Source organism: Dermacentor variabilis, chromosome 11, assembly GCF_050947875.1.
Source record: "Dermacentor variabilis isolate Ectoservices chromosome 11, ASM5094787v1, whole genome shotgun sequence".
NCBI classification, from domain to species: Eukaryota; Metazoa; Arthropoda; class Arachnida; order Ixodida; family Ixodidae; genus Dermacentor; species Dermacentor variabilis.
Genome location: NC_134578.1, coordinates 47828620 through 47972798, shown reverse-complemented (window position 1 = coordinate 47972798; position 144179 = coordinate 47828620). Strand labels below are relative to the sequence as shown.

The 144179-nt window shown below is 45.4% G+C and overlaps 4 protein-coding genes across 4 annotated transcripts; 2 read left to right on the top strand and 2 right to left on the bottom strand.

The window, feature by feature from the left end:
* Window positions 1–6236: 6236 nt before the first annotated feature.
* Window positions 6237–31543, bottom strand: LOC142564645 (uncharacterized). The gene is made up of 5 exons (XM_075675720.1): window positions 31281–31543; window positions 29004–29158; window positions 28854–28936; window positions 7504–7593; window positions 6237–6537 (listed from the first exon to the last, which is right to left on the bottom strand). Exons 1-5 carry the CDS (start codon window positions 31389–31391, stop codon window positions 6377–6379), a joined length of 600 nt encoding a protein of 199 aa, XP_075531835.1. The 5' UTR covers window positions 31392–31543; the 3' UTR covers window positions 6237–6376.
* A 25865-nt stretch (window positions 31544–57408) lies between these two features.
* Window positions 57409–69510, top strand: LOC142563241 (endothelin-converting enzyme homolog). The gene is made up of 3 exons (XM_075673793.1): window positions 57409–57846; window positions 64071–64778; window positions 68175–69510. Exons 1-3 carry the CDS (start codon window positions 57448–57450, stop codon window positions 69138–69140), a joined length of 2073 nt encoding a protein of 690 aa, XP_075529908.1. The 5' UTR covers window positions 57409–57447; the 3' UTR covers window positions 69141–69510.
* Window positions 69511–75634: 6124 nt separating this feature from the next.
* Window positions 75635–91199, top strand: LOC142564981 (endothelin-converting enzyme homolog). Its single transcript, XM_075676215.1, has 3 exons — window positions 75635–76128; window positions 85910–86599; window positions 90077–91199. The coding sequence occupies exons 1-3, from the start codon at window positions 75730–75732 to the stop codon at window positions 91094–91096; spliced, it is 2109 nt and encodes a 702-aa protein (XP_075532330.1). The 5' UTR covers window positions 75635–75729; the 3' UTR covers window positions 91097–91199.
* A 4795-nt stretch (window positions 91200–95994) lies between these two features.
* On the bottom strand, window positions 95995–103532 carry LOC142563992 (uncharacterized). Its single transcript, XM_075674777.1, has 3 exons — window positions 102941–103532; window positions 102347–102383; window positions 95995–98577 (listed from the first exon to the last, which is right to left on the bottom strand). The coding sequence occupies exons 1-3, from the start codon at window positions 103166–103168 to the stop codon at window positions 98261–98263; spliced, it is 582 nt and encodes a 193-aa protein (XP_075530892.1). The 5' UTR covers window positions 103169–103532; the 3' UTR covers window positions 95995–98260.
* Between the last annotated feature and the right edge of the window lie 40647 nt (window positions 103533–144179).

Here is a 144179-nt window from a genome sequence, read left to right as displayed (position 1 = left end):
TGGAAGAACAACTACGTTTGTGTGCGTCTACCTTCCGACATTCGACACGAAACCATCCGTCTCGCTTCAGGTTGCGCACCTCAGCAAGGAAGCGTAATCTGTGCATAAAGCTTTTGGCACACTGTAACGGCCCTTTAGTGATGCTCGACCACCTCAGCAAGGTGAACTATACCTTGGCGCGCGTCACCGTCAACGGCCGACGTTCCACCCGGACTCGAGTGATGCATTTCGCTAGTCTCAAGCCATGCAAAGAGCGCGAGGCCACCTGACTCGCCCAGCGGGCTTCGTATTTGACAGGAGCAATGTCAAGGCGCGTTCGTATATGCAAAGGCTAAAGGCCAAGCTACAAATAAGCCTGCCGGCGCATGATAGCTTGTGCCCGCGTGCCTTACGTTGGCAGCGCCTCGCGAGTAATGCCTGTTTGAACCTACAAGACGCTCGCCAGTGTGCGGCCACTTGGCTCACATTTTCGCCCTGCTAGACATCGTTTCGTATTCTTTTGAGGCAGCCAGACCACCGATATGTGTCTGGAGAAGATGGGCAGTTTTAGAATAGCGTTCGTTCCCCTACGTACATTAAACGCAAGAACTTGTGCGGAATGCTTTTGTGTGCGTTCTTTCAGGACTTTAGTTTAACGTAAGGCAACGCAAGGGCAAGGCAGCTTAACTGAGAGTGATGTCGTAATCTAATTTTGTTCACAGAGAAAATGGGGCAACCGTGGAATCTTCTACTTCCAGATCTAATGACTGACCTTGATGCAACACGCAGGCGGTGAGAAGCTCCCCTTATGAAAATGGACCATGAGTTTCTGTAGACTACGTTTTGTGTTCCTAATGTGACATCAGACATTCATAAGAAATGCATCGTCTAATGTTTTTTGGCATCACGAGTACATCAGAGACTCAAATGACAATGCACCTTATGATTTCTGATGAGAAGAGTATACAGCTTTTTTATGCTATTTGTAATGTCAAAGCACATCATATATGGATGTGTACGATGCCAAGTCGTGAAAAATTCTTTGTAATGCGATAGCAATAAATGGCTCATGTGGCCGAAAATCCCGCATTGTCGGTTTGAGCACACGATGTACAAAGAGGTTACAAACTCTCAACCTTTAATGGGAGTCGAACCCACTACTTATTGTGGCAATTAAAGCTACAAACACACGACCTTTGGTGTTGATTAAGGCGCAGTTAAGACAGTTATTTAGGATATAGCTAATAATGCACTCGAGCCCACGACCCTTAGTGGAAGTCGAACCCTTGACCTTTGGTGGTAATGAAGGCGATGTTAATTTAAGGAGCAGTTAATTATTATATAGTTAATTAAGGCACTCGAACCCACGCCCTTTGCTGTTAATGAAGGCACAGTTAGAATAGTTACTTAAGGCACCTGAACCCACGAACTTTGTAAATGAAGCTGATGCTAATTAAGACACAGTTAATTAAGGTATAGTAATTAAGTCACTCGAACCCACCACCTTGGGTTGCAACGGAACTCACTACCTTTGTTGTTAATGAAGGTGATGTTATTTAAGGTACTGTTAATTAACATATAATCAATTAAGACACTCGCACCCACGACCTTTGTTGTTAAATGTAATGTAATTAAGGCACATTTAATTAATATATTGTTAAAGCACGTGAACCCATGCTCTTGTGTGGGAGTCGTGCCCACGAACTTTGGTGTTAATGAAGGCGGTAATAATTAATGCACAATTAATTAAGATATACTTGAAACACTCGGACCCATGACTATAGGTGGGAGTCGTACATATGACCACTGGTGTTAATGAAGACGATGTTAATTAAGGTACCGTTAATTAGTATATGGTTAATTAAGGCACTCGGAACCTTGGCCTTTTGTGGGAGTGGTTCAGATGCATCGTTAAGGGCAGTCTAAGAGAGAAAAACGAAGAAAATGATATTACACAGCGGGAGCGCCGAGTACTCTGGAAACGATTCCGATTTATCAGGGCTAGGCACAAAAGAGAGACGTCATTTTTTTCTTTTTAAAGGGCACTGTGAGTTTGTGTTACCCCCTTATCACATTTGGTAAACAGTGCAAATATATAGCGTATGCCTTGTTTTCCGTAGTTTGATTTCTCGGCTGTGTTACTTGTCTTTAAGTGGCAACCGACAATTGTGCAGATTGACATCATCATGACAAGGACAACTGCGCGTAAGCGGCAGGGTCTCTTTGCTGGAACGCAGTATAGTACTTGGTTGCAAGCACATCGCACGCCAGCGCACATTCCTGGCACATACCACATAGGACAAATGCACGCTGCCGAGACATGTGGGTTTTTCGAGGAATTTTCGTGGCTCGCACGATCAACACAGAAGGCACGGACGACAGGAGTGCAACCCGCGCACATTAAACACACTAACACGAAAGCAAGATACGGAGGACAGAGGTATAAGCTGCGCCACATAAGCAGATTTGATGCTGTCTGTCTCACGCTGTTACAACGGGTACTGAAAAATCGCACACTGCATGTGTCCCTCGGAGATCGCGTCAACGATGTCTGAGGCTATACAGTTGATGTTAACGACAGCAGGAAGTTATTTAAAATGAGCAAGGGCAGGAACGAAATACGTAATTCACGGGCTTTAAGAGGGGTAACCGAAGTGCAAATCGTTCGAATAGCGCCACAGCGACGGTTTCTATAGGGATAACATTTTCTGATCTCGAAGGCCATGCTTTTGCTGGCTGCAGATAGCATAAGCGACTCAAAGTTGAAAATGCGCCATAGAATTTCTTTCTATGCTAGGCCATAGCTTTCAATATGGACTTCTTTGTGGTTCTGTTTGTCTTGCAACAGCTATGCGCAATTAGGCAGCCGCACAAGTCCTCAGATGACGCTGGCCGAGGCATTGGCTGGCCCCGTGCGACCTGTTGGTGGCGCCACCCACCGCCCCGTTTTAAAAGGGACGCTCATAGCATCCATCCAATTAGCCTGCCGTTCCGCTTACGGCTCGGTCGGGTGTGCGAGCTGCAAGGAGGCGCTTGTTTGATCGTGTGTTTTGTGTTTGCTGTAATGACATGTGACTTATTTCGCGTGCGCATATGTGCCACAGACAGCTTGTGTCTCGCTGCAAACACGCCGTATGAGTGGCGCGCCAGCCAAATGTGGACCAACGATGTTCGTGCCGCGGCGTGCGTTCCCTTTGTCTCTGGTTGTCGTGCAAAGTTGGGTGGACGTCGCAAAGAAATAATGCGTATTGTTAGCGTGCCACTGCTCGTCCACTATGCACCGGCATGTATGCTTTTCGGCCGTGTCGCACCATTGAAAGGGGCAGTAACCATGCTTGCTAACTACACACGTGTTGTGCATGCTTCTCGTGTGGGCATAGAGTGCCTTGCGAACGTAGGAAAGAAAGCTCTCACGACAGCAGTGAAACCTATGCCGATACTTGCTGAGTGTCAGAGTTTAGTTGTGCAAATTTATTGCCATAATTCGGAATTGAAAATCTTGATAAGATGAGAAAGATTACGTTCAGAAATAATCGCGTTGATTGGGCGCGCTTGTGCGTCAGCTCCTGCTTTTCTGTTGAAGTCGCATAATAACAGCTGATCTGCCTCTTCACAGATTCTTACTGCAATGACGGTTCCTCGCTTATAAATGATCCGACGTTGTAAATAACCTCTGCTTACAAGGTTTTCGGTTTACGAGTAGTATTAGGGATAAAAATCTAAGCAATCACAGCGTGCTGCTGGTACAGGTTTGTTTTCAAGAGATGGTGCCATAACTTTGACGTAACTAAACGTTGCAGGGGAAAGTTGCTTAAAGTCATGATAGAAAATCTAGAATGGTTATGTAAAGAAACATTCATGTGATGTGCTGCTGCTGCTGCGTGCGTGTACGAAAGTTTGCTTTGTTGAAGGGGTCCCTGTTGTCGTGACATTCACCTGTGGCTTCGACTTTGTGCTCTGTTGCTACCCTGCACCAGTGCAGGCATTGTTTTCGTGACTGTTTTACATGCTCCTTGCATGTGTTCACGATGTGACAGTCCTATTGTGCCACAGATATAAGTTAACGCATAATTCTCTTTTTAGTGGTGAAGCCGTGACCCCCTACAGTGTCCACATAACCCGTGGCCATGGCTGCAGCAGCACGGCGTGTAATCTGGATGGACATGTCCAGTATGCATTGAGTGTACGTGTTCACAAAAGTACGATCTCGCTATTATTAGTGGATAAGCTTATCGACATATTACTTAACGCAGCTTGCTAAATAGGCTAAATATTTACACAACTTTATTCCACTTGCTGCTTATTTATGTTTGTGGACATTAGGCACACATTATCCTGTTCAGTAAATACTGCAAACGATACGTCCTGACGTTTAGTATTTTTCTCGCATCAATCGCTTGGCTACAAGTTCAATTTTATTTTCGCTTATTACACAGTATATATTATTTTTATTTTTGTTTTATTTGTATGGAACTGTTTCCTATGTTGTAGTATATATTTCCATATTTTCCGTTCTGCTTTTGCTACACATATGCACTTTTTGTCCATGTAAAAATTTTAAGTGTAGTGTGCCATGTCACCGGTTTAAGCACGCAGTGTGCATACCATTGCTTAAAATTGATATTTACAATTATTTCTGTCTTGTTCTCAGAATAACTGCCACTGGCAAATACACATTTGATGAGCTCGAATTTCTTGAAATGAAATAGGAAGGCCAGTATTCATTATACTGCAGTTACTTATATAGTGGTGTGTTTTCTGGCAAGCTTGCTGTATTTTCTCTCACTTCATATTCTTTGCAAGCTGCCCCCCTTCATGCTAGTAGGTATTGTAGCAGTTATGAGTGTGTCTACTGCAGCAATGTCGTAGCTAGTTTGCACACACTACAGGGTGCCAACAGATACCCGTGACTGTTCTTGTGCCTTTCTGACAGTAGGCATGACAGTAGGCTTGAAATGTACGAGAACTATTCCTGTAGCTGATGCAAATATTATATAACAACTGGCACTAGGATGTCTCAAGGATACATTAGATTACCCGTACACGAGCACTCCTATGCTAATTTCCATCCCAAGTAATCAGACAGTAAGAAGATTTTCCAATTCACGCTAGCAGTCCACAGACTGGTTCACATGTAGTTCACAACATGTACACACGCCACAGCTCATCGACGTTGCACGTCGGTACAGCCAAGAGCGATTTCTGCTTACTGTAGTTTCTTCCGCACCCATAGGCCACACATTGGTTCCTCAGCAACTTTGTGTGAACCGACATGATATAAATTTTTCGCGGAACTAGCTATAACATCTCCAGATCGTTCTGCAGCAAGTGATACAGCGTGTATTTCTGTGGTTGATTGCCAAGTTCTGTTAATTTTCTGACCTTTCTACCATGCAGAGTGCGAGTGCACTTCCTTTAATAACGACCATCCTCCACCTCAAGAACAGCCTCTCCTCAATGATAAGTAGCGAGATTAAATGAAAGGAAATTATCACTTCCGTAACCCGACTGATACTGTGTTTTCCTTTCATTTAACCTCCTTCTGCACTAAGGAAGCATTGATATGCCCAATAAATGTTTTTAGTAAATTTCTTTCCTTGAGTAATGTCAAACATGCAGCACATGTACGCGCCCACGTACATGTTGTCAAAAGTGCTACACCTTCGCGGGACATACAAACATGCATACAGGCTGCATGTATCAAGCACCAAAGACAGTCACGCACAGGTAACATGTTTAAATAAGGTCTGACTGTCATTGGGACACATAAGAAAATGTTACCACACGTGGTGGCCAATTTCGTTATAGCAGTGCTATGAGCACCAGTAGTCTAATGTTTAAGCTCATTAGAGATTCATTAGGAAGACATGAGAAAGTCACCAGAAAACTGTTTTGAAGCGCACATTAGGAAGACATTTCATGCTCACAAGAAAAAACACTCATCAAGAATTCAACAGAAAGACGGTGGCCAATATGTTTTAGAATGACATTAGGAATACATCAGGATATTCCAAAGAAACTCATCAGAAAGTTTAATGGCTGTGATATCAAAACTCATAAAACCTTAATTTGAAACTCATCTCATATTTTCTTAAGGGAAACAACCACACTGGATTCGCACAGTTTTTCGACTCTCTCCATATTGATGCGAAATTTTTATCGCCAGTCTAATCCAAGCTTAAAGCGAATGATAGAGCACAGCTACAAATGCACAGAGCGCACGACTACATAATCAATTAGCTGGGTGTTATGCGCCTCAGTATCGCCCACTAATGAAACTATTCATAAGTTCCCAAAGGCTCAAGAAACTAACGAATGAGGAAATTAGTGTATCTAGAGATGAAATATTAGCTCCGTAATTTACTCCATTAGTACGTGAAACACCTTTATTGGAACATCAAATGCTCCGCGGAATCACACTATCAGTGTAGTCCTTACATCGGCGCTGGTAAATACCATTCGCGAAAAGATTTGTGCCGCAATTTTTTTTGTATATTCTTCGACAATCTTTAGGTATTGCTGAGTCCACGACGCTCGATTTCCGCAGCAGCTGGCAACCTGTTTACGAAAATAAAAAGTGCGCCAATTTAATACAGAACTGTATTTAATGCGCAAGCAGAATTTTGTACAAATGACTGTTGTTTGCCAGTTCCTTCAATCACACGGCTATTTATTGTTCAACATATCGTCAATCAATCAGACCCGAAGTGGCTGAAAAAATAATCAGGTAGCTTCCTTCAGAGCGGGGCGCTCGCTAGAGGGTTTCGTCATGAAAATGACTGCTTAGTCATCTGCAGTTCGTTCAAAAACATTGTTTAAGGAACAACACAAAAATATGAACCTAACCTTGGTATATCTCTCGTTCAGATTGGTGTGGCCATTCTTAGTGGATCATTTTGCATACGTGTTAGACAACATTTGCAAGAACACTATATCCGCAAAACAATTATTCAAAGAACAGAAAATCCTTCCTTGTTGTCGTTATTCTGCGCATGCAGCTGTTCTTATATGCGGCTGCTTTCCGAAAAGTGTTTTATTGCTAACGTGGTGGCATATACCTGACTACAAATTTAGTTGGCCTATGTTTTACTACAACTATGCTAAAAGCAACGTGGACACTTTCGTGTAATTAGCTTCTGGAGCTGCGTTCATAACAGCTCTACTTTTCTTGTGCTTTAATGCAATTTTATGCGTATTGCATTGGGCTTTCTCATAAAGCAGTTTCAAGGTTTCTAAAATAATGTTTCCCTGTGCCCTTGACAATATGTGAGATGATGCCGAATAAAATCGACCTAAATGAATCATCCACCAAAAATAGCAGAAAGCTTGCCTTTGTAGTAAATAGTTTCTACCGCTTCGTTCGTGTGACACAGCTTATTTCCAGGTACCCATTAGCCACCGAGATGTACCGCCAATCTTCAATAGCTGATAAATGTTTGATCTGATGGAGACTAGGAGTTTTAATGCAAAAATAACAAACATGCTTGCGCAGGCCCTGTCATAGCAATTTAATATGCAACTTGCCAGTTGTATTGTCGTCTAAGCTTCTGACTAGGATAATGCAGTCTTCGTCAGCACTGATGTGCATCAACCTTCGTAGTCCATACGTGCATTCTGAAAGCCCAAGACATATTAGACAATTAAATCATATTGGGCATACAAAGTCCATTTGTTTATTTACTGGTGCAGCACTGTAAATATATCCTTGCTGATCATATCACGTTGCTTACTTGCCAAATGTTAGAAATTAAATTTTGTGTTAAAGGGACAATGCCTAAATGTGGTACGTAAAATACCTTTGTGGGTAAGCTATCGGGCGACAGAGGACCGAATGTGGGCCTTCTGTCTTGGACATTAACAGCACCAGACATAGACGCTGTCGGTGAGATAATCGGAACAGCCTGAAATTCTCTATGACACTATGAAGTTTACAAATACGTTTGTTAAACCAGATTTAAATTGTTTTAAAACATCTCTTTATCTATTAAAAACTCTGGTGGTGGCCTAATGTGCTCGACGAGGAGGTTGAGCTAAATGCTCTTACAAATGTGCAACAACTTCTTATCAGCTTCTGGTGCACTTAGGCCACGAAGAATGTTTGTTCTACATATGAAACCCGCTCTGATGTTCTAAAATATATTATTGCTGAGGCCATCTGTTTGGAAACATATAGACATTTGGAAATTGACAGTCGATGGCAGTACCAGAGTAAAGATGAGACGTACCGCGATGGCAGCGCGTCCTGCTAAATGAGCAGAAAGCATTGCGCATTGTTCTTTGCTTTTGATGTGCCAAACATGTTCAGGGGTCATCTAAAAATAGTAGATGCGCGCCTTGAGTTCTTATTTTTTTAATTGATTTTGGACATTCTCGCTAATATCGGTCGAATCTGACAGATGCGGATCCTATAAAATAGACGTTCTAGTGCAGACACTCATGCCTTCCACTCTTTGAGTACACCTGCGTGGTCTGGGGCGGCACTTGTAGATCAAATTGTTAACTTTTCGAAAATGTGCAGGAAAAATACGAAAAATGATTAAAGTGGAAAGTAGGGCGGCTTGGTATACATTCATAACGGGAACAGCCCAAAAAAGACGACGATGGAGTGAAAGAACACACGACAACGCTCATCCTGTGTCCTTTTACTCCGTCATCTTTTTCGCGCTGTTCCCATTATGAAATTATATTTGAACATCGATTGCGTCAAAAGCCTTGCATCTCCTTAGACCTAACACAGACACTCACGTTACCTACTTTCACTTGTAGACTCAACAAATTGGATGTTCTCTTTCTTTACCGAATAATGCAAGGGAAAATCTGCCGCTCACACTTGTTTCTAATGTCCGCTTTTACATTCCGCAGAAAGGCACAAGGAAACAGCGCGCTTTGCAAACCAGATTTTTGTCACCCTATACTTAGAGTGCAGGCGAGATATAACGCCCATTCAGAGTGCCAGGATGCATAATTTTATTATTTTCCTGAAAGGAGTTGCTGAGGTATTTCAATTGCTGAACAAAAACCTTCATATCTGTTTTGTATTCAGTTCTTCTGTAGCCCTTTTTTCTGTTTCTCCACTATTGCTTTGTATTCTCTTTGTGTACACATGCTATGCTCTGTTAAAATCTGTATTCGGGAAATTATTATTCTTTTATATGTGTGTGTGTTTTGCCGAGCGCGCCAGCACCAATACCCTCGAGGTTGTTCCTGGGCACTTTAATACACACATTTGATTGATTGATTGATTGATTGATTGATTGATTGATTGATTGATTGATTGATTACAGTCCCACAGCGTAGCGCACAGTACAGACGCATGCATATTCTGCTCGTGCCCTTTTTCTGGAAAAATTAGTTATATCGCCATGAAAAGTGTGAAAACCTGCGCATGCGAAGTGCGTGACCTGCCCAGACGATGAACTGCAACTTTTGAACTCCAAATGATGTTCGCTTTGCTGCAAGTTATATGACTTCACACAGCAGGGTGTTAAGTTTAGCGACAATGACCCGATGGCGTGCTCCCAGCAGGTTTCCCTTTCCCAAACCGTATCCCCTTCTTGTGCCCGAGTGGGGGACCTTGACGGCGGCATGGCCGGTCTTTGTCGCATCCTTCTCGATGCAGTAGAGGGAATCTCGTTCCTGAGCGACGAAGTTTCCCAACTGGGAGAGAAGAATGCCCGCCTTCGCAGGGACCACTCGCGTGGCGTGGAGCAACGGAACCAAGTCGTCACCTTCCTTTGAGCGGATGTTTCGTGCCCGTGCGACGAGCTGTTGCGTCGTGCAATTGCCACGCCGGAGAAGCCGCTAGTCGACTCCGGAAGGTCTACTTCTTCTGCTCCTGCTTCAAGGCGACATGACGTACCTGTCTTTCTACGTGCTACAGATGGACAAGGCGCCGATTCCCTATAATAATTCGCTTCTTCCACTGAAAATGCACCCGAGACTAAACAAAACAAACACAAGTCTTGTCTCAGTTGGCACACTAAAGAGTTCGACATTCTTTGTAGATCAATAGCCACAACAACCTAAGGCTTTTTTTCTTTCCGAGTTGAGCACTGAAACAACCACTTCTGACCTGACCAAGCATTTCAATGTCTTCAATATTTCTACACTCTCCTGCCGGCGCCTTCAAACGAAATACCAGTAGTATTATTCTATCCATGTAGCCGTCGAAGATGAAGCCCTTAAGTACCTCAACGGCCTGTCAATGTGGCCAACGGGATGCCTGTTCAAGCCGTTCCACGGGCTGCTACACGACGACCAGCTTCATGCTTCCGAGATAACCCCCAAGGATTAAAGTGGCATCCAGTTTGGGCATCTTTTACCACAACGCTCGTGGACTTAGCACCGAAGCAAGTGAAATTTTCTGCAATGTCATTTCGTCCTCAATTCCTGTTTTTTGTTAGTACTGAAACTTGGCTCCGCCGTGCAATGTTTTTTTTTTTCAGACTTCTTTGCACCACACTACAAGGTCTTCCGCAGTGACCGGGACGTTAGTAGACCTGAACAAAGAGATGGTGGCGTACTGGTTGCTGTTGACAACTCACTGAGATTTGTTCGACGCAACGACATTAAAGTGTGCAGGAGTCGATTTAGCTAGGAGTCAGCCTAGCACACTATGAAAAATTGTTGATTGCATCTTTCTACGTACAGCAGAATATTTCCGCTGATTTGTTTGATATGGTCATCTCTTGTATGGAAAGTTCTATGGGTCTTCCCATAGCAAGCATCCGAATAATCCTTCTTGGTGATTTTAATACTTGCAACACGCTTAGATTTTCTAATTACAATCAATTAATATAGAAGAAATGCAGCCTGTTGGAATTTCTGTCCTTGTCTTTCCTTCAGCAGCATAACTTGATCGCCAAATATGTGTGCCAATGTTTCGGACCTTCGCATCTCGAATGTTACAGTTTTAAATGTCTCTCGTTCTCACGTGTCCCTTTTGTATCCCGATAAGTTTCATCCGTTCGTTCAAATAACTGCCTCGATGTCGGCCCTGAGGAAGAGCTCCTCCAGTGGCATAAATGAATTCTCGCTTTGCTTTCAAGCGTGGTAATTATCTTGGTTTACATGATGTTTTGTCCACCACAGATTGGTCACTGTTTAAAGACAAAACCAATGTATGTGACAAAGATGATCACTTTACTCAGCTTGTTTAGGGGAGCATGCGCAAATATCTTCTCCAGCAGAGACCCAAACGCTCTAAATATCCCCAGTGGTTCTCGTCTGAACTCATCTCCTAAAACGCAAAGATCGCGCGCAATGAAAATGTAGAATTCCTCTGTGTAATGAGTAGTTACAAGAATTCCACCTTTTCCGGGCTCTGTAAACGCCTCTACATGCGGCATCAAGACTCATATATTGCATTCTGGAAAGGCGCACCTTCAACAGGCCGGTGGAGTTTTGGAAGCACATCCGTAAGCGCTCTGGTATAAGTGGAGACTGCTTTCGCCTGCTTAGTTCTATAAGAGTAGAAGTTCAAGCAGTCGCACAGTCTTTTCCTCCCCATTTCTGCAAGTCTGAACGCTGGTGTCCGCCAGCAGCACACGACGGTTCCGGGATGTAGTGCTGTGTTGTTTGATGAAAAAATAATCCACGAATGCTTTAATCACTTCAACCCTTCCCTCCTATGGCGCCGATGGCATCTCCACCGCAATTCTAAATAGCTTACGGCAGCATATTTGCTCCAGTGTTATCCTCTATATTTAACCACTCTGACTACTTCTACTTTCCTTCACATGTGGAAAACTGCTCGCGTTTTTCCTGCATTTACCCCTGGCGGCAAAAACCGATGTCTGCAATCATCGCCCAGTTTCTCTTCTCTGTACCTCGTCTAAGATTTTGGAGCTCGCTCTTCACAACATATTGTCTACTACTGTAATAAGCTCACTGATTGCGAATCATGATGGATTCCATGCAACATCACGAGAGAACATAGACCTTTCTGCGTCCTTGCCTTTCATCAACATCACGCAACTGTCCACAGCATACGGTATTATTATAACGCTTATTTCCTAGGTCTTGATATTTTCAATAACTCGCTGTCATCGTTCCTTTTCGAGCTTTGCCTTGTTACTTCATAGTTCCGTACATTCTTAAGCTGCCCTTCTCCACCTTTTCTTTTTGTATTTACATTGCACTTTGTTGCATGTACTCTCTTCTTTCCACAATTCCTCTTTCTAGTCATTGCTTTCTTTATATTGTGTTATTCTTCAATGTTTTGGGGAATTTAAATGTATGCGTGCGCAAGCACACAGACCTTAGGGTTGTTCCTAGGCAGAGTTAACAACTAATTGATTGATTTATTGATTTATTGATTGATTGATCGACTGATTGATTGATTGATTGATTGATTGATTGATTGATTGATTGATTGATTGATTGATTGATTGATTGATTGATTGATTAACATATATTAGGAATATTTTACCAAAATGATCGTGGATTTCGTGCCAAATTGCGTGAACGTTTTTTCTGCGATGTCATTCCTTATTTTTTCTCGATTGTTGCTTTGCAAAACTTGGCTTTGCAGCGATATTTCCTTTTCACTTTTTTCCCACCACACTACAGCGTCTTCCGCAGTGACCACGATTTCAGTGGGTCGAAACAAAAAGGGAGGCGGGGGTAGTAATTGCTGTTGGTAATTTAGAGATGCGATCACCACAAATAAATACAGTGTATGCAAGTGTCAATTTAGCTGGAACTCATTTAGGGCGGGAGTGGGAAACCGTTAATTGGATCGTTATATATACAGTAGAATATTTCATGTCTTGTATGATGAGGTCATCTCCTTCGTTGAAAGTGCAATATATTCCGAGAGAAAGCACAGAGCAAGCATTTTTGATTATTTTGGTATACCATGAATTGATTTGAATACGCTTCACTTACCATATCAAGAATAAGTGCAGCATCCTCTTTGACTCTGTGCTCTTTTGTTTCCTGCGTCAGCATAACTTCATCGCCAACTGCTGTGGTAGAGTTACGTTTGCCTGTCGAATGCTCAATATTCACATATCTCTCGTTCTAACATTGCGCTTGTACATCTTGATAATGCTCTTCCGTCACTAAAAATAACTCCTTCTATGTGACGCTTAGGCAGAGCTCTTTAATTGACATAAAAGAATAATCTTGCTTAGCTTTCAATCCTGATGATTATGATGATTTATATTATTTACACTCCGCCACCAATTGATAACTTATTATTGACAAAAGCAATGTTCTTATTCAAAAAGCTCAGTTTGCGGAGCATGTTTGGAGCAGTATGCGGTAAACTTTCGGAGTACCAAGGTCTAAGATCTCCTAGATCTAAGCGTTCTAAATATTCGGTTCTCATCAGAGCGTATTACTGCATTAAAGCACAAAGATCACGATTTAATTATCTAGAAGTATTGTGCCTAATGATAAAAGATCAGAATTCAGCTTTCACTCGCTTACTTCCAACCCTTCTATAAATCACGATTTATACGTTCTTCTTGGAAAAGAGCGCATCTAAACAGCCGGCATGAATTTCGGAACTATATCCGCAGGCGCTCTAATAATTGTGCAGAGAAGAGCGTTTCCGCCTGCTCTGCTCTAAGAGGATAGAGGTAGTAACAGAGCACTCATGGACTGTTCTGCTGCATATTTCTCATCCCTGCTTGAAGGTTCATGTTTAAACAATGGCGTCGGTAAGTAGTACACAACTGTTTAAATACATCAAGTGCTGTGTTTTTTTACGAAAAGCTCAACAGCGAATGCAATTGCCGCACGAAGCATTAACTATCCTGCGGCTCTGGTGGTGTCCCTTCCATAGTACTAAATGCTTACGGCAGTTTATCTGCACCTGCATTGGCATCTTTACTTACTAACTCTTGGAATGACACCGCTTTACCTCACATTGGGACCCTCAGGAAAACATGTTAGTATTAAAGACCACCATCATTAGAACGACACAAAGCTGGGCTAGTTGGTAAGGATTCATTATGCAAAAAAGAAGTGAGGCGTAGAAAGAAGACACAAAACTCATCTGCGCAAGCTCAGGAATGGTAACCCCACGTGTTATTCGGGTACACGTGCCGGTCTACGTGGGAGATAACTGTTAAGGCACTTAATCTCTTCCTTATGTAATGTAATCGAAGGCTGACTCACGCACGTACTTCCACCATTTTAGATATGCCATGCCTCTACCATAAGACGCGTATCTTCAGTCTTATATCTGTACAAGATCGCGCATTCATCTAACTCTGGCGTGCAGTTACAATCTTGGTAATGTAAGGAAAGATTAGCAGGCGATCCGCCGGTTAACGACCTTTTATGTTCCATTAGCCTCTGATTGATACACCGTCCCGTTTGCCCTGCGTAGAACTGGCCACAGGTAAGGGGAATTTTCTAAACCACACCCATAAGACAGTCAGTAAAACTGTTGTTCGTATTGTGCTTCACTGGACAAATATCTGTTAGTTTCTTGCCTTTTACCTGCTCGTTTTTTCTCTGTACGGCAGCGCATATCTTACCTAGCTTATTGGGAGCAGTGAAAGCAACATTAACATCATATCTACTAGCAACTTTTTTAAGCCTGTGCGACACTAAATGAATATACGGAATAGCCACTATTCTTTCTTTGCTATTACTGTTTTCTGTATTCAGGTCCGTCCCTCACGAAACCAACTTCTTTAGGCGCTCAGCCACAGTGGCCTCTGCTACACTAGGATAACCTGCTTATAATAGGCGCCCGAACTGCGCATTGAGTGGAGAGATGGCGTTTTTCTGCAGAAATAAGGCATTTGCATTGGCTCAAAGGTTGCCCCTATTCATAGCAATATTCACCTGAGTAAGGTTGACAATTGCTTAGAGAAAGCCTTAGGTGATAGCGTTATCATGATATATTTCGTTACGTTGATGATTACCTGATTTTCTGCGATAGGGAAGAATTCGATTCCTGTGCTACCTCAGTAAGCGAGCAATTTAAATTTATGGAGGAGGATTAAAGTTTACCAAGGAATATCCTCAGCGACGTGTAATTCAGTTTCTTGGCATTTCCTTGGTCTTCGAACAAAATCGTGTTTGTTGGCAGTACTCCCCAAGATCTTCGAAGCCGTTACTAAACTTTCAATCCGAGCATTCCAAAGTAGTAAAAAAGGGAATTGCCATGTCGTGCCTTAAGTCTTCTCTCACCGGATCCAGCATGCACAAAATGAGCGCTAGTTTTAATGCGCAGGTCCGGCGCCTATTAGAAGCAGGTTATCCTAGTGTAGCAGTGGCCACTGTGGCTGAGCGCCTAAAGAAGTCGGTGTCGAGAGGGACGGACATGGACGAGAGGACGGACATGGACCAGAAAAGAAACATGTTCCCGAAGCCCGTAAGCTGCAAATATTGGTGAGTACGCCCTATTAAAATATAGATAAAACTGGCATGCGACATTGCTCCACAGAGCTACTAACGCGCGGTAAAACAGGAAAGCGCATATTTTGACGGCGCTTTGTTTCGTCACACATTGCCCCTCTCACATCGCGCCGATTCCTTCGACTCGGCGATCGCGCGACCAACTTGTTGGAAACCAGTCGCGGAGACTCCACGACGTCGCGGAGGTCGCTGAACGACGGAATTCGCTGCGTCGCTGACTAGAAATCGCGCCGCGTGAAACAGCCATAACTCTTCATGCCGTCAGAATTCTTAAAGTGGGCGTTCGCGGTCGACGAGGGAGATGTGTTCATTTTTCCCTGTGCATGCGTGACACTGTAATTTTAGTCATTAAGTGAATGTTTGCAGCACTATAAGAGATTGTATATCTACTAAGGCTGCATCCGTTTACTGTCTAATATATTCTATCGCCATCAATTGTTGGCCTTTCAGGCTAAACTGCGACATTTTTTCACAAACACCGTAGAGGGATAGCACGAAATATTTTTCAGATTTATTGCTCAAGATTTTCCTATCTCATACAGTTTGACAGTGACAAGAACTCTATTAGTGTGTTTTGAGCAACTTCATTGGGGGGGGGGGGGGGGGGAGGTGGAACGAAGGTTCCACAATCAAGTTGGTGGCTCAGCCCATGACGGGACAGGGAGGTAGTGACTCTCCGCGACGTCGCGGACCCTCTGGACGGCCTGTAGTTGGTTCGTGAAATCCGAGCTCTTCAGCAAGGCGTCCCTCTTGGACATATATTGGTGGTCGGAGCCCGCGTTGTACGGGCACAGCCAGAGCATGTGGTCGAAGGAGCAGCATGCGGGACTGCATTTGGAGCACGACTGCGGGAAGTTGGGGTCTATCCAACTAAGCGCTTTGCGGGCGAGGAAGGATCTGGTCTGTAAAAGCCTGAAAGTAACGGCCTGAGCCCTGTTCACTTCCGGGCTTGGGGGAAGGAATTTCCTCCTGCTGTGTCAGTAATGCGACGTAATTCGCTGTGCTTCAATTAATTCGTCTGTGGTATTGTGAATTCCAAGTTCAAGTAGTTGTACCGTGCTAGCGGACTGTGGAATACCGGGTATTCTTTTGACACCGGACCTGATGAGCGTGTCGAGTTTGTTCTTTTCGATTTTGCTTCATTTGACGTACGGTACCGTGTAAGTTATATGAGTGATGAACAGAGCTAGGAAAACTTTGAGTAGGTTGTCGTCTTTGAATACCTCTATTTTGCTTGTGATTCTAGTGATGAGTCTTAGTATATTTTTCGCCTGCGCGCCTAGCTTGTTTAGAGCTTCGGCATTACAGCCTTTGGCGTTGATTAAAGTCCCAAAATTTTGATGGAGCTCACCCTCGGAATGGGGCGCTCTACTCGTGTCGTAATTTCGACAGGCAGCGTTTTCAGAGGCTCGAGGTTCCTAACGCCCTGCCTCGACTGTCTGTAGAGGAGGAGTTCAGATTTGGTCGTTGACAGCTTGACACTCATGAATGCAAAAACAATCTGTCGTTACACCTATGGCTGCCTGGAGAGATTGCTCTATATCGGCCACAGATTCCCCGGGGACCAGATTCTGATGTCGTCTGCACAGATTGCGTGGCCTACTTTTGGGAGTTCGGCCAGCGTTTCGGAGAGTTTAAGCATGCCGATATTAAATAGTAGCGGAGATACGACTGAGCCCTGAGGGTCTCCGCATTTTCCCCAGTTCGTAAGAACTGCCCGAGATCGTTCCCAGTCGAAGGAACGCTTTCCTTCCCGATAAGAATGAGATAGTGAAATTAAAGAATTTCCGCCCTAGATGGAGACAGAAAATTTCATTCAAGACGCGTTCGTGAGCCACCTTATCAAAGGCTTTAGCGAGGTCGAGTGCAATGACACTTCGTACTTCCGGCGTCTCGTTGTCGAATATGGATTTTTTTCAGGAGGAGCACTGCGTCCTGTGTGGAGAGTCCCTTTTTAAAACATCTTAGATTATGCCTAATTAGGTCGTGGTTTTCTACGTGTTCGACGATTCGATGGTGTACTGCATGTTCGGCCACTTTGCAAATGCATAACGTTACAGAGATGGGAGAGAGGTTATTTATGTGCGGAGGTTTCCCCGGTTCGGGGATGAGCACTACCTTGGCGGTGCGCCATTCCGACGGGACCTGCCCCGAGCTCCAAAGCTCGTTTATCTCTGCCGTTAGGATTTCGATGGCTCTGTCGTCCAAGTGCCGAAGAGCTTGTTGGTGACCCCGTCTAACTACGGTGCCGATCTTGCATTTAGGTTGAAGGGTACGTGTCTGATTTCCGAAATTGTAGAAGGTTCGTCTAATTCTGGCCTGTTTGGCCCCATGTAACCCGCTCTCGCGTTTATTCCCTGCGAATCTCCTTCCTTGACGGGTACGTAAGTTCGCGCCAGGTCATTGACAAAACTTCGTTTGTGAGGCCAGAGGTGACCTGCTTGCTTATGGATGAGCCTATCGACGGCGCGGTTTAACGCATTCCTGGACTATTTGTCGTTGAGCAGGCTTTTAAGCAGATTCCACTTACTACCTCTTCTCATGCGACCGTCCCTTTCGTATCATGCCTCGTCCCACTGTTGCAGGGCCAGTTGCCAGGAATACCCCTCTATTTCCTTGTTTAATGACGTTAGTTTTGCTCGTAGTTGGCGATTTATTATCTGCATTGTCCACCTCTCCCCAAGAGCGTGTTTACCCTCCAGGAGATGCACTAACCGCGAGTCCGTTTTGTTGACAGCAAGCTGTGTGCTGATTTATTTGGTCGCGTTTTTGACGGCCTGTTTAAGATTGGCAATTAGATCTTTGAAGGATTCGCTTGAGGGGGCTGTTTCGGCTCGAATTTTCCGGAAAAGATCCCAATCGACGTATTCGTACTTGACCAGAGGTTTGGGTTTGACCTGCACCGCGATTTAGAGAACATAGTGGTCACTACCCATGTCCTCCTGGAGATTATCCCACCTGCCCTCAATATTTCGGAAGAATGCGAGGTCTGGCGTTGTGTCTCGACTGACCGAATTACCCCTTCTAGTGGGAAACCTAGGATTCGTAACAAGCGTGAGGTTAAAATCGGCTGCACATCCGGCTAGGTTTCTGTCCTTCTTGCTGTTAAAGCTATCCCCATTACGTGTTCGGAGTGTTAAGTCCCCGCAGTTAAGAGGGCCGCGTTCCTGGCAGCCCTGATTGTGGAATGGAATAGTTCATTAAAGTCTCTGTTCCTATCTGCAGGTGAACTGTAGACGTTAAGAACAAAGAAATTCGCGTCGCTCGATCTACTGGGCACGAACTCGATCAGTTGTGCGTCTGGGCCGCTCTGACATTTTGAAACGGTGTGCTCCACAAAGGAGACGCTCTCTTTAACTAACGCGGCGATGCCTCTCCCCGTTTCAATTTTGTATGCTACTGCGCGATACCCCAACAGAGTTATCTTCTCCGCGAGAGTCTCCTGCAGTAAGATGACTTGTGGCTCGTCTGTCACCGGTCTGACGAGTTGACGTAGCAGAGCGTTGCGCCTCCGGGACCTAGCGCTGTTCTACTGCCCAGTTTTAACGGTATTGTTATTTGTGATCGCCATTCGCTTACTGTGAAAATTTTCGAAACCTTTGGTGCCCCAATCGGGGTTCGATCCGGTTTGGAGCGGTTAAGTATGTGTTGTTCGTCTACTTTTGGGCTGAGCCCTAGGTCTTTCTAGTAGCGTTACTCTCAACTCTATGGCGGAGAGCATTCCCATAATCCTACTCAGGGTCTTTTCCAATTTACTGTCGTTTTTGACGAGGGAAGCCGAAGCTGTGGACGAGGTCTCGTTGACCTCGGTTATGTCGCTGTCTTCCTCCTCCGTGTCGCTTAAAATTTCCGGGTCGAGCGCCTTGTGTTTCGACTGTGCGGCTGATGGACCTGGGTTACTGTTGGTAACCTCGTGCCGGTTTATGAGTTTTCCTTTTATGCTGTTAAAGGATTCATTTATCTCGGCGAGCTCGCGTCTAACTTGCCTATTTTCCGCTTCGAGCGCTTCAATGCGGGGATCGATCCTATGCTCTGACTGTGCCTCACCTTCCGCTTTTTTGCTTGATGCGTTCTTCTTCCAAGACGACTGCGTCGCTCCCTTGGCCTTGTCGGCCCACGTGGCCCACTTGATGGACTGGGAGCGAGACCGGGATCTTGATCTGGAGGAGCGTTCTCCTTGCCTAGTTTTGAATTCTCTCCTTCTCGAGCGTGAGCACCTTCGGCATTGAGATCAGGTACTGAGGATGGCGACGCTCCGCACAGCTGGCGTAGCCGACGAGCTGTTGCCACTTGCGTCGGTGACACCAGACTCTCCGTTCAGTTGTGCCTTCCTTGGTCTTTGTGAGCGCCTTCGGCGTCGGCGTCGTACGATGTATGGGACTTGATAGCGCTTTTTGACGTTCGGTCCCCGTTGACGTGGGGCCCACCGCACGCCTCGCGCTTGGAGGTGTCTTATGTTCTTTTGCACACAGCGGCGCATACCCACTATGGGGGATTGGTTAAGAAGCAGGCGGCTTTTCGTATGCTTAGAAGTAAAGCCAAACTCGATTTAAATATTGGAACGTGAGACTATAGAACTCTAATTTAGACGTGTAATGAAAATATTGTTAAGAATTTTGATAAAATAAGTTAACGTAGATGAGTTAATGATTTTATTGATAATTTTAGAAATTCAGCAAAGTACTCGTTTTAACTCTCTAATAAAATTGTAAACTGCAACAGAATCATTCCTGCGGCTGGATCCCAGTCAAGTCGCCCCAAAAGAAAGAATGGTTGGCGAGGTTAGCGATAGCCCAACTTTAGTAACTGAGCATTGTAATAGTTTGTCCTCGAAAGCGGCGGCAAGAGAGAAAATAATGTTTGACAGTTTCAAGTGCACTTCAAAAAGAACATAGATTGGACATGAGACCAGACCTGTGTAAGTAAAAATTTAGAGGAGGTATACGACATCTCAATTTTGTCAGAGAAACATCCAATTGTCTTGAAGGACACCAATTATTATTCCATGGGAAGCCAAGATGATGGAATTTAGAAGACTATCTTAGCATGCGTGTTGCAGAGTTTTGAGATATTGCGAAATTTCTGTACATAGCCACGGTGCCATAAGCTGATGTCGGCAAAGCAGATATGATAGGGCCGTTGAGGGATGCTCGTTCGAGTGAATCAGCCATTTTATTTAAGTGCAACTCATGATGTCCCGGTACCCAAAGCAAACATACTTTCTGTAAGTACGGAGGCACCATCGAATGAAATGTTGTTTGAATGCTTGTATTTGAAGATGCAGTTAGTGCTGTACATACAGATAGCGAGTCGGTCACAATAACAGCTAATGGCTCGTTTTGGGGGAGTTTTCTTAACGCTAATATAATCGCTAATAATTCTGCCTGAAATATAGGTGTGCAGTCGGGAAGGCTAAGGGAGTAAGACCATTGTAGAGATTCAGAGAAGATCCCCACTCCTGCCTTCTCATTGCGCACAGAAGCGTCAGTAGCTATTACATTGTCAGTAGTTGTTAGCTGGTGTAGGTGGCCGTGTCAGACAATAATTAAATATTGCCTTGGTAATTGTTTAGCATGATTTGGAAACATGTTCTCGAACACAATTTTGAGGTCTGTTAAGGCATCATATGAATGGCAAACTTGGCGTATGGGCACATCCAATTTTTGTAACGGTGCTTGCACAAATAATATCTGAGGACTGCGGAATATCAACCACGCTACTTGAAAAGAAAAAACTCAGATGATTCAGTGATAAATGCATAATTTTTTTTTTATTTCTGAACCATAAGCATGTGGAATCTGCAATCTTCGGTGCGCATATGAGTTTCCTGGTATAAAACGGCGTTGGCTACAAATCTAGGTAGCCCTAGGCATGACCGTAGAGCTTGCCTTTCTAAAACAATGAGAGGTTTAATTTTGTAGGCGGGGCCACCGGAAAATAATACGCAAATAATGGGCCCAAAATACATATTATACATCATCAGTAAGGCATCTCTGCGTAGTCCATAGCGACGGTGGCTGAGCCGACGGAGCACAACTACGACACGTTCTGCCTTTGTTTTAATATTTTCAATATGACTGCGCCAGGTGAGCTTGCCATCGTAAATGAAACCAAGGTACTTGACTTCGTCAACTTGAGGAATGATTTCCTGCCGGTATTGTAAAGATATATGCACCTGTGTAGTTAGATATATATGCACTAATACCGCACTTTTGCTAATATTTAACGACATACATAACCACTCTATTCATATCTCCAGCATTCCTAAGTAATTCTGCAATGACTGTTGTAGTGAAACTATATTATTTGCGGATGTAAAAATGCGATATCGTCCGCATAAACATAAACATGTACTTCTGGTGCGAAAGGAATTGTGCTTAGAAAAATGTTAAATAATACAGGGGAAAGAACGGAACCCTGTGGTACACCTCCTCTCTGCTTGTGTTTAGACGTCGAAATATCGTGTCAGTAATAACAAAACTTTCTATCCCTTATAAATTAATAGATCCAAGCAGTTATATATTTTGCTAAATTCGTAGACTGCAGCTTATCTAATAGAAGGCAAAGTTCTACAGCATTGTATGTTTTGATATATCTAGCATCACCGAAGCTGCGTACTCTCGTTTGCGGCGAGCAAGTTTAATGCGGCTCTCTAAATCTACAAGGGCGCACCATGTATGGTGTGCCCATGTAGACGTATGGAGTGGCTGGGACGAAATACAATCTAACAAAGACAGAGAAGGCTATCATCCAGCATAAAATTTGTTACACGGCTGTGAAGAACCTTTTCTATTATTTTGATGACATAGGAAGTAAGAGAAATTGGTACTATGTTGTATAAGTCAAGTCCAGATGAGTTTTTCTTTAATAGTGGGGTAATTTTAGCTACTGTCCACTGTCTTTGCACCCATGAATTCATGAGAGAGAAATTTATTATGTTTCGCAGGTCCTGAGGCACATAAGCAAATAAAACTTTAAGCATTGCTGTTGTAATTTCGTCTGGACAAGGGGCTGACGCCGGTAACGAACTAATAATGCATTCAAGCTCTGTCACTTTTACTGTTACAAAGTCGTCTCCCAAGAGAGGTTTCTTTCGTCCTATCGGCAATTTATATTTGAAACGTCGCGCAAGTCCTTGAGCAAAGTTCTAAAGTGATTCTGATAGTTCTTTTTTTTTGATAGAACGACCGATTCGTCATTCACGGGTGCCGGTATAACTTTACGGGATCGAAGAAATTTAAACAGGGCTTTTTTATTGCTAGACTTCGAAAGATATGTGTAGTGCTTGGAATCATAATCCTACTTAGTTTTTGAGACTGTTCGTTTAAACGTAGTACCTATATATGTACAATCAGCCCATTTAACAAGAGATTGGTTGTATAAAAGGTTTTTCCAGGCAGCTTTTCTACGTCTGAAATCTCGCTCGCAGTCAGAATTCCACCAGGGACAATACGATTCACCCTTAGTTGATCTCGCAACAAATTAAGCTTTTCTATAGCTGTTTTAGAATGGAACATAGGCTCATTGCTTTAATATCCCTCTCCATGCCCTCCTGAACGTGTAAAGCTGAGTGTAACGCATTTTAACATTTTGCATAATGAACAAAAGCGCTCGCATTACTATCTAAATTAGTTAACGGGGTGAGCAGTTCAAAAATTATAGGGAGGTGATCACTGTTAGTTCTGGAATCTACAGCCTTTCAGGAGGTGACAGACGTGCTCAAGTTAGCAAACGTACGATCCAGGGCAGATCGCGACTGACCCCGAACGAAAGAGGTGCTGTCGAATTTAAGCAAGAGACATGATTCGTTAAGACCCAATCTAACAAGCGTTTGCCACAAGTGTTCGTTCAGACACCTCACGATACATGATGAGAATTAAAATTTGCCACTAGTATGATCTTATTCTGACTGCGAGCAATATAGCTATCTAGATAGCGTGTGTCTTGCACTCCAACGGTGAAGTACGTGTTAATTATATAAAAAGGTGTGCAACCAGGTAGTATAATATCAAGTGCTAAGATTTCACAGTCTGGGGACATTATCTGGTATGCTATAGTAGCTCTATGGGAGAGTTTTGATGAGACGAACAAAACGAAACCACTGCCTCGGCATAAGCTATACCATCGAAAACATCGGCAATTTTTGAAATGAAAAGTCTGACCTGTAGCAAGTCAAGTTTCCTGTAAAATAATAATATCTGGAGTATATTTAGGAATAAGATATAATAAATCTGTTGCAGTGGAAAGTATAGAAAGAGAGTTCCACTGAATTACTGTTAAAGTTCCTATGGTGACTAAATCCGAGCAGCAGAGACTGCTTGGTCTAAAACGCTCTCTTTTAAGAAGTCCTTCTTAGGCGGAATCTCTCTAACGTATTTTTTTGCCTTGGACTTGGTGGGAGAGCTAGATTTTTTCTCTGTCAATGACCTTGTTCGTCTAAGAGACCGGGGGTCCGTATCTATATCTTGATTGTCCGTCCCATCTGTGTCGGAGAGACAGATTTGGTCAACTTTATGAGAAGTTGATGGTTTAGATGAATCGTTATTTGTGAATGGTTGTGCCGTCGATAATTTAATAGCTGGACTCCGAGGTAGACCCGACACTGGATCCTCAATATTTGCTTTATTAGTTAGTTGAAGCCATGGAGCTAGTTGTGAGGACAGCACATGAACTAGGGAGTCGGTAAGATTTGTCATAATGAGCTCCACTGCTTCCTCCAACGCCTTTTCTACGGAAGCTGCCACAGCCTCAGCGATTGAGCTTTCCATACACAGTGTTTGACTGCCCATTCTACCAGCCTACCCTTGAATCCGGCTCTGAATTTCTCCAATAGCCTCATGATGAGAGCATCTACGTCTATCAATTATTTCAAGGGTTTGCACTTTTTTTTTGACCTGGCAGGGCAAATAGGCTCAACTGAAGGTTGGGGACCACTTCAAAGGCAGCATGACACATTTCGGGAAGAACAGTCATTCGAATTATGGCCTTCTCCACAAATTCGACATCGTGTGTTGGACCTGCAGCCTTTTATGGAGTGGGCAAACCGCCAGCACTTTAAACACTGAAGGACACCAGGTGATAGAGGCTCAAATCGGTATATAAGTGCCCATGCCTTGATATCCGACGTGCGGTTCATTCCAGCAAAAGTAGCAATGACTGTTTTTGTGGGCATACGCTTATTACCAACGACACGGCTGCAATGACACATAGAAGTCACGCCTGCCGCTAAAAACATTTCCAAAATTTCTGCCAGACGTAGACTTACGTCAACACAGCGGACTAGGTCTTTGGTACATCCAAGGTGACGAGGGGCCTTATAACGTAAAGCTATTGTGATATGTTTTTATTCCAATCTCCTGACGTCAAATTTGCGTAACTGCTGACGCACGCATCGGTTGTTCAGACAACCCTGCGGGTTGTCTGAACAAAGCAATCAAATGCTCCATTCGTTTCTAGGAGGTAACTTTTGTTTGTTAAAAAACGAATAACATTGCCTGCACTGAGCGGCTTCTCTTATCTAATTGGCTCACAAGAGGCGAGAAGCATATTCAAGTGGAGAGGGATTCGAAGGGGCCGAGCCACTGGACGGAATGTCGATAACCGGATGATAACGGTGATGCCGGCGTCTGCGATTGGTCCGCTTTCTCTTACTTAGCTTGAAGTGGCCCGTCGACAACCACGGCGGCATTCAACGGAAGCTTAAGAATGACGTTAGAACGTATCCTGAGCTAAGAATTATTGACAGAACGAGGTCGTAAACGTGCCGAAAGTTGTCGAAAAGCTTTATTACACGCAAATAAATCCATGCTCACCGTCAGGGGAGACTAGCCATTGCCAGAGCGATCGGCGGCAGCCATCTTTTTATCCTTTCTGAACGGGGCAGCCTGCGGCTATTCAGAAGAAAATTCAGTTTTGTTCGGCATAATAATGCATTTTTAGCGCGTATGCATCACTTTGATGCGGTATATTTTTATGGTTTTGTGACGTCGACTGAGAGGCAGATGAAGTGGGTGCAGGGCGGAAACTTTTGATTAATAGCCGAGGGCTAATGGCAGAAAGGCGTCGAATCAGAAATAACTATTCTTGTTTTGTTCGGTCAAATTATGCTTAATCAGTGTGTACACGTCATACCAAATGAGGAGCTATCGCGGTTTTCGTGACGTCGCGTGACCGGCAGGCGAAGTGGGGGTGGTCCAAAAAAGTTTTTGACCAGTCGCGGTGGGTTGATTGCAGCATTGGAATAGGAAAGTTTGGAATAGTTCTGCGTTATAGCGCCCGAGGAAATAAACTGCTAACCGGATGTGTCGCAAAAACATCGCACAATAGTAAATATTGAACACAGGTCTGGTCTGACCAGCAGCAATGAATGCCCCCTCGGCCAAACTGTCGAACCTCGGTGATTTGTTGATAATTGGCCGAGGCCATCCGGAGTTTGGTTTGAATTGCCTTGGGATTCTTCATGCGAATCACTCCGCCATCACTGAGAACCAAAACCACAGGTACGCTCCTCGTCCCACTGCGTCAGAAAAGCTTCACCGGCAAATCAAAGTTAGTAGCAGAAGCGGACCAGTTGGAAGCCTCCTGGCCTGGTGATGAGAGTGACAATGTAAAGAAATAGGGAATTACTCTGGCAGGTTAACAGACATTAAAACAAACGGTCAAATACAATTACGCAAAAGATACAGGTTAAAAGAAAACCACCAGCTACTTGACCAGAATCAGTGTTCGGGAGCTCAGGCACCAGGCCACGTCAGCGCCGCGTTCTACCTGTCTCGAAGGTGTTCTTCCTCGTCGTCCGCTTTTGCTTTTCCGCAAGCGCCGCATTTACTTCTCTGTTCCTCGCTGCCGTTGGAAACGTCGGCACAGTGGCCTACGTGGCCGCAAGCATGTCAAACGTCGACTTGGTGTCGGTATAGAGAGCATGGCAGCAAGTCCGGTGCACAGATTACGTGGTTGGGTATGCCTCTGAGTACGCATGGTACGTGGTACGCATGCCTCTGAGTAAAATCACGACTACGTGCGAGTTCTTAGATTTGTCTGGCTTCTAGTGCTGTGGGATTGTTTTCGTTCACAATCATGTTTCCAAGCGTGCCTTCGTAGTGAGAGCGGTCGATGTGCCTTATTACGCCTTTGCACGTATCTTCGGGGGCGGCGATGTGCGCCGAGACTTCGATTTCATTTAGTTTCGCATAGGGCCTCGCATTAGAGGCGTCCGGGGTGGAGATGATTAGAATATTCTGTACCTTGATTGAGCCCACGGTGTCTTCCTTCGCTTGCTGCTCAGGCAGGGCCGTCGCCATGGTCAGGGGTTGAGCCCGCAATACGACGTCGGCTTTTGATACGTCGAGGTCCCACCATTATCTTAATCTGTTTCTTGGGCAGCTTCAGAAGTCGCGAAGCTGCCGTTACTTGGGACAACAGACATTTTAGCCGGTCCCTTGGCAGAGCGGTAGCCAGCCGGCTTGTTCACGGTGCCACGTTGGCCAGCTCGTAATAGCGGCCTCTTCGTCTCCTGCCTTTTACGGTTGCTTAGGGCGGTAACCCACCCAGCATTGTTGAGATCTTCCTGGTTAACGTTCATGCCTTCCACAGTTACGACTTCGGGCATGGCTTCGCTTTCGATGAACGCACGCGTCGTCACTACAGTCACGGCTGCCTGTACAGGCAGGCCTGCCTGTACCGTCGCGCCGAGAGCAGGCTGTGTCCGTTAGGGCTAGCTCCCTCGTCGGCGTGATCGTAGAGCAAAAGCTTCAGAATAGGACGAAAAGTCCACCCACCTATAAAAATCTGGTATCGGCGGATTTATTGAAGCTCGGTGGTTCTGATAAGGTATATCTATCGAAGGTTTTTCTTGGAAAAACGCCAAAAAACATTTAAGAACGCGGAAGCCGACATGGATACGTCCGCACTTCTTGGCACCTCTTCTTCACACATTTTGGGGACCGAATAAATTTATTTTTATTGCAATAAGAATCATATGGACACTCGAGGCGCATTTCTGCCATCGGCGATATAAAGCCCAATGGTGATGAAATCGTCGACGCACGCCGTATGCTGTATGTGCGAGTGAAAGCAAGTAAAAGGGTGAGCAGGGGAAAGCAGGTCAGCCTCGCGTATGCGATCGAGGAAGGCTGGAGGAAGCGCGCCCTGCCCTGTCGCGTGCTCGGCACGGATGGGTGGCGGGCGAGGGAAAGGGAGGGGGGCGTTCTTCGCCGGCGGTTGCTGCTTACGGCGTGGCCACGCGGTCGCCCTATCTTGAAAGTAATCTGCGACGTGGCAAAAGTGCCCGCCCATGCAGGCTTGATCTTCAAAGCGATCTGTGATGTTTGCAGAGTGCGCGCAGTGCCCGTAGCTTCGCATCAGCTGCGCGTACGAAGTTTCGTTCGCGTTTAAGCGAGCCCAATTCGCTCACTGCTCCTGCTGCCGCGATTCCTCACTCCAGCCTTATGAAAGCGTGTTTGAGCGGTCATCGAGCGAGATGTGTTCATATTTACCTTTGTGCGCATGACACCGTGCTTGTTAATTTAGTCAGTAAGTGAATGCTTATATGTTTACACCTCGGATAAAGTACTTTCCTTACCCCGCAAATCTATATGCTAACTTGTCGCAATGGATGTTTCGCCTTTCTGGCGAAACTGCGACATTTCCTGTCTTGCTCCGCTATATTAACGATATCGGGTGAATATTGTGATCGGCTAGAAAGAGCCAAATCTGTAACAAGGACGTGTTAAAAAAGGAGAATTTGCCGTCTACTCATAAGTATAAATTAGGAGAGGATCTTTCGAGGTCCTATTTAAACAAAGCCTGCTCATTTTCAATTAGGTAAACACTGAGGCAGTTTGCATGTTATCATACTATTGTATTTGTTCTAAGCCTATTATTCTCCACCTACCATTTATGAGACGAGGTACAAACTACCCGCATGGTAAAAATATTTACACACTTAAGGGTGTTTTCGTGTAACGCGGGTAACACCCCTTACCATTGAGGCCTTGCAAAAATTTGTACAGTACGACAATGGATTTCTAACTAGACGTGAGATTACAAAAGTCTTAGGTGAAAATTATGTAATCTTTCGGACATCCTCAGGCGCACAGAAATATCCGACAGGAGAGTTTCATATCTATCTCTGTGCGCCCAAGGCTGCCAGCTTCTTCAGTTTTCAAGTACACCTTTGCTATCCCGCGTCTGGTTACGGCTACGTTGTCACCCCTCTGAATTTTTTAGCATCAAAATGGTTGCAGTGTTACTCGTGTGACGAAAACACCTTTGAGGTTGTACTTATTTTTACAGTGTAGCAACTATTCGGTTTGGTATTTTGGAATACTACAAAGAGGAATGGCCAATTTTAGCCATATTTAATGCACCTGAGCGTTCCAATTTTCGTGCGATCTACGCTTATTTTCGTGCGAGCTAGGCTTATGCTCTAATGTTAAGCAATTAGATGGTTGGGTTCTCTTTTAAGAGAGTACCACTTGATACGAGAAGCTTACCATTGCAGAAACTGTAATTTGCGGCATACTTCATGTTGCTCTCAGCGGCCGTTAGTAGAGACAGCTCCGCGTCAAGCACAACGCTATTCAAAAATGAAAAAGAAATCTTTTTAGTTGATTTTTCAATAACACACAAAAAGAGATACTCACAGCTGTTGACTGGAACCGCCGGTGTAGTGACGAAATTTGTACTTGAAGGAGTCTGTGCCATACTTTTCAGTTTTTTGCATCGAGAGACATCCGACACCTACCTCCAGCTGGTAGTTTTGTCTGACAACGTAAAGTCTTTCCGCTATGCTTGTAACCTGAATAAGACAAAAAAAAAACTTTATTGCAATCTTGCCTTTGACGGGTCAAGCGACAACGAGCAGGAAACTGCAGCCATTCCTCATTTACTAAAGCAATTTTATAATATCATCGTTCTACGGTCGACCACGCGTCATGTGAACAGCCTATCGCGGTAAGCAGCGTCACGGTGACACACAATTTGCGCAAGCGCGCAATGCACTTTCCGACACGAACACAGTCTCATAGTCTGCATGCCACTGGAAGACAGACGCGTTCTCAGTGTGAGCCGCACTCTAACGTTGGCAAAAGATCGGTTTGAGCATAAGATGCTATAATTGCGATTATCTTTCCATTTCTTTCTTTTATCGTTACTGCAACCTGCGCATATGCAGAGAATAAAAATTTAAAACACGATAAGAAATTTGTGCGCAGGTGTGATTCATTTTCCTTAAAAAGAAACAGAACCGAAGGCTACAAACACCGATAGTTGGGCAGCCTCGGTACTTATGGGAATGGTTGAGCAGGTGTCGCTGATATAAGGAGATCGTGCTCACTTCTGAACCGAACAGTGGTGAAGACAGCATTCGAAGTACAATTTTTCGTTTCGCGCTGGCGCTTTTGTCACCAATCTTGCCACTCCTTTCCGTTATATCTCGTTTCCTCCCTTATCTATATATACCCAAGTGTCATCCGTAATAAAGCACGACCTTTTTTCTCTAGGCATTGAAACACGAAAAGCGACGGTGTGCACATACATTTTTTTTTCTTACGTTAAAAGAATTTGACGAACGGTTGTAGGTGGGGTCGCATTAACCCCGGTGAAAGTGCAGAAAAAAGTGAAAAAAATTCACAAAGTGTAGCTTGAAAGGATTTCTTCAAAACTATAATTTTTTTCTGCACATTATGCATACTCTCTTCAAAGAAACCAACGCGTAATACCAGCTTGACTTGTTACAAGCAGAAGGAGTAGCTGTTAGTACGGGCCTTTTGTATGATGCTGAGCAATGTAAACAGCTGTGCACAAGAAATACAGACTTCGTGAAAGCCTGCACAAGTATTCATTTAAGAGTCTCAATACGTCAATCCAATGTACTGTATGGTAGAGCGCAATACATTTTCATAAAACAAATTATGTTTGTGTAAAGAAAGCGGAACATGAGCATGCACAAAAGAATAAGGTCACATTATTTAGAACGGTTTCTTGATTTTCTTGCTTCATTAGTGAACTACTCGTAGTTCACGGCATTCATGGGCCGTTCTACTGCATGTGTCTTGTGTACGTGGCAAAGTATCAAAAACTAACATCGTATTTTCTAAGGTATTTCATAGCCTATCGCTTACAACAACAATCTGCACTCTTCACGTGGACTCTATAGCTTAGAGCGTGAATTACACACATTCCTTGCACCATACGTTCGGCTGAATCGCGCTCCTCATAAGAAAATCTGAACTGCGGTATATAACATACATAAGTGGTGCTGCCAAGCCTAACGGAGTTGTCTTGGTGAAAGGTCCAACTCCGTACTGTTCCATAAACCCCCTCAATCTTAAGGTTAGGCTTTGGCACGCGATATATCAATTTTGGGTATTGGCAGAATCTTTCACGCTCAGCTACCAATACCAACTGAAAAGAGCTTGCCCCCTTGACTAAAAAGCCAAAATTCGAAGTCTTGTGCGACTGAGGTAATAAATCATAGTGGCGCGAGCGCTTTTGGTCATCGGCAGTAGAACAATGAGAGCGACCGATGTACAGTCGACCGATTTTTTAACAGTACCGGGCAAGCGGCGGCTGGCCTTGTCGTCAGCGCCTTCTAAACGCGGGAAGGGACGAGATCAGCAAGAGTAGCACATGCGCACCAACTTCACTGGAAGCTCCAATAAGCTGCGCAGCATGCATCGTGTTAATCGTGCAAGGGGCTGTGTCGTGCTGGCAGGGAGAGCCTAGCCAACGAAACGCGCTTCCACTGAACTTGGTGCACGTGCGTTAGTCTTGCTGATCTCGTCGCTTCGCGCGGTTAGAAGACGCTTAGCGGCCGGTCAGTCGTCACTCTCGCCGTACTGTCGAATAATCAGTTGACTGTACATCACGTTTATCTTCAGTCAATGCAAGCGTATTTGTAAAATAATTTATGTACTTACATGACGAAAATCGTGCAAACGGAAGGGGCAAGAATTACCTTCACACGGCAAAGTTCTGGTGCCTTTGGCTCCTGAAAGCGCATAAACATAAACAACGGTAAAAAATAACATAACGCTCCTTCGTCGTTTCCACTTATAGCTTTCCGAACTGCTAAGTTAGAAGCGCCGCAAATATAGGGTGCCCCAGCTAACGTTAGCCAAGTTGCTCAGCTCAAAACGCTATTAAAGAAAAGCCGTGCAAGATAGCATTTTAAGACCCGCGATGTTCATTTGTCAGTACACTCACGACCGAACTCCTCGACTTTTATAATTGTGTCTTGCAGCGTCCCTCTTAATTCTTTTCTTTTTCGTTGAATAGCTTTACTAGCGTCAGCTGGGACACACGGCATATACACACGTTTCTCTACATCTCCGGCGTCATCGCAGCTAGAACGAAAGCTAGCATAATTATAAAGACAGCATGTTGGCAATTCGGTAACCTTTCAAAACTATTTATGCATAAGAGGGAATTTTATCTCTGCGAGTTCCTTGCCTATATGCCTATATACCTTCCCATCTTTCGAGGAGGAACGTACACTCTTAGCATGGTAACGTTTTTTACATTTAATTGCAAGTAACCTATAACATAAAAGATACAAAATTACTTAACCAACTTCATATTTGTGTTTTTTTAAATTTCACTCGCGGCTAGAGGTTACATGTGTCGAAGTACACTGTCTTACATGTTACTGCAACGCAAATGGCTCGTAACCTTTACATTGTAATTTGTACAAGAAAAGTTATAATTTGTGGCTCAGGGGACCTATTATATGGATTGGAAGTTTGCTGATTATTGTGTCGCACTTCTATGCTGATACGAAATTTTCATCCAGGTCTAACGCGTAAAATATGGTGTGCGGCGGCGGTGCGAAGACAAGTTGGAGTGAATTAAGATGTTATTGGTGCCAGTCGGAATGTTTGTTTTCGCAATATATATAAAAAAAAGTTTTAATCTTGCATGAGCGCATGTTCATGTCATCCAGCAGAAATTCAGTGATCAATTTTATATGCTGCATACGTGTCATTATAATGTAGAAGCCAGCCATAGAAACATTAAACATATGCCGGAGAATATTGTGGCGAACAATGCTGTGGCATAAATTATAACTACGGTTCAGTTTGGTGGAAATCCTACCGCTACCACTGCAGGCATCTTATGCTGTGGTATAAAACCTGCCTGCAGAAAAACTAAACGCAGATGCATTACGGTGATTCAACATACATTTGTAGCCAATAATGTCTTTTTTTATTTCTTTGAGCATCAACGCTTCCTTTAGTCGCATTTGTATATCTTCTCCTGAAACACGACACCCTGTGACAGCAGGACGCACATTGAAGGGCGCGCGTGGGCACACGAAGGAATACTGTAAAAGCTCGATGACCGACAAAATGAAAGCGTCGGGCAGGCTAGTATCTATTCTGTAGGGGAGAAAAATGCTTTGTACACTGCAAAAGAATGTAATATGCCGCTGTGTTTCTTTTATTTTTGCCTTTCTAACGCATAATTGCGTGTGTTTCCTAAACTGCAGCAAATGTCGGGTTCTTTATAGAGAACACCAGACACGCCCTACTTTTGCTCGCTCGCTAAAACGCGAGAAAGACGCCGCTACATTCACATGACAGCGGGCGACAGCCGCTCCAGTAAGGCCGCGTAGAGAGATGAACGGGCGCTCACGGTATAAGGACACAATGGCGGCCGGCCAAATGAGCAGAGAAAGAACATAGAAATACAAACGAACAGCAACGTTGTTCAGCTATAGAACGTTACAATTTTGATATACTGTTATTAGACACTTTGGCGGAACTGTAGCTTGATTAATGTTTTTATTTGCGCTCCATGTATGGACACCGTAATCAAACTCGCTTCAGTTTCAGCCAAACATGAGTGCAATCATATCTCCACTGCGAAGTGTAGCTCTCAAGAAGCACGCCGGGAAGAGTATCGCCCATGCGATACTCTTATGCGATCTAGTAACGGTCGTGTCGCGCCTTGTTTCACCGCTTTAACTATGTTTTAACACTCTCCGATTTGGTGGAGTGCGCTTACCAAGCGTGTTCTGTGTCCGAGTCGCTCATGACGCGTGGTACAGTTAACAAAAAGACTCCTAAAGGTGCGCATGCCGCAGAAATGAAGCATTGCCGCCGTGCAGCAGCCACATGTTTGGCGCGCTGCGTGGCCACTGAAAGAAGCCGAATTTCCGAAACAATGGTAAAAGTTATTCGCTTACGTGAAAGTGGTGAGCATCGCTTACGTTGAGACTCCTGTAAGGAATACTGAAGACAGCAATAAACGTGACCCAGGTGAGCAATGCTTCTTGTTCAATTATTTATTTGCCGGTGTGTGTGTGTGTGTCGTATATTTAACCGTCAATTCATGCTCATGCTTATGTTGCTGAGTTTTCTTGAGGCGCACAACTTGCTCGCTTCATAAAGACGGTTTCTTTTTTTAAATATCTGTGAGTCACCATGTTGGTTATTGTTAAGGCTCGAGTATATGTTGCACTTTTGTGCGTACACACAGCATTAGTCATCATGCACCGAGCTGGTGTTTTCTGCTGATATGGTCATGTGTTTACAAATGAATTGTAAACTATCCATATTAAAAAAATAATAATTGCCGTATTTAGGTTTGTAATCACCTGATATTGCGTTTTTACTGTTGGAATGCCACATTCTTCCGGTGTTTTTTACTGAAGAGGAGCACGAACTGACTTGTAAATTTATTTGCTTGATTAGTTTGAATTGATTATTATATTTATGTATGTAACCTTTAATTTCTGTTGTTACCGAAATGTCCTTTATAGAACATACTTAAATTGTGCGTGTTGAATTATATGTTCTGTGGCAATATTTTATCTGTTTGTGGTTAAGTTATGCCTCTCTTATTAAATGTTGATAGCTGTTTGGAGGGCGACTGAAACAAGTTAATGTAAGATTTAAAGATTACTATTCTGTTCTTGTAGGCCTCACTAGAGATCGGCAAATTAACAACTGACATACTGGCCGCAAACAGACATGATTGGGTTCTCAACAAGACTGAGAGCTCCTTCTTTATGATATTCTAAAACTTCTATGTATTTCTGTTTAGACATATTGTACACGATTCTTCATTATTTTTGTCTATTTACATCATTCCTGGTGCTGCTGCAGCAATAAATATGTGCTGCCACGCAGTGCTGTGCTAGGAGGTTTTCTTTCATTATTGCTTCATGGCCGTGAAGAAAAAGGAAGAGAGTATCCTTGAACTCCCAAACTGCACGCGTACAAACGAACATAGCATCTTTAGATGCTATAGGTGTCCTGGTATTGTTACATGGCCTTCTTGGATCCTGATACATTAACTCAGTAAAGTGCAGTGAAATGCTTCGATCGTGCTTAGACGATAGCCTGTTTAACAAGATCAGCGTGTTTTAAGGTACACTTTGAGAGTGAAAACTTGTGGTGCCAGCAATATAAATGTATATAACAGCGTGATCAAACTCAGTGGCTATGATTTGCTATTGGCAATATGAGCATTTAACTTAAATACGCACTAATGTTAACTACTGAGCTGTACTTTATTTAAGCTGACACTTGATATTTGTGGTGGAGTGTGTGTGTTCATGCAAGTGCCACAATTGAAGTGTGATGATCTTACTATCTTACATTGCTGCACATCAGCCAGCATATTTGAAATATTCGTCTGGTATATTCGCTAAGAAGAATGATGGGTGTAACGTTAAGGGATAAGAAAAGAGCAGATTGGGTGAGGGAACAAACGCGAGTTAATGTCATCTTAGTTGAAATAAAGAAAAAGAAATGGGCATGGGCCGGACATGTAATGAGAAGGGAAGATAAACGATGGTCATTGAGGGTTACGGACTGTATTCCAAGGGAAGGGAAGCGTATCAGAGGGTGGCAGAAAGTAGGTGGGTGGATAAGATTAAAAAGTTAACAGAGACAGCATGGCCACAATTAGTACATGACCATGGTAGTCGGCGAAGTATGGTAGATGCCTTTGTCCTGCAGTGGGCGTAACCGGACTGATGATGATGATGATGATGATGATGATGATGATGAATATGTTTGATAAGATTTTAGTATTAGCTCACATGTATGCAAGCATTGCTTCTACTACTTACAGGAACATGTATAGTCGTGTTTTTCAACATCTGTTCTTAACCTTATTCTTGCTGAATTAGAGGCTGAAAGGCTGCTTTTTTCTCTCCCTGCCGTTTTCCCTATGATGTTGTCTTGGAAGCGCTGCACAATCCTCTATGGTAGTCCTTCTTTTTCTCAGATGTTACCCATAATCAAACATTTATAATTTTGTATTTTTGCACTTGCTATATTTCACTTGGAGTGGCTTTGGAACAATATTATTAACGTACACTAGGGTGTGCAACAATACCTGTGTGGTCTTCAAAGGTGATGTAATAACAATCATTTCATTCCTGTTGTAGTGCATGTTACGTCATGGTGCAGTTCAAATTTTCCTAGTTTTCTTGTTTGCTAACCGCAGTGCAAACTTATATAGACAGTTAACAGCATTTCATTGATGTCATCAGTAGCTCATAGTGTGTTATGATGCAAATTTTACTACTTTTGAGAGATACTTATTGCTCACATACACACTGAAAGTGTTTCCTCCAGTGCTTACATGGACATGTATAAAGCTTTTATTTAAAAATTAGGTTTTAATGTTATCTTTGTTGAGCCGCAGGCTTAAAGAATTGTTTTTTGTCTTGATGCCAATTTACAGTTATATTGGCTTGGAAGAATGCATGGCTTTATGGTCCCATCTTCCTTATTAGGTGTCACCTATAGACGAAACTTTGCATATTTTTTTTTGCATTTCCTACATTCCATTGGGAGAATCCTTAGTGTCCTGCTCTAGAGCAGCGCAGGATGTGTAAAGCTTTTTTTCCGTAGTGTGCAAGGTAGATCTGAACACAAGTGTCCAATTCATGCTTTAGTGCCTGCACTCTCATATACTTAACCTTTGCCTTGTTTTCTTGCTTCTTGACAGCAGTACAAACTTTTACATAGAGAGTTAACACGGATTTAATGATAACATGCATGGCTCAAATGGCGTGATATGACACACGTGATTTCCAGTGATATTATGCGAGTGATACTATTCTATTGAAGCTTGAAATCTACTCATGTGCCTTCAAGGCTTGCTGTATTTGTGATGTAGCCTACGTTGTATCCTCAAATAAAGATATTGCATTCGAAAGAACCCTATACTAGCTGTCGAACTGTCAGTTAATTCTCAAATTATTTATACAACTAACTCGTAGCTCGTAAGCAATTAATGAAGGAATTTTTTGTTTTGCCCATGAACAACGTCAAGCGTTCAGGCCCTTGAGCCATGCTCTTGCTGTTTTTCTCCACTTACGTATGCATTTACGTTTACTGTGTCAATTGTTCCAAAGGTACCATTCAGCAAGAAAAAATTAAAAAGAAAATCAGTAAGCTAAAATTATTTTTTTTATTTTGGCATGCTAAATGATACCTTATGAGCAATCCACCGACTAGACACAAATGCGTGTGCAGGAGGAGGAAAGCAGCAACAGCGCGAGCCGAAGGTCGGAACACTTGACGTCGACAAAGCGAAACTTTACCTCATTTATTGCTTAGCGGCTACACAATTGTAACCCAAAAGAATATGAGTCTGTCACTTACAACATGCTATTCGAAAGTATAGAAATTTCTGTGGCTCCCGCGTTCGCCTTCATTGCGAGTTTTTTGGGAGTAGGTGGAATTTTGTGTCCTCACATTCTTGAGGTCGAACAGAAGATGTTGCGGTGCGCGCAAGGTCTAACTCGCCTGGAAAACGCAACGTGTATTTTTTGCTTAGGCTGAGAGGGACACAGGGACACCATCTGCCCTGGAAACTCCACGGGGTGAACACGTGAACTATTTCGAAGCGGAAGCTCGTGTAAAGGCAGCGTCCGAAAAGGACTGGCTGAGGAGCGCCCTCCGCGAGGGCTCAAATTTCACCGCGCATGGTTGTAGGCTGCCTGACACGGCCGCAGAAAGAAGCGCGCACGAAGAGGCGCAAGCTGAAATAAGCGCGAAAGATGGAAGAGAGGCACCTCAGTTGCTAGGTGACAACTGCCTGGGGGGAGCATGCGCAGAGCAACAGGCTTTTATGGAACGTACCGCAGGAAGAAGCCCGAAGGAAAGAGGTGCCGCGTCCGCATTGCTAGGTTTCGCTGGCTATACGCATCATGCGCCGGGCGTTGTCCATCTGGGACCTAGAGCAAGCTACTTCGTGCAAACATTTTATTGGTTCAACCGGTACACTGTAGCAAGTAACCGATATATTTAAGCAAAGCCACTAAATACTGGGGCCCTATAACGTAAAACTATTCCAACTAGTTTTTCTTCCAATCTCTTGACGTCAAATCTGCGTAACCGCCGACGAAAGCATCGGGCGGTTACCCGCAGGGCGTTCTGAACAGACCAATCAAACGCTCTCCTCTTTCAAAGGAGAGCGTTTTCTTTCACTTGTGTTCGCTTGAAAAACAAATAGCATTGCCTACACTGCGCGGCTTGTCTTATCTAATTGGCTCACAAGAGGCCAGGAGCACGCTCAAGTGGACAGGGGTTCGATGGGGCCCAGCCACTGCACTGCAAATCGATAACCGGATGAAGAGGGCGGTGCAGGCGTCTGCGATTGGTCCGTGTTTCCTTACTTAGCTTGCGGTGGCTGGTCGAAAATCGCAGCGGCATGCAACGGAAGCTTAAGAATGACGCTGAAACGAATCCTCAGCACTGAAGACTTCGCCGAACGAGGCGGTTAACGTGCCGAAATCGCTCGAAAGCGTTACACGGCCACGCAAAAAAAGCTTTATTATACGCCAATAAACCCAAGCTCTCCGGTAGGTGCGAGTAGCCAGTGCCTGAGTGATCGGCGGCCGCCATCCTTTTATCCTTTTGGAACGAGGCAGCCCACGGCTGTTCAGAAGAAAATTCAGTTTTTTTCGGCATAATAATGCATCTTTAACGCGTACACGTCACTTTGACGCGGTGAGTTTTTGGGATTTGGCGATGTCGAGTGACAGACCGATGAAGTGGGTACAGGCAGAAAACTTTTGACCAATAGCCGATGTCTAATAGCAAAAAGGTGTCGAATCAGAAATAAATATTTTTCTTTTGTTCGGTCAAATCACGCATAATCACTGTGTGCACGTGATTTTAAATGGGGAGTTCTGGCGGTTTTCGTGACGTCGCGTGACAGACAGGTGAAGCGGGAGTGCTCCAAAAATGCTTTTGACCAGTCGCAGATGGCTTATTGCAGAATTAGAAAAAAAAAGTTTGAAATAGTTTTACGTTATAGCGCCCCTGTATGCCTATACTAAAGGTAAAAGTGTTAAAGGTTTTTGTAATCTGTAGTTTAAGTGCACGTCTACTTCCCTTTAATGGAAGTTAACTTTGTAAATGTTGATGTTTAACTTATAAAAAAAGGTGCACAAATTTGTGAGAATATACCCCTTTAATAAACGTTGCCGTGCTAAGGCCCGTATTCAGAAACAGAACTTAAGTAGGGCGTCAATAAGTGCGGGAAAAGTAGAAGTGTTAGGAAAGATTTAGGCGAGTACTTCAAGAACGACACTTAAGTATCACTTTCGAAAATAAAACTTTTCGAGTCAAGTGTGTCTTCTGGGGTCGAGGATACGTAAATATTTTACGTGTACGATAGGTTCAATCGCAAAAAGAAATAATTTTTGCAGCAGAGTAATGTGGATATAACTGTTGCAGTGCTTGCTCGTGCATTCTTCTGAGTAAAATACAAAGAACGGTTTGATTTTAGCGCTTTACTCAAACTCGTCTGGCCACAAGTTCACGTTGACTCTCGCAGCCACTGCGGTTCTGTGTGTCGCCGTCCCGACATTTTTGGTCTTGCTGCTGAAAACTTGCAGCGTTCCTGCGCAGAGAGTGTGTGTCCGTTGCGTGTTTTTGACCCGCGCGGGCGATGGAAAAGAGGACAACCAACTTTTTCGACGAAGAACGCGCCGTGCTCCTTGATTTTGTTTCGCGCCATCGCAGCCTTTCGACAGCGAAAAACCTCCGCGTCATCTCCTCCGGAACTTCTGATGGGTACATGAGTGCAGTAAATGCACTCGCTCACACCAGGAAACTGTGCGATGGTGTAGAACTCCTCCATTACGGATGCCAAAGCGTTAGCATTTGGCAACTTCACGAGCGGCGGGAACAAAGTATCGGCAATAAGTCTTGACATTCGTGAATGATTCGAGACACAATTGCTTTCGAAACATTAACGAGGTTCCCGGTGACAACCTGAAATGCTCCGGCGCCGTAGAATCGCAGCGCGATTAGAAGCTGGAGCAGCGGCGGCACGGCGTGACCGCATTTGTTGTCTTTGGGGACCAGTGGCAGCATTTCCAACAGCCGTAGTACCGCTTGCTTAGAAAAGTGGTACCGCCACGAGAATTCCGCGTCGTTGTATACCTCCATGGGATTCTGTCGATCCTTAAGCTGTGGCCGTAATGGCGACACGTACCGGTATGCTTCATTCTCCGTAATATTGCGCACACGTCCGGCGAAATCGGCCAAGTCGTCGAGGCTGCCGTACCAGGTGGCCATCTTGCTTGCTAGGCCAGAGTAGCGAAAGCCGCACTTAGGGTTGCCAATGACCGTACTTTACTTTCCGGCACTCAAGTGTCCATAAAAGTTTACTTGAAGTACAACATTTGTCTATGAAACGCGTTCAGCATCGACCGGCTACTTAAGTCATAAGGTAAGGGTAAGTTCCGTTTGTGAATACGGGCCCAAGAGTATACACACAAAGGCTAAAGGTCAAGCTTTGAACCAAACACAAAGCTAAAGGCTTTGTGTTTGGTTCAGACACAAAGGTTTTGTTTGGTTCAGACACAAAGGCTAAAGTAATGGGGCTTTGAACCTACAAGGCGCCCGCCAGGGCGCGTCCACTTGACTCGCATTTTAACGCGACAGCGTTAAAGAGCTCGTGTCGCAGAAAAGCCGCTGTCGGCGGCGTCGGCGGCCGTGAGCGATAAATGGCGGAAGGCAATTCATAAATAAAAACAACTTGCAAGATGGGCAGTGTGGGAATCGAACCAGTTCTCCGGAATGTGAAACGGAGACGCTACTACCAAGCCATGAGTTCGATGGTCATAATAGGACAATAGCGCCTCTAGTGAATGAATGCGGTTTCGCCTCAGAAACGTGCCGTATAAAGTTATACTGCGGTGTATATCGTTAATTACGAGCATGTAAATTACAGAAGTCGCTGTTTAACTAGTTGCGACATACATTTACGCTACATTTCTTCTGCGCTTGGCGCACACGCAGAGCCATCTTGCAACAAATACAGAAGCCCCCTCCTCGCAATGTACGGCACTGCCCCGTCTGGTGGCGCACCTCGCTCTCTCCCCTTCCAACTTCAAGCGTGCGTCACTCGAACCCGCGTGTTTAGGCGACGCGGCTCCTCTTTCCGCTCACAGAGCGATTTCTTCGTGCAGCGTCATATGCGGGACGCCTCTGACGTGATCGCTGTGCCGTAGCGCGTCTGGTGGGAAAGCGCCCCCTGCGATTTGTGCCGTGCTGCTGGCGAGGAGTCATGCGTCTGCATGGTGCTCCCAAGCGAGATAGAGGACGATCCCATCTAAGCGTCCGCCTTCATGGCGCGTCGCGGCCCCCCTGTCCTTGCCGATCACGACTTTTGGCTCGCTTAGATCGTTTTTTCCCTCCGAGACACCAAGTTCTTTCGTTCTTTCCGCTTGCTCAGGCGCACGTTTCGTTGCCGCGCCGAACGCTGCGTTGCTCGGCGCTCACCGCGTGATTGGTGAATGAGTGCACATTAAATATTTTGACACCTTTATGGGTGTTAAAACGGGTGTTGTCTTCATTTACATGCATTCCCACACCCTTTTAGCACCCTCTTCGGCCAAAATACTCTATCACAAGGGTGTATACCACACATAAGGTGTGACTTTGCTCGAAGAAGGGTGTTGAATCGACAACTGAAGGGTGTTGAACGCATTGATGCATAAATCAGAACAACGTGTATACGTCCACGCATTGAGCAATGCGTGTATGTATTGCCTTTTTAATGCGAAAGCATTTTATAGCCTTTTAAGTAAGAAAGCTGGCATTCTCCGCAACAACAATCCATACGGGATCCTGCTCATGCCAATCTTGTCATTTCCGTTGAAAGCATTCAGAAAGCATTTAGAACAGCGCCGCACGCTTTATTCTCTCAAATTATTCACGTCATTCTAGCGTCACGTCCATGAAAAGAACACTAGGTCAACCTGACCTTTGGTTACGTCGTAGGTACTTTCCTTTCTGTCTTTTTCATAGAATATGGTACTTTAACCATTCTCTTAAAGAAAATATTTTAGCCACACCAAGTTATATCTCGTCTCGCATCGACCATCAACACAAAATTGATGTGTCATTCTTTCTCTTTGCCAAGAAGAGCCACTGAATGGAACCGCCTTCCTGCCTCCACAGTCTCAATTTGTGACACCACTAATTCAAGATAGATGTTCAGAGTGTCTTACAGTTTGATTTTCTATTCTTGCCCTGCACTGCAAATATTGTATACTTTCACCCCTTCTTTCTGTTGTGCCTAATAGGCCTTGAATATGTGTATAATAAATCAATAAGATGTGACGTCATCATCGTCTTGTATGACGTCAGTAGTGATACAGAAAGTAGTAAGTAGAACAACGTTAATTATGAGCAATTGTGGGTAAACAATGTGAAATAATGAGAATTAGGGTGGAATAAATTGGATTAAGGTTCCTACAAACTATAGCAAGGTCAATTACGGCTGATGAAGGTAGAATTGTGAAGGACACGTGAGAAGGTATGAACTAATGTATCACGGTCACGTGATAATTGCAAGTGTACATGCGTGAAGTGATTAAGTTTTCGCATTCCTAAGTGACTGTCGATCTCTTTCTAGAATTCTGATGTTACTGGCATGACGGCCACTCCGAAAATGTATCATCGAGAAAAAGAACGCCCTTTCCATTACAATTTATTTATCGTTATATTTCGTGCTCACAGGAATGTTAACATGCAATTAAACACTTATAGAAAAACTGCAGTAGCGGAACGAAAACACGAGAGCAACATGCACAATTCTGCACGAATATTTCGGTGCCCTTAACAGCCCAGCAAATAGTGGTGAAATTAAAGAAGCTGTCTGGATACATTGCTGAACAAACAGGGAGGTGCTGTTAGACGAGCATCTGCTGTACATTGGCATCAACGTACAATTTGCTTGGTGAAGCCATAACGAACACATTTATAGGGGCGAGGTCATGCTGGAAGTTCTTAAACCCGAATCTCCACGTACCTTGCCTAAGTTATTCAATGTTTTACTAAGTTACTGATCTGCTTTCTAAGCGCATCCTCGAACACAGTTTGTAAGGATCAGCCTATATATTAGGGGCTGGTGTCGTCAAATCTGTAATTGGTTATCCATAGCATACGCGCTTACAAACGCAGTCTTTAGTCGCCTCGGTAGTGGTGACGCGACGGCGCTGTAGCGTCACGGACAACTATAGGCGCGCGGCAGGACGGGAAGGCGGAATCTGCACCATTGCATTCGCTGCTCTTGCTAGCTGCTACATCAAATGCATTGTCTCTGTTTCGTCTGTGTTCGCGTCTCGCGCTGTGCGAAATAATTTTAAACGTGTGATTAGCTTTGTGTACGTACAGAAAAAGATGTGGCCCGTGCTTTGTGTATTGCTCGTGCCCCACTTCAAAGCAAAGCGTTCGTACGCACTGGAAGACGAGCAGTTGCAACGTGCGCGGTGTCGGCGGTCAGTAGTACTGCCATAATGGAAATATTCAGGCAACTGCCAATTTATTTGGTATTTGTTTGGTGGGTTACGTGTTTTTTGTTCGCTCTAGAAGTATCTTACTGTGATCTAGTAGCATAATTTACTAATGTGAGGGCAAGAGCAGCTGCGTTCGTAGTAGGGCAAGTTAACTACGTCGATCGCGCCCCGTGTGACTAATGTTTGTCAAACCTACAACGGGCGTGGGGCGCCTGCATAGTTCCACTTTGTTTCTAAGCGCTTGAACGTTCGTAGATGTAATTCTCTTGTACCTTTCGCGCGGTTTGTTGCAATAGGGTCGTTCGCACATAAGTGAAATGTGGTCGGCTATTTTAGCGTCGCGTAGAAAAAGGACGACTGCCTTTGCCACCTTTCGAAAGAACCGGCGCGGTATTGGTTCTCCCTTACGCGGTCGCGTGCTGCTGTTGCTGCTTGTCGACGCCTTCAGCATGTTTTAGGATCTCCTTGTGCGTGTGTGTCCGCACGCGCGCGTGTGCTCGGCTCGCAGTGTGTGTGTGTGTTTGTATGCGCGCGTGCGCGCGCATGTCCGTGTGTGCGCGTGCGTACGGGCTGGTTTGTATATGCCGGCGTGTTTGCGTGTGTCTAGAGCGTACTGAGTGTTTTGTGAGCGTTTTTGCGTACGCGTGCGTTTGTGCGCATGTTTCTGTGTGGATTGTGTGTGTGTGCGTGCACTTGTTAGTGTGTGATCCTGCTTGTATGTATGCTTGTTCGTGCTTATCAATGTGCGCGTGCGCGTTTTCGTACAGGCCTGCGCTTTGAGAGTGCATATATTTGTGTGTGCGTGCGAGTGCGTTTTGTGTGCGTGCGTATGTATTGCGTAAGGTCGGTAGAGCTTTACTCCCAATAAAATTCTTCAAATTTGGTGCAGCGTATGCTCCTGCCTGAAAGCCGAGTTTGGTTTCAAGCCACCCTGGAAAACTGCTGTATGAGGCGCCGTTTCTCGGGAGGACCAGTGGGAAGGCGTCAGGTATATGGTTTCTCCTTTTTTTCCTTCCTCTGCCCTGATGAATCGATATCCTTGGTAATTATTGTGAAAGGAACGTTACATTCAGAGCACAAGTAAATGATTAAGAAATCTGGTAGTGTGTTCCACCATTACACTAATTCTGATCGTAAAGTCGCGGATTTCCCATTAGTCTACATTTCCGTTGATGCAGACGACCGCTGAAATTGTGGATGGTAGGTTATGCGAGACGTTCTACGCATATAGCAATTGTCTTCAGGAGCTTTAATAAATTCTGAAAATTTGAAGTGTTGCGCTTTAGAGGTATCATATACAAGCTTTAGGTATCTCTAGGTAGTTGGCATGCCCTTCGAGAGCTGTCGCCTATAGCCCTCTTGAAATACGTAACTAAAGTTTGCAGCACTGTGGAAGCTAGAAGGCGTGCCCTGGCTCTCGCGAAAGTGTTTAAGCTGGAAGTGTAGGTTGAGGAGTTTGGCTTTGGTCACACAAAGGCTGTTTAAGCCTTAGCAGTAGGAGTGTCAAAGGATAAAAAAGTGTATGTGTGTCATGCGTCGGAAGCTGCTTATGTGGTAGAGGATTTTGTGTGTGTGTGCGTGTGTGTGTGTGTGTGTGTGTGTGTGTGCGTGCGTGCGTGCGTGTGTGTGTGTGTGTGTGTGTGTCTGTGCGTGTGTGTGTGTGTGTGTGTGTGTGTGTGTGTGTGTGTGTGTGTGTTTGAATTCGCTCCTCAAAAGGGAGTATGTGTGTAAGTGAGCTACTTCGTTGCTTGTCTATTTGCCATGAAATGGCAAAAAAATACAATAATCAATTTAACTTGAAATATTTAACTGCAAAGCATGCTGGCATAGTGGCGACAGCAGCATATGAGCATACAAACATGCAGCTGTGTGACAATCCTAATGCATGACTGCAACATCTGGAAGGAGACTTGCTTCTTCTTCAGTAAGCAGCACAAAGTCCATATTCTTCGCTTTTCTCGTGCAAACCAAAACGAGGCTCATTGACAGTGATCTTGTCTTTTGTTAGCAGTATTTTCACAATTCCCAGCCTTGGTGCCCTCCATCAAGAGCAAGCCACTTGCGTTCGCCTTCAGACAGATGGTTGATGTCTTCTTGAAAGCAGTAAGGAAGACAACATTGTAAGTAGATATAGGTTTCTAGTGTAATATAATAAGTTGAGTTATAATTTAAAACTCTGAGGCTCCTTGGCTGCCTAAGCTTGATATCATGTGCAGTTGTGTGTGGTTGTAAATATTGCCAATGATACACTGCATACTGCAGCTATGACTGCTGATGCAAAGTATACACTTGCATTTTCTTGATGGCCTTTCATAATGAGGATTTTGTTTGTGCAAGAATATTCACAGAATGGGGCATTGCTGCATCATATTCTTGATTGTGCATTCACATTCGTATGACCTTCCTGCTACCAATTTATTTGCAGGAAAGGAATATTTGTTTACTCTCTGCAATGAGCTTGTTATTTGCTCATTGCATTACTCTCCTACCTTTATTTATTCCCATGTGATTCTCAAAACTTTAATAATATTTCAGCTGTTTTTATTTTGAATACGAAATCAAAATGCGTCGGAGTGCAATCTAGACTGCAAGGGATTTGAAGAAACTGCAAGAAACAAGGACCTCTCCGGGGCGTTAAAAAATGTTCCCGCTGGCAATGTGCCTATTTCTTGTGCTGAGCTAGCTGCTTGTGAAAATTGCAAGCATATTTCATTTCACATAGTTTTGTAGGATATAGCAGGCCTATTATTGTCTCTAAGCACAACCTTTCCTCATTTGCATCATAAAAATCTGTCTCATGCTTAATTTGGGACAAGCCTTGAAAAATGAATGTTTGCTGATTTTGAAACTACACAAATTATTGGTTGAGGCCAGACAGTTATAAGACAACTTGGCCATCTTGAATCTAGCCATTACAAGACGAGGAAAAGAAAACATGCACAGGAGCACTCATTCAATCAAATGCAAAGCTTGTGGTCATTTTCCACGTAGCAAAATGTACTTTTGAGAGAGGGCGGGCAACCAATACACAACCATTGCTACTCATGCGGGTAGTGACAACACGGGATGAGAAATGGTTGTGGCTCTGAGGTTCATTGAATATGTCAACCCTTATAAACAATACTCCCCCCCCCCCCGCAGTGAGGGGTAACCGCGCAATATGTTTTGGGCGGTAAAGATTATTGTTTTAGGAAACAAGAAATTTCAGGCTCTAGTTGAGAGGCTACAGAAAGAAGGAAATTGTAAATACTCGCAGATTTACATAAACTGCGTAGGAGGGGCATCACAGTTCAGAGCATGAAGTAGAAAGTGGGAGCATGAGGAAGGATCATAAGTTTAGATAAGGGAGTACTACTTGTCAGCGTATTGCCAGGCTAACCCATTGAAAGAAGGGGGCGTGCTCTAAGGAAAATAGTTGACAACACATGCAAAATTTTCGATGAAAGTATGCCGAAATGCCGATTCTTACTAAATTAGTAAATAAGAAATGCACAATAAATTTTAGGATACAGAAAGGGTCTAATAAGCTGCATTGGAGAGATTCATAAATTTTCACAATATAAATTTATCCTACCTTTCACTTACTTGTCTTGCCCAGTTGCCTGAGCTGTGCATTGTGCCCAGTCACATTATTAAGCTTGTTACTTTCAGCAGCTTGTTCCCTTATAAAATTTTCCGTTTTGCATATGTGTGATTGCACAGACTGAACTCTCATGATTCTCTTCGTATTTTGCTGATGCAGGATGCAAGATTCCAGCAATGCCATTCGCTGCATTTAATGGCCAAGATGTTCAGAAAATGGAGTCCCTGCTCCTCATGGTTAACCCTGAACATTTTTTTTTCTTTTAGAAAGCTAAGCGCCATTTGCTGCTTTGCATTCTTGTCGCTCAGAAGCGTACTGTATCTTTTCTAATTTTGAATCAATAATTATTCACTGTTATGTATAAAAAATGACGTACAGCGTGAAGGACAAGGACTGCGAAAGACGACATACACTGCGCTGACTTCCAACAATATTTTATTTCGTTGCCACATCATGTGTATATATACAAGAGAGGGCCTGTGCAGAAAATGAGAGAGTCACGAGGGCTGTGTGATGCAAGGTTCGTGTACTCAAAGGTTTTAACGGTTCTCTTAAGTGGAGCCTCCGAAAACCCAATTGAGGACAAAGCCTTTGGTTTCGAAAACACACACTAACTTTAATGGGACTAAAAGAGGCTTAAAATAAATAGAAGGGAATAGCAGGAATAAAATAAACACTCAAATAGACATCACGGCAATAAGAAACACACTTGGGGCTAGTATGACGTTAAATAGTGCGCGTGTCCGGGCTTGCCACGACGGCAGGGACACACAACAGTCTCGGCGTGGAGACGCGGCGACAAGCTGACGAAAGGAGTTGCGCCGGTCTCACCAAAGTTCGGGGTATAAGATGGTTGACTGGGCAACGGGAGCGCCCTTGCTCTGGCTTGAAGATAGAGGCAGGCGGCTAGGCGGCACGAATAGATGGCGGGGGCGTTCTGGCCGGCAAGCTGGGCGTACAACTCGGGCCCGTAGCCCAACTGCTCTCGTCCTGCCCACGGCTACAGAAGCTAGAACGCCGGCCTCGGGCAGCAGGCGTCACGACAGACGGGGGGCGGTGTTCTGGCCGGACAGCTGGCGTAGAACTCGGGCCCGTAGGCCGACTGGTCTCGTCCTGTCCACGGGCTCAGAAGCTCACCGGCCTTGAGCAGCTGGCGGCATGCTCGGGTAGACGGGCGACGCCCAGGCACGGGCTGGCAGGTGGCCCCGGTCGGGTGAAATCCTGATGGCTCGGGTCCGGAACCCGATGGCCCGTCTTCACCTCCCGGTCTGGTGGTTGACCTTCTCCTAGCGTCGCTTCCTGGAATTCTCACGGCGTCTCCCCCTGCGTCTCCCCCCTTCTGCCAGCGCGCCTCGCCTTTTCTTCCGCTCTGGCCGATTAGTCATTTTCCGATTGGCTGCCTGAGGCCCCGTGGTCTTTCGTAATTGGATGGCTTTTCTTTTAGTTCCTTTTCTTGCGCGCGCGTTCACGCGCCGGACGCTCTTCGGCGTTGTCGTTTTCTCCTTCCAGCACGGAATTCGCATCGGCGCGCGCACTCCTTGTCGTCTGCTTCTGTCAGTCCCGACCACGGCACCATGTCGCGCACCACACACATCACAGGATGTCTAACAGCAAGTCATTGTACTAAGAACATGGTCACTTAAAAAACATTACAATTTCTACCTGTTGAAATACAAGACTTCCCTAGGGGTCAACGCGATACAGGGGGCACTAGCGCACACACTACCCAGTTTTCGGGTGAAATCTGCTTCTATAATTTCCCGGATGACCTGTGAGATCTGTCTCGCTAAAACTTCCGCATCTTCAAAGAGGGACATGCAGCCGCAGTCAGGGAAACGAATGCCCAAGTGGCCTTGAACAGTGGTATGGACGTTATAGTGCTCTCTTAAACGATCATTTAGGAACTTGCCTGTCCATCCAACATATTTATACTGCATCAAAACGGGAATTTGGTGAACCACATTCGTTGCACATATCGAAAAATGTTTTCTGTGCCTCACAGAGCAAGAACTCTGACCTGATTTTGGTGCGTTTACACTCTTACAGAGCCTTGCCAGCTTTTCCGGGGCTGAGAAAAGGTCTGTGATTAATGCAGGTTGCCCAACCTTTTTTAGCCTATGGGAGACAGCATGCACATACGGTAGCACTGCAAACCTGTGTCTTTGAACCGGCTGGTTCCTTGACTGAGCGCGCTCGTCACGTTTTGTGCGCTTCAGAAGATGTTCCGCTATGGCTATAATTAAGGCCAAAGGGTAGCCAACCCAAGAAAGGCGATAAACCTGCGCAGCAGGAGTATCTTGCATTTCATGTGAGCAAGATTAATTGAGGCTGTTAAGGGGGAAAAACTTTACAATACCTCGTTTAACGAGCTTTGAATGTGCAGAGTTAAAGGGCAAGAGTGACTGCTTCTCAGTTCGAAGCACTAGCACACCTGTTTGTTTGCAAGGCACAGCCTGTGATCTAGAAAGCGCAAAGAATCATCAATGGGGACCTCATTTGTTAGTTCTAGAGGCTGCAGCTCTTTCTTAAAGATCTACAAGAGTCCCATAGCAGCAGGCTCAAAAGCGTGATCAATGCAATCAATAAACCCCAGATAGTCGTCCACAAACCCGCACACTTTGACAAAGGGAGATGCGTCTAGGTGACCTTGAATATTGTAATCACGATTAGAGAGATATATACCACTTAGTGTCAGCGCCAGGCATGATCCCATACAATATACAAAGGAATGGTGTTTGTATACGATCATGCCTGGCGCTGCCACTAAGGGATATTTATCTAGCTCATCATGATTGCTATATTCGAGGTCCCCTAGATGCGTCTCCTGTCAAAGTGTGCAAGTTTGTGGACGACTGAGCATCCATTGCCGGGACTGTGGCTGCGTGCCCCTCTTTGAAGATACGGAATCTTTAGCGAGACAGAGCTCACAGGTCATCCGTGAAATTATAGAAGCAGATTTCACCAGAAAACTGGGTAGTGTGTGCGTTGGTGCCCCCTCTATCGCGCTGACAACTAGTGAAGTCTTGTATCTCAACAGAAAGAAATTGCAATGTTTTTTACTTCTTTTTCTTCAACTGACCATGTTCTTAGTACAATGACTTGCTGTTAGACACCCCTTGTGACTTTTTCATTTTCTGCGCATGCCCACTCTTGTATGCCACACACGTATGCATGCCCACACACGATATGGCAACGCAACAAAATATTGCTGGAAATCAACGCAGCCTATGTCGTCTCTCGTAGTTCTTGTCATTCACGCTGTACGTCAATTTTCCTAATTAATTCCAACAATCCCAAGAAACCACCCCAGTTCAGTATATTTATAATGCTTGATACTACCATTTGCTGGCAAGTGCTAACAGTGTGATATTTAACTTGAACTTTTGCATGACTGCCTTTGCCAGTGTTCTTTTGGCAAGCAGAGTATGGCTAAGTTATTAAACCATATTTGCTAATTTGAGTGCGCACATGCTACAGCAAGCCCTAATCTTGTATTACTGCATCTAAGTTAAATAATTTAGAAATTTACTATGTATTTTAAAACAGTGTCCTCTTTTTGTGCTCAGCAAAATCGTTTAATCAACAGTGATTTGTCTTTATCAGGCCTCCTACTGCACTTTGAACCCAGACAGTAATAAATGTGTAATACTCACTCTTTTGATTTATAGTAAGAATAGAACCTATTTTCAAACTACATATTGTATATATACCAGTGCCTTCGGGTTAGAAAACAAAAATTTATAGCAACTGGAATTGTACACGAGGGTTGCAACGTGGGCTTGTTGGTAACACATCTTCAAGGGGAGTACGGTAGCGTGATTAAAAGACGGGACAAAAGAAGACACATAGGGACACATAGCGCTGTGTGTGTCCCTATGTGTCTTCTTTTGTCCCGTCTTTTAATCGCGCTACCGTACTCCCATGGAATTGTAGTTAGGAAATCTGCTACACAGCACCTTTAGCCCAGAGAACTCTCGTTTCACAAAACAGGACCAGCTATGTACGTACTAAAAATTCCACATATTTTTCGTGCTCAAGTAATCTTGTTAAAAAGAGAAAATTAGCAAAAATGCTCCTGGCTTAAACTTCACTTAAAACACGTCTATGCTTGGAAAGTATTTTTTCAGTCTGAAAAATGTTGGCCAGTTATGCTTACATCGACTTTCCAAACTTTTCCTAATGCTTTGTGGTTACATTAGTGTACAAAATAACAGGTCTCTTTCTTGTGCGTCTGCTCTGCATTTCAATTCCCTAATTCACCTTTGCAATATCCCCGTTTCTTCAAGGCATCAAAATCCATTTTCGTTCACTGGAGCCTAATACTGAAAATTTATTCCTTTATGTGGCCCAAAACACTGCGAGGTCAACTCAGCCTCTTTCAGTGCCGCTATACATAGTTTCTTCTCTAATAACAGATTTGATCAATAGATATATTTTATATACCTCTGTGGGAAATGTTATGTTCTTGTACTTATCGATGTGCTTGGTGATTGTGCAGTGTATATATTTCATGTGATTTATGTATATCTTGTACTCTGTATTGCAGCATGCAATAAATAAATTTACATTTTTCATGAAAATGCAGCATATATCTTACCAGTCTGTGTTGCACGTTATGTGCATCTGGAAATCGTGATAACCGGTGGTGTTGATATACATGCTCAAAACTGTCAAATCTGCTAGGTTGTATTTGTGCAGCGAAGACAGGTTTCGCAATATACAATACACCATGAATTACTAATATGTAATGCGATCCAAACGCATAGGTGTTGCGCTATGGTGTTGGGCTGCTGAGCACGAGGTCGCGGGGTCGAATCCCGGCCATGGCGCTAGCATTCCGATGGGGGCGAAATGCGAAAACACCCGTGTACTTAGATTTAGGTGCACGTTAAAGAACCCCAGGTGGTCGAAATTTCCGGAGTCCTCCACTACGGCGTGCCTCATGATCAGAAAGTGGTTTTGGAACGTAAAACCCCATAATTTTTTTACAGGTGTTGTGTACGCCCATCGGAGCTTCAAGGCCGGCTGTTCGACGGTGCGTTTGGCAGCCGAACTTGAACCTTCTGGCACACGTGAGAGTTACGCGTGGTGCGCTGTACGTATTAGTAATTGAAGGCGTGTACTTCCGAACCTGCCTTCCATACACACTAAAAATAAAACGGTGTACACCCTTTCAACACCCACATAGATGGGTGGTAATGTGGACTAGCACACTTACACCCAAAATTTATTTTGCTGGGCACCCTTCCTCTAGGGTGATGTTGTCTACACCCCAACTGTAGGGTGTAGACAACAGCCCCCTTAGGGTGTTCGTCTGGCGACAAACTGGTATACACCGTTAAGGGTGTTAAAATGTTAAGTGTGTAGGCGGTGCGAACGGGGTTCGATAACGCTATCGCGCTCCACTCTTGAAGGCGAGGATTAAGCGCCCTCCAATTTTTCGTCTTGTTATTCATCGTTTAGTATTCTTTTCAGGCAGCCAGAACCCAGATATTTGTCTGGAGAAGATAGGTCGTTTTAGAAGAGCGTTTGTTGCATTACGTAAATTAAACGCAATCACCTGTGCGGAACGTTTTGGTGTTCATGCCTACAAGACTTTTGTATAGTGTACGATAACGCAAGCGCAAGGAAGCCTTATTGCGCTTGATGTTGAAAACAAATTTTGCTCAAAGATAAGAGAAAATGCCGCAGCCGAGGAACCTTCCACTTCCAGACTAATGACCATCCTTGACGCAACACGTTCGCAATGAGCAGCTCCGCAAGCGCCAGCACAGAAATCTTGACGTCGTAATTTGCACAGGGTTCATTCGCAGCTTGTTGCTTTGGTATATCCTATGGTTTGCGGTCACATTCACGTTGTGTACAGTGCCAAGAAATTTTCTGTTTTATTTTGTATGGCTATATATTCCAGATATGCCCGAAAGCACCGCGTTACTGCATCTTTGGTAAACATTTCTTATTCCACAACATGGGTGAAATCGCGCTTGAGGAACGGTTCCAAAAAGCGTCCTTCGTCCAATTGTGGTGCCCGCTGCTGCTCTTGTCAGCGCTGAAAACAATGCTGCTCTAGTCCCCCGTGATTTATAGTTAAGAGCGAAGAAGTAAGTGTACTTGTTGATCTTCTCCGAAGCAGAATACAGCCACTTTGGTGCGGACTCCGCTTATTCGCCATCGGAGACGAGCTTCCGCTTACCATGCCGCTCCCCTTTTAGTCGAAGAAGCTCCAGCATATCTTAGCAACTTGCAAACACTCGTAAAAGAGACCTACATCTCCCTATAGCAGAACATTACGGCTACAGATAACAGTTTTTTCACCAACAGGAAAAAGCACAAAGTATAAAATGCTCCTGCGCTCAACAAGCCAATAATAACTAATTTCAGCTCCCGCTTCTAGTATGCAGTGCTAAAACATGTTAAATGCCAGAATTCCTTTGGTACACCTTTCCATGAGGATCTGTGATGTAATAATGTCCACAGGGCTAAATTAACAGGTGAACAAATTTAAAGAATGAACGGCCTCTACGGGCTGAGCAAATTTATTGCACCGTAGTAGAAAACTGTGCTCTGGTACACATTATTTTATTCAAAAATGTCTCATAGCACATGACTGCAGGGATCGAAAACAATTTCGAATTACAAAAAATAATTCTTAAAGAGAAAATTCTTCCGCATATAGAAAAAATATATTGGGTCTTGCCAACAGATACACAAGGTTCCACTAATCGCAAGACATAATACAAGGAGCATATCAGATATGTGATTTTAAGCTTTTACAACAGCCACCCACCCGCTCGAGCAACCACAAATAAAACCGCAATGGGCATTTCGCGCTCCCATTAGGCCAATCACTGGAACAAGAAATAACTATGGACTACAAAAGATAAATTATCAAGTACCTACAGTCTTGTATCTAAATACTATAAATAAATACTAATAAAGACGACTAAAGATGAACGGAACCCCACGGAAAAGCTGACTTTGGCAACAACGGCGACAATTGGCTTGAAGTTTCCATATAATTACTATCGAATATAAAACAAATTTGCTGCAATAAGGTCCTGTTATTGACTGGAATGCGGCTGCTAAAGCAGCATGACCGTTGCCGTGCTACCCTGGCTGTGCGCTGGGGCCGGTTCTCTTCACTCAATTTTGCAAGAAACATCCATCTTAGACATCATGGCGAACCATAGGGACGAAGAAAAAATCCCCGTCGACTACGATACTCGCTAATGCAAAATGTAAGCGCAGCTTTAAGCGTGTTTTCATTTCTCGATATGCTGAGGCATCGCACCGATCGCTGCACCGACTTTAAGAGCGGCGCGACGTGCGGTGATATATACACTAGAAAAACCGGCCAACAGTTGCCGCCTCCCGGCAACAGTGACTTATACGACCGCAACGTTTACCGGTAAACACTTCCGGCGAATGCTATGAGAGAAATGCTTTTCTTTTCCTGTTTTTTTGCGTTCCCCCGCTCGGTCTGTGCCGCGGATGCTCTAACGTATTTTATCGCCAGCAGCGTTCCGCGTTCGCTCTGTCAATTTTGCACAACTCCGTCGCTCGGTTACGCCGAGGGACAACGCCGATGCTCGCGGCAGGTAAGGGCGCCTATGAGCTGCGCTCTGAAAACACATGCTCTGCATAAGTCAAATGACAAAAAAGGATCGACAATTTGCGGCAGACCCGCGTCTCCGTAACTAGGTAACACCAGGCTTCGCCGACCATAGGCAGAGCGAGCCCAGGTGGTACGTACTGTCAAGATACATTTCACAGAAAAGATAAATGTATCTCACCGCGTTGTTGCGTTCGGGTGGGTTTCTGCAAAGTCAGGCACGTGGTGTCTTGTAAGCGAACACCTTTACTCTACCGGTTTCCTTGGAAGGCCCACAATGGTGGCTGAAGGGTACGCGCGTAGCAGAAATTGAAAGCGCGACTCTTGTAGTGCGAAAGCAACCGCTTGCTGAGATATCAAGCAAGGTTGGCACCGCCGGTATTTTTTCTTACAGCGCAGCTGCCTGTGGCTAGGGCATGGAAAAAAAGATCTGTCTCCCCGAGATGTTGACAAAAACAAATCATCACGTGGGCCAATCCGGTTGATAGTGGAGACAGGTTCCAAGCTCAACGGCACATACCCTTGTGGGCTCTTTAGTCTATGACGTTGCATGTGGAAACGTCCGTGTCTATATATTTATCAAGTAAAAAAAAATGTTAAAAAGTTGCAAAATGAACATAAAAGTTATAAAATATAAAGAAATATAACGCTGTTGCCCAACCGCTAGTCCATGGCAATGCGTGTCCAAACGTCAGTACGTTTTCTATGAAGTAAAACCTTAATAAATAAGAAATAGAAATAAACAAAATAGAAAAAAAGAAGAGAAAATGCAAAAAAAATAAATAGAACACTAAACAAAATAAAAAATAAATATGACGTAACAAACGATGAAGTTAGGCGTCGGCCCAATAAGGCTAACTTTCATGTAGAACTTAATATAGCTATTGAGAAATACAGCTTCGCTGGTCTTCCGTATTCACATATGGGAGGGCTCTGGATTTCTTTTTTACTGCTTCGGCAGTTTGCCTCGTAAAGATAGCAAAGCGCACGAAATCTGGCAAATCGTTCCCGCTGCAAATGAAAATGTGTTGTTCGGCAAATATGTGTCTAGACGAAATAGTTTAAGCGCACCGGGGACACACGAATTTGTTGAAGAAGAATGGAAGGTGACCATCGTGTATAAATTTGTTCACCCATGGGTGACGCTTATCCCATAGCTGCACGTGTACTGTGGCTACCCGCTGCGGGAGCTTCGTGTTTATGGTGTTGCGATGCAGAGCTCCAGGATTCTGGTTCCATTCCAACAGCGGCGGCTGCAATTTCGATGAACGCGAAATACAACAACACTCGTGTACATAGTTATAGGCGAACGTCGAATACACTCCGAGGGCGTATAACGTAAAACATTGCAATCTGTTTCTATTCGAATCTCCTGACGGCAGATTTACGCAACCACCGAAGCCAGCATCAGTCAGCGACGCGCAGCGTTGTTTTAACAGGACAGTGAAGTGAGGTCTTTCTTTTTATGCTTTCAAAGCGAATTCCGTTCCCTAATTTGGCAGGTTTTTCACGTATAATCGGGTGACCATAGGGGAGAAGCATGCAGAAATACAGAGAGTTTCGACAGGGCCAAGTTGGCGCAGGGGAAGTAGGTGATCTGGCGAAGAAGGTGGTGCCAACTTCTGCGATTTTCCCGCTTAGCTTACAGTGTCTGGTAGAAAATGGCAATGGCTTCGAAGGTAAGAGTAAAAAATGACGTCAGCGAAGAAAATTTGGCAGAGGGATGCCGTGCACCTGCTGAAGGTACTCGACAATGTTCTAACGCCACGTAGCTTTTTTTTTAATATACACTAAAGATCGATTTTCTTGGCACATCTGAGTAGCGAATGCCAGATTGATCATTGGGCAGCCATCTTTTATTCAGTTCAAAACGGGCAGTCCCGACAATCCCAAAAAAATAATTCACTTTGGTTCAGCAAATTCTTGCACCCTAAATGCGTACACGTTAATATGAAGCGTTTAGTTTTCGTGGTTTTGCGATGTCGCGTAACAGACAAGCGAAGTTGGCGCAGCCAGGAAAAATTTGACTTATTGCGGAGCGTTTCTGGTGTAACAGTCGGAGGATTGGAAGTATTTATTTTTCTTTTGTTCAGTGTAATCGTGCATAACAAGTGTGCAGGCGTCATGTACGATGAGGAGCTTTCGCCGTATTCCTGACGTCGCATGACAGAAAAGCAAAGTATGGTTGGCCCGAAAAGAATCTGACAAATCTTAGTAAGCTGATTCCAGAAATAAAAGAGAAAAGTTTGGGCTAGCGTTACGATATAACGACCCAGGTGTATGTTCTGTGCCGACTACGTCTTATATCACTATGAGCAATATATACGTTTTTTTCGATATCCTAATAAACATACTGTCTAAATGCAACAATTTATATTTGTGGCTTTGCGTACGGTAATAAATGGCGTCACCTAGAAACTGGAAATGCTCAACCCCCCTCCCCCCCTGGAATATTGTGCAGCTCCATATCAATATTTTGTTTTTAATCGTACAGGCCTTGTCTTCAGCTGTCGTTTTTGTAGACTATTTAAGATCACCTGATAGAAAAAATTTATTTAATTCCCAGAAATATATTTTCACATAAACGTTCCTAATAGTGTCCCATTTGGGCGTTAGCATTGACCTTTAGCCAAATAGACATATGTATAAGGAAATATGTCTATAAGAATAAGAATAAGAATATAAGAATGTGTCTCCCTCACCAAAAACTAGGGGAATATACACAATTCAAACATTGCAGCATTAGTCCCCAAGATAGCGATTTATTTCAAATTACTTATGTACCTGCGGATAAGCTATCATTTGTAAAAACACGCTTTTCTTTAGGACTGCCTAAATTATTCATATACTTGTACGATTTCCTCACTATCCTACCTTGATCTCTTTGTGATTTTGCATCTTGCCTTCTCGGTTTAGCCACAGCCACGGTGACCAACTTACCGCAGTGGGTAAGCGCCACAGTACATAAGCTGCAAGCAAGCAATGCAACCCCAGTATAGGGCACGAGCAGAGAAACGAGAGGAAGAAGAAGAAAGCGACGACGAGCGTTTCTTCGTTGCCATTGCAGTTATTCGGAAATCTGCCGAAGATACTTTCCTTACCTGCGTCATGGATGCCCTCAACGTGAAGGTAGTGTTCGCCCTCGGGATCCTTTATGGCGCCGGCAGGTACCTGATTGAGGAGTGGGCGCTTCTCGCATTCCCCGACTGCGAGCACCCGACGAAATGCTTCGACTATGCGGAGGAGCTGGCTGCCAGCATCGACCCCAGAGAGGATCCGTGTGACAACCTGTACGACCACGTCTGCGGCAAATGGGACAGGCTTCACCCGTCTTCTTCTACGGGATCCTGGAACCAAGCCAAGCTGCTCGAAGTTCGCGCGCGGGAGTTCTTGCTGGGCCAGCTCGAGCAGTCGCCCCCTGAGCACCCCGTGGTGGCAGTGCGCAGGAGCGTTACCGCCTTCCAGATCTGCCGCGAAGTTTACACGGAGAGGAGAAACGACACCAAGGTGAGCTACAGCTTTGGTATGATTGAGCTACTGAACGCTACACGACAAAACAAAAAGGGCGGATTCATTTGCGGTTTCTCCTGATACTCTTAGTTCACGAGGCTTCCTCAGTGAACGACCGCATCCTGAGAAGCTTGCTTCTTAAGTAACATATCTCATTACAGCGACCATGGTAACAATAGGACAATAACTTTGTTCTGTTAGCTAGGGCAGTCGCAAAAAAAATGCTCATTTAATGACATTTTGATAATTGCCAATGATGACAGACCCAAATGATCGCTACCGCTGTATTACAGAACAAAGTGATCCCTGATCGCTAGTGTCTACACCCTACCACCATATAGTGACACGCGAATTTGTTCGTCTATAACGATGAGCGTGGGAACTCGCGCTCAAAATGCTAGAGTCAAGAACTGCCGCAGCAGCAAGTGAATTCACCTTCATCCATCTTTCGCTTGAACGCGAATGAAACGTCGAACGCACAGCGCGTACGAAGATACCGGCATTACGTGCGCTGTGCAAACACCGCAGATCGCTTTGAAGATGTGGCCCGTGCGAGCGCGCAATTTGGCCACGTCGCAGCCACGCGAGCGTCGGCAATGCGTGTCTACGGCGTCCACCATTCACGTGTCCGTTTCCGTAGAAGATGCCACGGTTGTGTCCACTCTGTACCAAGCGGCGAGCGGGGGGCACATCGAGGCACCTTAGCAGCCGCCGGAGTAGAACGCCCCCTCCCTTCTCTCTCCGGAGCACCCTGCCTCGCGCGAGACAGGCGAGGGCGTGCTTCCGGCCCGCCGGCTCACCCTCTCAAGCCTTCACTCCTACATACAGCATACGGCGTGCTTCGACGGCTTTAGCGTCCTTGGACTTTATCCCGAACCTCACAGAGACGGCAACGCTGACGGCATAAAGGCGCCTGGAGAGTCCATACGATTGCTAAACTCAATAAAGGTCCGCTTCCTGAAGCGTGGCGCAAACAAGAACTTTTCGCTGTACTGATTCGCAACCTGCGGAAGGTCATAGCTGAAATTTCGACAGAGGCATCGGTGATTGAGAAAACTATGGAACTGCACACCACGCAATATAACCGGCAAGTGCTCACGCCGCAGTGCGCCATCGGAGCACTGGGCTCCGACGTCCTCCAAGAGGCTACCGGGGCTGTTATGCGTGTAGAACTGCGCAATATCTTTCCTTCGGTGCAATCTCAGGTTTCTCCGGTCACTGAAATGGTCAAGGAAGAACTACAGCGACCACTTGAAGTTCCTAAGTTCCACCCAGCCAGAAGCGATGACATACGCCGCCGTCGGCCGGGCCCATGGTCTTCCTCCGCGCCTGCACCAAGGCCCCGCAGCACCGCAATTATGTCGTTCACCGCGGGCGCCGCTGCCAGCACTCCCGACCGTCGCCCAGCGGGGCGTACCAAGGAAGACCTACGTTTGGCGCACACCGACCCCATACCGCGAAATGGGTCTAAGAAGGTTCGCCGTCAACGCTCCTCAACCCCAGCTGGGTGAATGCCCTCGCGATATTGCCCACTACCTCGAGGTCACTCAGTGGAGATCTTGCTGACCGCCCCATTCGCCGTTACCCTGTCACCACCTGCCGCTGCAGCGCCGACCATACGGGGCCGGTCCTATAGCCCGTGTCCGAACTACAAGCAGGAGCCGATGGAGGCGCGGTTGCTGTTCGTCGAACTGACAAAGATCCTCCGCCACCGACGAATACGCCGAAAAAACTACCTAGACGATATATTAACGAGACGCCGCCATACCAACGAAGCCTAGAAGTAATGTATACGCCGACAAAAGTAGACCTGACGACGCAGCGTTCCAGCCACAGGTCTACACGACGCAATCGTGATCCAACGCCAACGCCTCACTGCAACGCAAGGGAACAACCGACCTCGCCGTGCTTCTCAATTACCATGCAATCACCACCTTACTGGACGCAGGAGCCGAGTATTCCGTGATGATTGGCCCTATTGCCACGCAATTAGGACTGCATGAGAACGCCCTCAAATTTAGACAGCTGGAGGACGCCTAACAACGCCAGCTGGAATCTGCAAGGCAAGAATTATCGCTCATAATCGAACTTACCCTGTCATCTGTTTTATATTCAACAATGCTCACTAGACGTCATCTCGGCATGGACGTGCTGAACCCATACGGCACAATCATTGAGCAGAAGTCAAAGCCGATTATTCGAAGATCAAGCAATACCACCGGAGGAGCTCGTAGTCACCATGTCTTCAGTGTACTTGAGGACCAAGTCAGTGCCCCTCCTCACTCCAGCATTGTCATTTCCGTTGGCAGTGACATACCTGCAGACGTACAAGGCGTCATCGAGGGTGACCAACGTCTACTGCTCGATTGTGAAATTCGCGTCGCAAGAGAGATCGTTTGACTGCACGGAGGGAAAGCGAAAGTGATGCCGACAAACTTCAACCAGGAGTTCAAGCACATGAACAAGGGCAAGACGATCGCATACATCGAGGGTATTGTAGAAAACCCTTGATGCGTTTCTCCTCTGGGATTCGGCCACTTCCACACCCATGACCACAGTTCCCGCACCACATTTCCACATAAATTGAAGTCTCCCCATGAGTAAGCTGCAACAGCTCAGAAGTCTTGTCCGACGATACAAAGGCTGCTTCTCAACATCATCGTAGATTCGACAAAGACGAGTTGCAAAGCGTCGCATTAGCGACGAGTGTGCTTGACCACTCCACCATAGCCCTTACCGAGTTTCGGCGCGAGAACGTGAAGCTATAAGGGAACTAGTCGACGAAATGCGGCGCGGCTACGTCATCAAGCCGTCGCGAAGCCCGTGGGCTCCTTGTGTGGTTTGGAAACAAAATTCGCAGCTGCGCTCGAATGGCATGCAAGTCTTGCTTTCGCACGAACAAAATGTCGAAAGCACAGCGCATACGAAGCTACCGGCACTATGCGCAATCTGTAAACATTGCAGATCGCTTTGAAGATGAGTCCTGCACCGGGTTGCACTTTAGCCGCGTTGGGAATCACTTCGAAGGGACATGAGCGCCGGCAGCGCGTCCCTATGGCGTCCGCGATTCGCGTCGCCAACGCCAGAGTAGAGGCCGCGGTTGTCTCCACTGTGTACAGAACGGCGGGCAAGGAGGACAACGATGCATCGTAGCAGCCGCCAGAGAAGAGAGCCGCTTCTCCCTAGCCTCACGCCTGTGCCTCGCACACCCGCCGTGGTTGCTCAGTGGCTATGGTGTTGAGCTGCTGAGCACGAGGTCGCGGGATCGAATCCCGGCCCCGGCGGCCGCATTTCGATGGGGGCGAACTACGAAAACACCCGTGTGCTTAGATTTAGGTGCACGTTAAAGAACCCCAGGTGGTCAAAATTTCCGGAGTCCTCCACTACGGCGTGCCTCATAATCAGAAGGTGGTTTTGGCACGTAAAACCCTAAATATAGTTATGTGCCTCGCACGACACAGGAGACGGCACGCATCAGGGCCGCGTTCCTCGCCCGTCCACGCGAGATTGGACCACGTTCGTCGGCCCACCCTTGCACGTTTTCACTCATACCGGAATCTGACGGCGACGCCGGCGGCGACGGCGATGGCAACAATGCGCCTGGAGTGTTCATGCAATTGCTATCGCGATAAAAGTAGGAAGCCCTACGTTGTGAGATACACAAGGGTTCCGTACACGATTAAAACGACGATAAGAACGCATCTACAGCCCGATGACACCGAACTAAGAAAGCACGAGCACTGGTATCATGTTGCACAGTTTGAGTCACCGCGCCTTATTACCATACTGCAAATAGTGCAGGCACATGGCTTTCCCAAAAGCCAATAACAAAGTTTAGCGTCACTAAGTTCGCTGACTTTATTTCTTTGTGTGTATGGGTGCTAATACATATGAGATATTTATTAAGTTGTGTCCGCTTCCATACGAATGCAATATAAATCAACAACCTTGTTTTTTGGAGATAGAAATAACTTTATTTTCCCTAAAAAAACTGTTTCTTACCTTGTTCAATCATCTGTTAACAGCATGGAATATGATGAAAGCAGCTGCCTAATTTTATCACGCACAATAATAGTTTGGACTCTTGGTGGTCGTATACGTATATTTGAATAAAATAGGGTAATTCTTAGGCCACAAGTGTAAACCGGCAACGTTAAGCTTTTACAGCAAACTATAGGCTTAAACGAAACAGCGCACTGTATCACAGCACCCACAATCTATGTAGCGTAGCGTAAGGTCTTTTTTTTTTCTTGTGTGGAGTACGCTCAAGAGCCATGTTCCTGCTCCTCAGAAGGAAGTTGAGGGGAGCAAACGATTAGCTCGATGATGCTCTTCAGAGGTTCAACTTTGTGCTGCTCTCAAGCGACCTGTCGAGAAGCCTTGAGCTGGAAAAGGTACGAAAAATCTGCCAATTGCCGTCCACATACGTGCAGTTGTTTGCATGTCGATGCAACCGACTGCGTGAGGTGAACGCTGCAAAAGGTGAACTTTATTCTGCTATGTGGTTGCTGATATTTGTTGTTGTACTTGCTAAAACGTCTTCAACGTTCTCCCGCAGAATCAATTTTTAAACCGTCTTTTAGCAGCTTAAGTTCCTCGCTTGTGTACAAATGTTGATATTTTGTTTGTTTTGCACGCGTTATTCTCACTCGTGTCGTGTTTGCTTGAAGCGTGTCCGCAAGTTTGCACGATTGCCTTGATAGAATTCTTTTAGCCACCGGCATCCCGTCGAAGTCTTGCTTGTTTTTTGATGGGGTTTTATTCAAATTAAACGTCTGGTAGCATCTAAACAACAGGGTCACTCATTTGACAGAAGTACTGCGTCGGAATCTGCACAATGCGCTCAACGAAATGCCTCTTGAAATGGCGCTAGAACACAACTAATTCGCTTGAAACATCTCCTCAGCACGGAAATGTTTTAAACTCACGTTTCTCGGAAATTACCGAGCTTCGCGGTATCATAATCCGCGATATTATAGCCAGTGTCGTGCATATCTGTGGCCGACCGTTAAGTTCGACGCAAAGTAAGTGATGCCCCTCCCTCTAGTTTTCTTCGGTGCAGGAACACATTAATTCTTTGTCGAAGGCTGAAACATTTCGCATTCAGAAAGATCACGCGCGGTATCCGTTTCGTTGTCCAAACTTCTATGTAAATTGCACTAACTCGGGAGAACTACCGCGATTGTGCGGGCCGCGCTTCAGGCCATCAGTGCGTTCACAGAGCATATAAATGGCCCCTTTTCAAGATTACTTATTGCAGCAAAAATACATTCAACTTTTTTTAACCATTTCCTTTATAACTTTCTGCGAAAATCATGTACTTTAAGTATAACAGGTGCGCAGTAGCAGCAAACTCAGTAGCAGGTGACGAGCGCTTCGCTGCAGTCCGCGGACCCCTGAGCCAATCCTGGTGTCGTGACGCGGAGAAGCATTGAACAACGCTGGTCGGCATACCTACCCATCTAGCCGCCGTACATTCAGCACTGTACTTTCTTCATTGGCAGCACCTAGCTTGCCACAATGTTAGTTGCCCAAGCAGTAGCCCAATCGTAAAAACACTTACAAAGTACCAACCCTTGTTCTATCTGTCCTATCAATTCCACACAGAATATCTTAGTCTTCAGGGTGAATGTTTCGAGTCTATTATTCATAGCGACAAAGCGTCTTTAGAAGAATAGACACACAGATCATAATATATCGAGAGAACGCACAGATGTCAGCCTGGTAGCAATAGTACACGGGGCGGCCACTCTTTTTCGAAGGTAAGAAAGCCTCGAGTCAGAATGGGCTCAGAAAGCTGAGGTTGAAGAACTTGGTGTTGGCTTCGGGGTGACAAAACATAAATCTGTAACACGTGTCGACACCGCACAGTCATGCGGATCTTATACGGGCTTTCCAGGCACTATGTTACCCCGCGTATATTCAGTTATATCCTGCAATACAACTGAAATATTCTACGATTATTTTCACAGCGGTCCGTCGGTACCATCTAACTTTGATGGCCAAAAGTGGCTTAATCAAGTGCAGTCGTTTTATTGTAAGCGTTGAAACTCACGCTGCACAGCGGAGAGGAAAGAAGGTGATGGAACATAGCGCACACGTATTTCTATCTGCGTCTCCGTTCTAGCCGGTTTTGCTGCGTAAGCCACAGCTGAGTTATCAGAGTCACTGACACAGAGACAGGGACACCGGTAACTGACTCACCCACTTGATCTCCGCAGGTTCTGTTTGACGTATTCAACAAGTTCAACTTCCAGTGGCCTTCGTTGACACTTCCCAGCGAATTCGACCTGACGGAGTACCTACTGGGCATGTCGCTCGAGTACAACCTCGCGACCCCCGTACTGCTTAGTTTCACGCCGGACGTAAAACCCGAGAAGCGGTATGGGCTGCTTTTTCAAATCTCATCGCAGATCGAAAACGACACGGTTGACACAGACGTTATAGCCGACTGCATCTGGGACGTGGCGCCAGCTACGACAAACGATTCGGCCTCGACATTTGCCAAACGAATCCACTCCGTTTTCTTGGACTTTCTCACTGCCAAAAACGCCTTGTCTCTCCCTGAACGGGAGGCGCTCGTCCACACTACTATTGAGAAGCTCGCGAACGATACCACCGGGCACAGCAGCGGAGAAGCCTGGCTCAAGGTCATCAACAAACGCCTACCGCATGATCGTGCTGTCGGCAAGAGCCAACATGTGCTGACGGTAAAAAACAGTGGCTTGCTTCTCAAAACGATCCTGGACAGCACGAAGCATTCCAACTACGCTGATCTCGTACTGTACGCAGGCTGGAATATTGTCGTCGATTTGCGTGCAGCACTGTCGCGTTCGCTGTCGCACTGTATGTCGAAAGCGCCTTTTATGTACCATCCGAGCGACGGGCTTCTATGTTTGGACTACATAAATCAGGTATGTGAACGTAGAGTTTGTTGTCATACTAGTTGGCGCAGTCAATCGGAAACATGCCATCTGAGAAAAGGCTTTATGTTTCGGAAGTTTAGTAGCGCCACCTGTTTATTATTGAAATTTCCCGTCTTTACAGTAGTATTGCAGTACCGCACCAGCTGTAAGTCGCTGTGTGCCAATATGCTTACTTACTGTTTCATTGGCCATGGTTAAACAGCTCCTTAATTCTATATTTATTTCGTTACGTAGTCTGGAGCTTTTCTTTTTGCACCGAGCATGCACGGTGCAATTGAGAGCTGTTTATCACATAATTAGAATTTCGGAGCCCACCATACAAACGTGGGCACCACCCATATGAACGTTATAGCGGCGACGCGCTCCAAAGGTGTTTTAAATGTAAAACGAATATAGCGTCGAGTGCGATAATGGCACTGTTGGTTGCTGCATTTCACGCATTTTAACCATTTGACCTCGAGCTCTCTGAACAGTTAAGTACTCATTCGAGCAAAGCTAAGAAAAGTGTGTGAAAATTTACCATGGTACCATGGTACTTCTGTGCCTACGTGTATGAAAACCAATAAGGGCCGGTTTGCTATCGCAGTGAATCACTTAGCTTCGAACTTCCTAAATTTGAATTAATCGTAACTGTAAAAGTAGCGAGGCAGATTATTCAGCCTACCCGTTGGTCAATAGCCCCATTGCTTTGCAACTGCCGACCAACCGTATAACTCATTTGTGCTTGCATAACGACAATAGCATTAACAAATTCGTTATGTCACTCCAGGCTACGATATAGACTATCTTGATCCTGCAATCGTCCTTACAAGTGTGAGGCTCAAAAAATTTGCCGGCGTTTCGAATTCGCGTTTTTAATTACAACTGAATACTCCGTTATTCAATCATCTGTTGCCTATAGCCGCTCTTAGCCAAGAAAAAAGATTTCTCGCAATCATTACGCTTCGCAAAGACAATCAGGTTGTTCATTTCTTTTCGTTTGGTAATATTGCGGGCCCGACTTACTTAGCACGCATTTTCTTAACCGCCAACTCCGTGTGCCATGAAGGTTGGAACCACTGTTGTTTGGCATGTGGCCTGCAGTGTCACAAAGTAATAATGAAAATGAATGCTCGAATGAAAGAGTAATGAAAGAAACATCCGCAGCGCCACATTAGCCTGATATATTGTAACACGTCAAGCAAACCGCAAGTGAGGTTATGTTTTCATCACGTTCACTACAGGGCACAATCTCACGCCCAGCTTTTGCAGGCGTCTTTTGCGACCCAGACTAGTTCGACCAGTCTCCCGTGTTCTCGGCCCTGTCAAAGGAAATACGACGCAAACCATATTTAGAAAAATATGTTAGGACAATTTCATTTCTCCTTCAGCTTCTGAGTGCCGTAGGATCAACGAAAACAGCACCAAATATACTCGAAGAGATATTCCATTGAGATATTTCTTATCCAACTCGTACTGTACATTTCAGAGCAGAGGTCAGAAGGCAAGAAATTGTATATTGATGTAAATAAGCTTATTATCTCGCATGTTCTTTGATGAAAATACGACGCAAACCATATTTAGAAAAGTAGGGTAGGACAATTTATTTCTCCTTCAGCTTCTGAGTGCACTAGGAACAGCGAAAACAGCAACAAATATACTTGAAAATATATTCGGTTGAGATTTTGCTTATCTAACTCGTACTGTGCATTTCAGAGTATAGGTCAAAACGCAAGAAATTGCATATTGATGTAGATAAGCATATTTTTGAACAAGCAGCAAGAAGGCAATTGCCCTGCGTAAAGAAGAAATTTACGAAATTACAACTGTGGAACAACTAAGGGCTCCCCTTGATGAAGGCCAGCACCATTGTCCGACCTATCATTTATGCGTAAGGTACCATTGTGCAGGGAGGAGCTCTGGCATCTAGCCTGCATTAGAGAGTCATCACAGAGTATTTATGAAAACAATTTGTGATGATCGAGTTTATAATGCAATATGGAGGAAAAGATATATCTTGGTGTATGCTGCCTTATTCCACGCCAATCCAAGGTAGAGATAAGGTGCTTAGAACGAGAGAAAGCTGAGCTAGTTGGTAAGGATACATAATGCAACGGAGGGGTAAGGCGTGCAGACACGGACGCAAGTGCACGTGTTGTTCACTTGTCTCAATGTCTCCACGCTTTACCCCTTCTTTGCGGTGATAAGGTGGTTCGCCACAGACAAATCAGGGAACGAAAATCTCAAGACATAATCACGCTCGAACAAAGTCAAGCCAGAAGCGCCAAACTTATTCATACAGCTTATGCCCGTTTCTCTAAACGTTTCGCGACAGTACTGTGACGGGTACAACGCCAGACATGCGTCATTGCGTAATTACAGTGTCGCACTTATGCATCTGCCGAAATCAGACGTCTTGAGGACAGGGTTCGTTGTGGTGGCTCGATGAAACTTTCAAACGTTTCAAACCACGAGTAGCCGGGACGAAAGCATGCGTGATACGTTAAAGGGGATGCCGAGTTTTCCCTGGGGCTTCGCGAAATCCCGCCGTCCGCGAATCGATTGCGTGGCAGTGAACATCTCAGTCAGTAGTCTCGCCCATCGCTTGGAGCTTCGAAGCGGATGGCAAAGTGACCTTTCTCTCAATTGTTCTATTTTTACCAGAAGCAGTGGTCTCACTCGTATCGGGCTGCCACATTTCGTACTTAGCGTAATCGCTTAGCCTCGCGCATTTCAAGTCATGCGTGCCACGGCTCTCTCGTTTAGATGCAGGCAGACATCGTAAAATGGGTGATCTTATGAAGAGACAGCCTTTCGAACGGGTATATTTTTCAGAATTATTTATTCGTAAGACGGCGCTGTACACGGTGCTCCGAATTCGCAAGTATTTTTCAATATCACTCGTTCAAATGCAAACCAGTTTACCATGGCTTGCATATTTTGTGGTTTGGCACTCACATTGTTGGTCTACTGCGTTCGAGCTCGGGACAGCTAAATATATTTGCTGCCCTTGCCAATTTTTTCATGTCTTCTAAATCTATGTGTCGTTGCACACAAATATTTGGGCATTGTTTGTGTGGTCATTTGTAAAGCAAAAGCACAGGAGCACGCGCTAAAAACTGAAATTCATGCTAAATTCGCTTGTGTTTTTAAGGGACCTGCAACTATGCAGATGCGGTAACTTACAGTATATTGAATGAGGGCATCTATGCTTTTCGTTCGAGTGCAAGGCCTGTTTGCTAATAGCCATCGGTGTGCTACGTAATAGGTACAATATCGTAACTGGTTGGCATCGCAGGCGTCCTTATGCAGAAATTTCGACCATGATTAGTTTTCAATGCCCAGCCTCTATTTTGCATGAACCTAAGTTAGCGTGTATAACGGTTTAAGTAACTCGCTCACCTAATTTACGACACACAGGTGGCGCCATTCGCAATCGGTCGGTTCTTCGTCGACAGACTGGAGCTGCATCCCTATATCAATTACACGAAGAACGTGTGGAACGCCGTGAAGAAGGCCACGCGAGAGAACTTCGCCAATCTCTCGTGGATGGACAAGTCAACAGCCAAAGGCGCGGTCGAGCACGTCGACAGCCTGGTCACAATCCTTCCTTTTCCGGAACACCTCCAAACCAACGAGGCCCTCGATGCACACTACGGTTTCCTGTATCCGAATGTATCGCAGCCGTTCATTCAGTGGCTGTTCAAAACAAACCGGCGACGCCTTGACGAGCAGAAGCGATTTTTCGAGCAATCCGCCGTGAGCGTTTACCGTGCTGACTTTCGTTACAGCGCATATGAGGTGAACGCGTTTTACATGCCCATAATGCACGTCATGGCCCTCATGCCGGCGATCATGGCTCCGCCGTACGCACCACAGGCGGTGCAATCGGCCGTTCACTACGGAGCCATCGGCAAAATTCTGGGACACGAACTGACACACGCCTTCGACCCGTTGTTTAGCAACGTCACTAGTCACGGCGTTGCCGCCATGCCGTGGTCGAAGGAGTCCTTCGCCAATTTCAGCAGCCGCCTCGAGTGCGTCAGGAAACAGCTACAAAATTTCACTGACGACGAGGTGCACAGCAAGAACGTGCTGTCTGAAACGTTCGCCGACACGGGGGGAACTGAGAAGGCCCGACTGGCCTTCTCCACTCTGCCGGCGCAAGGGGGCATCCTTGGGTACACTCAGGAACAGTCGTTCTATATCGCCGGATGTTTCGAGTTTTGCGCGGTGGGCGGTTACGAATGGAGCGAGAAATCGCTGTACCCAGCCGACGCACTGCGGTGCAACATACCAGCCCGAAACGCGGAGGAGTTTGCGGCCGCGTTCAGCTGCCCTAAAGGATCGGCGATGAACCCTGAAGAACGGTGCACGTTCCACTGATTGGAACAAACAGCGGTAAAACATGCGAAGGGTATCTCAATACAGCGGAGACTGATGTATAAGGGGATATCGTAATGTTCTCACTCTATGCTCTTTCTAATCTGACTATTTTTCTTTTATTCTGCAAGGTAAACGTTGCACGTAACGTTTTTACGGCACATTTCGCCACAACCAATTACGTCTACGTAGAAACCTACACGAAACCCCTAGTGTCCTCAGATGTCAGTTACGTGCCGAAGCTTTTCTATATATACTGTAACCATGAAAAAGCTGTTGGACGTGTGGCTATCGAAGAAAGGGTGAAAAAAACTGTAATGTTCATTTGAAAGAGTCTACATATCTCGATACGAACAAGGTTAGAATTTATATAGAATCGCAAAAAAATGTTAGGAAGTTGGAATTTCATCAAGTGCGGTAAACGTTTCGGCTTAAAGAAACAAATAACTAGGTAAGGAATTGCATAGGTCATAAGAAGAAAAAAAAAACATGTCCGAGTGTAGAATTGTTTTAACATGCTAAGTGCTAAGCACTTTAGCATGTTTAGCAAGTGCTAAGTATTGCCTATAAAAAAGCCAACGCAACGAGGCTCTCGTATTGTACAAAACTTTTTAATTATCGCGACGGGCACATGCGGTGCAACGTTATAAGGATAGCAGAGGAGAGGACGGCAATACGTCTCCCGTATTTGCGGCTTGGTTTGGTTTGGTTTCGAGCCTGCGGATGTGGCTCCACCCACAACAGGGGATCGGACCTGAATAGGGCGGCAGTAGGTAAGAAGTGAAGGATGAACCTTAATGTAATTTTGCAATTTAGTCTTGATTATAAATTAATACCAACAGGAAATAACTACTTTTCAGGCTCTCTCATCTTTAAATTTGAAGTACATATTTTTGTATCCGTATTGAGGAAAATAAAACGAAAAAATTAACATGGCACTCTCTTTTTTTTTTCACTTAAAAATAAAATATTGCATCACATGCCTTCCTATTCCTATTTCCTAGTGCCGTCGCCCGAAGGGAGAGTATCATAGGAATGTTAAGGACCAATTGAAGTTGACTGCTAAAAGTCATTTTCTGTGCACGGCGAAACTACTCTAGTCTATAAAGATATTCTGCAGAGTTTCAGGTTTGTTGCAATAAATACATTGAGGGGAACATTCCAAGCCAGATCAGTGGGAATGAAATTTAAGCATTAGCGGCATATAGAGCGCACAGCCATACAGACTGCCTCCACTTCTATTATTGTACACAAAGATTAAGGACGCTAGACAAATAATGCATATCCTACGTACGGCTGAACATGCCTTATACAAAAGGGCCGCTTATTGTCTTTCGGAGGTGTTCGAGTGGTAATCCATATAGTGGTAATCTTTATATATTAACTCTTTTTTAATGCTCTGCTAGTGGTCTTGCTAATGTGTTGTTACCTAGGCAAGTTGCCTCTTAGAAAGGCACCGACGTTATGATCGGTAGATAGCTTGTTTTTGAACGAGCATTGATGAAGTAATTATCAAGGAACGACAGAGTTGTGCTGTTAGGGACTGCAGTGACAATGGTGGTTATTTTACAGCCAAACTGCATATGGCTAGGGTCCAGGACATCTTCCGGGCGAAGTGTCGACAGAAAACTTGCATAGTTTGTATGTATGTATAGCACGTATAGCTCATGCCCCCAAATGCAATGGCTCATACCCGCGTGAGGCAGAGGCTACAAGAACTCAGCAATGTGAAGTGAACAGCGCGCGCATTTTTGTTAGAATCACGCTTACAACATACAGAACAGCATGAGTTTCAAAAAAGAACAAGATCAAAGCAGGCATCCGAACCGCATAATTGATGCGAATCACGTAGAGATTCCGTATACGTTTCCAGGTAAAGATTTCTGTTTCGCAAGATACCGTAGCAACGGCGGCTTGAGTCTAACCTATGATGCTGGGAGTGACGTAACTACAGTTTCGTGTGTAAAAGAGGACCCCGCCTGGAAAGTGATTTGTGTTGTGACAGTGCTATGGGGGAGAAGGCCCCGTACAGTGAGCACTCCTGAAGAGTAGCGTGCATGTGAGGCGCGGCGGATTCCTCTTCTCTCTGGTCCACTCTTTGTAGGAGCCCGAATTAGAAGCGCAAGCCAAGTCGGAAGCCGCTGAAGTCTTAGGCTTATAATTAGAGAAAGTACATGTGAATGTCACCCCGTCCACAATTTAAGCCTATATCGCAATGGGCAATCGTTATAGTTGTGAACAGCTTCGCTCTCCAACCACCTTTACAGCTTCAATCTGAAACCATATTTTTATTCTAATAACCATACTTGAAACCAGGGCAGGCTAGGCCTGTCGGTCCCGACGTGGGAGCGGCCCGCGACGTGCTAATACGCGTTCTGCAGGACTGTAAAATAAAAGTTACTCAATCAATCAATCAATCACTCAATCAATACTTGAAACAACGTGCTTCCTTGCAAGTACCCTTTATTGGTTATGAGCCATTATTAGGCTACAAGACAAGCTTAGAAAATGTTCATGGGAAAGAAATATTCAGTTTCATTATTGTGTACTGTGGACCAAACGTACCGGAATATTTTTCAAAGAGGTGGCTCGTTATCCGAGCTTTATTTACGTGGTACAACACCTAATCGCCTGCGTCCGTATACAAGATATTGAGGTGCTACGAAAATAAAATGAAACATGGAGTTGAAAACGTACGCAGTCTTCCAGGGTGTATAGAGAAACCAAATATTTCGGATTAAGTCAAGCAGAAGTGCTGGTCACATGCAATTATTACTGGGAGAAAATGTGGGGATCGTTCGAAGTACTGACTGGCAAACAAATTGCAAGAGGGCGTTCGGTGCATGACGTTCGCAATAAGAAAAATATCCCGCTGTGAGATATCTTCTAACACTGGAGCGGCCAGGCACTAAACACTAAAGATGAGCAAACTATCATGCGGAATGACAACCGTAACAATTTTAATGGCGGCCAACTGCTTCTGTGCTTGTATAAGGTTATTAGCTATAATTTACGTAGTAGGCAATAAAACGTAGTATGGAATAAAAGCCTGCACCAACAAGCAATATAGTGGTCGAAAATAAAAAAAAAACTATTGGGAGTGCTTAACTGCGTTTATAGTATGGAAAAGCATAGGTCAGTAAAAGGATGTGCCGTATGCGGCGTACAAAGCACACTGCCTTCTGCACAGCCTGAACATCTTTCATAGCACATACATGACAGGGACACCAGACAATTGGAGCCTATTGTAGTGGTTGTACCATAGGCGATATGGACAATACCGGTTTCGTATGCTTTAGAGCTGTTCGACTGGTACGCTTTGCTTATGAAAGTTTCTGTTTAGTTGTTTTTTTTGCACTGTTTGTGAGCGTAGCAATAGGGTGTTAGGAAGACACCGAGATCATAGTCGGTTCATGCACGTTTACAAAGCAATTTTGTTTTGGGTAATGGTAGACCGGGAAAGCTTGCCTCTTAGAAAATCACGCTACAACGCTCTCAAAAATTTGGTTTCAGTATACTCTTCCCCGCCAAGTCCAAAACATGGCGAATCGCATTCTAACACTTAGGTGGTCTTAATGAGTCTCATCACGCCGTAACACACAATCATCACCGCGCGTGAAAATAAAATTTATTAAGGCCTTGCGAAACGCGGAATAAACATGTAGCATCCCGGGCACATGCCATGACGGGCACTGATATCAGCAGTGGATAAGCAACCAGTGCCTATAAAAAAGCGCGTCAAAAGAATAAACGCTGATTCCTTGTTCTGCACCGGCTACTGTTGTTCCTGGAGTACGATTTCTCGGTTGCCACACGCTAGTACAAGAAGCAAATGCGTTCAGCCCGGCGGAAGTTCCTGCGTAAAATGCACGCACTTCACGCGTTGTCGCACAAATTTAGGTCGTATAAGTACTGCGCGAGTCCTTATCGCACCATGACACTTGAAAAGAAAGGAAGGATACGCTTAAAGGAAGATAACTGTTATATGAAGTGGACTGTTAACCCTTTCAAACAAATTCGCTTGAAGTAAAAGGCAGGGTATTTCATTATCGCACCGCTCTAATAGTGATCGTGTTAGTACGAAGCCTTTGTAGAACTAGTTAACCACCGATCTCGAACGTCACCTTCTTATGTCAGCTGCAGTAACTTTTAAAATCAATACAGGAGATATTCACGTTCCCCACAATGTGTTGGCGGGCTAGTTGGTGCTAGTTGGCGCCTTGTCCTGTCGCCTTTTCTTGTGTCCTTTGTTTTGCGCTAAACGAAGTATTCACGTTCCCGTACCAAGAATAAACTAGAGCGGCGCTAAGCTCTATCTTAATAACACCAACGATGCAATTATGAGGCACGCCATGGTGGGAGAACGGAATAATTTTTACCACCTGGCTTTTTTTTATTATGTCGACTGAATGCAACCTACAGGGGCGTTTAGGTGTTCTGCTCGCATCAAAAGCAGCCGACGTTGCAGCCTTGTTATCGTGTGACTTCGTGTTCTTCATCCCCGTACCCTTTCCTCCTGTGCAGGGTAGTAAAGCGTACGTGCGTCTGGCTAACCTCCCTTCCTTTCCTCTTTTCTATTTCTCTTTCTCTCTCCCTCTCTCGTGCTCGCAGCAGAGCCACGCCCAAGCCACGAAGCAACCATGGCGGGTATCGCCTACCGTCGACATCCGACACGAGTGATTCTCCTCCCGAGCATCGAGTGCAGGAGAACTGGGACATCGTGCTGAGCACGCCTTCCACGAAGTGAAGCGTGCCCAGCACGAGCTCAGCCCTGCATGAGCTCGCTCCAAATTGCGCACGTTGTAATCGCTGAGGTATAGTGTGGTGACGAAAGCGCTGCTAAGTAAAAGGAATTTTATATGAGCTACAGCTTGACAAGAAAAAAATCAGTCTCCTTGCACTCTGTGAAGCGCGACCAGCGAAGCTGTGTATGTGGGCCTCTTAATAGCGAACTCCACCTCCACCATGGGTCGGCCCGGCATCGCTCTATCTCTGCGATCGGTCCAAGTATGCAAAATTGTCGGTCTATGTCCACGCAAAAGAGGCCCTCCAGAAGGTAGCTATAAATAGCTTCACTTTAAAGAAATACAGCGAAGATCGTGGGTACAGTACATTGCACCATTGTACAAAAGCACTGGTAGAGAATAAGTTCAAAGTATCGTTTTTCCATGGAGATCTTATTGGTAGTGGCTTCTGAGCATGCATCTCGGCGGCCACATGAAGCCGCACTGTAGAAGACCAGAATAACGTTATAAGCGTCGCGCAGGTCTTGTTCTTGCTCTTGGTCGCTAGTGAAACGGGCAACCGACTCAGGTAGATCGGCCATGAATCGCGCACTCATACGACTGTTAGCATTTTTTAAAAGAAATAAGTGAGAAGTAAGTATCTTGCAGATGGTGTTTATTGTGACTACGGTTACACCTATAAACATTGAATTATCTAGTTATATTCTAACTTTTCTGAGCATATTAGGTATTTAGAAGAATTATAGCATGCAATTCGTTTAGATCTTGCGAATAAAACAGAGGATTCACGTTTGCATCTTCGTCGTCGTGCTATTGAAAGGAGCGTCGAGGGCACAAAAGAAGCATGCAAAAGATAATGATGATGATAAGCTTAAGATGTGGCGCATACCCGACATGTATGATGCACCGAAAATCAGGGGTATGTGGAAAACAAAATTGAAAGCATCAACGGCGCCACCACCAACGCCATTGCAGAAATAACGCTAGGTAAATTTTACAAACCTGTTTAAGTTATTCACAGCCGCCAAGTGCCCGATATCTGGGCACAGCAACTATAGGGGGGGAAATATATAGCTTTAACCTGGAAGGTCACACTGGGTAATTTTTTTCTTATATATATGATAAGCTTATGCATAAGTTTGTATGAGAACGATGATTCCCCGCAAAGACAGGATGCCGTGATCGTCAATTATGATCGACGATCCGTGAACTTTCCTGGATAAATATCTGGAAACACAAGGATCAGTAGACCAATACAGTTTTACTATATAAATAAAGAATATATGTACATATATTCAGTTTGACGCGGCCGAAGCCTCTTCTTGCATTTCGAACATCACTATATGTATACATATCTACCATATAGAAGAGGAGTGGCGTCCATTACAAACAGGCTGAGGATTCGAATGATATATTTGTTGAAAAGTTTTGTTGAATAACCATCACTGAATCCTAAATATATGTAAGCTCAACATTTCGTGTTTACAATATTACATTTATTAAAGCTGTAGTCACCTACCTTGCCCCCGCTCGTAAACCCAAAGAACATGACTAACACTGCACCCTTCCTTGCAGTTATCCTGCAGAAGGCTCGCCAAATTTTCCAAAGCACTCATCAACAAATTTGCGGTCTTCTGTGGGAATGCTGCTGCCATAGTTAATGATTTGGATCCATTAGAAGCACTCATGTCTGCTTTCTTTTTTTTAAAGTTATTTTCGGAGGCACTTTGCCTCGAACAGAAGAAGAAGAAGCCTGCCACGGGTGTTTCCTTCCTTGCAACATCTAGGCTTTACATCGGCATCTAGCTGCGCGGAATCCTGCCGGACCCGAACAAACGTTTCACATCATGGGGGACTTGAGCCTAACGATAGTTGCCGTTTTCGGCGTCTCGTATGGCGTCATCTGGCTCCTGGTCGATGTGCTGTCGCTGCTCGCGTACCCCTACTGCGACCACCCGACGAAGTGCTTCGACTACGAGGAGGAGCTGGCCGCCAGCATGAACCCCGACGTGGACCCATGCGACAACTTCTACGAGCACGTCTGTGGCAACTGGGACAGGGTGCATCCGGTTCCAGGGAAGAGCGGACCTGGTCAGCTCCTTGTGCTTCAACGCCGGGTATTCGCGTTCGTGCTGAACGAGCTCGAGCGTTCGCCTCCCAAGCATCAAGTGAAGGCAGTTCGCAGAAGCGTTTCCGCATACCAGAGATGTCTCAACGTTTTTGTGGAGCGGAGAGACGACACCAAGGTAAGCCAGCGCTTTAGTGTTGTGTCGGCAGCGGCAGGCAGCGGGAGCCCGGTGTCCGGCGAGCGCGCGGCGAGCGCCCGACGCAGAGAGGGAGACGCGGAGCCAACTGCTTCTGATGAAACCGGACAAAGGACTGGGCCGGCTTGCGGCCGTTTATTACACGTAGACTTCACACGCCAGATGGCACCTCCTGATTGGTCCAAGCTTGACACATGACCGAAGGGGGGTGCGCCATATAGCTAGACTACACCGGAACATAAATGTATGGTAACACGGAGATCTCTCAGAGGGAGACACTATACCACATTTAGTAGTCCGACTGCCTGACTTGACGGGGCACGAGAAAACAGTGGGAGTAACGAACAGTGGTTCCTCTTAAAGCACCGATTTCGGGAAAGTTTTCTCATGCATGCGTGCTTTCTGATAAGCCTGAGCGTAGGCGACCGTCAATTAGCATAGCGAGGTTCATGGTAAAGAGCTGCAGATAATGATGGCGTAATGCCGCACTTAGTACGTGAGTAAGAACACTGTTTCGAATGCAGATTCAGTCACAAGCCTCTTACAGCAAATACTTAAGAATTAGCAAAATCGCATGATTTCATCGCCCTGCATGTTCTCCTCGCCACAAAAGCTCTTGTCTAAAGATAACCCTCACTTCCGATAATGGTTCCAAAGGGACAGTTTCCGAATTATTTTAAATCTGCAAAGAAAGATACATTCTGCTTGAAATGGGCAACAAGAAATTACTTGGCTTTATGTGTTGAATCCACAAAATAATTTGGAGGCACGCCATAGTGAAGGACTCCTGATCAGTGTCGATCACCTGTGATTCTTTGCCTTGGACAACGATGGATGGTAGGCGACAGTTTCAACGCGATAGCGTTAAGGAGCTCGTGTCGCAGAGAAGCCGGTGTCGTCGGTGTCGGCGTCCGCGGCGTTGGCCGTGAGCGATAAATCACGGCAGGCACTTTATAAATAAAAAGCGACTTCCAAGATGGGCTGGGTGGGAATCGAACCAGGGTCTCCGGAGTGTGAGACGGAGACGCTATCACTCAGCCACGAGTTCGACGCTTGAAAGCGGTACAAACGCGCTTCTAGTGAACGCGGTGTTGCCTTAAAAACGTGCCGTAGAAAGTTATACTGCGGTGTATATCGGTAATTATGAGCATGTAACTTACAGAAGTCGCATTTACACGAGTAGCGAAGTAAGTTTCCGCTACATTTCTTCTGCGCTTACCGCACACGCAGAGCCATCTTGCGGCAAACACAGAAGACCCCCTCCTCTCAATGTACGGCGCTGCCCCGACAGGTGGCGCGCCATGCGCGCATTGGGGCTGTGTGCGGACCGGTGCCAGGCGCGTCGCGGCTCCGACTCCCTCTCCCCTGACGACGCTTCGCCGTGCTCCCACGCGGGTTGCAGAATCAAGCGCCGTTCCTTTCTTTAGATCACTATCTGTCTATCTTTCTGCCCGTGCCGATCACGACGTTTGGCTGGCGTAGATCGTTTCCCCGTCCGAGACACCGAGTTCTTTGGTTCGTTCCGTTTGCTCAGGCGCACGTTTCGTTGCCGCGCCGAACGCTGCGTTGCTCGACGCTCTCCGTGTGATAGGTGGCCGCAAAGTCCGATGCGGGGCGCCTCGTAAGTGATCCCTGCGCCGTAGCGCATTGTCTTACACCCCTTGGCGGGTCAATGGGAACGCTGTCGCGTTCCACTCTTGAAGGCGAAGCTTAAGCGTCCTCCAATTTTTTGCATTTGCGATGGAGTCTCCACAGCCAGGATCTCATCCCGTCCCCTCTTGGATTAGTGAGGCAGTGGCTTTTATACTGAATTGTGTTTGATTAAATATGCGAATTCGAGGCAATTGGCTAACCGAGCGCTCGTTTTTGTATTCGTTTTTTAGCGGGAATTGTGTGAACTCGCAGGAAATTTCATTATTTTTATTCAATTATCTGACTCACGTTAATCACGTATTGACAATTATAGAATTATTCATGAAGGAATTAAGTGCATGCCTTCGACAGAAGTTAATATGATGCCTATTTGAAATTTCCAGCGTTCCTTTGTTCCCAGCCATTCACATTAAGCTTCTGGCACGCAGTAGTATCACGTGAAAGGCAGGATGGTGAATTCCAGTAGACAACCTTATTCTCGTTCCCTTTTATTACCTTAAACGAAGGGGGTGGAGGAAAGGGACATAACTAGTGGGATTTACAGCGAATGAAAGTGGTACTGACAGTTCTCAGGTAGGCAAGTGGTTAGTTGCAGCACTGAAACACGGCTATGGGTAGGTGACGGCAGTAATGGGCAGAAGAAGCCGTTGCACACAGTGGCTGCTCAAAAAAAGAATTGCGAAGGAAATGTCAAATATACTTCCGCAATGTTTTTATTCTTTCAAAAAAAAGTACAAAGTGTGTAAAGTGTGCTGAAACTCTCATTCGTTGACTATGTTGCACGTCCTGTCGATGGAACAGCGCAAGAAGGGAAACGCGTATGACAGAAAATTGCAGCCTATCTTAAGGGATAACTTGGGAGGAGATTCCTCCTGTCGCAGGTGTGTCATGTCTGTAATATGGAACTGGATTCTTTGTCGTTATTACAGCGTCTATTGATTGCCGAGGAAGATTGTTCGACAGTGCACAGAAAAGGGCAGAGATGCTGCCTTAGCGATGCCAATAAAGTCATTGCGAGTGGCACTGACTGGGTTGAAAAAGTCATCATCCAAGTGCCAATTTACTTCTTTTACAATACGTCGTTGCGACCATGTCAGGTATCTTGTTTTAAAATGGATAAATTTACCAATAACGGCACGATAGCATTCGAATTATTCACAATTCAGGCAATGCGCTAGCCTAATTTTTTGATGAATGAATGAATTCTGGGTTTCATGTGTAAAACCACAATTTCATTATAAGGTTCGCCGTAGACGGGAACTCCGAAATCAATTTTAACCACCAGGGGAGTTTCAACGTACCACAAATGCAGAGGAAACGGACGTTTTCGCGTTTCACTTCCATCGAAATGCGGACGCATTGGCTTGGATTTGATCCCGCGACCTCGTTTTCAGCAGTGGCGCATCATTGCCGCTAAGCCGGTGCGGCGGATGCTTCACGTTTTTTTTTCGGGTAGATACTATTCTCAAGGTACTCAATGCAGTGATGTGTGACTTGCACTTTTGATAAAGCAAAAGCTTAGCTTTAAGCCAAATCAGGCAGGCGTTAACAGAATAAAATATTTCGGCATGATTAGTATTTCTTGCCTAGGCCAGTCCATGCGCTAAGGTATGTGTGAAGTGAGCCATCTGTGTGGTATTTGTTCGTGGAGCAGAAATTCTGGTTTTCGCGGAAACAAGGTTTCACAGTGGCTTTCAAGGTCTGACATCTGCTTGTTTAGTTATGGTAATTTGCAGTCGGTTGTTAGCAGTTTTCTATTGATTCCTTTATCACTTCACTTCGACTGACCTGCAGAGTATTTGTTTCCGGTTTGCATGGCCTTTTTCATATAGCTAGCATATCATCGGTACATAATTTATCGTACTGCCAACCGGAATTATGTTTCAATTATGGACTTCATGTGCGCGTAATGCGCTGCAATTAGAGGGCAGCAAATGGGTTATAATAGGGCTCAGTGAAGTTAGGAGGCCAAATGAAGCATATGCAGTGCTAAAACACGGGCACGTCCTATGCTACCGGGGCTTAGCGGAGAGACGCGAACTAGGAGTCGGGTTCCTGATTATTAAGAATACAGCTGGTAACATACAGGAATTCTATAGCATTAACGAGAGGGTGGCAGGTCTTGTTGTGAAACTTTATAAGAGGTACAAATTAAAGGTCGTACGGGTCTACGCCCTTACATCCAGTCATGATGACCAGGAAGTCGAAAGCTTCTATGAAGACGTGGAATCGGCGATGGGTAAAGTCAAAACAAAATACTCTACATTGATGGGCGACTTAAATGCCAAGGCAGGCAAGAAGCAGGCTGGAGACAAGTCAGTAGGAGAATATGGCATAGGCACTAGGAATAGCAGAGGATAGTTATTAGTAGACTTTGCAGAACAGAATAATATGCGGTTAAAGGGAAGCTGAAACGGTTTTCAATTTCCATGAATTGCTGGGATTGGGAAGAACAGACCTAATAATTTACGGTTCCGAATTTTTTTCTTCGTTTTGTTAATATAAGGGGCGGAAATCGCTTTCTAAATCACCCCCGCGGACACGCCCCCATCGCTTTCCGGAGCGCCGGGTGAGGTGGTTACCAGAGGAGAGCACCGGCGAGAGTGACGTCATTCGCGGTGACCGAGCTGCCGGACCGGCGTGGTGGCATGTAGTGGCATGCCTCTTTCCGTCCTGCGCTTTACTGAACGACGCTACGAGAAACCTGCCGCCGCCGCCGCTCACGTTTTTCTTTTGCGATTTTCGTAAGATGTTCTTTCGTGAAGCTGCCCGTCGCGGCAGGTTCACGTGCATGCTCGCGCGAGCAAACGCCGCTGCCACGCTGCGAAGCATAGACGGAAACGCGCGCAGTAATAAATTTTGGTGACCGGACTTCGTGCGTGGCTTCCACAGCGTTGCACCTGAGGTATGAAATGGAGTATAGGCTTGCCTAGTGACATTCGACGTACGGTTGCAGTTATCGTGTTTACCACAGGGCTGTGCTAAAACTGCCTAATATCTTTATGTCAACACTAGCATGGAGCACGCATACCGATTCTTGATCGAGCCGCAATCGCAAAGTCGTCGAACCATAGTATGAATATTGCACATATAATGCCTCTGGTCATCTCTGGATGTGTATGATAAGCAACTTCCCTGACTGTACCTCGCCGCACTGCATGTTCGCGGTTTGAAACGCGGCACTTATGTTCGCGATCGTGTATCAACACTCAAAAAACCACGGGACTTTAGACAAGCAGCGGCAAAGTGCTTGACATCGCGGAATTGCACCCGTGTTTGCAATCTAATGAGAAGTTAGTGCTTCGGCATTCTTCCAGCAGCAAGTTCCCAGTGACACTATAGCGTATTTTTTCTCCCGTCATTGGAACGTGCAGCTACATGAAAAAAAAAATAAACATACATACCATCTAATATTTCCAACGCGCGACAAGGTGCACAAATAGCTCTCGCTGTTGGCACACTCAACATCGTCGTTGCCGCCGTTACTGCCATTGCCACCATCGTTTTCCGTAACGGCTGTCGGTTCGAACATGTACGGCGAAAACACAAGCTGTCCGAGACAGCGAGAACGTTCCATAACGCTTACAACTCAGCTATGAAGCCAGAACAGAACAGCGTGCTACGCTCTGAAACAGCGGCATGCGGCGGCGCCGACCAGCGACTGCCGCGATTGACGTCACAGCAGCCCCGACCAATCACGGGCATAAGCGGCGTTCACGCGATGCCCTGAGGCGCTGGTGCGCGTTTTGTTGAAAAAACAGCCGCTTGCGTTTGTTTCCGCCCGTTTTGAACCAGATATGCGTGTTCAGGGGACTCAAACCTGTATAATGCCGCAGAGAACTCATTTTTTTTTAGAAAAGTATTCCAGCTTCCCTTTAATGGATACCTTCTTCTCCAAGCGGTTTAATCAAAAGTGGGCGTGGAGCAGCAGCCCGAATGGTAGGACTAGGAATGAAATAGACTTCATACTCTGCGCTAACCCTGGCATCATACAAGATGTGGACGCGCTCGGCAAGGTGCGCTGCAGTGACCATAGGATGGTAAGAATTTGAATTAGGCTAGGCTTGAGGAGGGAATGGAAGAAACTGCTACATAAGAAGCCGATCAATGAGTTAACGGTAAGAGGGAAAATGGAGGAATTTCTGATCAAGCTACAGAACAGGTATTCGGCTTTAACTCAGGAACCCCACAGCCAGAGTAGAACTGGCAGAAATTTCCAAGTTAATCAACAAGTGTAAGGCAGCTCACATAAGGAAGTATAATACGGATAGAATTGAACATGCTCTCAGGAAAGGAGGAAGCTTAAAAGCAGTGAGGAAGATACTAGGAGTAGGCAAGAATCAGATGTATGTATTTAGAGACCAAAGCGGGCAACAGCATTACTAATATGGAAAAGATAGTTCAAGTGGCTGAGGAGTTCTATAGAGATTTATACAGTACATGTGGCACCCACGACGATAATGGAAGGCATAATAGTCTAGAGTAATTTGACATCCCACAAGTAACGCCGAAAGAAGTAAAGAAAGCCTTGGGAGCTATGAAAAGGGGGGAGGCAGCTGGCGAGAATCAGGTAACCTCCGATTTGTTGAAGGAAGGTGGGCAGATTGTTCTAGAAAAACTGGCCACCCTGTATAACAATGCCTCATGACTTCGAGCATACCGGAATCCTGGAAGAACGCTAACATAATCCTAATCCATAAGAAAGGGGACGCCAAAGACTTGAAAAATTATAGACCGATCAGCTTACTGTCCGTTGCCTACCAAGTATTTACTTAGGTAATCGCAAATAGAATCACAAACATCTTAGCCTTCTGTCAACCAAAGGAGCAGGCAGGATTCCGTAAAGGCTACTCAACAATGGACCATATTCACACTATCAATCAGGTGATAGAGAAATGTGCGAAATATAACCAACCCTTACATATAGCTTTCATTGATTACGAGAAAGCGTTTGATTTTGTTGAAACCTCAGCAGTTATGGAGGCATTACGGAATCAGGGCGTACACGAGCCGTATGTAAAAATACTGAAAGACACCTATAGTGACTACAGCCAACGTAGTCCTCCATAAAGAAATAAATAAAATCCTAACAAAGATGGGCGTCAGGCAGGAAGACACGATCTCTCCAATGACATTCACAGCGTGTTTACAGAGACCTAGATTGGGAAGAAGTGGGTATAAAAGGTAATGGAGAACACCTTAGTAACTTGCGATTCGTTGATATTGCCTTGCTTAGTAGCTCAGGGGACCAATTGCAATGCATAATCACTGACCTTGAGAAGCGAAGCAGAAGAGTGGGTCTAAAACTTAATCTGCAGAAAACTAAAGTAACGTTTAACAGTTTCGGAAGAGAACAGCAATTTACAATAGGTAGCGAGGCACTGGCAGTGGTAAGGGAATGCATCTACTTAGGGCAGGTAGTGACTGCGGATCCGGATTATGAGAATGATATAATCAGAAGAATAAGAATCGGCTATGGTGCGTTCGGCATGCATTCTCAGATCATGTACAGCAGGTTACAATTATCCCTGAAGACAAAAGTGTATAAACGCTGTGTCTTACCAGTACTCACGTACGGGGCAGAAACCTGGATGCTTACGAAAAGGGTCCTATATAAATTGAAGACGACGCAACGAGCTATGGAAAGAAGAATGATTGGTGTAACGTTAAGGGATAAGAAAAGAGCAGATTGGGTGAGGGATCAAGCGCTAGTTAATGACATCTTAGTTGAAATCAAAAAACATAAATGGGGGGCGTGGGCAGGACATGTAATGAGGAGGTAAGATAACCGATGGTCATGAAGGGTTACGGAGTACTTTCCAAGGGAAGGGAAGTGCAGCTGGGGGCGGCAGAAAGTTACGTGGGCGGATGAGACTAAGAAGTTTGCAGGGACGACATGGCCACAATTAGTACATGACATGGGAAGTTGGAGAATTATGGGAGAGGCCTTTGCCCTGCAATGGGCGGAACCAGGCTGCTGTTGCTGATGTTGATGATGTGCGCGTAAAACGGGGTGGTCCATCAGATGTCTAGGAGAACAGCTTACCCGCTTCCATCAAATCGTTGCTATCCAAAAACACTGTTTAGAAAATCAAAGCGACACTTGTTATTGTGTTTTTCGTTTTCGAATACAATGACTTAACAGGCATTCGCGCTTTCGTGTATCTTTGTTTTCGCGACAGTTTTCGTAAACGACTTGCATTTCACGCGCAAGCGTAACTGGTCAGCTGGTGAAATCGGCGTTGTCTGTCTGACAACCGGAAGCAAGCGGACGAGTAAGACGCCTTGCGGTGAAGAGAATCGCGCGCCGAAGAAACTACGAAGGAGCTCGGTGAGCAAGTGGCATGGTGGCGGCACCTAGAGGAATGTATAGGTAACGTTACGCGAAGTGGGGATGGAAAAACGATGCAAAGCGTCGCGGAGGAGCAAGGTAGGCGCAGGCGCGCAGGGTTGAACTCCTCTGGCAGTTACTGCAGGTTTTCTTCGCGATGCATTAATACCGCGTTCGTTTCGTGATAACATCGTTCTCGCGCACCGCACGCTGTGTTTGCGAGTGAAATTGTGTCAGGTGAGCCGACGATGGCGGTTCAATCTGGCGTGCGCAAGAGGAGGAAACGCACCGTATATGAGCGGGCGCATAGCACCGGGGGAGGCGAGGAAGAGGGCGTTTTACTGCGGCCGTGCGTGCTTTAGTTTGAAAGCGATCAACCTTGGGGGACTGCCGACGGCTCATAGCTTTGCGTGCGCTGTGTTCTCACCGTTCAGTTTGCGTCGAAGCGATGGACAGCACGAAGGTGATTTCGCGCGATGTCCCTGCCGCGGCTCTTCTCACCAGCATTGGCAGCAAGTGCCCGCTATCATCGAGTGTGAAGTGTTGATGTTTGCCTCTGCGTGTTGGCACCATGCTAATTTAGATAGCGAATGTTTACAATGGGGCCTACTACTTCAGTGGCTGCTGCCTATGGCATGACCGCGCGAGCCCTGGCTTGAATACGACTTCCGATGCGGACAGTATAGGCGTCTACGCACATCGAGGGCCGATAGCGTCCGTGGTTCTAAGTACTCAATACGCTTGCGCGCCGCCCGCGTTCACGAAGACGTCACTGTAACTTTTTAGTGAGTGGTCTGGTAAGCTTCACGTCAACAACGAATATATCAGGCCATATCAGCCGCCCTAGGCATTCAACTATTATAGATGGAACCGTTGCAGTCTCTGAGTGGTTGTAGCGTTACGCGGCTGAACAAGAGGTAGCGAGCTTTATTGCGCTTCGTTTTCGGTAGGTAGTGAAGTACGAAACGCTACACTGCGTCCCATGTCATTGCGGATCCTCTTACCATGTAGGTCTCACCGCTTTAGGTTTCTGCGTGCTTTTGTTTAAATCTGTTTCCCAACACGTTGTTACGAGAGCTCCAAACATGTACAGCATACATGATTACCTCAAGTAGGCTAGGTGACTATTTGTCGCCGCCCAGTTTCCTAGGAAATGCGAGTAGGTAATATCATCATCGCTATTTACCGCTCCGGCAGCCAAAAATTCAGCAAATAGTGCTAGGTTTAGGGTGAGATTACACCTCTTTAGTAACAAGTCCAGCATTTAAAACTATGTTCACAAGTTATAATGTTTCCTAAGAGCAGACGCCAGCTAATTCAGTGAATTATATATTTATCGAAGTGCTTGTTGATCAACAGAAAGCATAACTTACTACAATCATTCTCTCATGATCTCACTCTTTCTCCATATTGAAAAAATTGCCTTTTCATCCTGTATAAGTGATTGCAACCCATTTTGAAAAAGAACAAAGCATGCATAGAAAGTGACGACGTCTCTTATCAGACGGGGTACAGTGGACGCTCAAATGGTACCTTTGGGAACATCTGTTGATGTAGCACTGAATACGTCAGCAATAACGACCACCGCATCCTAATGAAGCTAAGGTGCACAATTTTGATGATTTATTTTAACAACTGTATATTCACTAGAATTCTTCAATATCAAGGTTATTTACTGCCAGCGCATATATAAGCTGTCCGTTGATCCTGGCTGACCTTTATATATCCCGGAAAGGGAGACACGAGGAAGACACTGATTCGTACATATGCTGCCCGCAGGTGGTGTTCGAGATCTTCAAAAAGTTCAACTTCGAATGGCCTTCCCTGACGCTTCCCATAAAATTTGACCTTATCGAGTATTTGCTGGGAATGTCGCTAGAATACAACTTGGCTACTCCAGCTCAGCTATACCTCTCGCCGTACCTAAAGACCTACAGCCGTTACAGCCTCGAATTTTCTATCAGTCTGGAATTCAAAGCCACGACGGTCCCGCAAGACATAGCCAAATGCATCACCGCGGTGGCGCCGTCGGTGAAAGGTGGTTCGGCCGTGGCGCTCGCGGAGCGAATCCTCGCCTTTCTCCGCGACCTGAGCACGTCCATAGTCGCACTGCTTCCAAGCCTAAAGAAGGGGTTCTTCTACTCCACCATCAAGCAACTGGCCAGCGAGACCAGCGGGCCCGGCATGATAGCTGCCTGGCTTAAAGTCATCAACGACCACCTGCCCCATGATCGGGCTGTCGCCGAGACGGAAGAGGTGCTGACGTTCCGCAGCAGCGGCTTGCTTCTCAAAACGATACTGGACAATGGGAAGCGGTCACGGTATGCGGATATCGTGTTGTACGCTGGCTGGCAGATTCTCGTTGGTCTGCGCTCCGCGGTGTCGCCTTCGCTGGTGGAGTGCCTGGCGGCGAACGACCTTCATGCCCAGCTGGTCTCCGGGTTAGAATGCCTGAAATCCACGAGCCAGGTTTGTGTCCGTAGTGAAAGCTATCGCGATAACTTGTGTAGAGGCGGCGGCAAACCTTTACTGTTTACTCGAGCTGAAAAAAAAAAAGAAAAGCTCTACATTCCGGCAACCGAAAGGTTTACCTCTGTCGCAATACTTCCGCAATAAAACTTATCAAGCTTGCCTATGTAGTGAAAAAGGTTACTACGCTATACCAGGTTACCAACGCACCAACTGAAAGGGCTTTGTAGGAAAACCAAAAAAAGAAAGATTACTAACACTCGCGGTGTCATCATTATATCATTAGGATGAAAATTCCGTCACTCCCGAAAGCTAGAATACTTATTCGCGGACATATATGAAAGTAAGTGGTTTAGACTGCGCAATTGTGTTTCAGGATAGGAGACAATAAAAAAAAACACGGTGCTCCTCCCCTCTGTCAAGAAGGACGAAGAGCGAAGCTGTGTTTAAAAGCCCTTTAATTGCGAACTGCGTCTCCACCGCGGGTCGGCCCGGTATTGCACCATCTTCGGGATCGGCAAACGTACGGGTAGTTCTTTAACGCCCGCGTCACCTCCACCGCAGGTCGGCCTGGCACTGCACCATCTTCGGGATTTTTTCCCTATACGCGGAGGCGATACCAGGGAAAATAGTTTTCAACAGCTTCGGTGTAAAAGTTTCCCCTCATAGAAGACACTGTGCTATACAAAAATGCAGGCCACATCGAGAGCTATGTGGTCATTTTTACGTAGTAATTCGAGAGAACATTTTTTTTTGTTCTCGACTATCCTAAGCCTTCCTAGGAAGGCTTGCTAGTTTGCATTGGTTTGATATCAAAAGCCGCTTTGCCCTGGTTCCGCTATAAGTTCGCAAATGTTTAACGCGACATCTGGTGCGCCAAGAGGAGCGCCAAAGCCTGGCTGGTGCCGTACAATCGGAGCCTGGTATGATAGCATGAAGAAAAAACAAGTCGGATTGAACAAAGAAGCTTAAATGAATCCCGCAAACATGTTGGAAAATGCGGGAAGCGATGTTTCATAACCTGTTCAACAAAATGCTTCGCAACCAGTTGCGAGGCGTAAAATTTTGTTTGCTTTCATCTTCAAGAAATAAAGGGGTGCGCCTCATGTGGTACATAGCGAACGGCTAAATCAATGTAACGAAAGTGAAAAAATTTTCAAGCATAGTTGCACATATTAGTACAAGATCATTGTGCTTCCACAATGAGTTTGAGCCGGCATTATCAATGAACGTTTTTATGCGACAGCATTACGGATCCCGTGCCGCTGAAAATCAGCAGTCAGTGTTGGTGGCGGCGACATTGTCCGTACAAGAAAAATCATCCCGAATCACGCAATCCAATCCAAGCAATCCAAGCACAGGCGTTACTCAAGTGAAATGCGTGAGAAGATTCGTAAAGTACGATTTACGCACAACCTCCAGACATGATACCGTCGGATTGTAATTTGAAGATAAGAAAAAAAAATAATAAGATAAGTCTATTACGCGGAAACTGAAACACATACCCCTTTTCCACCTGCTGTTCGAGGTGTGCGTTTGTAGGATCGGCGCGCTCAGATAACTTACCTTCGTGCATAGCGTTCGCGGCCAGCGTTTCCAGGTACAAATTGCGGTTACACAAGCTGCCGTCGCCGGGAAGCGTGAGAAGCAGCCAGGGATTTCTGAAAGCTTAAACGTCCTCCAAATTTTATGTAGTAAGCTAGCTTATTTTTGTGAGGCAGAACACAGCTGGTCATGCGTGTTGAGCAAACAAGGTTTATATTTTATGTCTTCATGTTTTATGTAGGAATGGTACGTGTGAGGCGTGACTATTTTTGAGATGTGGCCAAGAATGGTATGGCAAATATTGATTGCTTGAAGCAAACAAAATAAAGTAAGTGAAATCCTCAAGCATAGTTCACCATTTCATGAACCCTTTGGCATGCTTGTGGGATGCCTGTGCGCCGATATTATATATTAAGGTTGAGAAAGTACTATAATAATACTGTAATTATTATCGGCATATTTTATCAGTATAAAATGGTTGTATCAGCCTTTTTACTGGTTGTTTCATAATAGGTTCGCCTGTACATGTATAATCGACGTCACCCTTGCGTAGAACGCGGAAACAGCGGCCTTCGTCTGCTCCCAAGGCAGCCAGCGACATATACCACTAGCTGCTGTGCACGTTTGGCCCCAGCAACTACCGTTAGATGTAGCTGGCTGGTTCCGAAGCGCCTCGCAGGCCAAGGTTCCTGCACTCTACACAAGGGTGACCCCGACTGCACAACAATATCCTTGGAGGTAGCGACTGAGCTAATAGTAAAGCTGTTAGGCCAGGTTTCCTGGCTGCCTGGGTGCTGCCAGGGAGCCAGGCAGTCACGTGAATTTAGGCAGAGTAGAAAAAAGCTTGGCATTGTGTTATATAGACCCCACGGATGGTGTGGATTAAGGCAGGACGAACCATTTTGCAGGTAGCGAGCAATGCGTCATCGTAGAGGATTCTTCAAAACGTTGCCACAAAGGCCAACGTGCTTGTTTGCCGGAGCACTAATGTGTGTGCGTCTGAAACAAACTTGCGCGTAGCTTTTGCGGCAAGACGACGAAAACGATCGCATGACCGTGACGATTCAATCGTTATTCGGGCCACTCAACATGGGTTTACGGTATACAGAGTGCTTGGCTTTACATAGGACTGGAATGGCGGACGTGTATCGTCGGGTTGTGATGACCTCCACGACCAAGCGTGGCGCATCGTAGGCTGTTGCGTGGACCTGATGTGGCCTATGGCAAAAAAGACGAAAGTGCTTGTACTTCTCTGGACGCACGTTAAAGCCTGTTCTAGCTGAGCCCGTCGTTAAGGCGGTTCCATGTTGCAGAGATTGCACGTAGCGTGAACTGCGGCAAGAAAAGTACGTGGAGAATGTGGTCCGATGCCGAGGCGGTGCGCTCTAGCTTAGTGCCTCAAAACGTTAGCTGTTACCAGGAGAGGATGCGAGAAGCTTCTGTCTACGCCAAATGTCTCAGATAGGTTGCATTTCGCACGAGAGAAGTGCGCCTGCATTTGTCGCCAAATTGAAGGGTAACAAGGAGGAAGAGAACTTTCTTGTCCTAATTTTGGGAGGATCGGGGCGCTCTTCTGGAAGTAGGAGATAAAGTTCCGCTATCGGTCAAACATTCTCCCTGTAGAAAACACCCAAAATTACGTGAATCGAAGTGCCTTTTGTGTGGGAGAAATGTGATCCGAATTTAAAGATACACAATTGAGAAATCATAATCAACCAGGTTAGGCAGTCGGAGCGTGTATTCGAGGCTATGAATTCACCACGTATGATTGCCCTCAGCTTTTTGTCGCTTCCTTTCCCCCACGCATTTAGTGTTGTTTCGAAATTACTCTGTTTAACACTGTCGGTGTATGTAAAGCAGTCCAAGTCACTGACACTGAATTACCGCTTTAAACATTTCACTTCATCAGCCTAAATGGTTGCTCAAATGCAGGTTGCCCAATTCGCCTTTGTTCGTTGGTTCGTGGACAGCCTGGAGCTGCAGCCAAATGTGAATGCGACGAAGAGCACGTGGAACGCGGTAAGGTTGGCCACCCGCGAGAACTTCGCCAAGCTATCGTGGATGGACCAATCAACAGCCAAAGGCGCCGTCGAGCATGTTGACAGCATGCTAAGCGTCGTGGCCTTGCCGGAACACCTACAAACTAACGAAGCACTCGAGGCTTTCTACGAATACCTGGAACCGGACGAGTCGCAGCCGTTTATTAGTTGGCTGATCACAACTAAGCGTCGGCGCCTCGAACAGCAGAAGCGCCTTCTTAAGGTCGACCCCACGGTGACGATTCACCGCGATGACTTTGAGTACCAGGCATTCGATTTGAACGCCATCTACCATTTGATCTTCCACATAATGGTCATTCAGACGGCGATCATAGCGCCTCCAGTGGTTTCTGAGGCGGTGCCAGTGGCAGTCAATTACGGTGCCATCGGTAAAGTCTTGGGACATGAACTGACGCACGCCTTCGACCCAACAATCGGTAGGCTGACTGAAACCCTCGGTGACGCCACCAAATGGTGGTCGGTTGAGTCGCTCATCAACTTCCTCTTTCGGCTACATTGCCTGACGCGGCAGCTGAAGAATTACACTGCAGACGAAGTATACAGCAAAAACTCGCTCTCGGAAGCATTCGCCGACACAGCGGGAATCGAGAAGGCCCGGCTCGCGTTCGCCTCCCTGCCGGCGAAGAAGGGCCTTCTGGGATACACACAGGAACAGTCGTTCTTTATCGCCGGCTGCTTCGAGTTCTGCGGGGAAAGCGCGTACGCTTGGGACGAGGATAAAAAGTACCCACCCTTGGTGTTAAGGTGCAACCTGCCTGCTGCGAATGAAAAGAGGTTTGCGGCCGCCTTCAACTGTCCCAGTGAAACGGCGCTCAATCCTAAACAACGGTGCGCGTTCCACTCAATAGAACGGGACCAACCGTCTGACAACAGCGATGTGGTGGTAACGTGAAATATGCCGGACTATTCGTGACTTTATATATTAATTTTCTTCTTTCATTAGAAATTTTTGTTACTTCTGTAGAACAAGTGCAAATATCGCATACATTTTGATTGTCGTCCTTTTCTGGTATTTAGCCAAAATAAAAGATCGACACGTGTACTTGTTAGTCATTCTGATGACCGCATTCCACTGACTAACAAACGTTCAAAGGTATTGCTCAGCACAAAACCAGCTTCTCTGTATAGGAAGATTATTAAACGTTACTGCAGTTTTTATTCCTCGTCTATTGTCACCGCACCTTGTGTAATAATAAGGTATGTGCGACAAGAATCGTGCAAGACTTTCTGAAGAGCACGCAGGCCCCAGAAATTACCCTGGAACTTTACACGAGCGATGCACAGAGCAGAATTTGTTGCGCCGGTGGGCTACCGCCATGTATTCGGTAAATTTATGATGAAGATGGATGGGACAGCGGGAATGGCGATCGCCGCATCGCGTTTGTGGGTGTCACTCGCTAGAGATGGCGTCTTCCAAAAGCGCGCCTCCCCCGTCTGTTTGTCTCTGAATGCTGGTCTATAGACCATACTCTTTATAGCGTCGTGGCGTCTCGCCGTTACATTGGATACAAGACATTGCCTCGTGTGCGGCCTGTGTTTACTACGGGACAAGGGAGAAAATGGCTGCACTGGGAGTAGGTGCTCGCATCTTGTGTCTTAAAGCGCAAATCTTAGGCGCCCGTTCCTGTGTCTCGACGTCCCTCGTAAGCGAGTGAACGAAGGATGAAAGTGAACGTAGAGCGCAGCGAGGGATGAAAGTGAGGCGATGGCGAAGCGAACGCCAGAAAAGAAAGTGGAAGAGGACGGTGCTGCGGAACGACGAGGCGAAAAGCGGAGGATGAGGTTGTGGTAAAATCCTTGGAAAAAAGCGTGGTGCCGGATAAGACCAGACCTGCCGCAATGATGGCTACGAGATGGCGCCAGGGTAGTGCGCGTCCGTCATATAGAAACAAAGCGCTGCATGTGTTGCGGTCTGTGCGCGGCGGCTGCTGTGAATCGCGCCCACGCGTCTCCCATGCTCGGCCTCTTGCGATCTCCCGATTAGCAAAGCAGTCGCGCCACACTTCGCTCCGTTTGCAACGTGCGGCACGAGACACATTGTACGCTCCCGCAAGTACATTGCGAAATGAAAATACGTACAGAGCTGACCTCAAATTTCAAATGGGAGAGTACCGTAATCGTCGGTGAATATTTTAGACGAGTTCTTGCCCCATCTGCTTGATTTAGAACTCTTCTTACTGCACCTGGCGGCTGAGATGTATAAAAGCTTTCGTCGAGGTCGCACTGCCCCGTCACCGGCTGCACCAGCAAATAGCCAAAGAAGAAGATGCACATGCAAGAGCCCGGCAATCCACGCCCACAAAGTGTTTGGTTGTAGTCTATTCGTTGCAGAAGTTTCCAGCGACGTCTGAGAAACGTCAGTGTATGACAATTCCTTTAAACAAAAAAAATCTTAACGGCCAGCAAGCTTGCTTGTCTCGGTGTCTGTTCTATGTTCTCCTAAACTATGCTACAGCTTGCGTCATGCCTTCCCCTGCTGCGCTCCTGGGATAAGAACACTAGAGTGCCGTTCACGACTTTTCGGCGTCATTATTTTAGGTCCGCCTACCTCACTTTCCGGCCGGTACACTTGTCGTTTACACCTGCGGAATTTGCAACCGGCGCAGCGATTGTTCCGTTATGCAAAATCACGAAGGCTGCACGGAATCCGACGCATTTCGCGTCCTGTGTTATTGATGCGTAGGCAGGTGCCGCGATCGAGTACTCGCGAGTGCTGAAAGAGAAATCAGCGTATGACCACCCTGCTTAGAAACAGGGCTGCCCATGCATCAAAGCGCTGCTTGATTTTTCTTTCTTTTGCGTTTTGCGTGGGTCCTTGAACTGCTACAATTGTGCCATGCCTCTCCACAATGTAACAAGAGGCACGTTCACTCGTTCCTAACGAACATGGTTTCCCCTTGAGCGTTGTCGTACATGGATGCGCGAATTATTTTGTGTTATCTATTGTTTGCGAAGGACAAAATAACGCATCGCTTGTACGGGTTGCGCACGCGATATGATACAGGATGATTCCATCTCCTGCACACTCCACTGGCCCAATAAATGATTATATTGCTAAGTGTGGCCGTTGTAGATGCTCTCATACTTCTGCTCATACTTCTGGTCATACTTCGTTTTTCGTGCTTACGTAAAAGCGTGTGAGCTAGAGCATTCCCTGCGAATGCCGACGACGTGCGAAAAATTACAATTATTCCTGGTGTACTCTTTTGAAGAGCGAGCAATGCTTGATAATCAATTATTTAAGTACGAATGAACGAAAGCATATTATAAGCTTAGTTCAGTTTTAATGAGGTAAATGGGTTTATTGCATGACAAAAGTCAAATAAACATGGAGGGAGTGACGCAGATTTTTCTAATATGGATGTTCCACGTGATAGTTGAAGACAAAACTGCACTCAGGGAAGTAAATTCCTCAACATATTCAATATTCCTATTATTTACCAGAAAAGATATCGGGTTCAATATTTGCTTGTTTCATCGGAGAAAGATGACAGCCTCTCTTCTACCATCATTTATTTTTAATGAACTGTCTGACCACCACTTCTCACACAACACTGGGCAAACGGTGACACCGCCTGCACAAATTCTTCATACTACTCGGATCACCCTCAAACCCTTTCCCTCGCATCTGCAGCATACGGCAGGGTGGACGCGATAAAATTTTGTCGCACTTGAACTTTACACGGAACCTCAAAGTGACACCGCCGGCCACGGCAATAATAATGGCGGAAACCACGTTGATTGTCCCTGTTATTGCTATCGAAATAAGGTAATAGAACAACAGTACAGCTTTGAATTACGCAGTGTGTGTCTTCGCTGCCCTCTTTAGCTTTTGTAAAGAATAAACATGGAATATTTCAGTCCAGTTTACCAATTTCCAATTTCAATGTTTCGATACCAATTTCACTCATTTCTGTATAATTTCACCAGATCAACGCTCCAGACACAAGCACAGTTTATACATACAGCCGCCAGTTGCACGGAATGATATATTCAAGTATAGTGGCTTTCCGAGGGCGATCTTCCTCTCTCAGTGCTTTTACTGCTGTTTTAGAGAATCTTATTTTTCCGGATATGACTGCATCATAGCATTTGTTTCTGATGCGCATACTGCGAGTGTTTTGTCTTTGATCACTGCATGTCACTTTTTACAGATACTGCTAATGTATTGCTTTTGTTGTACATGTACCGATATTTTGTATCTTTTTTGTTGTATTTCTATCCACTCCTGTGATGGTCCATACTTGGACTGACAGTTTAAATAAACAAACAAACAATATTCAGTCAGTAGCATCATCCGTGAGAGAATCATATGACAAACATGTAGGAACAGGCACAATGCCAGGCAATCTTTGCACCCTGGTTTTCCTGATTCCGAATGGGAACTGCCACTAGAGCTTTCCTCTTGTTGTCTCTCTGCGCTTCGCAACATAGCATCAAGACGTATCCTAACATCTGTTGATTTTTATCGCTTATCGATCCACCTTCACGTCACTCAACAGGAGTAGACACATGTGCTTCGCAACACATCTGCATATGACGCCCGCAAAACCGCACAACAGCTAGAGCAAGGAATCGCGCTGCAGAGTAGCTATGATTACACTGCAGTATAAGTGGAAACTTGGTCTGGTCAAGAAGAAAATGGTCAGAAATTTTAAGTTATGGAGTCCTATATAAAGTGCTTCCTTTTACCAAATACAAAAATGAAGAATTTTTTTTTTACTTTATTGTACCATCTGTAGGTTGGTCCACTAAATGCGCATCCCTGTTCAAAATTAAGTGTGTTGCATTAGTTTGCATCAACAGTTTCTCGAGTGCAAATCGTATGACACTAAAAAGCGAACACTGAAGATTGATTTGTTCTTTAAAAATAGCTAACGATCCACCAAAACAGTACTTGATACGGGCGAGCCAATGTATTCACTATTGGAAAATGCAAAAATATGAATTTTTTTATTTAAGTTAGTATTCTGTGGATACCTCACTCACTTTCGAAACCGATGTCGGCACCGGAAAATTTTCTTTTCGCGTCCAATTGGGTTAGTGCCTTTGTACGAATTACTAGACGCCGCTGTGTATGTGCCAACTTCGGAGATGCAAAGGTCACGTGCAGCAGTGCTTACTTCCGCAGTTGCCGACAGGCGGCGTTTGCAGAAGACCACTGATCGCGCGTGGTTGCATCCTGTGGCTCGTATTCAGATAGCTCGTGGCCTAGTTAAGCTTCCTGTGTGAGCTTTTCAATGTGTACTTGATTGTATCCCTAGTTTAAAAGCAACGTAAGCAGCGCAGTACTCTAAAGCTCGCAATTCTTCAGCCATGGAAGCTCCTAAATGTTTGCGCTTGCCGGTTAGTAACATCCATGATCACGGTGAACGACCCGTTGAGAGTTAGAAGTCGCCAATGTCGACAAAGTCTGCTCAAGCGCGAGAATGGAACTGTATGCTTCGGTTAATAAACCCTTGCAAGTTAATGCTAGTGTTGTTTTTGTCGTCACTCATGAACGCTTGTTTTGGTATCAGGCTCGTTATATATAAACCCCCTCATGGCATCAGTTTCGGTAAGAATTATGGTTTGATTAAGGACTGCCTGTGAAGGGTCTTAGTATGTAAGTACACAAAGAAAAAAATTACCATAAATTAGACAGCACATTTAGAGACGAGAGAAATAAAAAAAAAGTGACGGGACAGTGGCTTCACTAGGGTTGAGGATTGGGCGAGTGGATATTGCATTCTAAAGCTGGTACAGTGCAACATAGAAAGGAAGAAACAAGCCGAGCCGGTGAGATACAGGAACAGAGCGCTGACTTCAACTGGTTTATTGGCAGGCTGCACTACATATATTGCTACAAGAAAGCATCAGGACATGCGTGAAAACGTTTCACGAAGCATCACACCGATAGAGGGCTACACCATCATGAATCACAGAAGGCGCAGTTCTGTCATGCAAGGGTAAACTCCTCAAGAAATCTTACTTCCTCTGGAGATAGGCACAAAGATGGCGCACTAACGCACATGCTGCCTGCCATTGCTATGAGATCAGCTTCAATAATCTCCCGCGTAAGTTGCGATCGATGTTTTAGCACTTCACACCGATAAAAATTCGGCTTACATCCACAGTCGCAACATTGAATTTTTAAGTGTCCCTGCATAGCTAGGTGCACGTTGTAATCATGTTCTTAGGTGTGCATAGCTGTGCATGGTGAAGGTGATATTGCTGCCAGCCTGCAAGAAGCCGAATGTCACTCCAGCTTTATGCGAGTGAACGATGGTGTCATTCCTCCACAGGGCCTACTCAGCATGGTCTTGCAGGTCGGCCTAATATCAATAGCAATCAAACGGTTTCTGCGGTTGATGCTGCCTGTCAGGCTGTATAGCTGTGTCGCTTTTGCTTCAATTTCTGTTGATGTGCAGAAATAAATTAATAAAAAAATCGATCAATCCTCCCTGCCAGTCCAAATGCGTTGTGTCACGAAAATGAACTGCAGGTCGCGCATGTCAAAAATTAGTGCAAAAGTACATATGTTCCAAATTAGGCTGACATAAATGGAAAATAACAAAGAATTAGGATAGCATAAGATTTTCTTCATGTGTCAGTGCGATGTTCATCGCGAAAAATCAGTTTCACGCATTCCTGCTCTCAGAGGTAGCTTAATCTCTGTCAGCAAGTGTGTTCACAAGTACCCAAGCTCCGCTTACGTGCATGCAGACTCCTCTGTACACTTACATATACATGTACACATGTAGTGTGCATAATAGTTATTCTCTCAGTTACATTTATTGGAACGCTACCAAAATTATGCAAACATGGCTCGTACGGATAATTTTTTTTTTCATTTCAAAACGCAGTACGCACGGGAGTATGTGTTCAATAAATGTGTACGGGAAAAAGTCTATAGCTATATATTTACCGGCTCGATTTAAAGTGGACATTTATAGGTCAAGTATTTGAGGACGTATACTCCTCGAAGTGATATTCATGAAAAAGAAAGAAATGGTCTTCTTTTAACGCGCAAGGGCACTGAAGTTTTTTCAGAACCTGCGTCTGCACAGCGCGCCGGGCGTTTGTTATAATTTATAATCAATAAACCAAAAACGCAGAACAATAATGCAAAAGAAAATCTTTAGCTGCGACGCAGTGTAATGTGCTGGTACGTGTTGTTACACGCTATCCAGAATTTTGCAGTCTACTTGAGACAATCTGTGGTATTATAGGAGTATGTTTCCGAAGATGAATCGGAAAGTGTACTGTGCGTGATATTTGCGGAGCACATATTCGAGTCCAAGTTCTTGAATACATCGTGCCTGTTTAAGACATAGTATATGCCAAACTTGCAACCGTTCGATGAAGTGACCAGCTTTCGTAGTAGTTATAATTTCAAGGCAGCACGCGACACTGACACAGACATGCTACTCTACACAGGCAATGTAAGATTATCTAATGCAACAGAGCGATACTGGTCGTTCACAGTCAATTTAATATGTAGATTGACAAGGCTGATAACATACCCCATCTTTCAATGCGCTTTGCATAACCTCAAGGACACTTCTACATATTCGCGAGTTTGGGTGCTACGTAGCTGTATGTATTCCGGATAACTGCTCTCTCTGCAGTATAATATGTTCTGATCTCTTTGCTCGAGCAGACTGCCATTATTTATGTCGGCAGCAGCAGTAACCCTTGACAACATGGACACCTAGGGAAGAATAAAACTCGAAAGACAAACAACCAAGCAGACAGTGATTTTCCTTACACATAAAATGGTTACCCAGCTCTTCAAATTACAGCAGCAGTTTTTAGCATTTACACAGTTAAAGAGCTTGCCTACGTATTTGTGTGTTTCAAACAAAAAAGATGTTTGTATTCCATGCTGACGTTCGTGACGTTTCAAGTAACTTGTTGGTGAGATTTTCAGTAAGTTACGTAATGTATAGCAAGAATACGAAACCCCTTTTCTCTAACAATTGCTCGTTTCTATTCAAACCATAAACTTCACAATCCGTCGGGCATAGTCAAAGCATTGGTGGAAAATGTTCTAGAAATACAAAGGTCTATTGTGCTAATCAAACAATGCAGTCCTGATTTCGTGTGCGGCTGCACGACTGCTGATGATCGTGACACCGCACTGCATGTTGGCGATGACTAACACGCAGTATGGCGTGTCGACAGTGGTCTCAAATTTAAGCCATGCTTCCGAAGTGTGGTGTTCGAAGCAACCGGCCACGTTCTCATCAGCGTCACACTGCGCGAAGGTGTCGCATATTTCTATGGTATATCCGGTGAGGACGCCAAACACTTTCGGCGGAGGTTGCCAGCGGAGTACTGCTTGAGACGGTGACAGGGAGACCATGGTAATACCGAATGGCGGAACTGGGTCTGAAGAAGAAGAAGGGCGGAAACAAAAATTAAACTTGCATGCAATAATGATAGTCAGAATAATGCAGGATACTTCATACTCAAGGCATGCAATGGTTAGTTTTTTTTTCTGGTACATTTGGTTGCGAAGGTGAACACTTCAATGAGAAAAGCATATTCACAAAAATCTCACTGCTGACAGCCTAGGAGAATTTCCTGTAGCTTCGGATACCGAAGTCAGAAGCCTGGCATAACCACTTTGATTTGCACAGTGCTATTGCTCAGTACGCTCGCAGTGCCACCTCTTCGAGTATTTAGATGAAGGCTAAAATTGTGCTTACTGCCTTAGGCGAATTTTAAAATTTTGAAGCAGCTGAAAATAAGCACCCTGCACAATTTGATATTTACATGTAATGTCTTTCACGAAACTTTCGGAGACCTGAGCACCTTGTGAATGATAAATAACTCCTTTCAATTGGGAGGGGAACAATACTAGTGACAGCAACGGAACAACAAAACACTGCAGGTCGCCACATTTATTGTGTTTGCTGAAACGAAGTATAAGACTACAGCTTTGCATATTGTTTTAAAGCAATGCAAGTCCGTGGTAAATCAAGAAATAGACAGGAGTAAATTCATATAGACGTATGCCAAAAGCGGGCCTCTCTTATAAAATAATTGCTCCGACCATTCGTTCAGGTACTGGTGCTCTTGTGCAACAACCGCAGCTCTACTATAGTAGAATCCTTTAGAACTGCTGCGACATTAATAGTTCCATCTCTGGAGACCCTAACAAGTCTTTTGGCCTTATATAATAAAAAACTAATATTGGGATACTTCCCCCATGATAAGAAGGAGTCAAAAAGCAGCAGGTATTCAATTCTTATTGAACATTTTGAATATTGGCGCATACTTATTACTTAAATGTTTCGAATACCTTGCGTTTCCTTTTCTGGCACATGTTCTGATAAACATGGGCAAAACACGTTCGCATTCATCAGTTTGTAAAAAAATTCCGGTTAAGTTTATCTACTGATGAAAATGTCGCTTGCACTGCTTATCGTGAATCTCTCACGCTCAGAAAATTGAATTATGGAAATGTTCACTATTGTAGCAAACATAAATATTTGTACTGCTCATAATTGTTTGCGCGCCCCAGTGTCTGTGCCATAATTGAGGTTTAGATGCAGTCTGATGTGTACTTCCTGCTTCCAGTTACGCCGTCTTATCACTGCTGCTGCCTCAGCTCGCTGTCTCGTACAATATTTTTGCAGACTTGAGAGTGAGCAATATCAATCACATACTCCTGCATCCTTAGCGGTGTAAAACGTTTACAGTATACGGTTAAGTTTAGGTGATGCTAAATTTTACATTGTAGTTAGAAGCACAGAATACGAAAAGACCAAAAGGAAGCTACGCTATAGAAAACGGAAGCACGGTAGCAGGTAACCGTGCCTTTAGCTCAAATGTAGAGATAAAAGAAAACAGTGAAATCACAGCGTCTGATAAGACTAATTTCCGCTAGCTTGAGCAGAATTCAACTATTCTCCACTACTCATGCAATTATCTTGGGTAACTCATGGCAAATTTTCCTTTTGCTATTTGTGTATGTGTTGTAGATCTCTCATGGTCAAAGCTATTTAGTTCCACTAAATGCAGTTCTGGATATAACAGATGTTTTCAACCATCCTTGTGAAGCTTCAAGCAAATTTATGAGCAGCCAGCGCCATAGAGTACAGGCAACTTCAACCTGAATCGTAAAGGCTGCCATAATGGAGATGCCTAGGTCAAATTGCGGTAAAAATAGGCAGAACAGAGGAGTCGCATATATGTGCTCCAATTGATTGCACGAGCGGAATCATTCGGATCAGTTCTCCGTGTGTACAATGCATGTGAGACCAAAAAACCAGCAAGCATAAATGAGGTATTTGCAATAAAAACTCAAAGAAATAGCGCAAGGATAACACTGAAAGGGGTGGGATCAGTGGGCCAATTTGTAGACAGGAGCGGGTTGGAGAAAAAACGACTATCTGCACAGACGCCCACAATGTTTGTGTTTGTTCCTTTTATTCAGTATCTATTTTCAATACGCTTCACTGTAAGAGTCATTATAGGTGCGCATAAATTTAGCACAGTGTTTCTTTCATGGGTATGCACAACATTCGTAATACGCTACGTTCCAAGCTCAATGGCAGATTTGGCGAAAATTAGCACCGGGGAATAGCTGCAAAGCTGTCTTGCACTAAGGGCTAACTAAGCAGTCTTTGGTTTCAATTACGTGTGTGGACGGAAATTATAACATGCCTAAAATATAGACAGTCTAAACAATAGTGACACATGCACTTGATGGGTTTCCAGTATTTATAAGTTTTACCACACGCATAAACGTATTACACTGAGCTAGACAGAGCCACACTGCACGCCATTTAAGGTATGTCAAAACTATGGCCGGCAGAGGAGTTTTCCCAACATCAAACACCTTGTAGGTGTGATGGTGGGCACAAACTCCTCAGAGGTACAATAACCGTGCCAAAAACACGCATTTCAAGAAAGTCGCTTTTTGAAGCTCGTACGGAAGAGCAATGCTGTAATGTTTCGTTTTCTGTCGAGATGTATCATGCTTGCAGATTACGGCCAACGGGAAGAAATAAAAATAAGAACAAGTTTTTTTTCAATCAAGGTACTTAAGAGTCAGTGCAATATGTTCGAATCGAAACCATTACTAATTTCTATAAGAGACGGCGACTGGCAGTGCTTTTTCGCGATTTCTTATTCAGATGCATGAAACAGTGATGTTCACATTCTTTTTGCGCCTATCTGTGCTGATAACTTCATTTTTATTGATCTCACCTTAATGCTGCGATAGACGGATACATTATGCTGATATTTTGGACATCCATATCCTTCTTGTCGTATTATATGTAACCACGCATAATGTCGTGCACCACTAATATTTACAAAGAGGCAAACTCCAAAACCAAATTTGGTACATGTAATTCAGATGTGATGGGGGAGTAATGCATCTGTCATTTCAAATATTATCGTCATAGTGATTTATAGCGAGTATATTATACCATATACGCGGTTAAGTTTACATTTAGCAAGACCACGGTAGGCCGGTAAGCTTATGCATGAAAGTTTTGCAAACGCTCTCCTTGAAGAGAAAAAGAACTCGAAACAAGCTAAACCGATAGTACTTGGTTACTCACCTTCCAGCACATACAAGGCTAACATTAAACCAAGTAATCTTAAAAACCACATGACGTCGACCATGGATGAAAGCATCAAGTGTCGTCCCTAACGATGAACGCTCGGGTGGTGTGTTCGTGCAGCTTCAGCTCAAAGCAGAAGTTTTCCCAAGTAACACGTTTCTAAGTAAACATACCATAACGTATTAGTAGTTTTTATAATAAGCAGTAAAACGCATTCAGCAATTGGAATGGCAGTCAGCCCTTCTCTTTTGCGGCTAAAGAATCCAGTTGTACACAGTGCATTATAATCCTTAGGCTTTCTGTGTATTTCTGGCAAACTGTTCTATGCATATACTTGCTCTTTGTGCGGTGAAATTAACTCATTCATTTGCTGCTTGCAAAATGCTTGCATAGATGATATTCCATGCACGGAAATTCTACGCATCCGTTATGAGCATGCGACATTGAATTCAATTGACAATTTCAACAGTCTAGAAATATTGTTGTGCTTAGATATAATGCAACGGTAATATTATACACCTGCACACCCAAATGAATTCATTCTTCTTGCAAACGAGAAAACACAGAAACAAGCTCACCAGAATATGCTGCGGCTATTTCATCGCACGATGAGGGCTGCAAAGAAAGAAACGGTGTTTCGTATTCGGATATATCACTGGGATCGGTACGCGAGTGAACATTGGTCGCACGTGTTGAACAGCCACTAATAATTGCACGCGTTACCTATAGCTATAGTCGCCTACATCACCAACGGTTCTTTCAGACGGTAACAATGATAGCAGAATGTATATTGCCTCATCCAACTACATACCTGGGGAAGCTCTTGGTAGTGACATCTTAAACCACTTTTGTGTTGAATGAAATTGACTCAGTTCTTATATGTTGTGTAAAATTAAAGCACAAAATTTGGAATTTCAATGTTTTGTTTGAATAAGCCATGTGCTTCAAGTTTCAGAACACAGTAATAGACGTAAACAAAATTTAGGAATTCGTCTGCCTTATGTTCAAGAACAATAACTGTCAGAAACAATAAAAATGCAATAACAATTTGTTATAAAGGACAAAGAAGGCGCGCTGCATGCATAATTGTCCGCGAAACTTACGGCAAGAAATTGATACAGTTTAGACGCAACAACTGAGTGTGGAGTAGAAAAATAAGTAGCCCGGCTCACCTTACTTCCAGGCACAAAAAACAAGGCCGCTGATGCAGAACCGGCAGCGATCAAAAAGGCCAATAACACAATTTTCCAACGCAACGATAATCCGCATGTGAGATGCTGCTTCTTCCGCTCACGCAGTTGTCGTGACACATCCCGTGCAATCCTGGTTCTCTCCATGAAGCTTACGAAATTGTGTGGGCGTTCGCAGCGAACGCTGAAGAGCTGCTCGTCTTCCCACATCAACTCGTCCTTCGCCGGATCAGTACTATTCGTTTCTAATTTTAGTCTGAAGATCAAGGAATTGTGTTACTTCAGATGAGCGCTTCTTGAGAACAGCTGTTTTTCTAGCGACTTTATGCATCTTTCACAGACGATGATTGAAGCCTATTGTGGGAGGCAGAAATGAGTTTACGGGCATCACAGAAAAACTGTGAAACTTAATTTGAGCGTCTGCGGTGACCGCAGCACTAATAAAGTGATTAGCGTTGCAACGAGAACGCACGTTATTGCCGAGAGCGGCGTGCAAAATTGACCTGCTGATGAAGTAGTAGCCCGTTTTATCGAAGGAAAGTCGACGCCTCCCCACAGCATAACATTGAAACACTGACTCCCTCTGACCCATTTGATAACAATGAAGGGACGCCAGCGAGTGTGGTATCGTTTGTATAAGTTTCAGAAGTCCTTGGCGGAAGGAAAAGAGATCGCCAGTTACACCAGTCGCGGAAGCGGCGCAGACACACTGGCGGCGCTGACACACAGCGTTGACGATTCTTCCGTCATGCCTAGTGTCGGAGGACTGAAAACAGGATACATTACGTTCAGCGCTTTAAAGCCTACGGAAGCTATGTTTTTCTGGGTCTGAGGTTCGGTTATTTGCAAGCCGCCAACGCCTTGCACCTGCATTACCTTGGTCAACGTTTCCCCTTCGCCTGGAGGTGCCACAATTCTAAAATATTGCTGAGATCTACCAGCTGCCTTTGCAATGAAGCCTGTGATCTATTTTCAGGGGCTTTTGCGTCACTGATAATGCGCACACCACCCCCCGATTTCGATGGCAAGTTTCTCTAAACAATTTTGATAAATTACTTGCACGCAGAATGAAATTATGCCGTATATGAAGATTTATTTGCTTTATTAAGTAGATGTCCTTCATGTTGGACTATTGACGGTGGTAGTTTGCAGTGTATTTACTGAACCACACGAGCAGAACTAGACTCAGATCAGATATGTGATGATTATGATTCTGTGTGCTGTTAAGTGGCGCAAGGGTCAGACGTGGTTGAGGAGCGCCATGCAAGTGCTGATGTCTTGCCATTGGTTTGTGAAGGAGATGGACAAGTGAATTGCGATATGCAGATGTTGCTTGGCTGTAAAAGGCCCTAAATCTCAGTCGCTGTAAAGTACGTAAAACGTACAGGTATTGAAATAGTGACAATAAGCAAAGGTGTATGCGTATCACAAAAGCAGTATTCCTAAAGAACAATAAGCATCTAGTAGTAGCACTCGTACCTCTCCAGTGAGCACTTGAATACAAAGGCTGGGAGGTTTGTGTTTTACTTACAATAACTTTATTGCAGCACCCGTTAATAAGGACGAGTGAGTGACATGCTTACCCTAAGACGGCAAAAAATAAGTTTGGTGTGTCGTATTTTTGTTATTGGTGGCCAGTTTCCTAAGTTTTGCTTGATGTTGTGAAGTTTATTCAGTGTTTCAGTGTACCACGTACGTTGCCAATTGTCCCTCAGTTTCCTGCGCAGGAAGTGTTTTAAGTCCATGACAACGACAGCGATGGAAGAAAAACTTGGTTTTGTAGTTACCGATGGGACTATACACTCTGCAAGCATTTATGTATGTATTTATTTATTTATTTATTAACATACTTACATTCACGGTGAGGGATGGTTGTAGGGCGTTTTTATACATGAGTGAACACAAAAAGTTACAAACACAGATTGCAGTGGAACTAGCAGGTCACAGCGGCACACTAAATGAAACAATTGGTCATGTTGCCCTCATGCGCACATGCTGCCAGACCACACAAGAAAACATTTCAGTAGGGGCAGTGACAACAGTGTCGGGAAGGGCATTCCACTCTTTAATAGCTTGGGGGGGGGGGATGATGCTTGGAATGCAAATGTATGGCATGAATATTCGCCAATTTTCTTTTTGCTCTTGTCCCTTTGTCTGGATATGTACTTGGGGGGCTGAAAGTACACATGTCGATTTATTGCCCCCTATTCAAACACAATGTGCTTCAAAAATAAACGCCTAGAAAATGTGGGCGGCTGTTTTAGAGTATCCCACGAGAAAGTATGCTTTAGACCTGTAACGCTCACATCATGACTATACTTGTTAGCAACAAGCCACACAGCAAGGTTCTGTATTGCCTTCAACTAGTTCAAAAGAGTTTTGGTGTTCGGGTCCCAGACCACTGCAGCGTACTCTACAATTGACCGAATGTTAGAGAAGTACAGAAGTTGTTTGACATCCTGAGCGGCTTTTTAAAATTCCTTTTTATGAAATTCCGAACACGTCCGGCTTTTAAGATGATGTAGTTCACATGTCTCTTCCACGAAAGATCTGAAGAAAACACCAAGGTATCTTGCCTGATCTGCTTTTTTGATTAAAACGTTGCCTGACTCATAGTTGCGGAGAATGTTAGCCGGCTTTCTACTAACGTTAATATAACTAAATTTACCATCGATGCCTCTGTGACCAGGTAACCAGTATAAAATGATTTGTACAAAGCGCACAAGATTGCATAAAGTTCAGTAAAGACAGGATTTTTATTCTGTAGGGACATAAAGGCTTTGACCAAGCCTAATGAATCATGTATATATTAATCATCATGTAGTTTTGTTTCCTTGATGTGCCGTGCAGCCGAAAAGAGTGCGTAGGCATCCGCCGTACAAATGCTTGTTTCCGGGTGCAAACAGCAGGCGGTTTCTGAAAAGGATAGGCCGACTTCAGCATAACAAACGCCTGCGTGCAACTTTGAAGCATCAATGTCCAATTCTGCGCACCCGTAGTTGGACTGAAATTCTAGGGAATTCATTACCATACGCCACTCTGGTGCATTTTTTGTAACATCTATGACCAATGTGCAGCATAAAATGAGCTTCCACTGCCACTGCGGCACAGGCTTCGTTTAGGATTCGGAGCTCTAATTTCCTCTGAAAAGTTCCTTACGAGCAGGGAAAATGGTTCTCTACCTGAAGGTCGATTACGGAACAGCGTTGCACGTGTTAAATATTTTACAGTTTTAGTTAAGAGTGATGTTCTGGGTTCGCATTCACTTTAAGAAGATATCTGAAACTACGTATGGACGCTGAAGATGGAGCAACCACTCGTTCACTCGTGTAGGCGCCTGTGGCCAGCCTGATGCCTAGGTGGTGAACCGGATCCAGTATCTTTAGGGCGCTTGGAGCAGCAGACTGGAACATTTTGTCACCATAATATAATTGTGTTAAGGCCCTTGTAGAGGTATGTTAGGCACTTCCGATCACTACCCCACGTTTGACGTAATAGTTATGCGGAAACCCGCAAGGTGGAGAGAACTGATTGATAAAGGGAAAATCAGACAACCCTTTGTAGCAATCGCTGCGAATGGGTGCCTGTCTGATTTTCCCTTTATCAACCACCCCGTGTTGCGTGCGACAATATCTTTAGAATATTCATATTGTTTAGGCAGTCTCTAATAACATGCCTTATGTGTGGTGTGAATGTCACTTCTGCGTCTGAAATTCTGCCTAAAATTTGTGTTCTATGTTAACATTTGTGGGCTGTCCATTTAGCACAATGGCGGGTTCTGGAATAAAGCCTCTTAATAATATTTGGAGTTTTACGTCCCAAAACCACTTTCTGATTATGAGGCACACCGTAGTGGAGGACTCCGGAAATTTTGACCACCTGGGGTTCTTTAACGTGCACCTAAATCTAAGCACACGGGTGTTTTCGCATTTCACCCCCATCGAAATGCGGCCGCCATGGCCGGGATTCGATCCCGCGACCTCGTGCTCAGCAGCCCAACACCATAGCCACTGAGCAACCACGGCGGGTAATAAAGCCTCTTTTTCTTGAGAAAAGGATGCATGAGCTTTGACTGGGATTCGGTCCGGTGTTCATAGTGGTTTGCGGGGTCACATTGATAGGTGAGTCTCCAATTGACCTTAGGTTCCGCTGTTTCTCATGGGTCTTATTTCGGAGTTCAAGAAGAAGGTCGCCGCTAGTCAATGTCGTAGCTCTGTAGGCGGCTCCTGTTGCCTATGTCAAGCATATTCAAATGAGCAATGGATAGATTGCTCTCACTGCCTTTTCCGATTTTACGCTGCGCATGGAGTGGTACCGGGGAAGGTTTTCTAATAAACGTAATAAAACTGTTTTACCCACTCAGATGTTTAAGCGCCTGTTGGAGTCGTGGCTGACGCCACCTCAACATCAACAACATCCGGAACAAGCATGAGCAGTTTAACAAGGTTAGCTGAGCAGCCGTGAGCCGACACCAACTCAGACGAACCCAGTAGACCTCCAAACTGAGGTGTAACAAAGAGAAAACGCACTCGTTTTTGTCACGCACTTAACTTTTTTTAATAGTTGTATAACACGGAAAAACACAGCAAGAAGAAGCTTTGACAAAAACACATTTTAGTCGGTACAATTTTATCACTTACGGTTTCTTCAAGCAGAAGTCGGCCGCTAGCACCTGGCAGTGGAATTCAAAAAAATAAAGGGAAAAAAATTCATATTACCTGTCCAGGAGCTGGTGCAACGCCGTAGCCACTCAGATACACCTGAAAGTAGGCCAACCCTACCGAAAGCTCCTATATATAGGACCCGTGCATACGTTATTCGATATAAGGTGTGTTTCATACGGGTGATATGGGGCATATGGCTTATGTGGGTGATCCGCGTGATATCGGCGCACACGCGCAATATAGGAACGAATGTTCTTTTGTGGGGAGGGTTATGGGCAACATGGAAAATGCAGCAATGTTTGCTCTAGTCATGTGTTTTATGAGTACAGAACACCGTGTAGATATGTGCAAACAAAATTGTGCACCATATAGAAGAAAAAATTACCGATGATTACGTTACTTCCTAATGCGAAATTTGAGCGCAGCGTTTGGCGTCGGCCGCGCGAACGGTAGAGTCTTCTCTGCGACGGCGATGAGCTTCTGCTTCAGCCTCGCTTACTGCTGGTTGCTCTCGACGGCGGCGATGAGCCTCCGCTTCGGCGGTGCGAAGGGCAGGGTCTTCTCGGCGGCGGCGATGAGCTTCTGCTTCAGCCTCGCTTACTGCTGGTTGCTCTCGACGGCGGCGATGAGCCTCCGCTTCGGCGGCGCGAACTGCAGGGTCTTCTCGGCGGCGGCGATGAGCTTCTGCTTCAGCCTCGCTTACTGCTGGTTGCTCTCGACGGCGGCGATGAGCCTCCGCTTCGGCGGTGCGAAGGGCAGGGTCTTCTCGGCGGCGGCGATGAGCTTCTGCTTCAGCCTCGCTTACTGCTGGTTGCTCTCGACGGCGGCGATGAGCCTCCGCTTCGGCGGCGCGAACTGCAGGGTCTTCTCGGCGGCGGCGATGAGCTTCTGCTTCAGCCTCGCTTACTGCTGGTTGCTCTCGACGGCGGCGATGAGCCTCCGCTTCGGCGGCGCGAACGGCAGGGTCTTCTCGGCGGCGGTGCTTAGCCTCTGCTTCGGCGACGCGTACTCCTGGATCATCTCGACGGCGGCACGCACCTCTGGATTCTGACGGCGACGGCGCTGGGCCTCTGCTCTGGCAGCTCGTTTAGCAGCAGCAGCAGCAGCAGCAGACGGAGGACTTCCATCGGTCGTCTCGCTCATGGCTCAGAAAGAACTGGCAGATAATTTCGCAGTGGCGAACGGCAGCGGCAATTTCGGCTCGGGCGGTGCACATATACAGATCCGCCGCCACCGATCTGGCTCTCTGATTGCCACCGCACAGGGCGAACGGCAGCGGCAATTTCGGCTCGGGCGGTGCACATATACAGATCCGCCGCCACCGATCTGGCTCTCTGATTGCCACCGCACAGGGGTTGCATTGGAGGAGGAGCGAAGAAAGAAATTAAGTTCGAGCCGGCGCTTTGACAACCGGAGACTCGCAGGAAGAGGGGGGAGGGGGGCGGCGTGTACACCCAGCGGCAAGCGATGGGGGCAGAAGCGCGCGCAGCAAGCGGACAACACGATAAAGGGAGGAGGGAAGAGATAGCAGCGACTGACTGATGCCGCTGACGCCGATAGTGAGTCAACCCCAGCTGCGGAGTTGGTTTCAGGGACAACGCCGCCGATGCCGACACAAACAATATGATACCCTCGCTTCCGCAGCGCTAAGAACCAGGTCTAGTCGTGGGAAGGTGGTCACGTATTCATCGACGTGCCGGGGCCTACGTGAAATAACCGGCGCGTCGGCAACTGAAGAGCACCCTATCCGCCACACAAGAACAGGGAGGGGGGGGGACCCTTTCCTCCTCTTTCTGCATGGCGGTGATGGTGTTCTATGCAGTCACGTTATCTTGACTTTCTAGCGGCGTCAGCGGCATCCAGCGGTATCAGTCGGTCGCTGCTAGCGCTGGGGGGATGAAAGGGGGGCGGAGCTGGTTACGAGGCCGACGACAACGCCGACGACGACGCGAAACCCAGGAACGGACGCCAAAGAGCTGCGCTCTAAAACAAGTTCAATATGATTTCCCCCTGAGGACTATTTATTTGAATCCTTCAGCATCTCTGCGATAAATCGGTTCATCTTTCGACGTTGGTCTGCTGCTGGCACTTCTGATGCTTTGTTGTCGGCGTAGGCTGCAAAGCCATCTGTTGAGAAATGGGAACGAGCAGCATGTTTTAAATATTTCAGTCAGTTGCTCATTTATCAAATAAAGTTATATTGCAAAATATGCTCAATTTAAAATACTCACTCGCAACAGCGTGCAGCTTCCCAGGTGTCAGTGCCTCTGTTGATGGTGCCTGCTTATCCAGCTTGACGAAACGTCGACAAGTTGCTCCTGCGAGAGTCTAATTCCTGAATTTAGCGAAACGCCATGGGAGCTTTGTTGCTTCTTTCCAAAAAAATGAGTCTTTTTGGCGTGACAACAGGCACGTCTACTGCTCCAATTTAACAAACTCTTTTGACAATGTGCAAATGCATAGAAAAGTAATATTCAGACCCAGGTAATAACTTTATTATTTCAGAAAAATTGTACGCTCTAAAACTAAAGTTATTAAATAAATTCCGCCTAGCAAAGCGCTTTACATAAATGGCAACAACTTTATGTCGATAAGCTCATAAGCTTTTTCTTTCGCTGTACGGCGGTGGTTCAAAATCTTGCGCACACAAGAACCAATAACCGAGATGTTCATGAATTATGGCGTGAATGAAACCGTGACTGATGTTCACGCGCTCTGCCAGTTCATCGATGCTTATCCTCCGTTCTCTTCTCATCAGCTCATCGATCTTTGCAATTTTGTTAGGGGTGATTGCACGATGGCTTTGGCCCGGTCTGGCATCGTCTTTACAAATTTCACGTCCTTCTTTGAATAGTTTGTTCCAACGCTTCACAGTGGCCAATGAACTGCAATGTTCCATGAACGCGGCAGCCATGCGGCGACTAATTTCTCTTTGGGAAACACCTTCAGCTGTCAAAAACCTGACGGCACCACGCTGCTCAACTTCTGGAGAGTCCATTACGGCACGCAACCATGTTCAACCCAGTGTATGAGAGCATAAAAGAACATTTATCCTCACACTTGCGTGTCACTTTTGTAAATGAGAGATGCCTGTGTGCTACGCGCAGGCCTTGCAGATAACGAACAGAACCATAATTGTGCGTGTTGGGATGGGTCACTTTCATTTGACTCGCCCTCGCACATTAGAAATGCGAAGATGCAATGGAATATACAAACGCGATGATACAGCATGATAAAGGGCAAAAAAGTGTCACTGGAAAAGTTCACTGCACGTATACACAAAACCTCGCAACAAGATATCTAAACATACGTATAATTAAGTCTCCAATAAATCTACGTATCTAAGAAAGAGTCACAGTATATAATGCGTCAAACAAGGCAAATAAACATGCTGCGCAATCACAGATTCACAGAATCCTAGATGCTGCCCCGCTTGCATCCACTACCCCCGATGTAGCGCGCGGCGGAAGGCAGCGCGCTTGCTCCTCACTTTTCTCCCTTGCGCACACAAGACTGAGCCACTATCGTCAGCTCACCCATTCCTCCCACGCTATCACTCGCACATACAGCATGCGGCGCGGGGTCACGATGTTATCGCACTTGGGCTTTATGCGGAACATGAGGGCGACGGCGACGGCAGGAATGCGCCTAGAGTGTCCATATAATTGCTATCGCAATAATATAATAAGAGTATCCGACAGCTGAAGCGTCCCATGGCCCATTACTTTCCGCAAAAAAGTAACAAAATAGCACTTTCACCATGCGACAATTCGCTGCAGTGCAACAACGCTTCTTTTTTTCCTTTTGTGAGGCGGGGGCACCGTAATGAAAAAAAAAAACGCAAAGTATGTTGGTCACAATAGAATGCCTACTTTGAACAACTGACATGGCTATTAATGGAATATCGAAGAAAACACGAGACGCTTGCTTCAAAAGAACTATGCGCATACTGCTCGGTATCCTACATCGGCGCGACAAGACTTTCTGGAGAGGTTGCGCTCAAGCGAACGCGCTGCAATCCGTCGAGTCCCCACAGTGATGGCGGCTAGCGACCATTGTTTCTTTTTCTCGTCTGTTGGCTAGAAAGCGTCCAAAGCTCTGCCAGGCAAAATGCACTCGGCCAGAGAAAACCGAATGCGCACCGAAGTGCGCCACGCGGTGGTCGGTCGAACACGAGAAAAACGCATGGGCTCTGACTGGCTCTGGCAGCGCGCGGGTAGAAGAGCGAGAACAAAAAAAATTGAAGAGGCTCAATGTGTCCTCGCGATTAAAAGTCAAAGTGGAAAAAATAAATAAGAACGTAGTTGACTTGACTGGCTTTAGTGTCTTCACTGGATGCTTTGGCACAGGTGAAAAAAATATTTTTATGTGACATGACGGCACGGATGAACCACCACAAAGCTTTGTCTCATCGGTCCTCGCTGCGGGCTTTGTCAACTTGTCTGATAGCGTGTTCATTTGGCTTGTCTCGTTGTGTGGCCTGATGTGCGATTTTGGAAAAATCAATGCACCTTTGCGTCAAATATTTATGGGAGCAATAAACTTACAAAGTTCTGCAATTGAAAATCTAAAGCACACGTTTGGAAATGTCAATGCACCTTTCACATCAAAAGTTTATGAGAACTTTGTACCCTTAAAGTTTTTGAATTGATATCCACGCGCTCCGTAAATTACATGATAGAGTGTAGATTCCGCGGTTTTCGCGAAATGCCGCGGCGAGCCCGTTCGCTATGAAAACATCCTTGAAACTTTGTGCTTGGATGTGGCTGCTTGTGTTATGTGACTCCCGGTGCATGAGCGTTGCCGCGAAATTCAGCCAGAGTTCGCAATTATCGCGTTGAAATGGCTTTTCGAGCATGAAAATGACGCTCTAGACAAAATCCAGAATGATTTCCGGCTTCGGGGGTTTCTTTTGTCGGTGGTGCATGAACAGCACAAAAAAATTTCGGGGGGGGGGGGCTGAAGCCCCATAAGCCCGCCCTATGGCTACGCCCCTGCTCACGAGTATGTAGGGGTCAGGAAGCTGATTAATTAGGTTATAGAAGTCGGTTTTTCTTAGATTATGGTTACGAGCTATGTATATAGAGCACAGAGTCACCAGCTTGTTAGAAAGGATTAGCCAAACTGACACTGCCTCAAGGGGCGTCTGGAGGGCGATCTGTTGACAAGCTACAGACGTGTCCGCAACTACGGCAACACCGCCGGAGGGGTTAGCCTCATTGCGGTCTTTACGATAAATTATGTACTGACGAAGAAAGTTTGTGTATGTGGGCTTCAGATGTGTCTCTTGAACGCACAGCAACCTTGGATTCTGTTTGTGTAGGAATCCTCTAATGGTCGTCAAGGTTATGAAGACCTCTAACATTCCATTGTAGTATTTGTGTCTCCACTATGGTAAATGTGTTGGGCGCTGTGTGTTTAAGAGATTTGGAGATTAGTTCACGGGCCCTTTGGAGGCGCCGTGACGCGAGTTTTGTTTTTTTGGAGCAATCGAGGGAGCCTCGCCGCTCCTTAGGTACTGAAAACGCGCCGTCTTGCTAGCGGTTGTTTCCATCGCCTCTTGTGAGGTGCTGGACACGCGCTCTTCTGAGCGCTTCGTTGGACGTGAAGGCCTCGGAACGTTGGATGAGACCTTTGAGGCCACCTGCCCAGAGGTGGATGGCCCCTTCTGCAGGGGTGGTGGAGCAGCGCTAGCTGCAACAGCCGCGGGAGCAGATGTCGTAACTGCCGACTCAGTGCTTGTGGCTCGGACAGCCGCCGGAAGCCTTTGTGTCGCTGCCTCCTGACGCATCACATCGGTAAAAGTGTTCTTGCGCAAGCAGGATACTCGCCTGCGTGCCTCCTTGAAACTTATATTTTCTTTTAATTTAATTTTTCCAAGTTACTTTTCTTTTTTGTGGGGTGGACACGACCACGAGTATGCGGCGTGCTCCCCATCACAGTTTGCACAGGGGAGAAAGTTCTCACCCGCCACAGAGTGGTGGTCACGGCCACTACATTTCGCACAAGTTTGACGGCCTCGGCAGTTCTGCGAACTGGGCCAAAACGCTGGCATTTGAAACATCTGAAGGGATTTGGCACGTATGCCCTAACACGGACCTTGATGTACCCGGCCTCGATGGTGTGGGCAGGACAATTGAACCAAACATGAGCATTTGGAGCTTGCTTTTAATTTCTTTGCCATCCCGCCTCGTCTTAATTCTCTTGACATTATCAACATTCTGCTCACTGAAGCCCTCCAAGAGCTCAGCCTCTGTCAGCTGGAGCAAACCATCATCAGAGACAACGCCGCGCGTGCTGTTCAGAGTGCGGTGTCGAGTTACTGTCACTTGAACATCCCCAAATGACACTAGACTGGGCAACTTTTCGTATTGTTTCTGATCATGCAGCTCTAAGAGAAGATCATCACTTGCCATCCTTGGTGCCTAGTAGCCTGGACCAAGGACATCAGTTAAACCCTTGGAAACTAGAAAAGGGGAGATTGTTCGTACTTGTTTATCTTATTTTTCTGAGTAAATGACATGATATCGTGGGAAGTCCGGCCTTTGACGTCCAAAGAAGTGGAACACATCATCGGTGCACACTCTTTTCTGAGGGCGATGAGAGAAGGGAGGGGAGGAACTAGCCATAGGCAAATGTAATTTTCGGCAATAACGTCAGCCGCCCACCGTGGAACCCTACAAGGGGACGCTGCAGGGACTTTAAAAACAGGTCCTGGAAACGCCAGCTCTACGTTATCACTATAACCAAAATGAAATATCCTAGGTTGGTTATTCACACAAGGTTAACCCTTGCTGCCTGGAAAAATTGGAAGTAAGCGGAAGCTGGCAGATGATAGGAAAATGAAATGTGAGAGAAAGACGAAGGCTGGAGGGGGAGAGAGAAACAACCGACTTCTCCCGGGTGGGTCAGTCCGGGGTGCCGTCTACGTGAAGCCGAGGCCAAAGAGGCACGTAGCCTCTGCCGAGGGCCCTTAAAGGTCCTGACATTCAGCATCCGCTCAACCCCCCGGATCCCCTTTTGCCCGGACACGGCTAAGCCACGCACGGTTAAAGGCAGGAGGGTCCAACCTTCGTGTGCTCTGGTACGTGGTGTCGCAACACGCTAGACGCCTGCTGACATAGATCCCCTGCGGGGAGAATGGTGAAAGGGCCTTAGCTTACGCCAGTCGCACCCTGTCATGGCCTGAGTACAATTACGCTACCACAGAGAAAGGGTGTCTTGCCGTCATACGGACATTTGCAATGTTTCGCCCTTATCTCTATGACCGTGATTTCCGGGTCATGTCGGATCATCACTCCTCATGTTGGTTTACAAACCTAAGACACCCTTCTGGACGACTGCCACGGTGGAGCCTGCACCTGCAGGAGTACGACATGACTAGCGCTTACAATTCAGGCCACACACCTGACGGTGCCGGAAAATTGTCGCGCGCTCCTGTTGAACCTGCCGATGACACCAAAGATGACAGCACATATCTCGGGGCCATAAGCGAGGCAGACGTGTCTACACGGCAGCGAACAGATTGTGAATTGTGACCTATCATTGAACATCTAGAAAGCCGCAACGTACGTCTGCCCCGGCAAATCGCTCGCGGATTCTCTTCGTCTTTTTTGCGACACGGAATCCTATACAAGAACAATTCTGCAACAAAACCTATCTTTTGGTCGTACCAGCTGAGCTTCGTGACGAAATACCATTGGCATGCCACCACAAGCCTGCGTCTGCCCACCTGGGTTTCACTCAAACCCTTGCTAGAGTACGGAAATCCTACCACTGACTGAAACTCATCATTTGTGGTAAAAGATACGTCCAAGCTTGCCGTGAATGCCAGCCCGTAAAGTCACCCAATGTGAAACCTGCGAGATTGCTGCATCCTATCGAGCTACAGACTCTTTAACCCTTTATGCTGAAAGAAAGCCTCTTCCTAAAGGCACAGTTTCTGAGGTTGCACAGTTTTTCGTACAGAAGATTGTACTACGTCGTGGCGCCCCAACCTGTGTTATCACGTATACAGGGACGCTGTTTACTGCAAGGCTGCTTCAAGAAGTTTTTCAACTGAGTTACACCACGCACCGAAAGACGACTGCTTAACCTCCGCAAACAAATGGCTTGATCGAAAGCCTTAACAGAACGATGACAGACAAGCTGTCGATGTACATAGACGTGCAGCATAAGATGTGGGACGAGGTACAACCTACGTCACGTTTGCGTACCATACTGCTACGCAAGAGACGACACGCTTCATGCCGTTTTCTCTTGTTTAAGGTCGTGAAGTTCAGACGACGTTTGAAGTCATGTTACCACGTACCAATACTGACAGTCTTGATGACGACACCGAACGTTTTCTGTAGCGTGCCGAGGAAGCACACCAATAGGTTCGCTTGAACACCAGTAAACAACGGTGTGCTGACGCGCCACACTACAACCTCCGCCGCCGACAAGTTGACAACCAACCGGGTGAAAAAATGTTAGTTTGGACCCTCGTGCGCCACAAAAGCCTTTCGGAAAAACTTCTTAGCCAGTACTTCGGCCCTTAGAAAGTTCTTCGCCGAGTGAGTGACATCAATTATGAAGTTGTTCTGGATAGCACCCAGCCAGCACGACCGCGACAACCGCGCCCCGAGATTGTATACGTCGTACGGTTAAAACCGTATAGCACACCATAACAGCCATGGTTTTTGTACCATGACGTTTGTCCTGGGACGAGCCTCTCTGCAAGTGACCGATTTTTAAAGCGAAAGCTTTACTGGCCACGAACTTGCAATTTCGCCGTGGCCGTGCTCCGAGGAGGCACATGATGTTACACCGCGTTCCTCGTCATACCACGTTCCTCGTCGTTGCGCACGCCTCCGCTCGCCGGCCAGCTGCGTCGCATGCCTGATAACATATCGGAGGATATAAAAGGAAAGCTCGCGTGCGCCGCAACCACAGTTGAGGCGGCAGTATGGACGATGACAATTCTGATAAGCAGGAGGAGGCCTGCAATCGACATCGGAAAGAGATGAAGAGGAAACGAATCGCCCAGGAAATAGACAAACAGCGCCCCGAACGACTGGCTAAACGCCACAACATAGCTAGACAACCATACCAACCGGGACTTGCAATCAAGATTAACCAAGGCTAACCATCACATGCCTTAGCTTTACGTATGTCCTGGCATAGCCGAGCTAAGCCACTGCCAATTTTTTAGCATCGGGTCGATGCTCATCTGGCAATGTCATGTACGAACGATGTGCCGTTTACAGCGCGGGATCGGCTTATTACCTACCACGACATCCGCACACACCACCGATTACACCGTTTAACCTTTCCGACACTCATGGGCAAATCCCCGCGCAGGTGCGAAGTTCTGTGGTGACAGCTGCAAACTCGCACTTTACCCTCCCCTTACCTCCTCCACCGTATTCATTTCTCCATTTATCTTTCTCCCTCTTGCAAATTCTGCGTCTCTCCCAAAGCAGACTTAAACCACATCATGTGGGGGTACCCTAAGCACCCCCTTCCCCCTTTCCTCAAGCAATTAATATCTAGTGGGGAGCAATGGGAGGCTGCCTTGGGAAGCTCGAGGGCCGACCTCCAGGGGGCCATCCTGGAGTCAGCTGAGAGGATAGAGGAGGTCTACTTCAAGTAATTCCTCCCCCACCATCTATTCCGTTTTCCTTTCCCTTTAATGAGCGATAAATAAAGTTTTCCATCATCATCTGGAAGCCAGGTTAATGTCATGTGGTGGTGCCACGCGCTTGGGCCACTTGCTCCCACAAGAATACGAGGACGGGCTGCCTCACGAGCTCACGCCTTGGTCTTTGGTCGGTACTGCGCTGCCCCTTCGATGACTCGGACCTCAATGGCCTGTTTTAGAAGTCCCCTGTCAATTAAACGTGACAATATATCTTTTGGCGAGAGACTAGAGTGCCAGACTTTAATTGCGCAAGTGTGTGCAAAGAGCACCACGTGAGATCGCAGTAGTAACGAATGTAGTCTATGAAGAGAGCGCGCTAGAACCAGACTTTTATACTAACACACCCATATATCTGCTGGCGAGAGATTAGAGTGCCGGACTTTAATTGCGCAAGTGTGAGCGATGAGCCCCACCTGACACCGTTCGCAGTAGTAACGAACGTAGTCCCTAAAGAGGGCGCGCTAAAATGAGCCTCGTTAGTTCAGTTATGTCGTCGGTCTAAGACAGCCAATCGACATGAAGTACTTACATGCAACTATAGCGCAGCACACTTGATGCGGAATATCATTGTCGTCCCTCCATTGCGGTCGTTCCGTCGTCGTCATTCTGGGTAAAACGTTCGGCTCTCGTCATGCTGTCAACGTCACACAGTCGTCCTCATACTACAGTCGTCTTGCTCATGATCGAAATGCCGTCATCGTTATTCCATTACAGTTGCTTAAGATTAGTAATTTTTATGCCTTAGTCGTCACGCCTTTTACGCTTTAACAGTGGCCTACTTTGTCTAATAGCTTGGGCCATATGGTATGCCCACATGGTCGCGATGCCCTCGTAGTCGTTGCATCATCGTAATCCCTGATTTCTCGTCCGACTGCTTTCGTGCCCTCATTGTCATAGATTTCATATAGTTATTATGCATTTGTTGTCATAGCGCCGTCGTTATGCGGTAGCGGTTGTTTCATTGTCGTCGGTGGAACTTCGACATGCGACCCTTCGTAATGCCGTCGTTGTCAACGCGTCATCGTCAAACAGTCATCGTCGCGCATTCGTTGTCCTAACATCTTCGTAATAGCGTCGTCATCGTTCCATGTTCATCATGTCAACTTCAACCGCCTCTTCTCATGCCGTTTTCGTCGCTTAATCGTCCTCACAGAGTCGTCGTCATACAATTCTCCTCATTCCGTCGTCGTCGTGCTGTCCTCTGACCCTCCTCGTGAGTTTTGACGCGTCAATCCATTTTCGTCATGCCGTCGTGATTATACTGCCTCCGTTGTTCTATTGATGTGCCTTCGTCTTGGTCATTCTATAATAATTACGCTATCTTCCTTTATTCGTGACTATGCCACCGTCCTCATGCCACTGCCGCCATTGCGTCGTCACGAGACTATCTTCTTATGTACCCGTTGCCGTACCATTGTCGTCGGTCTGCTGTCGTTGTGCTGTCATCTTCAGTTGAGCTTTGTCGTCTCGTTGCCGTTTCACCGTCGTCGTCACACCATTGCCGTCCTACGCTCGTGCTCATCTCAATGTCTTGACGCTGGCATCGTCACGGTGTTCTCCTTATAACAGCGCCATAATTTCAGAGTCGTCATATGGTCCTCACGTCGTTGTTGTCATACCGCCTTTGCCGCTCCATAGACGTGATTTAGTCTTCGCCTTCCCATCGTCAACACTTCGCCGTCGTATACAGCCGCGGTTACGCCGTCGAACTCATTGGCGGCTTTTCCAAACTAGTGCGAAAGCAACGTCGACTGATATCGGAGACAGTTCATATCAAGCATAACTAAAGCAAGGAAAGTCTCGGAAGGACTCAATACGGGCATTACATAAACGCAACTTCAGCAACACCATGTGTCGCTACCAATCGCATTACATACCATCCTCGTGAGATAGGTTCTGCCGGTAATTTTCTCGTTTTACAAAATGTTGATGGGTTCTGATTGATGCATTCAGTAGAACCGAACTTTTTTGCTGCGATGAGGCATCAGTTCCTAATATATGTATTGCAGGAGCGTCCGACATTTTCGTGTTAAAATTTCTTAGTTACAATTACATTTGTAATTATTGTACATTATGCTAAACATTTCGCATCGGTAAGCTTTCGGAACAACAAATCATTGCGGTATTAATTAGAATCACGGAACTTGGCAAAGTAAAATTTATTTACGTTTTATTTTGTACAACTTCTTCTTCAAATAGAAATCTGATTTACAAGGTATGCACATGTGAGCAGCCGAAAAAATGTAACCCGCGCTCTGCACTAAGAACATTTATTCGAAAATTATCAAGGGTTTTGGGCAAGTATATAATGCGGATTTTTTTTTCTTCAATCTGCATCTTCTTATCTGCTACTGATGACATGATGGGTACCCTTAGCGGTTTATTAGTTTCAATTATCTTCATCTGCTCTCCGTATGCTCTCCACAGCGTCTGAAATAATAGATAGTCATTTATACAATGAAATCAAACAAAAGTTCCTATACATGTCTCCAACATCACTTGTTGTGAACCGCAACTTGCTTTTCAAGCTTTAATGTTTTTTGTTGCAATAACCATGGACAGTCCGCGCAAATTTCCGCCGTCATTGTCTCCGTCATCGTTCACGTCGCCGCAAAGTTTCTTTTAACGTCCAAGTACGATAACATCATGGCTACGCTCGGTAGGCTTTGAGTGCGAGTGAAAACGTTTGAGGGTTAGCCGAGTATGGTGGCTCGATCTCGCTCGCGCAAGGCAGTAAAGAGCATGTACGCCGTCTTCCCTTGCGCAAGGCACCAGGGTGAGGGGAGGGCGTGTTCTACTGCGGCTGCGGCTGCGTATGGCGCAGCTGGGCACGGCCACGCAGGCACTAACTTCTAAACGATCAGCGAAGAGTACAGAGTTTACGTGTGCCGACTGCTGATAGCTTCGTGTGCACTGTGTTCTCGTCACGTAGTTCGCTGTGAAGCCAAAGGCAAAACGATGGTCCGTTCGCTCGCCATTGCTGCCGCTCTTCACGCGGTGCGTTTGTAAAGAGTGTTTCCGCGGTCATCGAATGAGGTGTGTTTATGTTTGCCTGTGCTTGCCGATTTAGAGAATAGGCGAATACGTTCACATGGCCGATAAAACAGCCGGCCTTACTTCGAACAGCCAACAATTTGCTATCGCAGTCGTCGTTGCACATTTCCAGTGAAACTGCGACTTCTACAAAAGCTTATGTAAAATACCTTCATCGTGTAGCAATTGTATACCTCTGTGCTACGCGCGTAAGTTATGTTATGATATACCTGCAAATTTTGTGCTCGATGCATAAACGCTGGACGTGCAAAGACGCAGAGATCAGGAGAGCGAGAAGTATTACTGTTTTTCCTCGCTACCAGTTTACAATTTCCCAATGTTGGCCACCTCGTTGGCCTTTCTTACAATCTACACGACAGAAAACCAGTGTGGCACCTAGCATTTATGTTTAGTAAAACTCCAGTTGTCCTACAATTTTCCGCCTTCCTCACATTTCTTTTTTTGTGTTCTTGTTAAAGTGAAGGCATGCCTCGTCGGTATTTCCTGTTTAACCTAATTATTTTCTTCAAAGCTCACAGCCTACGCTGTCCGCCCTTGCTTTCGTTATTACTTAGTTCCTTCTGCAAAATGTAGATGGTTGCAAAAAAAACATGCTTCTAGCTTTCACTGCACACTGTTTATCAGAGTGATTAAAGATTGAAATGTTACGCACACATTCATTAATTTGGCGAAACTGGCGAACGAATTGGCTGATGATCATAATATATATTTTCCAATGTCAAATAAGCATTTCTCAAATAATTATGGTATCGTATGCATTTAATAAGAGATGTAAAGATATTTTGCTCAGTTCTTAGGAATCTATCAAATACGTATGCAAGAAATATAAGATGAACGAAATTGCTTCAAGCACGAAAGAAGTACATTTTCAACAAAATATGTGGCTGCATATTCAAATATATACTTACGAAAATGCTTCATTCATAGTTTCTAGGTCGCTTCTTGAAAACTTCATGTAGTTGCTTGCTCCGAAGCTGCGGATAAAACATGCTTAGTGAGGTGGTTTTTAATGATGAAGGCGAGACCACGATCATAGCATCGGAATTAAAACTTTGTTCGAAATTAAATTATGGGGCTTTAAGTGCCACGCTACGAGCGGCTAGACTTGGCCTAGTATTGCTGTCGCAATAAAACAACTTGCCGCAGGTGGGAACGATCCCACGTCTTCGCATTACGCGCGCGATGCTCTACCAGTAAAGCATCGCACGCGTAATGCGAAGACGTGGGATCGTTCCTCACCTGCAGCAAGTTGTTTTTTCATCCCCGTTCATTTCTCTTAATATATCATTTCTTTTTTTTAAATTAGTACGCACGAGTAATTTTCCCTGTGTTGTACTTGATGCCTTTGTTTGTTGGCTTCTTATAGTATGATTATTAATATCAGCCCCCTCTGTTAACCCCCTTTCTTCTCGTTCAATATATATATATATATATATATATATATATATATATATATATATATATATATATATATATATATATTTATATATATATATATATATATATATATATATATATATATATATATATACACCTGCCCGTCTGGTAACATTACAATTCCTCAAGTTGCGCGGCTGAGGGAGAAGGAAGGGGACACGTGAACATTGCACGCATTCTTTAAAACTTGCCCTGAGCTGCTGTCTCTTCAGGAATGATAGCCACTTGAGTAAAGAGGACATAACTCTATAGCAATAAATCGAGCAAAAGCAAACCGAAGAGAGCTGATAACGAAAGGCAACAAACTGTTTTTAAGTTATAGCTACGTTTTCAGTGATTTAGTGGTTGCTTGTTTTGCTTTGTTCAAGAACTGGTTCGTATAAACTTGCTAGAAGCAAGTTTGCATCCTTCTCCATCGAAATACATGTAGCGAAAGGTACGAGTATGAGATGTGATGCACCTTCGGAAACAGAATATATTTTTGTGAAACTTGATGCGAAGTTCCTAAAACCGTAAAACCAGCCCACACTCGTCAACAATACAACAAATTCTGGAAACTTTACAGCTATCTATATATGATATATTTCAGTTTGAACATAGCTGTTTTATCTAGGAAGCTGGGGCTTTTGCTCATAAGCAGTTGCAACGCTAAGGAAAAGGCAGCATAAGGAAATCCGTACTAGTACCGGTAAATGAATAGAATTTAGTAATTAAGAGTTTAATTAGTAAGTTTAGGGCATGCGTAATCGCGAAATTCAGCCCGGGAAGCAATGAAGCCATGTGTTTTGAATAGAAATCCGAAGCCTAGCGCCACATTCAAAATATGCAACCTTCAAATACGCTACGAAATACATTGGCGTTCCAGTTAAGTGTTTCTCAAAAGCCTGTGTCTACATAGTTTTTAGAGGACGTTAGCTTGTACGCCGACAAGCTTATAACAAATGTTCGGAGAGCTCCTCAACCCGAAAGTATTGCTACGCTCATAATTAATTTTAAGCAGGCTTGGCTTGTCTACTGCATTGGTTTATTTTTTTAAATGCATGTGCCTTAGTATTACTATAATTGGAAGGATAATTAGCACATATTCTGTTAAGTAGCGAAATTGAGGTTGAAAATGTTTGCTGCTCATTATGTCTGTGCCATGCAGCCTTTATGCATAAACAGATCGGGCGTAGACATAATTTATTTTATATTCCACTTAATTAGAAACATCGGGTGCATGTACGTATATAGAGTGACCTTTTTTTTTTACTTCGAACAGTTTTGAAAAAAAAGTTACGCCTGCAAGAGTTACTCAAATTGCATTACTAAAACGGAACATCTGCACAGGTGGTCATCATCTGAGAAAAAAATCAATCCATTTCCTAAAGAACCTATTTGCAATAAATAGGTTATTACTGACCCACTTTAAAGCACAAGTTAACAACCACAGACTGAAGGGATTCGTCTCAAAGTCTAGTTATTTGTTTATACAGTTTGGAGCGCCTTCAAGAAACTGATACGCCATTACGGCCCTGCAAAATTATATGTCCAGCGAAGCTGTTGAAAACCACCACTGCCACGGCTGAAGGGGCTTTGCACTGCTTAATTGTTATGGAGTAAGGGTAGTAATGGTAATTTAGAGTGATCGTATTAACGGCAGTAGTGGTAATATTGACAGCAGGCCGCCCCTGATAGTATTGCCGTCTCTCTTCTCCTTGGCGTTGCTGCTAATCATGCTGCTCCTCAGGAGTCCAAACTAAGTCTTGCCTACTCATAGTGGTGCTGCAACAGCAACGAAATCAGTTGCTAGGCTGGTTCTTAGATATACAAAACGCTGGTAATATCACTCCCCATGTCGCAAGCTGCCATTGCCGCGACAGATTGCGCAACATCACTCTTTACGGAGAAACGTATGCGCTTAGGGTTACGTGCTTCGCATTGTTATCAGGAGTGCCTTATGATCAATTATTTTGATCGGATGCTTTTGTGCTTGTTCTTCATTGAAATGAATGATGCCCTATATGTTGTATGCGTGATTGCAAAGAATGTATGGACTTTTCGCTTCACTTTGCTGAGTGCTCGAAGCCTGCTTCCCCTCCGTCGCTGATCGGCCCGGCATTTCACTGCCTCCGGAATCGGGCTCCATTTTTGCTTACGGACATGGCGCCCGAAATATGTCGACCAGCGCGAGGCCAACAGCTTCGGTGTAAAACTGAAATAATTAGCGTCTAATGTCATCATTCGTTCAATTTACCAGATTATACACAGGGCATCATGAAACGCGGCTCTATGTCCAACGATTTTTTTGACGCTGAAGCGTGGCACAACATGAAGCTGCTGTCGCCCTTACTTCTTCCGACGATATTATGTCAAATGGCGCCGCGCGCAACTCCTGATTGGAAACATAGTAACTCAAGCAGCAGGCACGAGACAGACCGTTTAACCGCTCCGTATAACTCAGATGCTTGTCCAATATCCTACCTTCCGAATGTTTGTGGTACACTTTGCGCTACTTCTGCTTCACACCAAACCGTAACAAACATGCGGATGGCAGTATATCTGAAAATGCTAAAAAGCAATAACACAAGACCTCACAAGCACAGAACCAATTGTGAGGAAGCAGCCGGCATCGTAAACTTAGCTACGCGCTGTAAATGATGCCTTCGGTGGAATTTTCCCAAACCTAGCCCATGTAACGAATAAAAGATGAGAAAAAAACAGTGATTTAGGAGTCTACCGCGATGGCTTTAGTGGGGTGCGTAAAAGTGTCGGCGTGCGTGATCTATTCCTTGGTATTCTGTAGAAACTGATTTGGTTGCAAGCGCGGAGCAATATTTACATGCCGTAGTGGAAGGTAGCGTTATATTGCTTTAGTGTGACTCTATATTATGTCGCTATCACTATAAACAAGTGCTAGTCGTGCTTTGTCCCGTTAACCTCTGTGTCTGTCTGTGTTATTCATGCCGTGGTTGTAATTCGATGCGTCCTTATAATCAACACGAACCTACTGGCCACATTGATTGCAAAGATTTGGTACAAAAGGTGAGGTTAACATACCATGACACCATTCAGCGCGCACAGCACTGAGATCGGAGAAAATATGCGGATTTGCCCTGTTTTTCGCAAATGCGGAATAACTTTTACGTTTCAATTGTGATACTCACATATGTGCCATTGATCTTGCTGGAAAATCGTAGCTGATCTCTCCGTCTTCATAAGTAACGAGCGCTGCGCTTACGTTTTCGGTACAGAAAGACCCTTCCGTTTCCATATCTGAAAAAAAAAGACTGAAAATCAGCTACATACTTTCTTTTATATGCGTCTTTACTATTACTCCCCTCCATGCGTCATGAGCGTGCAGTACAAAGGCAGAAATAAAGACATGCAAACTTACTTATAGCGCACAGCGCTAATTTCGAAATCATGCAATATCTATGAAATTGCGGCAAATAGGTTTCTACGACGTGTGAACTCTGAAGAAAAGCTGCGCTGACATTTCAACGCTTGTACACTCAGGCCTCCTTTTAACAATCAATCTCGTCCTCTGCCGAAAGGGACATCATGAAAAAATTGTAAAAATGAAAAAAGTCTTCGACACAAACAATTGTATTCCATTTAGGACAAAGAAACCGGAATTAAGGCTTCCAATTACAGACCACCTGCGCACTACCGGCCATCACGTATAGATCCCGAAATTGCAGTCCGTCCTCATGCCTCCAGAATCGATCTTTTTAGCTATTAAATCTGTTGATCAAGTTACGAGCAGATGTGATTGAGCACGGAGCTGAGAAAGCAAAATTACTTAGTACAAATGATGCCTACTTTAGGAGAATCTGCAGATGTAAACGCGCTTCAACCATCTTCATTTCTGTTCCTCTCAAGTTTTTCTAGCGATCCTTATACGAGGATCGGTAGAAAAAATTGTGGCAAATATAGGAAAATATCAACATGCCCATAGTTCACTTTCACTGTCACAGAAGTGATATTTTCTGCACGCCCCTACAAGCCGTAACTGTTTATTGATTGTAGAGGGCACGGGTTCCTCGGCCTTGTGGGTGTGCTTTGAATGGTCTCTTTTGCAGAGTTGGGAAACTGCGGAAGAAACACCTTGATTCGGTGTATTCGTGTGATAGGAAGTATACTTGTGTTCTCACTCGCTTTATGGAAGCGCCAATAAAGCAGGAAACTGTTCGTCGGAATGTCCATCGCAAGTGCGACGGACATCCGAAGTGAATATGGACATTGGAAGTGGTAATGAGTTACGCCGACATCTCAATGTTCTACCCATATCAGCATCGCCGACGAAACACAAAGAGCGAGGTAAATGGAACTGTTTTTTTTTTTGCATCTTATCTAAATCAATGTTGTTCTTTGTATTATTTACAAGGATTTTTTAGTATTTTCTGCGAAGCAGCTTAGGAAAGAAGCGTCACCTCCGTGTTATTTGTCGCACCCTGAGTGATGTAGTCTCAAGACTAAGTGTAGGAAACTGATTTTACAAAAAAGCTGTTTTTCAATTTAGTAATTGAATAGTGAAAAACAAATACAAACTTAAACGAATAGAGTTTATAAAACGCGACAACTTTTCGATTGCATGCAATACGGGCATTTTTAGGACCATTTTTGCTATTCGGTTACTAAATACGCAAGAAAAACAAGAAGTTCGGCTAATACTATGGCCAGAATGTTTGAGCTGTATACAGAAGTTAACGTGCTTTTATATTTATTCCGCCTCTTTTTCATCCAATAAAGAGTGGAAGGATTTTATCTTTTCAAATGTTCTGGTTCGTTGGTTTGATGGGTAGCACGACCTCTGATTAGTCAATGCTTGCTCAATTTCCTACATTGGTTAGCATTTAACATGAGCGCCGATGCTTCTTTTTACAGTACGAACGTAGCGATACATTATACGTGCCCGAAGCTTCAGGCTGCTGGGTAACCTACTGGGTATTTGAATTAGGATTATATCTTTACTATTTCTGCAACCTCTTTTGTTGTTGTGTTTAGTAGTAGTCCAAAGTAGCAATTCTTTATTTCCATGTTGAGCTTAATGTTTCGCCTTCATAAACGACATGATGCACTACACTTATGTGGAAACGTTAGAGCCGAATATTGGCGGTCGCCTAAGAATGATGAACGAACTAACGCACGAACGCAATCAAATGAGTCTGAGGAAAGCACATAGCTGCTTCCAGAGTAAACATAAGGCATAGCTTTATCTTTAGATGCAAAAACATCAAATGCCCCATTAAAGGGAAGCTGAAACAATTTTCGAAAAAAATGAGTTCTCTACGGCATTCTACAGTTTTGAGTCCCCTGAACACGAATATCTGGTTCAAGAAGGGCGGAAACAAGCGCAAGCGGCTGTTTTTTCATGAGAACGCGCACCAGCGCCTCAGGGTATCGCGCGAACGCCGCTGTTGCCCGTGATTGGTCGGGGCCGCTGTTCTGGCTTCATAGCTGAGTTGTAAGCATTCTGGAACGTTCTCGCTGTCTCGGACAGCTTTTATTTTCGCCGTACATGTTCGAACCGACAGCCGATACGGAAAACGATGGCGGCAACGGCGGCAACGACGATGTTGAGTGTGCCAAAAGTTAGAGCGATGTGTGCACCTTCTCGCGCGTTGGAAATCTTAGCTGGTACGTATGTTGTTTTTTTTTTTCATGTAGCTGCACGTTCCAATGACGGGAGAAAAAATGCGCTAATGTGTCACTGGGAACTTGCTGCCGGAAGAATGCCGAAGCACTAACTTCTCATTAGATTGTAAACACGGGTGCAATTCCGCGATGTCAAGCACCTTGCCGGTGCTTGTCTAAAGTCCCGTGGTTTTTTGAGTGTTGATACACGATCGCGAACTTAAGTGCCGCGTTTCAAAGCGCGCACATGCAGTGCTGCGAGGTACAGTCATGGAAGTTGCTTTTCATACACATCCAGAGATGGCCAGAGGTATTATATGTGCAATATTCACACTATGGTTCGACGACTTTGCGATTGCCGCTCAATCAAGTATCGGTATGCGTGCTCCATGCTAGTGTTGACATAAAGATATTAGGCAGTTTTAGCACCGCCGTGTGGTAAACACGATAACTGCAAGCGTACGTCGAATGTCACTAGGCAAGCCTATACTCCATTTCATACCTCAGGTGCAACGCTGTGGAAGCTACGCTCGAAGTCCGGTCACCAAAATTTATTACTGCGCTCGTTTCCGCCTATGCTTCGCAGCGTGCCAGCGGCGTTTGCTCGCGCGAGCAGGCACGTGAAGCTGCCGCGACGGGCTGCAATTAAATAATGCCTAAAAGAAAATTGATTTAAAAGAACCTGTCAGCAGCCGTATTGTTTCTATGGGTAAATTCTTTTTTTTTCATTCAGAACTGAGCTTATATATGAAAAATTTTTTCAAAAATCGGGTCTAGAAACACCGAACTTTTTCTAAGTGCGAACGCAGCCACTGCAAGAAGTATCTCAAGCCTCCACAGCGTTGCACCTGATGTATGAAACGGAGTATAGCAACGATAGCAACAACGCGTTTCCGCATTTGTCGTAAGGCTATCCGGCTATCTCGGAATTGGTCCGAGCACAGCACAGTTGATTTCGTCGGCACGAACTTATCTCTCCTCACCGCACTGCGCTGCAAGCTTCTTGTCCTTCGGGAACCTGTGAAACACCACATCGTCTCGCCCGCCTGTGTTCACGCAGCCGAATACTGCACAGAACGAGGGCATGTTGGGCGCCCTTGGCTGTAGGCGCTCACGCAGCACCGAAGGAAAGAACAGTTTACGAAAATCGCAAAAGAAAACAAACGTGAGCGGCGGCGGCGGCGGCGGCGGCGGCGGCAAATCCCTCGTAGCGTCGTTCAGTAAAGCGCAGGACGGAAAGAGGCATGCCAAAACACATGCCAGCACGCCGGTCCGGCAGCTCGGTCCCCGCGCGTGACGTCACTCTCACTGGTTCTCTCCTCTGGTAAAGGCCGATCCACACGACGGACCAAATTTCTCTTTTGGACCGCGGTCCGCGCATCACGTGATAGGATTTCACCAGTTCGTGCGTACCGCCGTTGGCCCGCGCAAGACCGCGGCCCTCGCGGTCCAACAAATTGCCGAGGCTCTTCCCACTTCCGTTTTGGCGGCGGACCGCATGCAAACCGCAGCGATTTTGGCTTAGCCAACGAAAGTTGTCCGGCAACAGAGTGTCTTCAGCCAAATCCAATCTAGTTTTCGGCTCAGCAAAAGCCAGTCGTTTCATGTTCGCAGTTCCGCCAATGGTTCCGCCTACACGTTCGTGCAGCAGATATATTTTTTAAGCACTGTGTCCTCTTGGGGTGACGAGGAGGTTTTTTCATTTTGTATACCTCGTTGAGCAGTTCCCGGCTTTGTGGGACTCGAGCCGGTATGATAATAATGATAACACTCTGGCCGAGAGTGTAGCTGGTTGGTCTGCTCTGCCGTCTGCTATGGCGGTCCGCCGTGTGGATGTGCTCTGCGCCGGACCGAACCGCGGCGGGCCGTGACGTCGCATCACGTGACCGAGCGGCCCGCGGACTTGGTCCGTCGTGTGGATCGGCCTTAACCACCTCACCCGGCGCTCCGGGAAGCGATGGGGGCGTGTCCGCGGGGGTGATTTACAAAGCGATTTCCGCCTCTTATATTAACAAAACGAAGAGAAAAATTTCGGAACCGTAAATTATTAGGTGTGTTCTTCCCAATCCCAGCAATTCATGGGAATTGAAAACCGTTTCACCTTCCCTTTAAGCGAAAAATCCGACGCCTGCAGCAGCGAAATGGAACCTAAATTCCCATTGGCTTCGAGGGCCACGTCCCGCGCGCGCTTCGATGGAGCAGACCAAATGAAAGGGAGCACGTGCGGCTGCGCTGGCGGGCCAGGTGTTACGTGAGGGAAGAGTGCATCTCCGCTACACCACGTCAACCTCGCTCTCGTTCTCGAAAGCTTGTGGTGTCCACGCGTTCCACAGCCGCATAATTTCTCGACTGCGTTCTAACTCTTATTCGCTATAGAAACATTGGTGTATTAGAAAACAGAATAAGTTCGGAAGGAGAAACATCCGTGGTAGTCAGTTTAGAACATACTACCTCACTCACAGAAGCCAAGTGTCTTTCCCATTGGGCTAAACCAACGCCTCCTAGATAGCGGACATCTGCATTGTGATTTATGAGATCATGTTACGTGGACCCAGAATTCCATTCCCAAGCCCGGCCTGACGAAAACGGGGACGTCAAAATCACTACGGAATTCTAGGGAGCGTTGCCATTAGATTTTATTGCAGTCGAGCAAGGTAGCATCAAGTCGCGGATCGCAGTGCAGCGGCCTAGCGCCATCTGGGAGGCGTTGGCCAAGCCCCTCAATGTGTTCACTTGCCCGCGAGAAGTTCGCAACTCGAAGAACCGCTCAGCGGCGTTCAATTGGATAATAATGCTTTCGTATAATGCCCAGTTGAACTCATAAGAATTGCTTATGTTTCCTCAGATTTCTTTTGCTATGAGCACTTGATGTACTTGGTTTAGAGCATCACTCTTAAGCACCCCTTCCTGCGGCTAGCGTCGGCGTCCCTCGGCGTCCCTCGCGCTACCTCGGCGTAACCGAGCGAGCGAGCACAGTGAAAGCTGTAGGCGAATGCGGAGTTCAGCGGGGGGTTGAAGATGCGAGGAGAAAGGCGGAAAGAAGGGTGCAGCTGAACCTTGAGGTGGAAAGCGGGGGAGCAGAGAATGGCGAAAGCGTGAGAAGAAAAGTGTAGTGCGGCGACGAAGGCTGCCAGATGGCGCCAGAGTAAATTGCGTCGTCTGGTAGGTCTGTCGGCGACTACTGCTGTGGATAGCATCCTCGCGTCACCCACACGCTGGCTCTAGTTATCTCCAGATTAGCGAGGTAGTTGCGCCACAGTTCGCTCTGTTGATACATTTGCACTCACGTGTGTTATTTTGTTGTGTGTTTTGCCTAGTTCTTTTGTTTGTGTCATGAATTTAGATACTCCAGGTTCTCGGCTGTAGGAACGAAACAGGGCTTCTCTCCGCCGACGGCTTTGCCGTACCCCGAGACTATCTTCAAATTTACAAGTTTGGTTGGGCTTGCCATGGTGGTACGTCTCGGCGGGGAAGGCGGGGCTGTAGGAATCTCGAAAAGCGGATGGAGGCAGAATGAGTCGGAGGAGCTGGTGCTCAAGCACCTTGTAACGGCCTCTTTAACGAGATCTTAAAATGTTATTGGAAGGGCTTATATTTGTATAACTGTAACGTGAAGAATAAACGACACTATATGCGTCGAACGGCAGTGCCTTCCTGAACGATAACCAACGACAACAATGATTAAGTATTATAACACGCTCTATTTGCAACGTGCCGCACGAGACAGATTGTCCACGCCAGCCACAATATGACCAAACGAAAACGCTTATATAGCAGCGCTCAAATTTCGCGTTGGGGAGTACGGTAAATCTCGGTGAATTCTTCTTCGGCCTGCCGGGAGAAAAGGCGGGGAGAAAAGAAAAGAAAGAAAAGGTGATAAAAAAGAAAAAAGCAGGAGGGAAAAACAAGAACAAGAAAATAAAAGGAACGGCATGGGAGGGTGTTAGGAAGCGAGAGGTTAGGGATCATTCAGTGGTGTCGTTGGCGACATGTTCTTGTGGATTTTGAAGAGCCGGTGGGGCAGTCAGTGCGCGAGTAACAAAAAAAAGACCCAAAAGGACATCTGTTCAGCCGCACGTGTTCCCTTTCATTTGGTGCTCCATCGAAGCGCGCGCGGGACGTGGCCCTCGAAGCCAATGGGAATTTAGGTTCCATTTCGCTGCTGCAGGCGTCGGATTTTTCGCTTAAATGGAAGCTGAAACGGTTTTCAATTTCCATGAATTGCTGGGATTATGATGAACAGATCTAATAATTTACGGTTCCGAAATTTTTTTCTTCGTTTTGTTAATATAAGAGGCGGAAATCGCTTTCAAAATCACCCCCGCGGACACGCCCCCATCGCTTCCCGGAGTGCCGGGTGAGGTGGTTAAAGGGACACTAAAGGTTACTATTAAGTCAACGTGGACTGTTGAAATACCATCCCAGAAACCTCGAAACGCTTGTTTCGTGCCAAGGAGAGACTTATTTTAAGAGAAAATGCGTTCTGAAGCGTCCGCGTACCTCTAGCGCAGTTCAAATCGCCCGCCCTCCGATCGAGGAGAACTGACATCATGGTCTCATAGTGACGTTGCGCCATCGGTGAGTAGAACGGCGTCCGCAGACGGCGCTATGGCTTTTCTGCGCAAAACGCGAACGCGCGGCCAGAAACAGAGCCAAGACAGTGCTGACAGCAGAGCGAAAGCGGGAGTATGGTGGCTAGCGGAAGGAGAAACGAATTACGTCCCACGTTACGTCCCACGGCACACGGAGAGTCCGTTTTCGTTAAACTATAGGCTGCAGCGAGCTCGCAGCGTGGTCGGCGTGGTCTATGAGAAGCGACGAGCCTTTTCGCACTCGCAACAGGGCATAAAAATGTGCGAATCGACGCAAAACTCGGCCTAGAAACGTGCTTCGCCACAGCCAGGGCTCAATACGACCCAAGCTGGCACGACCCAGATGTCGTTTCCCGCACCGCCACCAGGCGCCGCTACTATACCTCACACTCCAGAGCAAGACGCCCATAAGCTGGTACTTCATTCTATGACGCTAACTTCGACGCTCGTCGCAATGGACCCTGACACCGACAGATTGGCTCGCGATGGTGGGCTCAACTTCAGCGATTTGAGCACCGACGAGCGCGACCTGCTTGTGAGGGCTCGCACTGCCGGCGTCGTTGCGTACTACGACGGCGGCCTCGACACCGGCTCTCCGGAGCGGGAAAGCAACGAGGGCTTCCCACGACATCACATGGACGTGGCATTCTCGCTGCTTGTTCCAAATGAAAGTTTCGCGAGCAGAACCCTCACAGCACGACGCGATAACGAAACTGCTGAAACTCCAAAGCGTGCGCGTAGCAGAGTCGAGCGAAAACGAAACCTTTCGAACAGCCATATTACTGAAGGGTAACGTCAAAATGTTATTTTTTCCTAGAATCGAATAGACGTAGACAAGTAGCATTTTTTCCGGCTTATAATCGAATGAAATGATATTTTTAATACGAGTAGTTGAGTATTAGTAACACAAATTATGAGGAGACCTTTCGTCATCGGGCTAGTACCGGAATGTCGCTGGGGGGTCTCAAATCGTGTCATGCATTTACCTCAATTTCTCGGTTACTAAAGCTCTGTTCGCGATTATATTGACGCCTTAGACGTTCTAGAACATTGCTCTACCACTTTAACTTGAGTTTCTGGTAACCTTTAGTGTCCCTTTAAGGCCGATCCACACGACGGACCAAGTCCGCGGGCCACTCGGTCACGTGATGCGACGTCATGGTCCGCCGCGGTCCGGTCCGGCGCAGAGCACATCCACACGGCGGACCGCCATAGCGGACGGCAGAGCAGACCGACCAGCTACACTCTCGGCCAGAGTGTTATCATTGTTATCATACCGGCTCGAGTCCCACAAAGCCGGGAACTGCTCAACGAGGTATACAAAATGAAACAAACCTCCTCGTCACTCCAAGAGGACACAGTGCTTAAAAAATATATCTGCTGCACGAACGTGCAGGCGGAACCATTGGCGGAACTGCGAACTTAAAACGACTGGTACTTGGGTCGGCCACAGGGATCGGTTTCCAACTTCGTATTTGTTCTTAGTTTGGCATGCACAAGAATATCTTTACGATTAGTGTTGTGTCTGTAGGCTGCTCTGGGCGGGTAAAAAATATTAGTAAGCTTCTGCTTGCTGGTGAGAATTGGATAGTGGTTACTGAAAATGCTTTTCCCGTTTGCGAGTGCGTTTGAGAGTTTAGTAGTTACAAGAGGCGTTGTTGTTCTTGTGATCTTCGAGCGGGGCTTGAGGACCTCGGCTCGATCGAGTTTGGTTCCAGCGGTATAGGCTTTTTGAAGGGCACTGTTAGGGTGGTTCCTGCTTAATAGGGTTTCCTTATGGTGATCGAGTCTATCTATGTAGTCTTGGTTTTCAACGCAAATGCGACGTAGCCGTTTGGCTTGCACTGACAAGCCCCACACTTACCTGCGATACATAAACGATATATTCATAATATGGGGACATGGTCAATACAGTCTAGATAAATATGTAGCCAACACCCAACAATAATATCCACATCAGAATTTTCAACTGAGCAAATAAGCTTTCTGGACCAACAACATACATTCAGAACGGGACACTAAAGACAACACTGCATGGGACACCTTTCGACAGGCAACAGTACCTAGAATATACGAGCCAGCAATCCAGACTTTAGAAAGAAGGCATCTTTAAAAGCGAGACTACGTGGCTACGTCGCATTAGCGCTTAAAACCAAGACTACAAACATAGACTCAATCACCTTAAAGAGACCCTATTAAGCAGGAACCACTCAAACAGCGCCCTTTAAAAAGCCTAGAGAGCGTCAACCAAACTTGACTGAGCCGAGGTCCTCAAGCCCAGCCCGAGGATCACAAGAACAACAACGGCTCTTGTTACTACTAAATTCTCTAACGCACTCCAAAACGGGAACAATATTCTCAGTAAATTTGTAGTGGCCTATTTGTAGAGCATATCTAGGCCACTTAGAATTTTCGAATACGAAAAACAGCATACAATTAGCAAGAAAGTATTTCGAAAGTATTTGTGATATATAAACGCTTCGATGAGCTGTAAAAAATACTAGTAAATCTATTTCAGCGGGTATGGCAATAGTGCTCACAATATCGTGTGTAGGGGACTCCATCACTTCCATCGCCTTTTTTGGCATCTTCCTGTATGTGACTCCTGTAAAGAAAATAGAACAATAATGCGATGTGTATTATGGTGAGATAAGAGGTAATTTGTTTTCTTTCTTTTGCAGTTGAAGGTGCATCTATGGAAGAACTGCTTTTCCAAAGAAATAAACACATTCCCGGGTGGCACCCTGGGTTCAACACGCGTGTAAAAATAAACAGCCGCGGGCATCGGTCTTCATTTAAGCTCAGCACATTGACTTAAAGATAAACACGTTCAATTGGCAACACAATGAATAGGTAATTCTATTGTGACTTATCTTAGAGCTATGTACTGTACAGTACTAGGTAAACGCTATTTGAACACGTTTGAGTTGTAGATTCAAGTGTAACTTGAAAGAGCAAAATTGGCGAGCGAGTTTGTAAATCTCGCCCCAAAAAACAAAAGTGTGAGAGTAATTTTGCACGTTTTACCTCGCATACAAATACTTCTAACAGTGCCTTGAGCATCTTTCTTCAGGCAGTGTGATGTAAATGTTATAAAAAGAGATAAGGTGCCTCAGAAAGGCTGGCCAACGTTTCGATAGGAGGACCCATCTTCGTCACAGGCGGCCTCGTCATCCTCGGCATGTTAGTTGTAAAGGTTAGTACAGTGACATCACACGCGGTTGTTGTCGGTGGCGACTGGATGTAAAGGGAGATACTTCAAAGAGAATGAGCGCTGTCGCCTGACGTCTTTGAGCGTGGTTGCTAAGACGAAGGGACAAGAGCGGGAGAGTGGGAAGGCGGGGAGAAAAGAAAAGAAAGAAAAGGTGATAAAAAAGAACAAAGCAGGAGGGAAAAAGAACAAGAAAAGAAAAGGAAGGGCATGGGAGGGCGTTAGGAAGCGAGAGGTTAGGGATCATTCAGTGGTGTCGTTGGCGGCATGTTCTTGTGGCTTTAGAAGAGCCGGTGAGGCAGTCAGTGCGCGAGTAACAAAAAAAAAAGACCCAAAAAGACATCTGTTCAAATGACCATTTTAGTAGCGAACCAGCAATGGCGTCGAGTAATTTTGAAGGTGTAAAGATCGCGACAAGAAGTCTGGGGTGCCATGCATGAGGTAACTGGAAGGTAGTTGCACGGTCTTTCAAGGGACACTAGCCCAAGTAGCTCGACGTAGGTGTTGTTACGGCGGTATAAAGAAATGGCGATACCCTGTGTGGCTGAGGCACCGAAAAGGGTATCCTGGCCTCTAGGACTTCCGAACGTGGTTCGTGATGGTGTTTCAAAACATATATAATAAAAAAGACAGCAAAAGGGGAGCGGAACCAAAACCGGAATAATGAATAGGAGAGTGACGTGAGCAGAAGCGGGTGGAGGCAGGTGTAACGGGTCGTACAGTTGATTTAAACCTAAAAATATGAAAGAGTATATTAAACTGCGTAGTAGGCAGGAAGAAAAATTTTCGAAATGGAGGAGCAGATGACGTTAATATTTAAGGTTGGCTGGTGGCACAGTGAGTTTTGTGCCATCGTCGATGATGTGAGAAGTTCATATTTAAGTTATCGCTTTCAAAGATTCGAAGTGGCCACGTGCCAAATTAATTCCCGTCGGGTGTAGGCAATTGAACTTGCCTATGAGGTATGATTCCGTATATTTCCTTTCGCGGGGTGAACGGAAATTTGTAGTATATAGAGTCTTGCTTTGTCGAATATATTACCATGTTCACTAGAGTGGCTGGCTAGTGCATTAGGAAAATTTTGTTTCGTATCGGCGCGGTGACCATTAAGTCTTGTATGAATTTGTTGTCCAGTCTAACGTATGTGTTGTTTGTTACCAGCGGCATATGCTAGACAGTAAACTACGTTGCTTTATGTGCAGGTGAAACTTGAACTTACCTTGTGTGAGTAATTTGACGCGGTACTTTTTATTCTAATAGTATATGGAATAGGTTTGAATGTAGAGCACTTGGGGTGGCCACAGGGACCGGTTTCCAACTTCGTCTTTGTGCTTAGTTTGGCATGCACAAAAATATCTTTACGATTAGTGTTGCGTCCGTAGGCGGCTCTGGGCGGGTAAAAATATAATTAAGCTTCTGCTTGCTGGTGAGAATTGGATAGTGGTTACTGAAAATGCTGTTCCCGTTTGCGAGTGCGTTTGAGAATTTAGTAGTTACAAGAGGCGTTGTTGTTCTTGTGATCCTCGAGCGGGGCTTGAGGACCTCGGCTCGACCGAGTTTGGTTCCAGCGGTATAGGCTTTTCGAAGGGCACTGTTAGGGTGGTTCCTGCTTAATAGGGTTTCTTTATGGTGATCGAGTCTATCTATGTAGTCTTGGTTTTCAACGCAAATGCGACGTAGCCGCTTGGCTTGTTCTTTAAAGATGCCTTGACCGCAATTTCTGCAATGTCCTCCTATCGAAACGTTGGCCAGAAATCTTGTTGGAAGCTTGTCTCCTTTTGAATTAGTACTAACACATAACTACGTCGAATTTGAGGAGTTACTACCTACCAAGTCATGGCACAAGTATGGGTACGTCTTTTGCTCCAACCTACGCGAACACCTTTATGGGAATTCTAGAAACAGATTTCATATCGCGCTGCACTGACAAGCCCCACACATACCTACGATACATAAACGACATATTCATAATATGGGGACATGGTCAATACAGTCTAGATAAATATATAGCCAACACCCAACAATAATATTCACACCAGAATCTTCAACTGAGCAAATAAGCTTTCTGGACCAACAATATACATTGAGAACGGGACACTAAAGATAACACTGTATGGGACACCTTTCGACAAGCAACAGTACCTAGAATATACGAGCCACCAACCCAGATTTTAGAAAGAAGGCATCTTTAAAAGCGAAACTACATGGCTACGTCGCATTCGCGCTTAAAACCAAGACTACAGAGATAGACTCGACCACCTTAAAGAGACCCTATTTAGCAGGAACCACTCAAACAGTGCCTTTTAAAAAGCCTAGAGAGCATCAACCAAACTTGACTGAGCCGAGGTCCTCAAGCCCAGCCCGAGGATCACAAGAACAACAACGACTCTTGTTACTGCTAAATTCTCAAACGCACTCCAAAACGGGAACAACATTATCAGTAAATGCTACCCAATTCTCATGAGCAAGCAGAAACTTAATAGGATTTTTCCTGACCCGCCCAGCGTAGCCTACAGACGCAACACTAATTTTAACGATATACATGTGCTTGCCGAACTAAGGACAAAGACGAAGTTCAGAACCGGTCGCTGTGGCCGCCCCAGGTGCTCTACATGCAAACATAATCAATTACTACTACAGTAAAAATTACAGCGTCGCATTACTCACACCAGGTAACTTCGAGTTTCACCTGCACATAAAGCAGCGTAGTCCACTGTCTAGAATGTGCCGCTTGCACAAACAACACATAAGTTCGACTTGGCAACAAATTCATACAAGACTCAACGGTCACCGCGCGGAAACAAAACACAATTTACTTAAAGCAGTAGCCAGCCACTTCAATGAACATGGGTCATATATTCGACAAAGGAAGGCTCTATACGCTACAAACAAATTTACGTTCACCCCACGGAACGAAATACACGGGCTCATGCCTCATAGACAAGTTTGATTACCTACACCCAACGGCAATTAAGTTCGCACGTTTCAGCTTATAATCCTTAAAAGCGAGAACTTAAATCTGAAATTCTCATATCATCAACGAAGGCACAGAACGCATTGTGAAACCAGCTAACCTTAATTCTTAACCTCACTTATTCCTCCATTTCGGCAATTTTTTTCCTGTGTACTACTCTATTTACTATGCTCTTTCATGTTTTATGCTTATATCAACTGTACGGCCCCTTTTTCTCAAGTACACCTGCCCTCGCCCGCTACTTCTCACGTCACCCTCCTATTTGTTATTCCGGTTTCAATACCCCCTCAATTCTTTTTTTCTATTCATTGTTATATTTTCATACACCCTCACCAACACATTCCAAAATTTCACACGCCAGGATACCTTTTTAGGCGCCTCAGCCATACAAGGTATCGCCATTTCTGTATACCGGCGTGACGACCCCTACGTAGCTACTGGTGCTAACGTCCCTTGAAAAACCACGCCGATGCCCTCCAGTTACCCTATGCATTGCTCCCCAGACTCCTTGTCGCCATCTTATCTCCTTCAAAATAACTCGACCGCATTGCTGCTGCGCCACTAAAGCCACTCTATTAACTGATGTCCTTTTTGGGTCTTTTTTTTTGTTACTCGCACACTGACCACCTGACTGGCTCTTCTAAAGCCACAAAAACATGCCGCCAACAACACTTCTGAATGCTCCCTAACCTCTCGCTTCCCCAACACCCTCCCATGCCGTTCTTTTTCTTTTCTTGTTCTTCTTCCCCCTCTTGGTTTCTTCTTTTTTTCTCTCTCCTTTTGTTTCGTTTCTGTTCTTCCCGCCTTCCAACTCTCCCGCTCTTGTCCCCTCTTCTCAGGAATCACGCTCACAGACGTCAGGCGACAGCGCTCATTCTCTTTGAAGTCTTTCCCTTTACAACCAGTCGCCACCGACAACAACCGCTCGTGACGTCACTGTAATAACCCTTTAAAACTAGCATGTTGGGGTTGACTACGCCGCCTTTGACGAAGATGGACCCTCCTATAGAAAGGTTGGCCAGTCTTTCTGAGGCACCTTATCCCTGTTTATAACCTTTATACCACGGTATGCTACTCAATGTGTCAGCCATTTTATTGACGTCGGATTTTTTTGGGCAGTATAATTCCCGGTATAAAAGGTTAACAACAGTGCGATTATGACACTGTAACGAAAACTCAAACGAGTAAACAGTACGCACACAGTTCAGGAGCCAACCAAATTTTCGGGCACAGACACGGAATAGCTGTACTGTAAAATCTTTTTAATATCTCCGTTCCAAATTTATTAAAAAATACTTCGCAGATGCATGTGCCAATGCTATAACGTATTCATCAAAGACAGTAAAGATATTCAAGCGACTTCTCACATCTTCTCTAGTAGAAGGTGTCGATTACTGTCTCTTAACCTCGCCCAAATGCACCAAACGTGACTGGCTGTTCCTAGTTACGGTTTCTACGCAGATTGACTTCCTTGCCGCTGCCGCAAAAACTGCTCGCTGGACTCCAATGTAAAGCTGGTATAACGTCCCTTGAGAAAAAAATTATGGATTACTTGTAAAAAAAAGAAAGACTCAATAAAAGTTCGCGGCTAAAGAATAAAAGGTCGTTGCACGTGGCTGTTGAAAGGCATCGATGTATAAATGTTGATTATGTGTGCCTGTTATGTCAGCTTATGCATCATTTACATGTTAATTATTTACACTATTCGTGTCTCTACTTGCATGGTATTTCCTGCGGAAATATATCTACCGTGTCTTTTCCAGGGTCGACACTTCTTTGACTCTTTATTTTGTTCAGCAATTAACAGTGTGTAATGCGCCCATCACCTCGGTTTCTTTGTTACTCTTCCACGCTACCGTGAGGCATATGGCCCATTAGCCCCGAGTGCTAAGGGGTATTTGAAAACCCACTCCAAAGACTCGGGTGCTGCACTAGCGCTGTCGGCGGCTCTCCGCTCTCCCTAATCCTCCGACGGAGCTCTCTATCGCCCCGATGGATGGATGGAAGAATGCTACGAACGCCCCTCTGAAACGGAATGGTAGCGTAACTGCCCGAAATGATTCTGTTTTTTTATGCTTTGCCGAATGTTTAATTTACCTGCTTTTTTAAAATTTTTACATAATACATTTGCAGCATGTAAACATTCTTTATGGTCACGTAGTACTGACAATTAAGCACACAGTAGCAAAACTGTGAATGACGAAACTGAGTTTTTATTGGGTGAGCCTGTGCCCACAAAAGCAAATTAAGTTACACTCATATCACAGCGATAGTGATGGACACAGTCGGCGATCGTCGAAATCTGCGGTGCAAACGCGCCGGCTTTTATACATCAATCATCGATGGTTCTAGAATATTCGCTGGTGTCCGCTTCTCTTCCAGAAAGTACTACACAATTCGGGTCACGCATGCAATAAGATTAAGCAAGGATCCCCTATTGAAAATCCCAGCATTGCCCATCATGAATTTTATGCTGGGCATGATGTAAAATGTGCTGGGCATGATGGAAAACATGGTGGTTATGATGGAATTTATCGTGGGTATATTGGGTGGATGGTGGGTACGGTGGTAGATGGTGGGATGTATTGGTGGGATACATAATGGGTGACTTGTCTCAATGGTAGGCAAGCTGGGTGAATGGTGGGTGTAGTGGGTGGATGGTGGGATGACTACTGGGTGACCTGTGTAAATGGTGGGTAAATGCTGGGCGTGCTGGGAGGATAGTGGGTGCCTACTGGGTGAACTCTGGGAATGGTGGGTGAATGATGGATGTGCTGGGTTAATACTGCATGTATGTACTGGGTGACATCTAAATGGTGGGTAAATGGTGTGCATGCTGGGTGAATGGTGGGTGTACTCGGTGGTTCATGAAACACATAGTGGAAGAAAAATGAGCGAATATATGTGACAGCCAGAAAACATGACAGGTCTGTGTGTCAATGGTTCTAACATTTGGAGTGATAATGGCGGGTGCCACGTACATTAACTTAAAAGTGCACTTAATTAACTTATTCACGCACATAAACTTAAAAGTTTCAGTGACCACAAAATTACGCATTTGCTTGCAAAATTGCAGGATACACGGCAAAGCTGGCTTATAAATTGATGATACATTCTCTCTCTCTCTCTCATATATTGCCAGGATGTGTCAAATTACAATTCAACTTCCTTGCCCCTTTAAATCTCCTACAATTGAACTTTTACAACAAGAACGGAAAATATTACTGCATGTTTTCCTTGGCACAAGCAGAAGTTCCATGGGAAGTAGCTAAGTAATGGTGAAAAAACAAATACATGCATATTATGCTTGTTTTTCGTAGTGTGCTGCTTCCACGTGGTTGCTTAATAGGAAGCTTTAGAAAACAAGTAGTTTAAGATATCTTAATGTAATGACTAATGAATGCCTACCATTCCTACACTTCGTAGAAAGGCATGAAAGGAAGCGGTTATGACAATGAAAGGTTCTGCTTGTAGCTTTCATAAAATCAACTTTGAGTGATGTGCTGAAAGCCAGTAGTTGTGCGTAAGATTTGTGTTACATAATGCTTGATTCTACTTACGTTACACTATACTAAACATTACGTGAGAAACAGAAAAGAATTCCACATTGTGATGGGAAGAAAGGGTATTTGCTAAACACAAACGCTGTGCTTACAGATGGCTTGGCAGTTCTGTAACTCAGAATAGCAGACCCACATTCGCTCAGTAAATCTGTCATTTTAGCAGTAGTGTGACAAAGGACCTTATTATTTAGTTAGCACATTGTTTCTCATATCATCTTCTGTGCCATTGTCCAGACTAATGCATATAAACATCCTACATGCATAATAATTTGGTGATAAAGCCAATTACCAAACCAACAAGATAGTGTAGAATCATATTTCAGCACAAGCTGAAATAAATTTCTTTTTTGCCTCATGACATACCAACTACAGGTGATGGAGCAATGAGATTTTGTGTACTGATATATACTGGAATGGAGTAACTATAGACGGCACAACCAATATTACCGCTGAATTCATGTCGACACAATGCAACAGCTAGTGTTGAACAATATCTCAAAATGTCTTCTTAACTCGAAAAGGCAACAGTGCACACATGAGAAGTTTTTACTTGGAGCAATTGATATGAAGAAATGGCATACACTACTCCAGAGGAACAATTATATTTGCCTTTAATGTGCTGATATCTTCTATATGTTACCGGCGTGGAGAGGTATTATTTGATACTATTCTCATGTTGGCCGGGACTTACAAGTCACCTAGCCGACCTTTTTTTTCTAGAAGTGGCTACAAGATAGCACATTCTACATACGACAACCTCTTGTGTACTCAGCTAATAGCACGTTTTCTTCTAAAAGTGCGCATATAAGTTGTAGTCTACTTGAATTTGATATATCAACAGAACTGAATTTTTATTCATTGATTATTGTGTTTGAAAACGAATTCGGGGCTGCCACAAATATTGCGTTGCACTTATGTTTGACATTAAACACGCCACAGCACGCTGGCCTACGCAGCACAACTGTTGCGAAATCATAGGCGCACAAAGAAGACAAGCCAGAGCACAAGTTCTACGTAAAGCCTACGAAGGAGACAGAAAAGCCGAAGTCAGATGCGCCAATGAAACAAAGTGCAAGACGAGAGTGGCCCACGCTGTCAGCGTGGCCAGGGAGAAGAGGTATCAGTGGCCTCGGTGAACACTCGAGACGTCGATTCCGCAGAAAAAACAGCTGTAGCCCTGGCTGATTAGGCGAGAAAGCGAGAAGAGCACATGACAGCCATCGCGGACTCGCAAGCAACCTAAATAAATTCCCGAGAGGGCCGTATTTCTAACAATCCCTGAGCATTCTCCAGAAACTGGATAATTTTTCCAAACTTTACAGCGTCTGAACCACTGAACACGAGCCCCTGGCGGGTAATCTAGCGGCTTACATCGCTGCCCTAGATCTGATTCTCCTGGCTGTTTCACCGGGTTACGAGCACCGGTGGGCCTGCACAATAGCGTTCCGAAGAATACACCGACATCCTGAGTCACTACATACTAGGTTGCAGGACCAACCAATCCCCGAATCCCAAGCTGACCACAGAAGAGGAGGTGTTGTTCGGGAAACTACAGACCGCGACATCCCCGCTTGGCACCCTGCTGCAGGCCATGAATCCTACGAGCTACGCTTACAAGTGCGATTTCTGCTCGACGCTAAATACCACATGGTATGGGAATGTAGGCACAGCCCATCGACACCACAAATCAGCGGACCAACCAACGAGCTGTGGGAGGTCCAGCTGAGAAGCCCGAACCCTGAACACCAGCATCGTCTGGTAACGAAGGCCAAACTATAGACTCAGGGCCACGACATCGTGGACTAAGTACGCAGCCCACCTTGGACGATTCCATAGCCAGCTCATTTATACAAATAAAGTTTATTCCGCCTCCTTCGCTCTAATGAGGAGGATCCGACAATTAGGGACCTTTCTTTGGATTTCTTTTACTACGGAGGCATACATTATAAAACACCAACCTTTTTTTTCAAAAGAAATTATGAAAGAACACCTACCTTGTAAATAAATAAACGATTCCGCTTCTATTAACCTTGCCTCTCTGGCTATCAGCGAGCGCTTTGAGAGTGAGTGGCCCATCCAATGTGTTTCGAGTTTGGTGTACTAAAACGCGTATGCTTGGAATAGAAAGCTGGAATGTAAATATTACAATTATGCAAAGCTTTGTCTATTGTACTTAACACTAACATGGGGGTTATATGATCTACAAAGCTCCTGTGTCGCTTAACAGTGGGCTTATGTGGATGACAAATGTATGCTGCTGTGGAAACGAACCAGGCGCAAATACGTTAACCGGGAAGGATTAGTTTTTCGTCAATTGTAGCCAAACTTTTCTTTGCACTCTAGCACAATACATCTGTGGCAAATATAGTTTAACCAGTTTGTTTAACCAGCAAATACCAGTTTGTTTTTTACATGAAAACATCGC

Bases quoted from the DNA above. Each gene is read 5' to 3' on its own strand.
- LOC142564645 (XM_075675720.1), bottom strand. From the start codon at position 31,391: ATGTTATTTTTTACCGTTGTTTATGTTTATGCGCTTTCAGGAGCCAAA. The intron at 29,159-31,280 runs GTAAGTACATAA...TGTCTTATTCAG, and splicing joins GTTTGCACGATTTTCGTCAT to GTTACAAGCATAGCGGAAAG. The intron at 7,594-28,853 runs GTAAGCTTCTCG...TTGGGCTTTCAG, and splicing joins AAATTACAGTTTCTGCAATG to AATGCACGTATGGACTACGA.
- LOC142563241 (XM_075673793.1), top strand. From the start codon at position 57,448: ATGGATGCCCTCAACGTGAAGGTAGTGTTCGCCCTCGGGATCCTTTAT. The intron at 57,847-64,070 runs GTGAGCTACAGC...TGATCTCCGCAG, and splicing joins AGAGGAGAAACGACACCAAG to GTTCTGTTTGACGTATTCAA. The intron at 64,779-68,174 runs GTTTGTTGTCAT...TACGACACACAG, and splicing joins ATCAGGTATGTGAACGTAGA to GTGGCGCCATTCGCAATCGG.
- LOC142564981 (XM_075676215.1), top strand. From the start codon at position 75,730: ATGGGGGACTTGAGCCTAACGATAGTTGCCGTTTTCGGCGTCTCGTAT. The intron at 76,129-85,909 runs GTAAGCCAGCGC...TGCTGCCCGCAG, and splicing joins AGCGGAGAGACGACACCAAG to GTGGTGTTCGAGATCTTCAA. The intron at 86,600-90,076 runs GTTTGTGTCCGT...GCTCAAATGCAG, and splicing joins GCCTGAAATCCACGAGCCAG to GTTGCCCAATTCGCCTTTGT.
- LOC142563992 (XM_075674777.1), bottom strand. From the start codon at position 103,168: ATGTGGGAAGACGAGCAGCTCTTCAGCGTTCGCTGCGAACGCCCACAC. The intron at 102,384-102,940 runs GTGAGCCGGGCT...CTTTCTTTGCAG, and splicing joins TTTTTGTGCCTGGAAGTAAG to CCCTCATCGTGCGATGAAAT. The intron at 98,578-102,346 runs GTGAGCTTGTTT...CTTCTTCTTCAG, and splicing joins AATAGCCGCAGCATATTCTG to ACCCAGTTCCGCCATTCGGT.